Source organism: Urocitellus parryii, chromosome 11, assembly GCF_045843805.1.
Source record: "Urocitellus parryii isolate mUroPar1 chromosome 11, mUroPar1.hap1, whole genome shotgun sequence".
Lineage (NCBI taxonomy): Eukaryota > Metazoa > Chordata > Mammalia > Rodentia > Sciuridae > Urocitellus > Urocitellus parryii.
The window spans coordinates 15,752,987-15,894,397 of record NC_135541.1 but is presented as its reverse complement, the minus strand read 5'-3'; the positions used below and the strand labels follow the sequence as shown (position 1 = coordinate 15,894,397).

General features: G+C 49.4%; 3 protein-coding genes and 2 pseudogenes across 4 annotated transcripts in view; 4 read left to right on the top strand and 1 right to left on the bottom strand.

The window, feature by feature from the left end:
- Slc9a1 (solute carrier family 9 member A1) overlaps positions 1-41,939 on the top strand; it is a 56,277-nt gene extending 14,338 nt beyond the window's left edge. The window contains exons 2-12 of the mRNA XM_026391671.2: positions 28,630-29,090; positions 31,735-31,985; positions 33,238-33,455; positions 34,655-34,857; positions 37,037-37,126; positions 37,583-37,653; positions 37,777-37,950; positions 38,205-38,319; positions 38,502-38,603; positions 39,392-39,464; positions 40,209-41,939. Of these exons, the coding sequence (XP_026247456.1) occupies positions 28,630-29,090; positions 31,735-31,985; positions 33,238-33,455; positions 34,655-34,857; positions 37,037-37,126; positions 37,583-37,653; positions 37,777-37,950; positions 38,205-38,319; positions 38,502-38,603; positions 39,392-39,464; positions 40,209-40,546 (2,096 nt within the window). The 3' untranslated portion in view covers positions 40,547-41,939. The remainder of the gene's footprint in view (positions 1-28,629; positions 29,091-31,734; positions 31,986-33,237; positions 33,456-34,654; positions 34,858-37,036; positions 37,127-37,582; positions 37,654-37,776; positions 37,951-38,204; positions 38,320-38,501; positions 38,604-39,391; positions 39,465-40,208) is intronic.
- Positions 41,940-48,722: 6,783 nt separating this feature from the next.
- LOC113184764 (vasodilator-stimulated phosphoprotein pseudogene) lies at positions 48,723-49,879 on the top strand (annotated as a pseudogene).
- A 41,080-nt stretch (positions 49,880-90,959) lies between these two features.
- Positions 90,960-100,753, top strand: LOC113184765 (protein SET-like; annotated as a pseudogene).
- A 7,663-nt stretch (positions 100,754-108,416) lies between these two features.
- Positions 108,417-115,024, top strand: Tent5b (terminal nucleotidyltransferase 5B). Its single transcript, XM_026391759.2, has 2 exons — positions 108,417-108,766; positions 113,922-115,024. The coding sequence occupies exons 1-2, from the start codon at positions 108,497-108,499 to the stop codon at positions 114,939-114,941; spliced, it is 1,290 nt and encodes a 429-aa protein (XP_026247544.2). The 5' UTR covers positions 108,417-108,496; the 3' UTR covers positions 114,942-115,024.
- A 3,588-nt stretch (positions 115,025-118,612) lies between these two features.
- On the bottom strand, positions 118,613-124,648 carry Trnp1 (TMF1 regulated nuclear protein 1). Of its 2 annotated transcripts, none has more exons than XM_026391702.2 (2): positions 123,687-124,648; positions 118,613-119,380 (listed from the first exon to the last, which is right to left on the bottom strand). In XM_026391702.2, exon 1 carries the CDS (start codon positions 124,545-124,547, stop codon positions 123,855-123,857), a length of 693 nt encoding a protein of 230 aa, XP_026247487.1. In that variant the 5' UTR covers positions 124,548-124,648; the 3' UTR covers positions 118,613-119,380; positions 123,687-123,854. The 2 variants fall into 2 exon arrangements, with proteins under 2 accessions (XP_026247487.1, XP_026247488.1); XM_026391703.2 differs by lacking the exon at positions 118,613-119,380 and adding an exon at positions 121,663-121,822.
- Between the last annotated feature and the right edge of the window lie 16,763 nt (positions 124,649-141,411).

Below are 141,411 nucleotides of genomic sequence, written 5' to 3'. Positions count from 1 at the left end.
GCGTGGGGTGGAGCCCAAGACTGAGGTTACAGCTTGATGGGGGAGGGGGAGCAAGCACCCCTTCCACCCTCCCCTTACTGACTCCACCCTACCTGGCTGTATAGATGCAGATCTTTTTCTTACAGAGCTCAGGGACTGATCTGAGGAGTGCAGAAGAGACATAGAATAGTCAGGCAGTAGACAGTGAATGGGACTTGAGGTATAGGCGGGATTCTATGGTTTAGAGTAGGGGGAGAGATCTTGCCACTGCAAGGATTAGAAGAAGCTTTATGAAGTGACCATTGAGATGGGTCTTGAAGGATAGCTAGGGTGTCAGTGAGATGCTTGGAGAGCTCCCTGGGCCTGGTCAGAAGCTTCTACCTGGGACAGAAGGGTCCCAAAGCAGTTCCCTTTGGAAACATGCTCACAAGCATGGTGGTTAGGAACCCAGGCTTTGCAGCCCAACAGACCTGAGTTCAACTCAGTACCACTGCTTTTGGCACTGTGACTTTGAGCAAGTCACTTATCCTCATTGAGTCTCAATTCGATCATCCTTAACATGGGGTAACACAGCCGGAAGGGATGTTGGAAGATTCAGAGTACCCGTGTAAGATGGATAGTACAGAGTTTGGCACATCCAGAACACAAGATAAATGGTGGCTTTGGGGATTAGGAAGAAGAGAAATGCAGCTTGTTTTCCTGGTTGTTGACTTCTTGGTGTCCTGCTTTATATGCAGTGATGCTAAACACAGAGGTGAGGTGGCTATGGATAAAAAATATTGATCCTTTTGATGAATATACCCCTAAGGTAGGTAGAGCACTTTATTATATGTATTAGGAAACTTTTTTGGGCGGGGGATGCTGTTGATTAAGCCCACGGCCTTGCACATGCTAAGCACATGCACTACCACTGAGTTATGTACCAAGGCCCTTGGGAAACCTTTTGAGGAAGATGCAGTTATTGCTCCTCCCACACACCTTTTTTTTTTTTCTTTAGTACTGGGTATTAAACCCAGGGGTGATTTACCACTGAGCCACATCCCTGGCCCTTTTTATTTTTTTTATTTTGAGATAAGGTCTCTAGGTTGTTTAGGGCCTCAAAGTTGCTAAGGCTGGCCTTGAATATGTGATCCTCCTGTCTCAGCCTCCCGAGTCACTGGAATTACAGGCATGCACCACTGCATCCAGCTGTTATTCCCTTTTTTTTTCAGTTGTCAATGGACTTTATTTAATTATTTATACGTGGTGCTGAGAATCGAACCCAATACCTCACACACACTAGGTGAGTGCTCTGCCACTGAACACCACCCCAGCCCTTTTCCCTTTTTTTCTTTAATAAGCTGAGGCCCAGGGGTTAGGTGGGTTAGGGTTCGGTGACTATAGCACAGTTGACGAGAGAGCCAGGACTTCTCATTCCAAGTCCAGTGCTATCTCCCACATAGCGTTTATGTTACATTATGCCACCTCGCTGTAGTAGCAAGCCTGGAACATTTAATGAGTAAATCAGTAACTACTATATGACAACCTGATGTATAGCTGTAAAAACACCCAATTGTGCAAAACAGATAATGGCTTTAAAAATAGGCCCAGCCGTGGTAAGTGTCAGGTGAGCTGTGCCAGTTAAGGGCAGGAGGTTCTGCCACTAGCTGTGTCACCCTTTCCGAGCCTCATTTTCCCCAGTGAAATGTGGTAAGGTCCATCAAGTCCTGAGCACTGTGAGGATTTAGTAGTTGGAGCTGCCACACTAGCCTTCTAGCATTAAAGGAAGAGAGGAGGGTGGAGTTTAAGTATGTGAGCCAGAGGGCAGTAGAATATGAAAGTCACCAGTGGTGGTGGTGGGCCTACAAATAGGGTCTGAGCTGAATTGTTTGATTTTGGTCTTTAGTTGGGGGAGATGGAGACATACACTCAGCAAACATTGACTTGAGCTGATAAAAGTGCTGAAGATGGAAGGTGAACAAATGTAATCCCAGCCTCAAGGGAGAGGCCAACACGAAAACATCATTTGTGGTGTTCTGTGAAGTGCCGCAGCAGGGGCCCACAGAGTGCTGGTGTTCTGGAGGGAGCTTCAGGGAGTCTTCCCAGAGCTCTGAGCTGGGTCCTGAAGGTTAAGCAGGAGTTTGCTCAGCTCGCGTAGAGAGAGAACTGGAGATAGGCACAGAGACGTAAACAGCACAGAGCAGAGGTTGTGCGGAACCATTCCCCTTGGCCTTTTGAAACCCAGTGGGATATTTCCAGCCCTTCCACCAAACTCATCTCACCCACCTACTTGGCTAGCGGAGAAGGCAAAGGTGCTCAGCCACACTTGTGGTGGTGAGCAGTTGTGATGGGCGTCACTCTGTGGGGGCAGTGAGGAGGGAGCTGCCACTAACTGTGCCCCTGCCAGTGACTGGCCTTGTGCTGAGGGCTCCACATGGGACATCACACTACCTCAACTTCACGGCAACCCCGAGGATGCAGGCATGGCATCTTCCTTTAGCCAGCTTGCAGTTACATTGGAAAAGTTAAGTAGGGAATAATTAAGTGCTTGGTGTTTGCTGTGCTATTTTGCTCAAAGCACAGGAGGCCTCCAGGGATGGGCCCTATGTGGTTGGGAGAGGCAAAAGCTTTGGTGCAGGAATCTTGCCAGATCCCATAAGAGCAGGGGGGGTGGGCTGGGGATGAGGCTTAAGCGCTAGTGCGCTCGCCTGGCATGCGTGCGGCCCGGGTTCGATGCTCAGCACCACATACAAACAAAGATGTTGTGTCCGCCAATAACTAAAAAATAAATATTAAAATTCTCTCTTTCTCTCTCCCTCTTAAAAAAAAAATCTTAAAAAAAAAAAAAAAGCAGGGGGGGTTGCTGGGCGCAGTGGCGCACGCCTGTAATCCCAGTGGCTTGGGAGGCTGAGGCAGAAGGATCATGAATTGCAAAAGAAAGGTGCTAATCAACTCAGTGAGACCCTGTCTCTAAATAAAATACAAAATTTATAATAAATAAAAAATATACAATAAAATACAAAATATACAAACAGAGATATGAAAAATTGTTCTCTATATGTGTAATAAGAATTGTAATGCATTCTGTTGTCGTGTATTTAAAAAAAATCAATTAGATTTAAAAAAAAAATTGGGCTGGGGAATGTGGCTCAGTGGTCGAGTGCCCCTGAGTTCAATCCCAGTACCAAAAAAAAAAAAAAAAAAAAAAGGAGGGGGCCTAAGCAGGTGAGCAGCCAGCGTGGGTCGTGACCAGTTGGAAGGATACCTAGTCAGCTGGGGCCAGGGGGATGAGTTGGGGATCAGTGAGAATAAGATTGGTCAGGTGGCTTCATCTGGATTGCTATGCATCCAGACTTAGCCAGAGGGTGTGGCCTTGGCCAGGGCTCCTCGGGCTGGTGAGAGCACGGCCTCGCAAGTCAAAGGCTTGCCCCTGTACTGCATTTTTACACCTGCTGTCCCTGTCCATGCCATGATCATCTCATGGTGACTCCTGTGGCTGCTGGAGTGGTTTCCCAGCTCCACTCCTGCCTGGATTCATCAGCTCCACGGGCAGCCAGAGGGAGTTTGTAGAAGTGTAAACCAGAACATGCTGTTCCCTGCTGAAAACCTTTCTGACACTTCCTCATGGACGTGGGATGGAATCCAAGACCATGTGGCCTGCAGCTTTGTCATCATCATCCTCTCTCCCCTCTCCCCTGAACCACACCAACCTTCCCATGTTCCTCTGACACAGTGTCCCTTGCCAGGCCCCTTTTTCCATGCAGCTGTGGCACTTGTCCCCCACCCTGGAATATTGTCCATAGACTGTCTCAGGCTGATGTTCTCATTCAGGCGTCAGTCACATGTCTTCTCTTCAGAGGGGCCTCCCTGATCACCCAGGCTAATATGAGCACAACCAGCCAGCTTCCTCGCTCCCAGGGCCAGACTCTATTCTGGATGCTGAGAACACAGCCAGGGCAAGACAGAAGAGGCCGCTGATGGCAGGGGGCTCACGTGCCGGCATGGAGTAGTGGATGGACTTGACAGTACCAGGCAGTGATAAGTATCCCAAAGGAGATAACTATGAGAGGGAGGTGGGGGCTACTTTGGATGGTCGGCGAAGGCTCTCTAAGGAGATAACTGAAAGATGGAAGGATCCCACCTGAAAGACCAGGCCTCTGAGAAGGGTGCGTTTGAGGAAGCTGGAGTGGAGTAAGAGGGGAAGCGTGGTGTGAGAGTGGAGGGGAAGGCAGGGCCAGGCCATATGGGGCCTGTGGGCCTCAGGTTGGGTGTTAGAGTCGATGTCAGAGGCCGTGAGGTGCTCTTGAAGGATTCTGGGCAGGCTTGCATGGTCTGACCAGCTGCAAGTCAGATGAGGTATTGGCTGGGGCTCCAGTGAAAATATCAAAGTGCTCAAAGAACCTGTAAAGCGGAAGCTGGATCCTATTGCAGGTGCAACTGGCAGCAGGCTATGAGCAAAGCAGGTCCCTGCCCATCAGCACCTGAGCCTGGGCTTGTGGGACAGCAGAATAAGCTCCAAATATCTCTGGCCAGGCCTACAGTGGGGCAGGAGCACCAGCCTAGGAGAGTTGCTCCCCAGGAGGCAAGAGGGAGCTGGGACAGAGAGTGAGGCCATAAGGACACATGGCTAGGTGGGGTGCCAGGCTCTACAAAACTCCTGCTGGCCACCCCCTCTCCTGCCCAGTCTCAGGGCTGGTTAGCAGGCAAATGGTCGTCAGATACATCTTGTCAGAAATGGGGTCCTACAGAGCTCTAGGATCTGGTTCAGCTCTCCCCAGCTGAACCTAGTGGCCATGGCCTGAGGTTGTTGAGGTCAGAGATGGGCAGACTAGAATCAGAGATCAGATGTTAGAGTCAAGAGGCATCCTAGAGACAACAGGCAGGGTCCAGAAAGCCTAATGGAAGAGACAAGGGTTTGGGAACCAAAAGTCTTGGCTCTTGCATTTGTGGCCATGTGGACCCCAGGAGGTTACATGAGCACGTCGAGGAGAGTGCGTAGCAGTAAGGCTCATAAATGTTTGGTGAACAATGACAGAGCCTGGCCCACCCCCTCACCTTACAGAGGAGAAAGCAGAAGGTCAGAGCGGAAGTGACTTGCCCAAGAGCTGCAGCAGCTGGTGGCAGAGCTGGGGTTGAGCTCAGCATTCTCAAACCCCAGCCTGGGCCCTTCTGCCATGATGCAAGTGGCCCTCCTCTCCCACCCCATTCCCTCAGAAACAGTTCTTCCTTCTGGAGAGGAAGGTGTTTTTCCCTGGCGTCCCACCTTTCCAGCTTGCCTCTGTGCACCTACTATGCATCAGCGCAGCTGTGGGAGGTGGTTCCCAGCCTTGAGGCACTCACACTCGTGTGGGAGGCAGATGTAAACAGCTAAAGTACAAGGCAGTCGAAATGATACAGGGACGCAGCACAGTGCAGCGTGGGCCCTGGTGGCAGACGGGTCTTGGTAATCTGCTGCTTAGAATGTGTTGGTGACAAGTGTGAACCTAGGTTAGAACCAATCAAGGAGGTCTCAGATTCAGTGCAGAGGAGTGGGGACTCTGCAGATGGTGGGGACTGCAGATGTTTTAGGGGGAGGCTTGACTGTGGCTGGCCCTGATTAGGACTGAGGCTGTCCTGGCAGGTGGAGAACGGACTAGACAAAGTTTTTTCCCCGTGTTCTTGGCTCTCAGAGTTTTCCGCCTCCTCCCTCCATGGATAATTATCCTTCCTAAGAAACTGATCAGATGGGAAACTGCAGGAAATGGTTTGGGACAGGGATTGTGTAGGAGTTGGGGGGAGAGTGGAGAGGATGTCGCAGGAGAGGGGGATCTGTGCCAAGCAGCAGGAGGTGGCTCCCTTCAGGAGGGGAAAGGAAGGGGGGGAGAAGCCTGGGCAGGGGTGGGAATGCAAAGCAGGATGCAGGTGGCTCTGAGGGCTGAGTCCCTCTAATTCCTCTGGTCTTGATCTCTGGTCAGGGAGAGGGCTGAGGCTGACTGGCAGGATCTGGCTTTTCTGGGTCCTCATGGAAAGTGTGAGGCTCTGTTGCCCAGAGGCTAGACTGTTTGGCCAGGTGTTGGAGCCAAGCCCAGGCCAGCTGTACTGTTTACCTGTTACCTGGCTTGTGGGCCCTGGTCTTTCACATCTGTAATCTCATTCATGTGACCAGAGCCTTTTGTGAGTGATGGGCATGACTGGGCACCCTCTCCTGGAACAGAGCCACCCTCCTCCTGCCCCATCTCCCAGGATACCCAAAGCTTTTTAGTGCGGGACTGACTGTGGCCCCCATTTGGTCTCACTGACTAAAGGGTAGCTCTCAGTGTGCTGGAGCTTCTGGAGAGCCTGGCTCCACTTAGGACCTGAAGCACAGTGGCCAGTGACTGACTGACTGCAGGAGTAAGTGGCTGCACACATCTGAGCCCAGGAGTAAGGTGGCCTCCAGAGGGGTGTGCATGGTGCCACAGGGGGAGATTCAAGGCATCCTCTGGGCAGTCAGGGCTCAATGTAGCCTGATAACTTAAGATCATCAGAGTCCAATAGACCTGGTTTAGGTCCCAGCTCCACTACCTTCCAGCTTTGTGACCACAAGCTGATAACCTGACCTCCAAGTATCATTTTTCTACAGATAATTCTCTTCCCCGTTTTTTAAAATTCCCCTTCCATCCATCCATCTATCTATCTATCTATCCATTTATTTATTTATTTAAACTGGGGATCAAACTCAGAGGTGCTCTGCCACACTTTTTATTTTTTATTTTGAGTCAGGGTTTACTAGTTGCCAAGGCTGGCCTCTAACTTGTGATCCTCCTGCCTCAGCCTCCCAAGTTGCTGAGATCGCAGGCATGCACCACCATACCAGGCTTCCCTCCATTTATTTGATTAATTACATGCATACATATCGCCATGTGTGCTAATCTTGGTGTGCAGCTCAGAGAAATTTTATAATGTCTACATCCATGTCTGCCACCCAGATCAAAATAAAGGACATCTAGGTACCACCCTAGTTCCCTCATGCCCATACTCCCCTGGAGTACACCATACTCCCCTGGAGTAATCTCTCTTCTGATATCTGTCATCATTAATTATTTTTACCTGTTCTTGAACTTCATATAAATGGAATCATACAGTAGGTACTCTTTTGTGTCTGGCTTCTTTTGCTCGGCATATTTGTGAGATTTCTCTTTGTTGTTGCATATACCAGTGGCCTGTTCTTTCTGTTGCCGTTCCATATTGCTTCAGATGAATGCGGCACAGTTGGCACATTCTCCTGTGGATAGGCATTTGAGTTGCTTCCTTTTTTGACAATTATGAAGAAAGCTGCTCCGAGGATCCTTATACTCCATAGGGTTTTTGTGAGAATTAAATGAGATAATCGATTATAGTAAAGTATTTAATACTGAATCATGACTCAGAGCAGGTGCTCAGAAAAATTTCCCCCGGGTTTTTTTTTTCCCCGCAGAGAAAGGAGGAAAACAATCCAAATACTATGTAAGTATTAAAGAAAAAAAGCAAGTCATATCCCTTTCGTTTCCCTGCCCCTGAGGCTGAACGCTCTTACTGTTTGTGTCTAACTGGGCTTTTCTCTACAGTGATGTGAACTTCTTTTCTTTATAATAATAATAAAAAAGTAGTTGGCATAAAAACTAGCATGTTGTCCATACTCTTTTTTTAAAATATATTTTTAATTGACACATATGATTGTACATATTTAGGGGAACAGTGTGACATTTCAGTACATGTAGTCAACATATCTTGATCAGAGTAATTGGCATATCTGGCACCTCACTTATCATTTCTTTGTGTTGGGAACATTCAAAATCCTCTCTACTAGCTACTTTGAAATATTTAGTTAGTTGTTGTCAACCGTAGTTACCCTCCCGTGCTGTGGAGCGCTGGACTTCTCCCCTCTGGTCTGTACCTCTGTACCCAATTACCATCCTTTCTGCATCTCCCCCTTCTCCTGACCTTTCCAGGCTCTGGTACCCACTGTTCTACTCTTGACTTCCGTGAACTCAACTTTTTAATTTTTATGTCCGTATTCTTTTTGAAACTGATTTTTAAAATTAAATCTGATTTTTTAAAGAGTTCCCTTATTTGCATCAAGGGAACAGCTTCTGGAGGGAGAAGCTGGGATGAGCCTGGGAACCAGTCACTGGGGGCCTTCCACCCCAGGCTGGCTGCTCTCTCAGGCTTCCCTCCATGAGGAACCCAGGGTTGGGTTTCCAGAGACCCGGCAGCAAGTCCTGGCTGTATTGCTCTCTCTGTGTGTATTCTTGGGCCTTGATGCCTTGAGCTTTGTTCTCATCATTAATGTCATCGAACCCATACCCACCTTAGATATCACAAGGTTTAAATGAGCTAAGTGGATATGAAAGTACAAAGCAAGTTGGAAAGCAATGCATGTGCACTAGTTATCAGGTAAAATCATGGGCTGCCAGATTCGGAGGAGACCTCAGAAGTGAACCAGCCCCATCATCTTAGATGTGAGGAAACGGTAGCTCAGGGAAGGCCACAGAACTGACAAATAATAGAACCAGAACTAGACCAAGGGGTTCTGACTCTGGGAGTGTGTGCTGCCACCCCCTCCTAGATGAGAGCTCCCTGGAGGCTTCCAGTCTTTGGGCCCTAGTTTATCTCTTTTTTTTTTTTTTTTGAGAATTTTAATATTTATTTTTAGTTCTCAACGGACACAACATCTTTGTTTGTATGTGATGCTGAGGATTGAACCCGGGCCGCATGCATGCCAGGCGAGCACGTTACCGCTTGAGCCACATCCCCAGCCCCAGGCCCCAGTTTATCTCTGATCCATTCCTTTCTTATTCTGCTTGGGAGAAAGGGTGCTTTAGGAAATGCTCAAGTCTGAGGTTGGGGACTTGACTCAGTGGCAGAATCTTTGCCTAGTATCCACAAGGCCCTGGGTTCCAGCCCCATTCACATACACACACACACACACACACACACACACACACACACACACAAGAAAATGTCCAAGGCTCCAGTCTCCCTACCATACTCCTCCTCCCTTGTCCCTGCCTAAGGCCACTGGGTGCTTACAGCTTCACACAGTGAGATGTGCTCAGCACCCTCTGGTCTAAGAAGGCAGAGAAGCAGGAGGGCAGGATGGAGGAGTGGGATCCTGGGGAGGGGGATGCTGTCCCATAGTCCTCAGTACTTTCCCTGTCCTCGCTATTCCCTGTGCCTAGGCTTGCACCCCACCCTCCAGAAGTCAAGCTAAGGCCCTGCTTCCTTTCTTCTCAGGCACCACCACAGTCCTGGAATTGAGTAGTTTCTTGGATTTCTGATTCAGTATTTGGATATTCTGAGCCATTGCCCTCACAGCTTCTCCAAGAGAATAGAGAGGGTTCCCCAGATCTTTTGAGGCTGAGTCAAGAATCTGGAAACAAATTAGAACAAATTATATTCTATGTTTTCATAATTATGTCAAAATGAATCCTTTTGTTATGAATAACTAAAAAGAACCAAAAAAAAAAAAAATCTGGAAATAGACCTGACTGGGGTGGATGGGGCCTGGGCCTCACTCACCCTGCTCTGTCCCAGGAAGCATTTGGCACAGGGAAGTTTACATAGCACAGGCCCAGGTGGCCCTCCTCTCCCAGGTGTTTAATCACTGTACTCTGTACCAGGTACATGGCAGCAGAAATGGCTCCCAGTGCCCCAGGTCTCGCCCCCTCTTGGAGCTGCAGCCCATTATGGAAGTGCCAAGGCAGTGATAATCAGGGAGCCAGGCAAGGGCGCTTGGGAGTGCCCTGTTGGCCCAGGGCGGGGTCCCGGGAGAGCCCTGGTATCTGCTCTCAGGGTGAGGTCCTGGAGTGACACATGTTGTATTGGCAGTGAGTGTGATGAGAAAGTCCTGCACTGGGAGAGGGAGGCGCCACCCCCTCATGCTTTAGCGCTGGCCTTACCTGCTCCCCCTGGGCTCTCTGCCTTCATCACCTCTGAGGAAACATTACCAATTTTAAAGGAGGCCCCTGAGGTCCGGGGAGGTCAACTAATTTACTAGGAAAGCAGTGAAGCCGGATGACCTTGAATACTGGGAAGTCAGAGTAAAAGAGCCACTTGAGGTTATCTGGTCTCCTCCCTTCATTATATGCCTGAGCAGACCCAAGGCCCCAATGTCACTTACTGAAAGCCACTTACTGAAAGCGTTAGGGCAGCGTAGGGACTGGTATTCAGGAAGTGTTCTTTCCGTTCCACCACCAGCAGCTGCCATGCTGAGGCCTCATCTGCTCCTGTGGGCATTCTGAGACTGTCCTGCTTCTGTCCGCCTTTGGAACATTGAGAAGGTCATCACCCAGATCATTTTCCCAGAGGTACAGATGAGGAACTGTTGAGAAAATGCCCTGGAGGGTCAGCGCTGATTGGCTCTTGAAGCAACTTCTTGGGCCTGAATCCAGCTTGGCCCCACCACTTACTAGCTAGGTCGCCTCAAGCACCTCCCCTCTTTGAGCCTCAGTTTCCTCATCTGTGATATGGGTGTGACAGTGCCTAGCTCACTGGGTAGTTGTGAAGACTAAGAAGCCCTCCACAACATGGGCTATCTCACAAGTGAGCTGGGTGGCTGAGCTGATGAGATCAAGCTGCCCAAGTTCCAGATCCTCTGTGTTCCTGCCCAGTGGTGGCTGCTTCCCCATTTTTGGCTGCCCCAGGCATCTGCCCTGTCCTGCCGCAGGGAGGCACGCACAGCCTGCCTCTGCACCCTGTGCAGGATCACACAATGGGCCCTGTGCAGGCCCAGCAGCCAGCACCCAGCCAGGCGGAAGCAGGCGCCAACAAAGGCTTCCTTATCTCCTTCTTGGGCTCTGTGCACTTGCTTCTGCGGGGTGGACTGGCAGGCAGCCCCTTACCCTGCTTGGGACTCTTAGCCCTCTGTGATCCACTCATCACTCAGGGGCTCCTAGCCTCCAGCCCTGGTCTTCTAGAACCTGTTCCCTGAGGCTGAACCTGTTCCCTGGAAGTTACCAGGCCTGGCGTGAGGACAGTGTGGCCTCTGGAGTTAAGCATTCCTGAGATCCAATACCAGTTTGGTTGCTTACTGCCTGTGTATCATTTGAGCAAGTTCTTTAAGCTGAGCCTGTTTCTCCACTGGAAAATAGAAACAGTAATGTCTGCTGCATGGCACTGCTGAGGCTTAGAGAGAAAGTACAGGGCCTGGTAATGATTCCCTCCTCCCCCATGGTGGTATATGGCCAAAGACATGCACTGTGTCCCCAGGTGCTAAGCAGAGGCCTGCAGGCAAGATCCAGGCCTGAGAGGTGCTGCCAACAGGGCCCCATACCCCTTTGCTGGGGTCCTAGATAGCTCCTGCTTCTTTCCTTACAGGGCACACACAGAACCAGGGCCTGTTGATACTGCTCTGGGTCTTACAGGGGCCAGGGGTAAAGAGATCTGGCAGTGGACCCTGGCTTCCTGCTCCCCACACTTCCCAGTTGGTCCGGCAACAGAAAAGGTAGAGAGCTGCTGGCAGCATGGCTGAGGACTATGGCTCTGCAGTCAGAAAGACCAGGCTGTGAGGCCTGGGGTAAGTCCTTTTTCCACTCTCTGCCTGAGTTTTTCAGCAGGAGAATTAGGAAGCTGACAATCAGAGGGCTGTGAGGAAAATCATGACATTAAGATATATAGAAATTCTTCCTGAGAACCGGTTTTGATGTAGATCCTTGTGAGTGGTGGGAGTCCCAGCTTTGTTACCACTTTGCTGTGTGACCTTGGCCAAGTTCCTGACCCTCTCTGGGCTTCACTTTTGCAGCTATGAAATAGATTGGATGGTCTTGGAGGACGCTGCCTCTTCTAATTTCCCGTGCCTTCTTGCTGCCCCACTTCTGCCCTAGGAGAGGCTATGAGTCTTGCTCCCTCCTGGTTTGGGACCAAGGCCTGCTGCTGGTCATGTCCTCATCACTTCTCTGCAGTGTCCTCTAAAGGGCAGCCTTCTCTGAGCATGCTCAGCTTTCCCATCCACTCAGTACATCTCCTGCCTCCTAGAAGCGTGAGCGACAAACCGTCCCCAGTGTCGGGGAGAGGAGGCAAGGAGAGGCCCTCCCAGCATGCACTGTGTCCCTGAGCCCCAGGAAGGTGGCTCAGCCAGCTGGATTGTCTTTGGAAGAAGCATGTGGGAGACTTTCAGGATGTCACCTGAAGATGGGTGCCTCAGCCCTGCCAGCCTGCCTCAGGGACCCTAGGGCTTCAGGGAATGTGCATGGGCACGGGAGCATTCAGCTTTTACAGAGCCTGGTCACACCCACAGCTCTTGTGACCTGTACTCACAGTCTCTGTGAGGAAGTTTTACAGATTTTACAGATGATAAGGAACATGTTTTATGGGTCTCAAAGGGCTTCTGCTTCCCTCATTTCCTCTGGAGACTCAGTCTGAAACCAAGATCACAGGGACAGGGTGCCAAGCTCTGCTTCTGCAGGACCTTTGTGTGTGACTCGGGTCTCCTGGCCTTTGGCTACTTCTCTGGCAGCTGTGTCCTGACGCCAACAGGCTGTCTGCAGGACTGAGTTGGGAGGACGCAGAGACAGCACTCTGAGTGCTTGCTTTGGCTGCAGCTTGAGATGCATAATGACTCCCCCTGGTACTAGGGACAGAACCCAGGGGTGTTCTACCACTGATCTACATCCCCAACCTTTTTAATTTTAAGATAGAGTCTGGCTAAGTTTCTGAAGCTGGCCTTGAATTTGTGATCCTCCTACCTCAGCCTCCAGAGTAGCCGGGATTATAGGCATGTGCCACTATGTCTGGCTAAGGCATATAAGCTTATTAGTTGCTCAAAACAGCCCTTGGCTTTGTTGTTGTTGTTCTGTTTTGTTTTTGTAGACTTATCTTTTTGTTGTTGTTGTTTAATTATTGGTGCATAGTACTTACACATTACAGTGGGATTCCTGTGACATGCTTACACAAACTTAGTATAATCTGGTCAGTTTCATTCCCTGGTCTCTCCCCTTGCCCTCCTCTCATCTCTCCCCTGGAATCCCTTCCTCTCTTGCACTGTTCTCCTTTCTGTTTTCATGAGATCCTTCTTTCCTCTCTAGCTTCTATATATGAGAGAAAACATAAGACCCTTGACTTTCTGTGTCTAGCTTGTTTCCCTTAACCTGATGTTCTCTGATTCCATCTGTTTTCCTGCAGATGACATGGTTTCATTCTTTATTGCTCCATTGTGGATATATACCACATTTTCTTATCCATTCATTGTTTTTTTTATTTGTTTGTTTTTTTTTTTTTTTTGGTACCAGGGATTGAACTTAAGGACACTTGACCACTGAGCCACATCCCCAACCCTGTTTTGTAGTTTATTTAGAGACAGGGTCTCACTGAGTTGTTTAGTGCCTCATTTTTTTGCTGAGGATGACTTTGAACTCGTGATCCTCCTGCCTTAGCCTCCTGAACTGCTGGAATTACAGGCATGCACCTGGCTCCATTCATTGTTGATGGACCTCTACGCTGGGTCTCTAACTTGGCTGTTGTAAATTGTGCTGCTATAAACCTGGGTGTGCATGTATCACTATAGTATGTTGCCTTTTTAATTCTTTGGGTAAATAGTGAGGAGTGATGTGGCTGTATATGGTAGTTCCAGGCCTGGTTTTCTGAGAAACCTCCACACTGATTTCCACAGTGTCTGCTGGTTTACAGTCCCACCAACAGTGTATGAGTTCCCTCTCCCCTGTAGCCTCTCCAGCATTTATCATTATTTGTATTCTTGATGATTGCCATTCTAACTGGAATAGGATGAAATCTCACTGTAGTCTTGATTTGTATTTCCCTGATTGTTAGAGATGTTGAACATTTTTTTCATATATTTGTTGGCTATTTTGTACTCCTTTTGGAAAATGTCTATTTAGTTCATTTACCTATTTATTGACGGGGCACTTTTTTGTGTGGTAAGTTTTGTATAGTTTTGTTTTATTTTTGAACTGGGGATTGAACTAGGGGCACTTTACCACTGAGCTATATCTCCAGTACTTTGTATTTTTTAAAATTTGAGACCAGGTCTTACGAAGTTGAGCCCAAACTTGGGATCCTCCTACTTCAGTCTCCTGAATTGCTGGGTTTACAGGCCTGCGCCACATGCCTGGCTTGGTGTTACTTTTTTGAGTTCTTTATGTATTCTGAGTATTAATCCTCTGCTAGAGGGAGCTCTGATGAAGATTTTTCTCTCATTCTGTAGGATCTCTCTTCATGCTTTAAATACAGAATGGCCCCTTGAGATGGAAATGGTTGAGCCCTCCTCCCCACTTTCAGATGAAGACAATGAGAGTCAGAGGTTGAATACCTGCCAAGCAGCCATGGCTGATTGGTGGCAGGAGACCAGTCTGCCTGGTTCACAGCCTGTGCAGCCTCTTAACCATGGAGCCCTCCTGCTTCCCTGACGGGTAGCTGAATCTGGGTTGAAACTCTGGACAGATCCCTGAGCTGACTTTCTCCTGGTTCTTCTGGATGCCCCCTTCCCAGCCATCTTCCTCAGCATCTCCCAGCTTGAATGTGGGGTCCCTGTCCCTGTGCCTTAGGCCTCAGAGTGCTGGATACCCACCCCTAAATAGAAGCTGCCCCCAGCATAGCCTACTGTCCTGGCCCCTGGATCCTCACCTCAGCAGGGCCTGGCTGTAGGGTGGGCAGAGAGTGACCTCTGCTCCAACAGAAGGCCACCCCCTGCTTTTGCATCCCATCCATGCTGATGTCAAACCCATATCAGGGCAGGTGGCAGCTACACTAGGCTACCAAGCCCTAGAAGGTGGGCAGCCATGCCCCTGCAGAACAGAGAAGCTCCTTGACCTCCCACTTCCATCCAAGGTGCCGTTATCTACTCCTTTCTTGATTTTTTTGAGGGGAGAGCAGAGTTGGGGATCCGCCTCAGGGCCTTGCACATTCTAGGTAAGCACTCTGCCACCAGCTGTTAAACCCACGGCCCCCGTGTCTTCCTCGAAAGCACAGCTGTCAGCTGGGTGCGGTGATACACACCACCATCCTGGCTACTCAGATGGGCATCTTGGCAAAATCTGTTTCAAAATTAAAAACAAACAAACAAAAAACTGTCAATGATGGCCATACTTCTCTGGGTGGGTGGCTGGCTTTTGCTTTCTTTGTGTTGTCACCTCCATCCCTCTTCTGTGTCCCAGCAACCCTGTGCTGTGGGGCATTTCTTATCCCAGTGTAAGAGGAATAAACTGAGCTCAGGACAGTACAGTGATCTGCCTTAGGCCACAGAGAGGTTGACCTTCCAACCAGAGCCGAAGCCAGCTCCCTGTTGGCAGGCCAGGGTTCCTTACACTGCCCTGCCCTGCCGTCTTGCTGTGGCTCCATCGATGTCCTGGGCCCAGATGCCGCACTTGTTGGCAGAGTCAGAGGCAGTGAGTGTGATGGAGCCTGGCTTTGTCCGAAAGCAGAGCTCCTCCATCAGATGCCAGAGCTGGAGAGGTTCTCAAAAGTCCCTGGAGCAGGAGAAACTGAGGCCAGAGATCTCCTGATCCCCAGCCTGGGCTTAACTCAGGCTCCTCCCCACCCCCGGCTTTTTTTTTTTTTTTTTTTTTGGTGGGGATTGAACCCAGGGCACTTGCTAGGCAAGTGCGCTACTCCCTGAACTATCCCCCCAGCCTTTTAAAAAATTTTATTTTGAGACAGGGTCTCACTAAGTTGCCCAGGCTGGCCTTGAACTTACAATCCTCCTGCCTCAGCTCCTAGAGTAGCTGGGAATACAGGTGTGCACCACTGCTCCCAGCCCCTTCCCCCCTTTTAATGTAGCTCTCTGGTCTCTGGAAGCTTTGGGAGGTTGGAGGGGGAGGCTCCTCACACCACAGGTATCGTGCAGGAGGCAGTGCCAGCCATCCCTGGGGCCTGGACTTAATGGCTGAGTGGCTGGACAGCTCTGCCCCACCCCAGGATGAGGAGCCTGGGTGGCTAGTGCCATCTCCCTTGACTCTGTCCCCGAGGAGCCTGGTCATCTCCACCTGGTTCTTCAGGTTGATTAGAAATCCACCCCCAGCATCCCCACAGTGTATGTAAGACCTTTTACCATCTGGCCGTAGGCAAGCACTGGACTGGGAGTCAGCAGTACTGGAACTGTGACCTGCCTCCACTGCTACCCATGTGATCTTGGGTCTTTGGACCTCTCTGAACTTCTGTTTCCTTGTCTACTATCCACTGTCCAGGCTCGTTGTGAGGACCAGAGCAAAGACTGCTTTATGACCATCTAGGTAATGACTTCCTCTCCAGCTTTCGCTGCCTTTTGCTCCTGGTAGAACTCCTCTTCCTCCACTTGCCGTTCCTTGTCTTCCTGCCTTGCTGGATGCTTGTGCTTTACCTGCAAGGCCTTCACAGTGCCTCCCCGACTCTTACCTCCTTCAAGGTGAGGGCCAGTTCTTCTGGAGTTTAGCACCAACATGCCTGCCATCAAACGCTGGAGAGTAAGAGAGCAGGAATTCAACCCTCAAGTAGTAGCGCAGGCTCAACAAGCAAGTCTCAGGCCCCACCATGTGCTCAGAGCTCTGAGCTCTGTGCTCTGTGCTCTGTGCTGGAGAGTCGGAGGTGAACAGCACAGATCTCCCCTTGCTTGTAGGTAGGAACCTGCCTGTGGTCTGGAAGGGGAGACAAAGCAGCCCACTTTGCAGTGCAGCCAGACTCTCAATAGAGCCATGTATCAGTTCTGCAGGACTCTGGGAACAAGATGTTAGTGACTCAGCCCAACAGGGTCTCGTGCTCTGTGCTTTTCTACCTGTGGTCTCATGTGACCCCTCACTATAACCTCAGATGGTGATGAGGCAAGAGATAATCATCTATTCATCAGATATCAAGTGTGGGCTTATTGCACACCAGGCACAAGTCTAGGTGCCAGGGACACATCAATGATGGGGACTGAACCCACCCTCACTCAGCTTGGTTCTTGGTGGGAATCATCAGCAAGTACTGTCTAGAAGTGATGAGCGCCATAGGAAAGGTAAAGCAGGGTGAGGGAACAGAGAGGGTGAGGAAGACCTCCCTGAGGAGGTGACCTTTGAGTAAGGACTTGAAGAGAGGGAGGGAGCCTGGCAAAGAGTGTTTCAGACAGAGGGAACAGCAAATGCAAAGGTCCTGAGGTGGAGTCTCATATATGCTCAAGGAAAAGCAAGAAGGCCAGGAGAGCTGGCGGGGAATGGGTGGAGATTTAAGTGTGAGGTCGAAGTCTCTAAAAGGGTTCATCCCTCCCTTTCAAAAGTACATCCTACCTCTGAAAAGGTTCATTCTTGGCTGGTGTAGCAAGAGCCTGGGTTCTAGAGCGGATTCAGGAGTGTTATTGCATTGGGCTAGGCGAGTGGTCCCATGACTCAAGTCCGGCCTTAGCAGAGGAGGTGGTAAGGGGGCCGAGTGGGCACACATCTGGAAGGAGGGGCCAGCACGTTTTGTCCATGGTTAGAGTGGAGTGAGAAAGGCAGAAAGGAGTCAGGGTGATTCCAGGGTTGGGGCCTGAGCAACTGAAGGAGGAGCAGGTTTGGGAACAGGTAAATGAGAATCACCTGGGGTCTTCACCACCCTGTATGTAGATCCTCCCATGCCCCTCTTTACACCCCTCCAGGAAGTTCCTTATCCTCTTGGTCTATGCCAAACTTTGTCCTCTGAGAGTCACCAAGATGCCCACAATGAGGAGTGGTTGACACCCCTGCTACATCACTGTCCAGACCCTGAAAAACAGGTAATAGACCTCGAAAAACGGATTGAGCTGCAAGGGAAAGAAGGGTCCAGTTGCCTCCCTGAGGTTGCTGATCCTTTTCTCCCACCCAACCAATGCCATCTGAATCTTGTTCTTCGATGCAACCCCCAGCCCCTGCCAAATAGCACTTGAGAATCGGATGTTGTGCCAGGCACAGTGACACACGCCTGTAATCCCTGTACCTTGGGAGACCAAGGCAGGAGAATCACAGTTTGCGGCTGACCTTAGCAACTTAGTGAAACCCTGTCTCAAAATGAAAAACAAAAAGGGCTGGGGATGTGGCTCAGTGGTAGAGCATCCTGGGTTCAATCCCCAGGACCAACCAAAAAGAAAAAGAAGAAAGAAAGAAAGAAAAAGAGAAAAGAAAAAATGGGATGTCATCACTGGGGTTTTTTCTATGTAGTTGTCCTAGAAATTGGAGGAATTCTTTGTGCTGCTTTCTGCTACCTCTCTATATCCCACCGTTCTATCCAAATATGATATTTCAAGCAGTTCAAGTTATATGTAATAGATTTAATATGTGTAAGCTAACTGACTTCAAAGGATGCTGGAAACAAGTATTTTGTATACCTGATTTTGGTTTTCTCCCAAATTCACATTTTGCACACAATACTCTATCCCCCACCCAAAAGAAGAGGAAAAATTAGCTTTCCTGTGGCTGTAAAGTTTCTAGAAATGGACCCTCTCTTCTTTTTCTTCCCCCTGTCTCACAACTCAGGTGTGGGACAAACTGGCATTGGAACTCCCAATATGTCTTGAGAGCATCTCGAGAGGCATGGACAGGCAATGACAGGCGGGCACAGGAGGGCAAGCCCCAGCTAGGAAGCCACACACCAAGGCCACCCATGTTCTTTTCCAGCCCCAGCGTTCTGTTTTTACTTCCCCCACACTCCAAGGTTGAAATCTGGAAAGCCCAAAATGGCTCCCTTCGCTGAGAATGTCATTTAGATTTTTCTAATGCCAGTAGTGCCATTGGGTTAGGTGACAGTGGAGATAAACCAGAAGCCAAAATTTTACTGCCAGCGACACAGGCAAGGCCTGCATGGGGCTCCTAGTGGAGGATGTTGGGGTGTGAGAAACCTGCCTCTGCCCCGCTGCACTGAGGTCACTGAGTTTTTATGGCGCAGGCAAGGCAGCACCTACAGAGGTGGCTTCTACAGAGGTGGCAGGGGTGGAGAGTGGAAGGTCGGGGTCAGCATTGTGTCAGGTGGCTCTGAAACAGTGCTGTGTAGCCCTGGCCGTGCATCCTTGGGGCAAATAGTGGCCATGCTCTGACCTTCTCCTTGTGTGATTTAAAACAGGGAGAATAAAAGTACCTACTGAATTAGGGGTGTTGAAAGAAATTAAATGAGATGCTGAGGTCGAGTGCTTAGAGCAGTCTGTGCCCCACAGAAGCAGTTTGACCATTTACATGTAATTTTAAAAAATATTTTTAAGTTGTTGATGGATCTTTATTTTATTTATTTGTATGTAGTGCTGAGAATCTAACCCAGTGCCTCACACATGCTCCACCACTGAGCCACAACCCCAGCCCACATGTAATTTTTAATATTTTTTTAACTGATACAAATTTATCAAAATTATATATATTAGGGGCTGAGGATCTCACTCCATGGGAGAGCACTTGCCTAGCATGTGTGAGGCCCTAGATCTGATCCCCCAACACTGCAAAAAGAGAAAAATAAAATCATACATTATTAGTGAGGTTATGTGATATTTCAAAATGTGTACATTGTATAATGTTTAAATTAGATGAAACATATCTCCTCAAACATATATCATTTCTCTATGGTGAAAACTTCCATTTACACATGATTTTATTATTTAGTTTTTTTTAATATTTATTTTTTAGTTGTAGTTGGACACAATACCTTTATTTTATTTATTTATTGTTACATGGCGCTGAGGATCGAACCCAGGGCCTCGCACATGCTAGGCAAATGCTCTACTACTGAGCCACAACCCCAGCCCTATTTAGTGTTTTTGTTGTTGTTGTTGTTGTTTAATGTGGTGCTGGGGATCCAACCAGGGCCTCACGCATTCTAGGCAAGCGCTCTACCACTGAGCCCCAGCCCCAGCCCTATACATGACTTTAAGAGATGCAGAAAAGTTTGAAACTTAACAGTGTAGATTGGCGTGGAACCTGGGATAATGAGTTTAGGGAAGCGGGGAGAAGCACCAGGAGATGTTTCTCTTACTGAAAAGCACTTATATATGTTGGGGAAATTTTTTTTTTTTTCAAATGACCACAGGTTCTATTTAAAATCATCAAAGCAAGCCAGGCATGATGGCTCACACCTGTAATCCCAGCAACTTGGATGGCTGAAGCCGTTAGATAGAAAGTTCAAGGTCAGCCCCAGTACCACAAAATGAATTGAGAGATAGATAGGCAGATCACCAAAGCAACATATTTCCACTTTGAAAGTCAAACCAGGGCGTATCACATGGTCATTTATCAGGGGCCCAGCCCAGCCCAGCCCTGAGCATCAGGAGCTAGAGGTCCTACCCCACCTGTCCCAAGTAAAGCCCACTCCCTGAGCTTCCCCTATCCAGGTAACCTCCCTGCTGGCTGCTGGAGCCCTCTCCCTTGCCAGGCACTGTTGCTGCCTGTTGTTATGTCTCCTGTCAACACACGCTGTTTACTGCTGTCCTGGTCCCTGTCCCTCCCCTCCCCCTGTGTGAGTCATCCTCCGCCTCACTGCGGGGGCAGAGAATCTGCCCAGTGGAATTCATTCAATATGGATTCATGGAGAGCCCGGACTTCAAAACATGCTGCTCAGTGTGGAGTGAGATGGAGTGGGGGCTACGAAATGGGTCTTTGAGCCCCAGGGCAGGAGAGCCTCACTGCAGGCTGAGACAGTGGCATTCTTGGTCAGGCTTTGGCCCAGCCCAAAGGTTGTAGGACTTTTAAGTCCTGTAGTGTCTGCCTGCTTCAGGACCATGTGCCAGCAGCTCCCTCTGTCCAGCCTCATTTCCCCGCAGGCTGTAGGCCCCAGCAGCCTCTGGTGGCTTTTGAGGTTCACTCTCTGTTCATTTGCCCACAGTCTTGCCCCATCCTCGAGACCAAGCTTTAGCCCCACATCCTTTAGGAAGTGCCCATCATTCCCTTAAACCACACATCCTGGGTGTCACCCTTGCAGGGCCCAGAGCTGTGTGTCGGGTGCCTCACAGACCTGAGAGCTAATGACAGAGCATCCAGTTCCTCAGTTTGGAGGAGCACCAGACTCAGCCTGGAGGTGCAGGGAAGGCTTCCCAGAGGAGGCAACTGCTGACTCTTTTGAGAAGAGGACAGAAGTTTAAGATGATGTTTCCCACTGTATGCTCAGAGATGGGGTTGGGAAACTTCTGGTAACTGGAGTAGAAGGGTTGATGGAGACAGGAGGATAAAAAGAGAGGGACTATAAATTGGGAGGGAGCTTGTCCCCACTGCTAAAGTTCTTATCCCTGGGATCTTTGAGCACAATAATCTGTCCTCTGGAACAGCCTCTCTTGCTAAGCCACAGATGACTCCTGGTTGCCTCACTCTGCTTATTGTTCTGGGGCTGCCCAGCCCCCTCTGACCTGCCATGGTGCTTCTGTCCTTCCTTGTCTGTTATCAGCCATCTCTGCCACTTTACAGTGTACAAGGTGCTTCTATGCCCAATGCTTGATTCTCACTTGCTGGCACACAAGAAAAATGGCATGATGATTTGCCCAAAGTCCATAGCTACTGAAGGAAAGAGCCAGGCCTGGAACCTGGCTCTGGCCCCCAGCCCAGCCTTCTTTTCTCCAGGCCTTGGGTGCCCAGCGTTGTTGTTTGTGTGTTCAGGGAGCCTTTTAGCTCTTCCCCATCAAGGCCTGATGTTCCTGGAGGGTGGGACCCTGTCTCACTAGCCAAGTAGGACTCCCTGAAATGTGGATTGATATAAGCAAGAAACAGAGGCACTCTCTGGAAGAATGTTGGGAAAGGCACAGAGATTGACTGGGGATGGGGAGCCATTCCTGCCCAGGTACTCGGAACAGATTTATTTATGGCTGTTTCTGTGGGGGAGGCATATTGCAGACTTGAATCTCTTCCTGTTGATCCTGACAGGCTTAGTTTTCACTGCAGCGGCATGGCACGAGGAACTGGCAATTAGGAGCCCTGGGTTCTCATTATGACTGCCCTTCCCAGCTAGGGAGCCTTGGGCAAGTCACCTCACCTCTCTGACCCTCAGTTTTCTCACCTGTCACCTGGGGTCAGTGTCTAAGGTGAAACAAGAGGAGGTGTGACACGGCCCAGCCCAGATTCCTGCCTCAGCATCTCTCCCTCCCTCCCTCCCTCCCCCGTGCTGGAGAGTGTGTCTCACAGAGGGACACAACAAGTGCAGTGCTACTGAGTGGCCATTATGGGTTTACATTTTTAAAAAAATGTTATTCGTTGAGTTACTGCTGTGGGCTAGGAGTTCTAATTAAATGATCTCAGTGACACTTCCAGCCACTCTAGAGGTGGCATCATCGTCCCAATTACAGACAGCAAATGAGACCAGACACGTGTCCCAGGTATTGTGCTCAGTGCTTTAAAATAATCCTTTCATCTCATCTTCACAACAGCCCTCATGTTGGGATTTGGCGAAGGCTTGGGGAAGCCAACCTGCCTTCCTGTTTGATTTATTTCCTTGTTTTTCATTAATTCATCACACATATATCCATTTGCTATGTGATGGCTACTATGTGCTAGGCTTTTTAGAGGATACCAACCCAACCCTTCCCCTGGCCTCCACCCCACGTGTGTGTGTGTGTGTGTGTGTGTGTGTGTGTATGTGTATGTGTTATTAGGAACTGAACCCAGAGCCCAGTACATGATAAGCAAGTATTCTACCACTGAGTTACATCCCCAGCCCTTTTTAAAATTTTATTTTGAGACAGGGGCTGCTAAATTGCCCAAATTGACCTTGAACTTGAGATTATCCTCCTCCTTCAGTCCCAAGTAGCTGGGATTATAGGTGTGTGCCAGCATGCCCAACTAACCCTTCTCTTCAGGCAGACTTCTATTGATCCTTCAAAGCCCAATTCAAACAGCCCCTACTCTGGGAACACCACCTACTCTTTCTTTAACAACAACATGCACTCTTGAAAGCACACAGTCATCCCTTTATATCTAACAAATAAGTTTGATCTCAGTCTACAAAGAGTTGATGCCTGCCTACTCCATGCTAGAAGCTGGATACTCAGATAACACTAGAAAGTTCCCACCTTGGGGAGCTTATAGCCCATACAGCAATAGGTCATATTATATTCATGTTATTCTCAGATTTTGAAGAAGATGACCTAGTCACCACTTTTGCTAACATTGAATTGCAATGTTGGTTGGCCTTTTTTTTTTTTTTTTTTTACCGTTATTATCTCTTCTTGTGCTCCAGACACCCTCTGAAGTCAGTTTTTGCACAGGTGGGGAAATTGACTACCCAACTAGTTGGTGGCTACACCCTGACTTGGAGCTCAATTTACTGGAGGTGGGAACACAGGGCAGGATGGCTAATGCCACATGTCTGTCTCCTCTGCAAGTCTGGCTGGGAACCTGCTGAGGCAGTGGCTGAGTCACTTCCAATCTAGTTTATCTTTCTCCCTGTCTCACAGCCGGGCTTGGTGGGGGAAGAATCAACAGTCTGATAATTCCCACCTGCTTCCCTAAGAGTTGATAGAAAAGACTGACCCCTCCCCGCTCAGTTAACTCTAGAAGCTTCAGATAGGGTGAGCTTCACAGGTGGAAGAACTGTACCTGGCCCCAAGAGAGGAAGGGGAGAAGGGGGAGATGTCCCTGGAGAAGGGCTCTTGGAAAGAAATGGCTACCCTGGACTTCTGGGAACCGCTTTGTGTCTCTAGTGCTGGGTGGACACTCCCCTTGGAAACAAAATAAGACTAAATCTAGGGATAATGTAGCGAGTGGCTAAATTAATGAGACTCCAGAGCCAGTCTGACTGGGTTTTGGATGCCAGCAGGCACCTGTGTGATGCTGAGCAGGTTGTTGAACTTTTCTGAGCCTTCATTTCCTTACTTTAAAATTGAGACCTCCTGGAGCGTGAGGAGCTGACGAATTTTAAAAAATATCGGTGTGTCCTACTATAAACTGTAGAGTGCTGAGCTTTCATTGTGAGGTATTATCTTTCATTGCTGTAGTTGAGACTGGTTGCTGGGGCAGTTGAAGAGGGAGTTAAAGAAATGGAATCACTGTACAACTAGGAATCCCTTGGGACCTGGCCGAGTTGCAGCCCCAGAGCAGTCCCCAGGCCTGGAAGTAGGGCGGCAGAGCCCCCAGCCTGCACCTCGGTCCCTGATGACCTGGTACTCTGGTGGGCCTCAGAGACCCCTCTTCCCAGAACTCCCTTCTGACTTCCCAGGCCAGGGGAGTGTTGTGGGAAGTGGGATCTGGAGTATCTGGTCACCCTGGCAACTGACAGTGACCTGGGGCAGCCTTGCCTGCTCCACTGTGCCAGTCCAAGCCGATGAGGATGATCTGAGAGATGTAGATAAAACATTTTCCTGGTGAAGGGCAGAGCAGCTACAGAGGGGCCGGGAGCCCCTGCCAACCCAGGTTTGGCAATGTGTCTGCCAGTATGCCCGTGTGTGTGTGTGTGTGTGTGTGTGTGTGTGTGTGTGTGTGTGTGTTTTCAAACTACCACCTACACTGGATGGAATGAGAAACATTTCCTACCCAGCCTCTTTTCTTCAAGGGGAGGCCAGCCTTGAACTTGACTAAGGGTTTGTCCCAGGGCTGGGTGATGCTGAATTCCACACCTTCTCACCTCCTTGCTCTGGGAGGACAGAATGTCTGGAAGGAGGCCATGTGGCTTTGATGGATCACTGGACTTGGAACGTCACAGCTCTTGTGGTGGAACTGGTCGTGTGACAACAGACAGGTCACTCACTCTCTTTGAGTCTCCATTTCTCTATCCACGTAATGGAGAATTAAATGAGGTCCGTTCCAGCTCTCATGTCTCTGGATCTGATTCTAACTGCCTCTGCCCAGTCCCAATTCCATCCTGGTGATGTCACCATTGTCATAAGTTTGAGTGTTAGAGAAGTTTTGCCTCATTTCTTGGCCTCCTGGGATCTTGCCTCAATACTGGGCCTTTGTCAGGCTATAGGGACCCCAGCCATTCTCTGTTGCCCCTTCACCATACCTGGAGTCAGCAAGCTTCCTGTGCTTTGAGGAGACTTTTCAGGCGTGTAGAGTGGGAAGATTGGTGGAATCAGGGCCTTGGGAGAAAGCAAGCTAGAACAGGCCCCCATGCGCTCCTCACTTCTCAGAGCCTGAAGGAGCCTCTTCCTCCTGACGGGATCCACTCTCCCCCAGCCCTGGAAGGCTTTCCAGTAATGTGCCGCCCATCACGGGCCAGGAGCCAAGAGTGGATCCAGACTTCCCCCACTGCCTGGCCCTGGCCCTGCCCTAGGCCCAGAGCACTGATGAGGGCCCAGAGCTCTTGCTGGTCCCTGGGAGGCAGGACCAAACAGAAGACTGAGGAGGCTGCTCCAGGAACAGGGCTCTAGCCCCAGTTCCCTGGGAACCGGCTTACGCAGAAGAAAGCGCTGTCTCCTGGTCAGGAGGCCTGGGAGCCAGTCCTGGGTGGCCTAGCAGGGAATGTCCTGCCTCCTCTCAGAGCTCCAGCTCCTCATCTGTCCCATGGGAATGCCAGCTATCTGTTTACCTGGGTTGGCAGTCCTATGGCCTGGAAAAGCATGGCTATCCCCATGAGCTTCCCATGAGGTGCAGAGCCTGAGGAGCCGCTGCACTGTCCCAAGTGCCCAGCCCAGCCCAGTTCAGAAAGAATACTGGTGCTTCAGCAGAGGGCTAATTAGCGTTCAGCTCCAGGGCTGAGATACCGAAGCTGGGGTGGTGCTCCTCCTGCAGACATCAGGAAGCCACACTACCTCACGGAGCCCACTTTGTCCTCTGCAAAATGGGGACAGTACCTACTCCACAAAGCTGTTGTGAGAGCCAAGTGGAATGGCACTTGCCAAGCTCCCAGCACAGCGCTGGGTTGTAGGACGCCTCCAGGAACATGAGCATCCCTGTGTTTCTGCTCTTGGCTCCCTTTACATGCCTTCTCAGCCCCAGGCCGGAGCTGTGGGCTTCCAGCTCACTCTCTGGTATTTCCTAGGCCAGGAAAGCTCTGTGGATTGGACCTATGGATGGCCCAGGGGTGAGAGGCATTTTCTGAGCTTTTTTGCTAGGCGGAGTTAGAAGCTGTCATCTGCCTGTCCTGGGCTGTCTCTTTAGACTCTATCTCCTCCTGAGGCAGCTGTAGGTTCCCCTTCTAGGGCTAAGTCTGGGAGACTTGAGGAGGGTCAGCTGGCTGGAGCAGGACTTCTGGCCTGGGAAAGCTGGTCTCTGGCCTGTGCCTGCAGGAACTACTCCCCTAAGCCCCATATCAGTCAGCTTTCTGTCATTATAATGAAATACCTGAGATAATCAACTTATAAAGAGAAAATGTTTTGACTCACAGTTTTGGAGGTTTTAGTCCATGATTGATTGGCCCTTGCTTTAGGCTTGTGACATCAAGGCAGGAACACATGGCAGAGAAAAACCACTTCGATCACCAGCCAGGGAATAGAAAACAAGGAGAGGACTGGGGGTTCCACAGTCCCCTTTGGGGCAGAACCCCATGACCTAGGCTTCCTCTGGGCCCTACCTCTTAAAGATTTCTCCACCTCTCAATAGTGCCACCCTTTAAAACATGGGCCTTTGAGGGACATTTAAGATCCAACTGTAGCAACCCCCAGGCCTTCCTGTCTCCCCTCGAGGGCAGCACAGGTTGTGGGTAGGGTGCCATGGTCCTCCACTACTTCTGCTGGGGCTCTCTGGCCTCAGTGGGTGCTGGGGTGAGAGGAACTGGGTGAACTGCATTGAAAGTTATGAGAGAAGAAAGTGCCAGGGAAAGGCTCTTGCCCTGACCTGGGCAGCCAGGGTGGTCAGAGAACGCTTTCTGGCAGAGAAGTCACCAGCACATGGTGCCAGCCACACAGGAGGGGTGGAGGTGCAGGAATGGTGTCTAGAGAGAGGAAAAAAACTCGGCAGAGGTCTGCAGGCAAAAGAGAATGTGGCTATTCGGGCCAATGACAAGGACTTTGGCGAGGCTGAAACATAAGGTTGACTGTGGGGAGAAGGAAGGGGACCCAGGGCAAGACGGGTCGGCAGAGGCAGTGCTGAGCATTTGGGCTTTATCCTGTACAGCAAGACAGACTGGGACCAGCGTGACCTAGCCCTCCCCTGTGTATCAGCTGGCTGAACTCTGGGTGTTATCAGTGGACTTTAAAGACTGGGGGACTTTCAACACAAAAGATGACTTTTGATTAGGTCTGTTTTGAAATGAAGAAAATGCACAAGGTAGTTTTGAGGTCCCCTCCCAACCTAGGATGGAGACATATCTTTTCCCGGCACATTCTGAGTGTCTCCTGGGAACTTGGCACCGTGCTGGGCCTGGGTAGTGTTTTCAGTTGAGCCTTGACTTGTGGCTGTGTTAGCATTACCCGCTCAGTGACTGAGAGGAGCAGGGACTTCAATTCCCCCTCCTTCCCAAGGAACTCAGGGCAGTGAGAGCAGACGCCTGGCTAGACAGGTTCTCTGAAATCATGTGGGTATGTCTCAGCCCTCTGCATTTTCAAATCAGCAGATATTTGTTCAACATCTACTGTGTCCTCAGTCCTGGGCAAATAATAATGAGCAGATAGGAAATCTGCCTGCTCAGAGGTTCCTGGCTATGAAGGGGAGGGAGTGAGCTTTCTCCTTGAGCACAGGGTCATACCCTCAGTTGACCAAGTGGGCCCTGGGGGTTAGAGGACCCTACATGCAGATGGATGCCCAGGTCTTCTTCACCCACCACCCTACCCCAAAACAAAACAGTCAAATAAAACCAAATAACTCAGGGAATTTGGAGCTCTGGACAAACCTGGCATTGAGAGAAAGGCCCTTTCTGGTGGGGATTTTTACTACCTCTGAGACCTGGGTTTGGACCCCAAGATGGACCACAAAAGAGTAGCATGTGCTGCCAGGACCAGCTTGGGGGAATGGTTGGTGGGTCCTGGGCAAAGGGACATATGGAATCTTCATGGGACAGAAGGCTAGGAGAGCTTGAATTTCAGAAATATAGTTTGATGGGAGCCTGGGGGGTCACACCTAGATTCCCTCTTGGTTCTGCTACTTATTTGCCTGTGACTTTGAGCAAATCCCTTCTTCTTTCTGAGCCTCAGCTCTCCCATCTTTAGAATGGGTAGGATTGGGCTTTAGAATAGTGACTCATAGATTAATCTCACAAGCTGAAACTAACCAATCCCTGCTGACTTCTTGGAGCCTGTCTCCAGCTGTCACCTGGCCTTCCAAGGACATGCCTGCCTCCTGCAAGGCTGGGATCAGAGCTCACTGCATGTGCTCTGTGGGTTTGCAGACCCCAGGCTGCAATGTCCCTGAGTTCCTTCCTGCACCAAAGTTCTTTGATTCTTCTGTGCTTTTTTTCTGTCTCCTATGTGCCACTTCACCCTCTATTGTTTGCCTTTGGCTTAAATATCTCCATGACAGAACTTGCCACCTTCCCTCAGACAGAATTGTTAGATTGCTATTCTTTGTGTGAAGCTCATGTCTGTCTGCCTCTCCATCTGGAAAGATGCCCTGGGTTCAGGAGGAGTTTATGGCCTTAGATACAGGGCACCTTAGTAATCAATTTATTGTTACTGCCTTCTGGAGGCATGCAGAATTTCTGCTTTCTAATATTATATGTCAGTGACAGAGAAAGCTTGGGAATATCCTCTGAGAAAAGCACTTTAAAAACATGGTCACTGCTTTTATACTGCAACCCTGTGAAGCTGGTATTGTCCCTTCCATCCTACAGGCCAGGAAGCCGAGGCTCAGAGTTAACAGAGCGGCCTTCTGAGACCAAGCCTGAGCACCTCTCGCCAGCTGCCCTCCTGGTCCCCAGCCCTGTCCCCAACCTTCTGTTCTGGCTCCCCCGAAAGCCCACGGCCTCCCGTTCTCTCGCCCCCCGCAGGTTTCCATGTGATCCCCACCATCTCCAGCATCGTCCCAGAGAGCTGCCTGCTGATCGTGGTGGGGCTGCTGGTGGGGGGCCTGATCAAGGGCGTGGGCGAGACGCCCCCCTTCCTGCAGTCAGACGTCTTCTTCCTCTTCCTGCTGCCGCCCATCATCCTGGACGCGGGCTACTTCCTGCCACTGCGGCAGTTCACAGAGAACCTGGGCACCATCCTGATCTTCGCCGTGGTGGGCACGCTGTGGAACGCCTTCTTCCTGGGCGGCCTCATGTACGCCGTGTGCCTGGTGGGCGGCGAGCAGATCAACAACATCGGCCTCCTCGACACCCTGCTCTTCGGCAGCATCATCTCAGCCGTGGACCCAGTGGCCGTGCTGGCCGTCTTCGAGGAGATCCACATCAATGAGCTGCTGCACATCCTTGTCTTCGGGGAGTCCCTGCTCAATGACGCCGTCACTGTGGTGAGGGGGCCAGGGGCGCTGCACACAGGGCACAGGCCCCAATCCAGGTCCAGGAGCCTGTCCCTCTCCCGCCCACTAAAACCAATGCTAAAAACAGCCAAGTCACTTGGTGCTTGCTGTGCACCAGGCGCCATGCTGAGCACTTTGACAGGGATCCTCTCATTTCATCCTCAGGACAACCTGAGGAGAGCCGTACTATTCTCATTTTACAGAGGAAGAAACAGCCTCAAAGAAGTTAAATAGCTTGCTAGAATGTCATAGAACCAGTTTGTGCTTGAACCAGGTCTGTCGCACTCCAGATTTCTTGCTTTATGAGGTCAACGTGCTCCCTCCTTATAGTTTGATGTGATCTTGGCTAAAGTGCTTGTCCTCCTTGTGCCTCAGGTTCCTCTTTACGCCCCATTTCATCTCTGAGGGGCCTTTCAGCTCTTACATAGGCTACTTAAGTTAGAATTTGTTATGTGCAGAGTTTTGGGGAGAGATTGTGGAAAAGGGTCAAACCTGCAGAAGATGATAAGTGAAATGGATTAGCCACTTGCTTGCTATGTGTCCTTAAGCAATGACACTACCTCTCTGGACCTCACCTTAGATAGAAGAAAAGTGATTTTCTCCCAGGGTCTAGTGAGGACAGGCACCCAACTCAGGAACTTCATACACACTCCCAGCTAGTTTCCTCACACCCAGTTAGTTTCCTCAGGAAACAGGTATGTGTGTGCACACATTCATGATCCCCTCCTAAGCTGAACCCCTCAAAGTGGAACTGCTCATATAGGAAAACACACACACACTCCCTGTGCCCCCAGCCTCTCAGGAAGCAACACTGCAGATTGTGATAGCAGAGGTCCAAGTGCTGCCTGTCTAGATGTGTACTGCCTCTTCTGATCTGCACAGTAACTCCATGAGATTGGCACTATTATTATCCCAGTTTTTCTAGATGAAGAACCAGGCACTGAGAGGTCACATTCACTGATAAGTGATGCAGCCAGGGCTCATGTCTGCACAGTCTAGTGCACAGCCCAAGCATGGAACTCTGCCCCTCTGCCTTTCTGTGTGCCACTAACAGTAGTACCAGACCAGCAAGGAGGACCCTGCCCTCTATGCCTTGCCCCTTTGTTCCAGGTGGTAGACCATGAGGACCCTAGTCCCTGTAGCCCTGTAGTCCCTCCAGGCCAGGAGTGAGCTGAGGTAGCCCAGGGCTAGGGTGCACCTGCTGACAAGCCTATCTGCTGCTGGTGCCCACCCTGTCTCCCAGACAGCAGTGGTCCAAGCAGCAAGAGACCTGGCCAGTACCCAACATGTGCCCTTCTTTCTCTGGGCATGAGTGTGTGTGTCCTGTTTCCCAGACAATAAGGCTGCTTCTGAGCTGCCTGGCATCAGATCTGTGCCCTTGTGCAGGTCACTCCCCATGTCCCACATCTTCTGCCTCCAGACACTGTGCAGGTGCTGAGAGCTTTGGAGAGTTCCCTCTCATGGATTCCCAGGCCCTGTACCCCTTCCCACCAGGCCTGTAAACTCTCTAGCTGGTTCCTGGCAGCGCCATCTAGAACTGGTAGAATCGGGCTCATGTGGGCCTGGGAGCCTCTGTGCCAGCCCCTAGGAAAGTGAAACTTCAAAGCTGAACCTCCTGGGGAGGCATCAGCCTACAGTCATCAAGGAAGGAGTCCTGGGCCCAGTCCTGCAGCTCCTGGGCTGGGGCCCTCTGGCCTGTTGTTTCACCTCTGAGCCTCGAGTTTCATTCCTTGGCATGCCTCCTCAGAAGTTGTTGAGTGTCCTCTAGGATAAAGACTGTTCAAAGGACTTTATAGTGTATGAAGTGCCATTTACACATCCAACAGTAGTGTCAGAGGCCATCTATTTCCCTGATGCCTTAGAGAATCTCCAATTCCACAGCCTCTGAACCTGGGGAGCTTGTTAATAGAGATTTCTCAGTCTTACCCAGAATGTCCAAGTCAGGTGTGGCCTGGCCAGGTATCTATTCAGAGGTTGAGAAATCTATTCTGAGCCAGCACAGTGGCACATGCCTGACATTTCAGCGACTCAGAAGGCTGAAGCCAGGAGGATCATCAGTTTGAGGCCAACCTCAGAAACTTAGCAAGATCCTGTCTCAATATAAAAAGGATATATTGAGTGTAAAGTACCCTTGGGTTCAATCCCCACTGCCGAAAAGAAAAGAAATCCTGTCCCCTGCTTTGCCCTAAAAGGGACACTGAAATCCAGAGAGAAGTGTGATTTGTGCAAGGTCAAACAGTGAGGGAGAAGGTGTAACCAGACCAGTGGCCACTAACAATACCTGTGAACTGGCACTTCTCAGCACTTACCCTTACTAACCAACTAAATCCTCATGGCCGCCCATTTCAAGCTCATTTTATAGATGGGAAACTAAAGCTCAGGGAGATGGAGGGCTGGGCCTGTGCACACAGCGAGGGAGCAGCAGGGCCGTTTGATTGGCTCTGGCTCAGAACCAGCGTTGGCATGCTGTGGGCCCCTCTGGCCCCTAGTCATGGTTGGCACTAGGGTTTCTCTGCTACCACGTGGCTTCTTGAGGCCATGGTCCACTCAAGGGATGGAATCACCCCGGGTGGACCCCCAGGGAGCCATGGGCCCACCCTGCTCTCCTGCCCACCAGCCTGCACGTCCTCCCCAGGTCCTGTATCACCTCTTTGAGGAGTTTGCCAACTATGACCACGTGGGCATTGTGGACATCGTCCTCGGCTTCCTGAGCTTCTTCGTGGTGGCCCTGGGCGGGGTGTTTGTGGGCGTGGTCTACGGGGTCATCGCAGCCTTCACCTCCCGATTCACCTCCCACATCCGGGTCATCGAGCCGCTCTTCGTCTTCCTCTACAGCTATATGGCCTACCTGTCAGCCGAACTCTTCCACCTGTCCGGGATCATGGCGTGAGTCTGGGCACAGCAGGCTGTGAGCTTGATAGGCAAGGTCACCAGTGTGCAGGGTCATGAGGGAGCTCCCCAGGACTCGGCCTCCAGCCTCCAGGCATGAGACACAAGCTCCAGGCTCCAGGACTGCTTGCTTGGTAGCCGTTTAAATGACCAAGGTCATCAGAGGCTTCCTAGAAGAAGAGCACTTCTGTGGGCTCTGTGGGATTCAGGAAGCTGGAGAGGGCATTCCTGACTGGAAGTAGATGAGGCAGGAGCAGCCTGTGTTCCAGTTACCCCAGGGTTCAGGAGCGCAGACCCGGGCTGCCCTCGGGAGCACTAAGCCCAAACTCCTGGAATGTCTCGGCCCTCCGCTTCCTCCCTGTGTCTTCAAAGGGAGTCCCATAGTTGGAGCTGGACACAGGCTCTCATGCACCCCTCCCCTCAGTGGCCCCAGTAAGGGGCTTACCAGGCCTGAGTGGTGGAGGTCCGGATGCCTCCATGTTGAAGGAGGGAACGAGCTGTGGAGAGGCGGTGAGGAGCAGAGGGGTTCCCTGGGAGAAAAGCAGAAGTAGCTCGGTGGTGCCCATCTGGAGTCCCAACAACTCAGGAGCCTGAGGCAGGAGGAGCACAAGTTCCAGACCAACCTCAGCAACTTTGTGAGACACTAAGAATTTAGCGTGACCCTGTCTCCAAACAAAAAAAGGGTTGGGGATGCAGATCCGTGGTTAAGTGACCCTGGGTTCAAGCCCTGGTACAAAAAGAAAAAAGGAAATGCAGAGGCCTAGTTGAACAGGGAGATTCAGGGTGGTAGGGAGGAGGCCTGGGCAGCAGGAGCAGAGCCCACTGCGGTTACTGAGCTTGGAGGACTCAGGTTACTGCCTAGAACAAAGCTCCCTGTGGGGACCCCATGCATTGAGAGGAGGGGGACAGGTCACAGTTGGGAGCTAACCCAAGATACCATGGAGTGTGTTGGTGACTCTCCTTGGGCAGAAGGCGCAGGCTTTGGAGTTGGACAGACCCTAGTGTGCATCTCAGCCCTGCTGCTTGCCACAGCGTGACCGCGGGCAGGGGAGTCATATCCCTCACTTGAAAAATGCAAGAGTGTACCCAGCCCTGTGGGTTCATGCAGGGATTGAGTGCGAACAGTCGTGCAAGGCCTGGCCGTGACCGTTGCTGAGTAAACAGGCATCTGTTCGTCCTGGTGCCCTAGGCCACAGAGGGCGCTGAGAAGGTGCGGCTCACCCTGAACCCCGCTCTCCCCCCACCCTAGACTCATCGCCTCTGGAGTGGTGATGCGCCCCTATGTGGAGGCCAACATCTCCCACAAGTCCCACACCACCATTAAGTACTTCCTGAAGATGTGGAGCAGCGTCAGTGAGACCCTCATCTTCATCTTCCTCGGCGTCTCCACTGTGGCCGGCTCCCACCACTGGAACTGGACCTTCGTCATCAGCACCCTGCTCTTCTGCCTCATCGCCCGGGTGCTGGGTGAGGGATGGGCCCAGGCCATGGGAGGAATGAGTGTGTGTGTGTGGTGTATCGTGTGGAGGGGCCAGGCCCTGGGGTTCAGTGGGAGGAGAGTGTGTGTGTGTGTGTGTGTGTGTGTGTGTGTGTGTGTGTTCATAGGGACTGGGCTGTGGGGGGTGTTGTGTGAAGGAGCTGGGCTGTGGTTTATGGTGTGTGTGTGTTATTTTTATGTGTATGTGTATCAATAGGGACTGGGCTGTGGTGGTGGGGTGTAGAGTGTGGAGGGTATGTGTGTGTGTGTGTTGGAGGGGCTCCAGGTGGCTCCTGGCTTCTCCCATTCCTTTTCTTCAATGTCAATGCCACAATGGGCCCAGGCTCACAGTGAGTGAATGACTCCTGGAAATAGAGTCACTGTGTGTCAGAGTGAGGGGTCTTTGAGACTCTGACTCTGAGCCTTTTGGTTTTCTAAGGAGGATCTGAGGCCCTCAGACCCAGGTCTGTGACTCTGGGCCAAGTGTTGGGTTGTCACAGCATGGATGTCATAAGAACTTGCAGAGCTGTCTGCTGCTCCCCAGCCTTGTGCTGCCAGAACCAGGTCACCTGTGGGGACCAGGGCTTGAGTTCTTGGGTTCCATTCCCATGGGCCAAATGTGCCTTACCTCTGTGGCTAGGCCACTCCCCTCTCTGGACCTCACTTACCTCCCTTGAAATAAGGGCTGGGGCTGTGTGCCCGAGCCTGGCTGGGTGTTGCATTGACTTGGGTGGGGTTCTGTTTTAAATCCCTGTTGTTCCTGATCTTCATTCTCCAGGAATTCTAGTTCTGTGGACTGAGGTTAGACCCCATCTGCATTTTAAAATAATACTTTATTATGGTCAAATACATAGAAAAGTAGGGAGAATCGGATAATGATTCCCACTGTGCCCTTCATACTCAACAAGTATCAACTTGTGACTAGCCTTGTTTCATCTTTTCCCTCTCCCGCTCCTGACCTCCAGCCACTGGAGGCCTCTGTGTTGTCTCCAAACCACACCCAGCTGGAAACCCCCTGAAGGATCCAGCTCTTGGATTGAGGGATTTGGAGCGGCCTGGGCTGAGGGACCCAGGAAATGAGTGGGCTGGGTGGCTTAGTGGTAGAGGCTTCCTGGGTAAGCACTGAAGTCCCTGGTGCAGGGCCAGGGGGCGCTGGGGACACCCTGACCCCTCTCCCCTTCCCTGGCAGGCGTTCTGGGCCTGACCTGGTTCATCAACAAATTCCGCATCGTGAAGCTGACCCCCAAGGACCAGTTCATCATTGCCTACGGGGGCCTGCGAGGGGCCATTGCCTTCTCCCTGGGTTACCTCTTGGACAAGAAGCACTTCCCCATGTGTGACCTGTTCCTCACTGCCATCATCACCGTCATCTTCTTCACCGTCTTTGTGCAGGTGCTGAGCAGGCCCAGCCTTGGGGACCCTGACTTTCCTCTGGGAAGAGGAAAGTGTGTTACTCAACATGGGGCCGCGGGTTCCAGTCCAGGCTTCAACATTAACTTGCCCTGTGGCCTTGGGCAAGCCACTGCCCCTTTTGGGCCTTAGTTTCCTCAGTTGCAAGGTGAAAACTGTGACATGAGTCATTGAGAAGTGACTAATCAGAATGTAAGGTGTACAGAGAGCTGCCTCCTGCACTGAGGGACTTGACGGGGTGGGGGTCAAGTCAGCAGGCCCAGGTTGAATTCTACCCCCAGCCCATTGCCAGCCTTCAGCGAGTTAGTATCTTGGAATCTTAGTTTCTGCAGCTATAAAGTGGGAAAAGCAGCATAGCACAGGCAACTGGAGGAAGCCTGGAGTCAACTCTAGTTCTGCTGCTGTGGGACCCTGGGAAGACCCTCCCATCTCTGTCTCATTTCCCCAGTTGTGACTAGGCTAGATGTTCCCCAAGAATCCTTCCATTGTGCTGGTTTCCTTTCTTTCCTTCTTCTTTTTTTTTTTTTTTTTTTTGTACTGGGCCCTTTTAATTATTTATTCAGAGATAGGTTCTCACTAAGTTGCTTAGGGTCTCAAAATTGCTGAGTCTGGCTTTTGAACTTGCAATCCTCCTGTCTCAGCCTGCAGAGCTGCAGGGATTACAGGCGGCCCCCACTGTGCCCAACCTGTTAGGGGTTTCTGTATACTTCAGTGACAGTCCCCAGGAAGCCCAGCCTGGGATAGTGCACATTGCATCATAACTCTTGAGTGGCCTTGGGCAGGTGAGATGCTGTCTGGGCCTCCATTTCTTTCCCATCCCTCCTGTCTTTCCTGGGCACTGATCTTTGAAGTGCTAGATAGGACACATCTCTGTCTTAAGAGAAAAAATTACAGGGGAAACCAGGGGCTGGGTATATTTTCTGTCCTTTAAAAAGCAAGAGGGGCTGGGTGTGGTGTTACATGTCTATAACCCCAGTTACTTGGGAGGCTGAGGCAGGAGGATCCTAGGTGCCAGACCAGTCTGGGTAACTTAACAAGAACCTGCCTCAAAATAAAAAGGGTTGGGATGTAACTTAGAGGTAGAGCACTTGCCTGTCCCAGAGTTCAAACTCCAGCACCAAACAAACACACACACACACACGCGCGCACACACACACACACACACACGCAAGGGAATTGCCTCTTTTGTGCTCTTACCCTGCTTCTATCACTAAAGTATTGTTTCACCTTGACTTTGTAGTTGTATATGCTAATGGTGTTCCAAGCCTATTTTCACTGAAGGCCACATTGGGGTGAAGACCCTTCTTGGAGCCATCCTACTGGAGTTGTTCTTTTGTTTTTTAGATCTTTTCTTAGTTGTGATGGACACATTCAATCTCTCTCTCTCTCTCTCTCTCTCTCTCTCTCTCTCTCTCTTCTCTCTTCTCTCTTCTCTCTTCTCTCTTCTCTCTTCTCTCTCTCTCTCCTCTCTCCCTCCTCTCTCTCTCTCTCTCCTCTCTCTCTCCTCTCTCCCTGAACCCAGTGCTTCACACGTGCTAGGCAAGCGCTTTGCCATGAGCCACAGTCCCAGCCCCCTGCTGGAATTTTCTTGGCTATATTGCTTCAGTAGGACATCGGGAAGTTGCTTATTCTCTTTTGAGCCTCAGTTTCTTTATTTGTAAAATGGAGGCAGGGGAAAGGATTGTTGTCCCCTTAGGCTATTATAGGTATTGAAGAGCTAATGCTTAGGAGACATAGTCACCAGGCAAGTGTGCAATGCAGATAGCCACTGCTATTATCTCTAGGTCCTCCCAGTAGCCTGTGAGGGTGACAGAGCACAGCCAGTTCCCCCTATATGCCATCCCTCACTCCTTGGGTTGCAGAGCAAATCTGGTGGAGCCCACATTTGAACCCAGACCCCAGCTAGATGACCAGTCATTTGGCTGTGGGCTGCCAGACCTCTGGCTATGTCTCCTGGAAGCAGCAGGCCTCAAGGACCCGCCTTTATCTAAGTGCTGGGGGTGGAGGTGGGAAATCCTAACACCCTGGGTCCCGGGAGACTAAGGACCTACCTCAGAGCAGAGGCATCCTTATCTCAGGGAGGCTGGGGGAGGTGGGATGCTCCACAGCCCCCTGCCAGGATAGCAGAACTGGAGTGTGTGATACCCACCTGCCTCCCTAGGGCATGACCATTCGGCCCCTGGTAGACCTGTTGGCTGTGAAGAAAAAGCAAGAAACGAAGCGCTCCATTAATGAAGAGATTCACACACAGGTACCAGAAGCTGGGGCTGGACTCTGGGTTGCAGGGGGAAGCTCAAGGAGCTGGGGAGCAACTAAACCTCCACTGCCCTCACCTCTTCCTCCCTTATCCCAGTACTGGAGTGATCCAGCAGCCCTTGGGGCTACCTGTCAGAGTTCAGCCATAGGGAAAGTGTGGTGTGAGTGGCTGGAAGCCATCTCTGCCTCTAGTTGAAACCTGCTGTAGGTGTTGGGTTCAGGTGGGTCCAGGAAGGGGCTCGGCAGACTCCAGGAGTAAGGGTTTGCAGTAGATACCCAGGCCACTGGACTTCAGGATGTGGGTGGTGGCTGCCACCTCCTGGCTGCTCCTGGAACTACAGGCTGTGCTGAGCAGGGCTGCAAGCAGGGTGGAAAGTGGGGGCCTGGTCAGAGGTCTGGGTAGGGAAGGAGCCCAGTAGTAAGGCTTGACCTGGCCCTGGGCCCGTTTCAGTTCCTGGACCACCTTCTGACAGGCATCGAGGACATCTGTGGCCACTACGGCCACCACCACTGGAAGGACAAGTAGGTGACAGACTTTGGTGGGTGGGGGAGGGGCGGGAAGGGGCAGGCAAGGGTCTCCCAGGGCCTGGGCATCTCCCCATGCCCAAGAGCTGGCTTCATCCATCTCCCTCCTCCTCTCATCAGGCTCAACCGATTTAATAAGAAGTATGTAAAGAAGTGTCTGATCGCTGGTGAGCGCTCCAAGGAGCCCCAGCTCATTGCCTTCTACCACAAGATGGAGATGAAACAGGCCATCGAGCTGGTGGAAAGTGGGGGCATGGGCAAGATCCCCTCTGCTGTCTCCACCGTCTCCATGCAGTGAGTGCCAATGGCTCATCTGGGCATTGTCTATACCCATACACTGACCCATCTTGCCCAGCCTGGGGCAACCAACTGGTGGGAGTGGTGCTCTGCTGCCAGTCAGGGAGGGTGTGAGATCTTCAGGGCCTCACCAAGAGCCTGAGACTTTGGCCACCCACCCAGGCCATCCCCAGCATGTTCTGCTTCTGGCCCAGCCCAGTAGAATCTAGGGTCACAAGAATGGGGTCCTCATGTATGCTCTGTTGTCCCAGGAACATCCACCCCAAGTCCCTGCCTACTGAGCGCATCCTGCCAGCATTGTCCAAGGACAAGGAGGAGGAGATTCGCAAAATCCTGAGGAACAACCTGCAGAAGACCAGGCAGCGGGTGAAGGCCTACCCCAGCTGGGAAGCCCAGCCCTGTGGTCTCCTCTGCAGCCTTCCCCTGCATGTGCCTTGGCACCCTCTCCAGAGTTTCTGCCCAGCCTCCTGCACTGTCCTGCATGTAGCCAGAGCCTCCCTAACCCTGGACATCCAGGGGGCCTGCCCTAACCTCAGTTCCTCCTACAGCTGCGGTCCTACAACAGACACACATTGGTAGCTGACCCCTATGAGGAGGCCTGGAACCAGATGCTGCTCCGGAGACAGAAGGCCCGGCAGCTGGAGCAGAAGGTATGCACCCGATGAAACTGGCCCCACTGCCTCCCTCAGGGAATCAGGGTTCCTCCTGTACCCACAACTCTAGTGCTTCACCAGATCCCTCCAAAGAAATATTCCTATTCTAGAAACTAAGAGGAGTTTCAGGGGGTTTGTTGCTGGTGTCAGGGTTTGAGCTTTATCCCAGGGGAGTGATATGTGGAGGGCATAAGGGTGGCCTGAGTTAGGGCCATGGCAGGAGAGAGAGGAGTGGGTAGGTTTAAAGGACACTAAGGAAGCCAGTGCAGTGGTGCACACCTGTAATCCCAGCAACTCCGGAGGCTGAGGTAGGAGGATCGTAAGTTCAAGACCAGCCTCAGCAACTTAGCAAGACTGCCTCAAAATAAAAGGGCTGGGGGTGTAGCTCAGTGGTAAAATGCCCCTGGGTTCAATCTCCAGTCCCCTGTTTTTTGGGGGGAAAAAAAAAGGATACTGAGGAAATACAACTAATAAGACTTGGTCACCATTTGGAGGTGGAGCCAAAGTTCAGTTGTGACATGTCAAATTTAAGATGCCTGGGAGCCAGCCAGGGCCCAGGTGTTCCCTTTCAAGTTGACTTTTTGGTCTGGAACCTCAGGGGCAGGAGTATTTAAGGCTTCCCAGGGGGATCACCTAGGGGAATAAGCCCCCAAGAGCCCCCAGAGTGCCAATGTGGGTCCTAGTGCAAGCACAGGAAGGAGCCTCATGAGGAACCACCAGCCTAGGTGCCATCTGGCTCCCTCCTGCCCAGCTGCCCAGCTTACCCTGACTGCTCTCTCTGTCAGATCAACAACTATCTGACGGTGCCGGCCCACAAGCTGGACTCGCCCACCATGTCACGGGCCCGCATCGGCTCAGGTAAGGGCCTGGAGAGAGGCCTTCAGCTGGTCGCTTTGCACTATCACCTCCTGATGCTGAGGTTCCAGCAGGAACAGGCATCTGGGAGCCAGTTGGGAGGAGAGGCTTCCTCCTCGCTGACCTCGCCTCTTTCCAAGCCATCAGTTATGTCTACATCAGGCGGGGCTGGGGGCGGACGGAGCAGGCAGGATGGCCCTACTTTTATTCGCAAACACAGAGATGCTCCAGGGGCCACTCACAGTGAGGACTGTGACAAGAGCTGGAGCAGATCCAGGCCTTGAGCCCATGTGGCGGAAGAGGGCAGAACTCTTTATAGGCCTAGGCCTCTGGGACAGGCCATGACTTGGGAGGGAGGCTTAATTCTTGACCTGTGGAGAAACACCTATGGGAGACCCTGATCTAAAAGAACAGTTTGAGGGAAGAGAAGCTGGGGACGGAACTGTCAATCAGCCTGTATAGAGTTCTGAGGCAACAGGATGGCTGCACTCATGGGGGCTCTGGGGGTTACTAACTCAGGCTGGGGGAGCCCTTCTTGCAGTGCAGCACATGCTGGGCAGGGCACAGGGGCAGAACCAGAGTGCCAATGTGGGTCCCAGTGCAAGCACAGGAAAGCGCCTCATGAGGAACCACCAGCCTCGGGTGCCATCTGGCTCCCTCCTGCCCAGCTACCCAGCTTACCCTGACTGCTCTCTGTCAGATCAGCATCTCTCTGATGGTGCCTTGTATCTTGCTCTTGGTTCCCAGACCCACTGGCCTACGAGCCAAAGGCCGACTTGCCTGTCATCACCATCGACCCTGCCTCCCCACAGTCTCCTGAGTCTGTGGACCTGGTGAATGAAGAGCTGAAGGGCAAGATCTTGGGGCTGAACCGGGATCCAGCAAGGTTGACTGAGGAGGATGAGGATGAGGACGGGGTCATTATGATGCGGACCAAAGAGCCTTCATCCCCAGGCACTGATGATGTCTTCACCCCCGGGCCAAGTGACAGCCCCAACTCCCAGAGGATACAGCGCTGCCTTAGTGACCCAGGCCCCCACCCTGAGCCTGGGGAGGGGGAGCCCTTCATCCCCAAGGGGCAGTAGCACCAGGGCCAGGGGCAGCGCCCATCCCACAGACTCTCCCACCAGGGCAGGGCTGGGGGAGCTGAGGGCTCCCCTCACCCTTCCTGACCTGGATTGGCCTTGCCCCTCCCCCCGCCGCATGGCAGCTGGGCCCACAGCCCCCACAGCAGCACGGCTTCCCCCTGCCTCCTGGGAAGCGTCCTCCTCCCATTGGAACTGTCTTCCCAATCATTTGGCAGAACTGCTGGGTGGTGAGGCAGGCCCTGTCCCTTCTCCAGATCCAGGCTCCCCCATACCCAGACCAGGACCATAAGGCCACTAGTCTCCCAGGCCACAAGGCTCCTCTCTCCACTGCATCACCTCCTTCAGACAAATCTTCATTTCTAACCAAAGAGCCTCTGGCTCCACTGTGGTTCTACCCAGGAAAGGAAGGAGCTGAGGCCTCCCTTGCCCTTGGCCAGACCCTCCTTTATCAGGAGATGCCAGGGCACAGACGTGGCTGGGGGAGGGATCAACAGTCCCACCCTACTCCTGCCAGCCATGTCACCCTGGCCCGCCACCTGAACTGTCCTCACTCAGAACTGCAGGCTGGGGGAAGGTCTGAGCTTCTCTGACTGGAGCTAAGGCGCTTTGGAGTCATCTGATGGGGACCATTAGGCTTTCTGGGGCTGCCGCCTAGGGAGGAACCGTCTAGGATTTCAGAAAGTGCTGCCATTTTTTGTTGTTTGTTCACACTTCCACACACCATTCTGTTTGCACAGAGGTACTCCTTTTTTTAGAGCATCTGAAAACCCCTGGACAGTCAGGGCCCCTCTCACCCCTCCTCCTGCTCCAGAGAGTCCCCCCTCATATTCCCATGTCTCTCCCACACTCCCCAAATCTGTCTCATGCCTGCTGGGCTCTTGACTCTCACCCAAGGTTCTGATTTTAGATGTGGCCCCAACCATGACCCTATCATGATTCTCACAGGCGTGGGACCTCCTGGTGCCTGTCTTGCTCTTGGCCTGTCCCCAGAAACCCCTCCTTCATATGTCCACCCAGCTTGCTGTGAAGTCCAGCCTGGGGAGAAGGTCTCCCCTGAAGTTCTCCCACCTGGTTGGGGCTGCTGGGATAGACAGAGTCCTGGGCCCCCAGAGGCCTTTGCTCACAGGCACATACTCCCTAGCCCCCACTGCCACCATGACTGGGCCCAGGTCTATGGGTGTCTGCACTCCCACTGGGCACTCCCTCCCCCAGGATCGTGCAATAGTCAGAGCACCCTCTCCCAGGGGACAGGGCCATGGGTGCTCGGCCCATCTGTCCATCTCCTCTCCATGCAAGTGCTGTCTGGGGCAGGAGTCACCATGCAAAATGACGTCGACAACCATATACAAAGCCACCACAGCTGCTGCAGCTCTGCCGCCTGTATAGAAGAAACTGAACCTTTTTCATATTCTAATAAATCAATGTGAGTTTTTGATAAGAGTCCAGGGCTGCTTCCTGGGGGTGAGGGATTTCAGGAGAGAGGAGGACCTAAGGTACTTGGCTCAAAGGCTGGCACAGAAGTGCTTAGCCACCATCAGCTGCTGGTGTGGTCATTTCTATGTGCCAGGCACCAGAGATACAGCAGCATGAGCAGGATGTGCTTGCCCTTGGGCGGCCTCGGCCTAGCATGGAGGAGCAGCGCTCATCAACATTGACACAGCCGTGGAAAATCCCAGTGCATGTGGCATGAATAAAAGGCTGGGGAGGGGTGGATGAAGAGGACTCTCCCGATTATGTGACATCCTAGAAGATTGATGCAGGCACCAATGTAATCAGGTGGAGAAGGTCTTGGGGAGGTTCCAGTTGTTCTAATTGAGAGCTGCATATGCAATAGCTGAGGTCTGGGAAATGCTCATGCGGCTGGGTCAGAGTAACAGCAGAGGAAGGATAGGCCCTGTAGTCCATGGTTATGGCCTAGTCCTTAAACTAGGAAAGTCACTGAAGCCCTGTGTTCTTACCTGTGAAATGGGGACAGTGACCCCTGGATGACATGTGCTCAGGTGCAGGTAAATAGCTCAGCCAAGGTTGGATTCCTGAGGTGCATTTATAAGAACTGGCCACCAGAGGGCAGTGGGGCCTTGGCCCACACCCCAGATCCCCTTAAGATGGACCTGAGCTGTCCAGAAAAGATTGTGACCCAGCCTGGAGCAGGAGCTAGTGTAACTTACAAAGTCCAAAGTACGCAGTGCCAAAAGAACTGTAGAGAGGGACCACACTGCATTTTTGTACTGATGTCCTAGCAGGAAATGGGTGGCACACTCAAAGGGTGTGGGCAGGATTATGGGAATCTACCAGGGATGGGACCCAGTGGGGTTCCCTACAGGAAACTGTGACAACCCCTAGAGATGAAAGGGCAAGAGGAGGAACTGAAATTCTGGAAGGAGTGGGAGGTGTGCTCAGCTAGAACTGTGGCTGCAGGGAGCAGAACACAGCCCCTGCCAGAGGAGAACCAGGGAGCACCTGTTCTGACTTCTTTGCTCCTCATGGTGCCCCCATTGGCCAAATCCAATGGAAAACAGGAGAGGAGAGCAACCTGAGTGAGTGAATTTGGATGGGAAACAGGATATCCAAGCAGAGTCATCCCTGTGTCCCTCAACATCGACCCTTGTCCTTTGGGTAAAAAACTTCAGTTCCTGTTGCTTTATAGAATTTCTGTTTAACATTAAAAAAAAAAGTTTTAGAAATCAACTGATGTACAACATTGTGAATGTACTAAATGCAACTTAACTATTCACTTTAAAGCGGTTGATTTTATATAAATTTCACTTCAATTTTTCTTTAATGGAAGGAAGAAAAAAGACCCTCACCACCAAGAGGGGAAACAAAAATTTTCACCACCATCATATCTTGTCATCTTTCAGTCCTACTCACTTGGAGACTAAACATATTAGTTGTCAGCATGGCTCTTTAGAACAACAGAGGCACAAATAACAACAGAGAATTGTAATGGCTCCCATTTTGGTAGTTAGTCTTGGGGCCTAAGACAATAGTCCCAACATCCTGCTACCCGCTTCCTTGTCCCTCTTACCAGCACTGTGGCTGGCTGGAATTTTTATCTAGTGGGGTATCCAAAAGCTTTTTTGGTGGGGCAAGGGCCTCACATATGCTTGGCAAAATCCCCAGCCCTGTCCTAAAGCTTTGTTCCTACATAGCTGAGCTTCTTACAGCTCTGATGTCAATTGGGCTGCCAAGTTTCCCACTAACATCATTATTAGAGGCTTCTGGTGAATCTCCTGAATCCAGTCATAGTCTTCTTGTCCCCTCTGCTTGCCAGATTATGTAGCAGGAACTTGTTTTCCTTCTGGTAATCCAAACTAATCACCCTATTTGGTGCAGTTGACTTGCCTCTCGGCCTTTTGGTTAAGCAACTGGCCAAGCTCACTCCCAACTTGAACCATACTTGTGTTCCCTGGAAGCACCCCACATTCAGGCATTAAGGACTCCAGACCCTCTGAACCACAAAGTCGAGGGGATAAAAAGCAAAAATCCCTCCAGTAAATGAGTTGGAATAATAGAAGGGACACTCCTGTATCCACCCCTGGGTCCCTGGGCCTATCATTTGAGCTGTGGGAGGGGAAGCCATACCTTGGCTGCTGACTTAAAGGATGTGCTGCCTCCATCATCAACCCAGCCTCACAGCCTGCTGCCCCCTAGCTGGTGCCCTAACCCTGCTGTGCACCACTGCGCCCGGCAACAGGGCACATCGTTCAGGGTTCATCATAAGACCAGTGCAGCCCGTGGCTGAGACCGTTGCTGGACGTCCTTCACCATAAAATGAAGGTAGGCGGGCAGTGTGTGGGATGATGGCAGAGTGATGAATGAGATGTGCTATGGAATCCAGAAGGGAGGGTGCTGGCAGAAGCACCGAGGCGGGAAGGCAAGTCCAGATTGGGAACACACATTTATTACCATGAAGTAATGCATAACGACTCCTTCATGAAGGAGGGGAAGGCGTCCGTTATCCGCCTCCTCGGGTGGCTGGCTGTTCCCTCTAAGCCAATGTTTCTCAGTGGTTTTGATCTTAGGAACCCTTCACACTCAGAAATTATTGAGGCTCCTAAGGTGTTTTGTGGGGACTCTATGTATCAATTACGCTGAATTAGAACTTAAAGTCAAGTTTAAAATAGTAATTTATTTAAGTGAATAAACAGGTTAATATAATAAATATAACATTTTTCATGAAAAATAACTTTCAAAACAAGAATGATGAGATGAGGGACATTATTTGACAGAGTCTGGCTTAATGGCAAATAACAAAATTCTTAATTCTTCAGCATTTCATCTGTATATCTGGAAGATTCATATATTATACGTTTATATGTTTATATATGTAAAGATTCATATAATTGGCACTGGAATTTGAACTTAGGGACACTTTTTCCACTAAACTATATCCCCAGTCCTTTAGAAGTTGCTGAGAGTTTCTAAATTGCTGAGGTTGGCCTCCAACTTGTGATCCTCCTGCCTCAGCTTCCAGAGTCCCAGGGATTACACATGTGTGCCATTGCACACTTTTACTATACATTTTTTTTTTTTTTGTATCAGGGATTGAATTCAGGGGCACTCGCCTACTGAGCCACATCCCATCCCCCCCTTTTTTGGCATTTTATTTAGAGACAGGGTCTCACTGAGTTGCTTAGCACCTCGCTGTTGCTGAAGCTGGCTTTGAACTCACAATCCTCCTGCCTCAGCCTCTTGAGCTGCTAGGATTACAGGCATGCACTCCCGTGCCTGGCCTACTATATACTCTTGAGAGAATGGTAGTGAAAAAGGCAAATGATGTCTTACTATATATGAAATTAGAATTGACTTCACAGAACTGAAGAGACTTGGGAACCCCAGGGAAGAGAGTACCTTACAGGAAACTTAGTCTGGCCTTTTGCTGTTGATGACTGGGACACAGCATTGCCCGCTTGCCAGGTCAGATTTGATGAGGGAAATGTGTTGAGTCTCTGTGTATTATCCCTGCTATCAAATGAGCACAATCTTGGAAGTCAGATGTCTGAACTGGTCTTATTGGTCTAAAATCAAGGTGCCATCGAGTCTGCATTCCTTTCTGGAGGCTCTAGTGGAGATCTGTTTTCCTGCCCTTTCCTGCTTCCAGAGGGGCCCCGCCATCCTTAAAGTCAACTGTGGCTGGTCAAGTGTTCACCTCACATTTCTCTCACACTGGCTCATCTGCTTCCTTCTTCCTAATTTTAAAACCTTTCGATTACATTGGGTTCACTCAGATAATTCAGGCTTATCTCCCTTTTAAGTCAGCTGATTAGCAACCTTAATTCCATCCGCCACCTGAGTTCACACTTTGTCATATAGCATGTAATATTTGCAGGTTCCAAGGATTAGAGTATGGACATTTGGTAGGAAAGCTCTTATTCTACCTACCATGCCATGCATAGCTTCTGTCCCTGCCACCATGGCTTCTGTGAATGTGGGCTCATTGAGGAAGAACCAGGGTAGCCAGGGAAAGAAGTTGATCTCTTTGTGCAGGATAGTCTTGTCCATCTAATTACAGAGAGCCTCCCCCATATAAGATGCCCTCTCAGAGCATCCAGTAGGTTAAAAATAGCTCCACCACTTACACCTGTGTCAAGCAGTCCATCCATGACCTCCCCCAGCACCTCCTCCTCATCAATCTCAGCCTTGTGGCTTTCAAGCCCCCGACCAGCCAGCTAAGTTGTTAGCCACTGCTCATAAATCAGTGCAGATCTGTACGTTGGATCGTCTCTCCTTCTACAAGAAGTGGGTCATCCACATGGTCAGCGATCTGCCACCAGGAAGCTCTCCCCTCAATCCCGTCCTTCAGGGGCACCCCGAGTGTGCCTGTGAAGCAGCGGCTGTATGCTAGCTTGCCATGCAGACTCAATTGGAAATCTTGTCTATGCTTTTCCTTTGTGCTAACAGGTCATAGCAATTTCACCAAGTGTGGACTGAGGGAAGATCAGCGAAGCAATCAGAGGAAGCACCAGGGGGATTTGAATCACCTGCTCTTGCAATTTCCTTGTGCCTTCCGGACCTGCTCAGACCCGATCTCATCTACACTATGTAATAACAGAGTGCCACCATGTGTGTCCAACGTTATGATGAGGTGGGGCAGAGTATCTCCAGTTCTGGCCGCACGGGTCACTTGGTGTCCCACAGTCAGGCATTCTGTCTCTACCACATCCAGTGTGAGCTAGGAGCTGTTTTTAAAATGGAGAATAGTTGTTGGCAGGAGAGGGCACAATTTAATCCAAAACCCTAAGGTTTTGTGCCGTGGGTCTTGGATTGGAGCTTGTCCATATGGCATCGTTTTCTGCCATGGTCACTTCCCAGTGATAACACTCACATGACAGGGCAGCGTGCACTGAAGCCTGCACCTGCTTCAGAGCCTTCTCTTGCTCCAGGCCTCACTCAGAACTTACAGTCTTATGGGTTTTCCAGTAAATGGCTAAAACAACACAGCCGAATGTGCCATATGTTGCCTCAAAAATCCAAAGTCCCATCTTTTGCCTCTTTCTTTTATAGTGGGAAGTATAAGGTTCAACAACTTGTCTCTCATTTTTCAAAAGTATCTATTTATTTATATGTGGTGCTGAGAATCGAACCCAGTGCCTCACACATGCTAGGCAAGCTCTCCACCACCAAACCACAACCCCAGCCCTTGTCTCTCATTTTTGAAGACAGATCCTGACATGTCTGGATCCCCTAGAAACCATATCCCCTAGAAATTTCATTGATATGGAAACCCCCAAATTTTTTTTGTAGGATTTATCCCCCTTCGTTTGGCAAACATGTTTTTACAAAATTATTTATAATTTCTTGTTCACGTGGCCCAATTAACCATCACATCATCAGTGTAATTGGCTAGCATACTGTTTTTAACTGTGTCAACATAAGCAATGACCTTTGGGCTATACTGTGATAGACACTGGGAGAGTAGTCAAAGCCCTGAGGTCAGAGTAAAGGTCACTGCTGTCCCTGTATTTATAACTACCTTTACTTTGTGGAATGGAAAGGAGAGCATTTGGGGATGGAAGATGCACACAAACCCAGGGATGGGCTAACTTGTTCCAGTAAAAATTCCTCATCTGGGAGCATGGCTGCAACTGGCAGCATTCCTAACTCTCCAGTCATCTGCCACCATCCCAAGACCAGCTGGTTTTGACATCAGTCAAACAGGTGAGTTACACTGGATCAGGTTAGGAAGGACTGTCTCTACCTTTTGGATATTTAATGGCAGCTCTAATAGCTGAAATTATACTAGGGATGCATATTGCCTTTGGCTTGATATTTTGATGGTAAATTCAGTGACTTCCATTTGGCACTTTCCAATGAAGGTCAGTTTTTAACCCTCACTGTGAGTCAGGAAATCAGTGGGGATTTGGCCACTTAATATCCAGACACAGGTAGGTCTGTGGTCCCAGTTTATGCACTCAGGCTGAGACTTGACCTTCATAAGCCGCCTCTAACTGGTGGGCCATGTGGAGTGTTGAGTCTCCAGAGGTTATCATCAGTTCAGAGCCAGAATTTTCCTCTTTCACAAGGAGACTACAGGCCTTGCTGGAGGAGACAGGGGGAATTCACAGTGCCCACTTATGGCAGCCTTGCCGAGTCCTTCCTCAAAGGCCCCCTCAGCCAAGGAATTTGGAAAACTGGGTAATAGGTAGTGACCCCCCATCAGGAAAACTTCAACCAGGTTCCTGCCCACCAGATCTAGTAGTTTTTCCACTTATTTAAGTTAAAAACAAAAAAAATTAGATACTATGCCTCCCACCCCCTAGCATTCTAGGGACCCATGATCAATTAGCCTTCACACGGATCCAAATGGATCAAAAACACCGATCAGGTGGAATTGTGGAAAGAAATGTAGCCAAGAGAATTTCAAGGACTTTGTAAGAGTAACATTGCAGCCGCTGCCGGCTGCAGGAGACGGGCCGGGGAGGTGACGCCGCACCCACTTTCTGTTTCAGGGATCCCCTCCCCCCAATCAAACTACCATAGGGTAGGGGCACCTGAGGACCCACCCGAACGCGGTCCTCGTTCCCCCGGAAGCCAGGCTGTATGGGGCAGAACCCTGGGGGAAACGGAGCAGAACCTGGGGCTAACCCGAACCCCTGAAGTTCCATCCAGGGGCGCCCCCGGAACACCCTGCCCGTGGGCGCGCCGCCACCCGCCGAGCAGCCAGAGCGAGACCGTTATCTGTTCCAGCCGGCTACTGTGATGCTTTGTGACGATGGCAACGAGCGGTGGCTACCTGCCAGCACAGGTCCCCAGGCTTCAGCCGTGTCCAGATCTACCACAACCCCGCGGCCAATTCCTTCCAGGTTGTCGGAGGAAGGCAAGATGCAGCCCGGCCAGCAGGTGGTCAGCAACTGTGCCATCGTCCGGGGCGTCAAGTACAATCAGGCCACCCCCAACTTCCATCAGTGGCGAGACGCCCGCCAGGTCTGGGGCCTCAACTTCAGCATCAAAGAAGACGTGGTGCAGCGGGCCAGTGCTCTACAGGCCTTGGAAGGAGACTGGCCTCCGGCACCCCCAGCACCCCCAGCACCCCCAGCACCCTCAGCACCCTCAGCACCCTCAGCACCCCTTGCCTGGGCACGCTCCACCAGGGAAGAGGTGGAGCAGCAGAAAAGGCAGTGGCCCAGCCAGCCCCAGGAAGTGGAGAGGAAGGGATGGGTCACCAAGGCAGGAAGCCCACCTGTTCACCCAGTGGGGGGACCACCCCCACCTCCAGGACCTCCCTGTCCTCCGGGTCCCTCCGCACCCCCAGGATTGCCCTCCTCAGGGGTCCTGGCTTCAAGGCATGGAGTAGGGGAAGGCACATCTCCTGCGACCCCTCTCTCTGCAGCACAAGGACGGAATGGTGGAGACGGAGGAGACCCTGGCTTGGCTGCAGCCATTTGGGGAGCCAAACTTAGGAAAGTCAACAAGCAGAAGGAGACCTCAGGAAGACCGCTGGCCCCCAAAGCTGAGAACAGTCGAAGCACCGGTCCAGGGTTCATGGAGGAGATGGCTGCCTTGCTGGCCCAGAGAAGGAAAGCCACACAGATTGGAGGGAAACCCAAGGAAGAATCTGCCAGTCAGGAGGAGCCAGGGGCCAGAGGCCCAGCCCCGAGTGAACCTGTGCCAAGACCCTGGGAGAAGAACAGCACAGCCTTGCTAAGGATGAAGTCCTCATCTTCCAGGACTGCTTCCAAGGCCCAGCCCTCCAGCCATGGGGAAGAGTCAGACCTGGAGAGGGTGAAAAGGGAGCTTCTGGAAGAGGTGAGGAAGGAATTACAGAAGGTTAAAGAGGAGATAATTGAAGCCCTTGTCCAGGAGCTGAGGAATTGGGGTTCTCCCTGACCACAGGAACCCCCAAACCCCGTTCCTTTTTTCCATACTCCCCGTCTGTCACCCTGCCTCTTCTTGACATGGAATTGACTGAAGACTACACAGGAATTCTTCTTCTCCCCTCCTGGTCCCACCTAGAAAATTTCAAGGGGGTGTGGTTTCCCTGGTGCCCTGCCCTCATCCATGCTGGCTTATTGAGTAGCTGGGGAGGCCCCCACCCTCTGCTCCCTTTGGTCTCTCCCATCTGCTGTCCCTTTGAGGCTGGTTCCTCTTCCGGGGATGTACCAATGAATCCCATAGTAAGGGGGGAAGGAAAGAGGGAATTTCACATTCCCTTGTTCTGGATTCACTTTCACGCCTAATGTCTTCGAATTTTTCTGTTTTCATTTTTAAGAAAAAGTATATATATATATATATATATATATATATATATATATATATATATATATATATACACACACATATATTTAGTTGGGTTTGGGAGAAAGGGAAAATTTTTTTCCTCTTTGGTTTTCATAAAATGGGGTGTGGAAATGTTTAATTGCTATCTTCCCAGGCTAGCCCATTTGGGGCAGCTGTTTAAGGGTGGATGTCTCACCAGGCTGGGGTACTTCCCCCCACCCCAGGGAACCACCTGCCTGCCCTCTGGCTCCTTCCCTTTTCTATGAGGAATTAAGATGCTGTAACTTTCTGAAACCTCAATTTGTTTTTTGTTTTTTGTTTTTTTTTTATTAGGGCAAGTTTGGGGGTCTGGACCATTTTTACTCCTGGGGAGAAAGGGAGGGAGAAGGAGAGGAAGGGGAGGAATCACCTTTACCTCCACCCTTCACCTCCAGCTTCTTAGAATGGGCCCTTGCAGAATAAATCTGCAGTTTTTATTTTTTTAAAAAAATATCAATAACAATAACAAAATACTGATCACTATTCCTTCCCTGGGCTTTATTATCAAAAGTCCCTTGTCCCTGGCTCATTGTTGTCAGCTGTTTTCTACCACCACAGGATCTTTTTCTCTTTAGGGGCAGAAAACCAAGAAGCCAAATTCCATTTGGCATCTCCTACATTATCTCCAGTCTATAGAAGAAAACCAGCCCAGAGCCTTTCAGAAAAGGGGCCGTGAGCAGAGTAGGCACATTCCCACATTCCCATCTCCCTCAGCCTTCCTCTACAGCTGGTCAGGAAAGTCCGAGCCCCTCTGCCTCTTTGTTAGGCCATGATTGAATCCAGGTTCCAATTAGTCAGACTGGCCAAGCTGACACAATTCCGGATCCTGGTGAGAACACCCACAACAACCAATATTGGCCCCATCTAAGATTTTTGTCTTCCTTAGTCTAACGCTCCAAGATGCTACCCAGACTCTGCCAGTACAAATTGGCAAGATTCAGGCAGCTCTTTGAATGCATAAAGTACCTCCTCCTGGGGGTGGGCCTTGTCCTTTTCTGATTGGATTCTACTGGAATATAATTCTCATTGTAGGTCTGGAGGTGAGGAGAAGTGTTAGGAGTCACCTGGGGGAGTCCAATGTCCCAAGTGAAGTCACTGAATGACTTTTACACAAAGACTGGTTTCCTCCAACCCAAGGTGGTAGGGGGCTGCCTTTGAAAGGGAGACTCAGTGGTTCAAAGTTCTATCCAAACAGCTCCATCCCATGTCCCAGAGTCCCACTCCACCTTAACCAGTATTGGGGCTGGGACTGTGGCTCAGCAGTAGAGTGTTCACCTAGCACCTGCAAGTCCCTGGGTTCCAGCCTCAGCACCATATAAAAATAAAATAAAGGTATTGTGTCAAAACTACAACTAAAAAATAAATATTAAAAATAAAAAAATGGTGTTGTTCTCTGGGTGTGTTGTTCTCTGGGAGTAAGAAGCTTGGTGGGGCTGTGCATTTAATTGATTCTGTGATCCTTATAGTCAGACTGAAGCTAGTCCTCAGCCATATCCACCCTGTGGCAGGTAGAGATCAAAGATTCCTACCGCCAGGGGCAGTGATTCAGGAGCCTCAGGCAGGGAGATTGCAAATTCAAGGCCAGCTTCAGCAATTCAGCCAGACCTTGTCTCAAAATAAAAAGGGCTGGGGATGTAGCTCAGTGGTAGAAAGCACTCCAGGGTTCAATTCCCAGTACCAAAAAAAAAAAAAAAAAAAAAAAAAAAAAAACTTCTCAAGCTATCCTGGGCCTTTCTGAATCTCCAATCTCACACTAAACTGGGAATCTCACACTAAACTGGCTTTCAGTCTGTCCTGTTCTTTGTGTGAGTTTCTAGGGCAATCCAAAGCCCACACCACAGTCTTTGTCACTATTTCTTAGTTACTGTTGTCACCATAGTGACTAAATACCACAGTTACTTGATCTTCCAGCATCGTAACAATCAACTCATGCCATTGCTGGTTGTGAAGTGAGTAACCATGACACTGTGTGCCACAGATTACCATGGTCTATTAGTGCCTGCCCAGTTTATTCATGCGAGAGCAGCCCAATCCCAGCGTCCCACCGAGGCTCTGCTTCCCAGGGCCTTTCTGTACTCAGTATTATAGCAGCTAGGCCCTGCGTAGAGATGGACGGCACACTCAGGGGAGAGACTGAAAGGGTTTGATGAAGGGAAACTTACAGAGCAGGTAGAGAGAGAGAGACCAAAAAAAGGCTGGTGAAGCGGTCGGGGATAGAAGCCGCAGAAGTTCTTTCCATCTGGAACAAGGGAAGGCACTAGAACCTATGAGAGCTATAAGCTTGGGAAAGGTTGGCCTCTGGGGCCCAGGACAGAATGGAGAATGGAGAAGGGGGCACTACACTGACAGTGAAAGCGCAAGATGAAAGGCCCATTTTATATACAAGCAAACTAAGGCTTAGCTGCCAGAAGAACCTGAGGCTGCAGGGGCACATGCTTATACTCAGCCTCATTTCCTCACCCCTAACAGGCCATTTGAGTTTCTGCCCACATCACAGGCCTGGTGAAAGGGTCACATGAGGGCCAGAAAAGCAGTTTCTCATCAAGACATCTTCTCTAAGGGCCACCGTGTGCTGTCTGTCCTCTGATCAGAGAAATCGAAAGGCTGAAGGGGACACTGAGGCAGAGCCGAAGGTGCCTCTTGAGCCCCCAGAATGCCCAGAGAGGGACTTGAGGAAGGAGGGCCAAGAGACTTGAGCCCAGGAACTGCAGGCTAACTCCAAGGTGGAAAGCCTAGAGGTGAAGAGAGAGGAGTGGCTTTGGTCATATCCCTGGAACTGTCCCTCCTTCCACATCCCAAGGGAGCAACTGATGCCACCCTACATTGGTCAAGGAGAACACAGAGGTCAGAGGTGGCTCTGAAACCAGGCGGCAGGCATTCCCAGAAGAACATGCTCAGGGATGGGCTGAGGTGAGCTATATACTAGGCTGGGCATACACCCCAGAGGACACTATATTGGGGTCCCATCTACGAGACTCACTGACTCAGCAGGCCACCTGCTCTGGGTTCCATGGCTGACTTTCCAGGCCTCCCAGGCATCCCCTCACCCCCGTGTCCCCCGTGTCCCCAGAGCTGAGCCTGTCCTGCTGGTCTTACTTTGCTGTGAGTCTGAATTTTTGCAGATTCAGTGTGATGTCTGATGTCCATTAGCTTAATCTCTGCTCCAGAGCAGACAGGTGCTCCTATTAGTGCACTGCTGGAGGACATGGGCCATAGGTCCCTGGGTAGCCAGAAGGGCCATTCTTCAGGCCAGGTCACCCAAGAGCATCAACATTTCCCCCCCGCCCATCAACCACAGAGGCCGTTCCAGTCAGCACACTGGACATTAGAAACATGTCTCATTGGCAAAAACCGTGGTGTCAAAATCAGCAGCCTGGGCCAGATGTGGTGGTGCACATCTCTAACCCCAGCAGCTTGGGTGGCCGAGGCAGGAGGATCTAGAGTTCAAAGCCAGCCTCAGCAATTGAGCGAGGCCCTGAGCAACTCAGTGAGACCCTGACTTTAAATAAAATTCAAAAAAGGTCTGGGATGTGGCTCAGTGGTTAAGCGCCCCTGGTTTCAAGCCCTGGTACCAAAAAAAAAAAAAAAGATAAGTGGCCTGACTGGAACATCACAGAACCATGCCACTTGGTATGATAATCCAGCCGCCAACAGCTGGGGTCTGGGTTGACTGAAAGGTGACAGGAGGGAATCTCTAGGGTGATGGAGGTGTTCTAGATTTTTTTTTTTTTTTTTTTTTGGTCCTAGGAATTGAACCCAGGGGTGCTTAACCACTGAGCCACATCCTCAACCTTTTTTATGTATTTATTTAGAGATAGTGAAAAGAAAACAAAGAACGAGAGATGGATAAGCAAGAAATGAAAGATGGAGACCAGGCAGAGATACATACGAGAGTTTATTTGTCAGAGCTGATAAGTAAAGGCCGTCTCCCTATAGGAGAGAGAGGCAAAACAGGTTTGAGTTCTGGGACTTTTATGGGAGAGGCTCAGAAATCAGAGCCAGGCGGGTCCTAATGCAGGGGGTTAGGGGTGGGGTTGTATTAGGGTCTGTAAACAAGTCAAGATGGGGCCTGGCATTTTGCCAGGGGGAGTGGTTTGTGAAGTAACGCCAGTGAGCCATTAAGTGTGGAGATTCCTGATTGGTTGACTGCTGTATCTAGTTTATGTTAAATTAAGATAAGCTGTGTGGAATGTATATATACCCCTCCTGTCCTACAATAAATGGCTCCCACTCCTGCTGTATCAATGTACACAAGTTGTTCGTCACCCCCCCACACCCCCCCACCCCCTGGACTGCGGCAGGGTTGGTAGGAGGGAGTGGGTGGTGAGCCTTTCTCAGAAAGACCCTTGGACAGGAAAGTGAAACTTTTTCCTTAAAATGGCGGCTGTCATTTAAGATGGCCATCCAGATGCTAAGCAAGGGCCTTATAGACAGGGTCTTCACTAAGTTACTTAGGGATTCACTAAGTTGCTAAGGCTGTGATCCTCCTACCTCAGCCTTCTGAGCCACTGGGATTACAGGAATGTGTAACTGTTGGGTGGTTGGAGTGTTGTCAAAATTATATATTTAGAATCTGTACATTTTTTTATAAATCTTACCTCCATTTTTAAAAACTGATTTTAAAAAAATCTAACCACCAGCCTGGTGACATCCTGAATAACTGGTCCATGTAGCACAAAGTGTCCTGATGCTACTTGGGGGCTTTTCTAGGGAGGTTGGTTGGTTGGACGTTGGCCCCATCCTACAGCTGGAGTAGGGTTCCATTCTCCCAAGCTCTCTGCTTCTACAAGGGTCAATCCAACATGGTCTGTAGGGGAAGATGGACAGTAAACCAGGGCAATGGCATTCAATGAGCAGAGTGCACCAAGGAGACAAAATGGAGAAGAGAAGGAGGGGACCAATAGGCTGAGCAGTGAGGGAAAGACCCCTGAGAAGGTGCTGAAGAATCATAAGGAAACAGCCACGGAGTATTAGGGACAATGTCCTGGTCGGAGGGACGGGCAGGACTGTGGCATTTGGGGGAAGCTAAGAGAAGGCCTTTTGTGGCTAGGGTTTGGTAAGCAGACAGGAGAATGGTCCAGAACAGGAAGCACAACGGTCCAGGACAGGCCTTCTTGATGCACAAGGATAATGTATGCAGATGACATAAGAAGAAGAATTATCTGACTTATGCTTTTAAAGGATCACTTTGGGCTGTGGAGAATTGGTTGAGGGGGTCGGGAATGAAAGTAGGGAGTCAGGAGCCTGGAGCAGACGTCCAGGGAAGAGGGCATGGGGCCAGGCCACAGGTGGAGGCTGGAGACACACTGGGCAGATGCTGAGGAGGGATGACGGGATCTGCTGGGTCGAATCTGGGGCATGAGGGAATCCTGGGGATCCTGCCTCCAATGGCTAAGTGCATGTGGGGCCATTCAGCCGAGGGAGAGGGAGAATGACCAGGGAGCAGGAGCCCCAGCACCCCCTCAGGGACAGGGCAAGGTGGAGATGCTGGAGACAGCGAGGGTCCTGAATGAGGCCAGGGCTGTAGATAAAATGTCCTGAGTCTTTCAAGGTCTAAGTGGCATTTCAAGCCACAGAACCAGAGAAGACGACCCAGAGAGAATGGATAAAGAGGGAAGAGGGACCCAACCCAGAGCTTCCAGAAACATCAGGTTTCAAGGGCAGAAGGAAATGAGGAGGATGTGGCACCCTCTAGACCTGGAGAGGAGAGGATGTCAGGAGAAAGGGACCAGTGTTAATGCTGCCTAGAAGGGTGGCAGTGGAAAAGGGCCCAGTGGACAGAGGAACATGTTAAAGGACATCAGAGGGATTCCACGAGCCAAAACCAGAATGCAGGGAACTCCACACAAACCATCACTCCCTTCCTTAAAAAAACTAAGGGATGAGACAAAAGGGGAAAAAAAGTGAAAGGATTAAATGAAATTTCAGGAACAAATAAGCCAAATGCAATGAATGGCTCTTATCTGGATCTTGATTCAAATAACCCATTATAAAAGACATGTATAAAGTAATCAAGGAAATGTGAAAACTGGTATCAGGCAATATTAAGGAATCATTGCTAAATTTTAAAGTTACAGTATCCTGGGGTCCCTTTTTCTGACAGTCCTGGGATTGAACCCAAGGCCTTGTGTGTGCTGAGTAAGTGCCCTACACAGAAGTTAGTCCAACTGAATTATGGTCAGATTTTAAAGAGTCATTATTATCTTTTAGGAATTCATACCAAAGTGGTAACTTATTTACTAATGCTATAAATAACTGGATTCATTTTGGGGGAGAGGGGAGGTACTGGGGATTGAACCCAGAGGCCCTTTTTATTTTTTTTATTTTGAGGCAGGGTCTTACTAAGATTCTGAGACTGGCCTCAAATTTATGATCCTCTCACCTCAGCCTTCCAAGTCACTGGGATTACAGGCCTGTGCCACCTCACCTGGCTTGGATTTTCTTTAAAATGACCCAGAAGAATAGAGGGAAAAGAAATTGTGGGAGATATATATATATATATATATATATATATATATATATATATATATATAAATTTAGCTACTTGTTGACTTTGTTGAATCTGAGTGTTGGAGTTCATATATGAGCATTACATTATTAATTCTATTTTACTTCTTTTAAAATTTTCCATAAAAAATATTTTCTTAAGATGAAAAAAAAATTGAAAGGAAAGTGCCTTTTGGATTTGGCAAGAAGGGTCACCTGGCAAGAGCCATCTCCGTGGATGGGAGCCAGAAAGGTGGGTAGAGGAGTGAATGGGAAGTGGAGGCAGCAAGTCTAGACTGCTCTGATGAGGTTCCTGGGTCAGGGAGAGGGGACTCCAGACAGGAACTAGAGCAGGAAAGAGTCAAGGGATGCTGAGGTAGGCAAAGTTCAAAGATGGCCCCCAAGACTTCTGCCTCTCAATGTAGGTGACTCATATAACCCCATCCCCATGGGTAGAGCTAGAACCTGTAAGTAGGATGGGATGTCACTGTGATTAGGTTACATTATATGGCAAAGGTGAATTTTGCAGATATAATTAAGGTCCCTAATTAGAGTTGACTTAGAATAAATCAAAAGGGAGACTTCCTGGGGCTGGGGTTGTGGCTTAGTGGTAAAGTACTTGCCTAGCATGTGTGAGGCACTGGGTTCAATCCTCAGCACCACATATAAATAAATAAAAAATAAAGGTCCATCAACAACTAAAAAATATTTTTTTTTTTAAAAAAAGGGAGACTGCCTGATGGGCCTGACCTAATCAGATGAACCCTTTAAAGAAAGTGATTCTACTGCTGGCCTTAAGAAGCAAACTTACCTTCTGTGAGTTCAGAAGAGGGCCACATGACTGAGAATAAATGGTGGCCTCTAGGAGTTAAGAATGACTCCCTCTTGGCAGTGAGCAAGAGAGTAAAAACCTCAGGTCAACCATGCCAGGATACTGAACTCTGCCAACAACCAATGGAAGACGGTCCTGAGCCCTAGCTGAGGTCACTTTGTTGGCTGGTGCCTTGACTTCAGATTGGTGAGACACTGAGCAGAGGACCCAGTGAAGACCTGCTGGACTTCTGACCCACAGAAACTGCAATGCAAGACACTCATGTTGTTTGAGGCCACAGAGTCTGTGATCCCAGGCTATACAACCAATACAGATGTTCTTTTGTTTTGTTTTTGTTTTTGTTTTTTTCTTTTTGGTTCTGGAGATTGAACTGAGGGCCCTTGACCCTGAAGTCACATCCCCAGCTCTTTTTGTATTTTATTTAGAGACAAGAGCTCACTGAGTTGCTTAGGGCCTCACTAAGTAACTGAGGCTGGCTTGGAACGGCAATCCTCCTGCCTCAGCCTCTGAGCCGCTGGTTTTATAGGCGTTTGCCACCTTCCCCGGCTCTGTCTTGTTTTGATGGGGGGGGCTATCTTAGAGATTTTTTGAGCTGTTGGGAAATGGCCAGGTAGAGAAGGAAACACTTTGGGAACAGGAAATGCATAAAGCCTCAGAATGAAGACAGCCTTGAGAGTGGAGGCAGCTTCGCAGAGGGTGCTGAAGCAGACTGGTTTGCAGATTGGGTGGAGGAGCTGGGCACAGTGTGGTCACTGTAATCACAATGTCTCTGGGGGCTGAGACAGGAGGATGGCTAGTTCAAGGCCAGACTGGGCACCTGTCTCAAAATAAAAATAAAAAGGCCTGGGGATATAGCTAAGTGAGAGCCCCTGGGTTCAACGCCCAGTACTAAAAGAAGAAGAAAAAAAACAAGGTCACCAAATGACAATGAGTCTAGAAAGGGAGGAAGAATCTAGAAATTTGAGGAAGGAGGAAAAGGAATGGAATAGTCATCTGAAGAGAGAGGAAAGGAAGGAAATTGGACTTATTAGGTAAGCAGTAGAATTTCCCATGTTGAATCTATTTGATGTTTGAAAACAGTGAAACCAAAATATAGTTTGGCCTCACTGTGGTTTTTTTTTGTTGTTGTTGTTTTTTTAGTAAACCTCAGATACTTGAGTACGAGCACCATGTAAGATGGGGGTTTGTGGAGAAAATAAGAGGAAGTGAAAGAGATGCTAAGCAGTTAGGAGTATTTATTTGTAAGGATGTGGTTAGAATGATGAACCATAGAGTCTAGAACAGGCCCAAAGAGAAGAGATGATTGCAGGAAGTTGCTATAAATTAGGGCCAATGAACTGGACGTCTCTGCAAGACGGAAACCTTAAATTGTGTATTAGTTAGGAAAATGGCTAAGATGCTCTATCAAGATACCAAAAAATACAGTTAATTTCACAGAAGTTAATTTTTTTCTGATGTAACTAAGTGGCCCAGGGGGGCACTATGCTTCCTACTGTCATTTAGTGACCATATTCCTTCCATCTTATTGCTTTGACATCCACAAAGGTATGAGCTTCATCTTTACGGCCAAAGCACTGTCCATGTTTAGCCTAATAGAAGGAAACAGGCATGAAGAATACACCTTGTGTGAAAAACACACTCACCTTCCAAATCCAAAGAATGGACTGGGAGACATAAGGTACAGTGGAAGCAAGATTTTTTTGACACCTTTTGCAAGATCAGATGTCTGGGTGAGCAGGCACACCCAGAGATGTTACAACCAGCATTTTAATCGCCTCAGGAACAAGGTCTCTAACCCAGTTCCTCACTGGCTGAGTACTATAGGGTGTACAATCTTCCCTAACATTGCCTAGGTTTTACTGTCTCCTATTGAGTTTTTCAAAGAAATGCACCTTTAGTTGTCTCCACCTCCCTTTGTTCTCTTGTGGTGGAAGGGCCCTTTGGGGGTGAGTACATGTTGGCATATACTCAGTGTATTTCTGTGGGTCAGGCTGGTTCCTTCACCCACTTCCTGTTTGTATGGACTTTTCAATCTGCCACATTCAGGTAATAAATGCTGGTAACTACTAGGTTCTATTTCCCCTTTGGCTCTTTTTCTTACATCCCCAGTAATTTTACATTGAAAGCTGAATCCTACATTCTGAAAATGGACCACTGGGCTTTCTATTTCTCACACCTTGGAAATGACACCCATCTCTTTCATTCACCTCCAATGAAAACAACTTCTCACATAGCCTCACCCAGCTGCAAGGGAGGCTGGGAATTATAGTCTCTAGGTGGGCAGCTAAATAACCCTACTGTTAATACAAAACAAGGAAAGATGTCAGGCGTGGTGGTGTGTAATCCCAGCAACTCAGGAGACTGAGGCAGGAGGACTGCAATTTTGAGGCCATTCTTGGTGACTCTCAGCAATTTAGTGGACCTTATCTCAAAATAAAAAATTAAAAAGGCTGGGGATGTGGCACAGTGGTAAAACACTCCTGGGTTCAATCCCAAATCCTAAAGCCAAACAAAATAAAAGGAAGGAGAGAATAGATTAGACTTCCAGCAATTTTTGCCAGAGGGGATATTTCAGCAAATGAGCATAGTAATTGTCATATGTGATCCCATAATTTACTTACTAAGTCTGTCTTTGTCTTTGAACACATAAGTTGTTTTTACCTATTATAATGAGTTTGCCAATTAACATCCTACTCCATAAGTCTTTGGGAATGCAGTTTCTGGAAAACATCTTCCTACCAACATCTTCCTGGAAAGAGCCGACAAGCTAATGACCCAGCAAATTATTAACCGCCCAGCTGAAATGGGAGTGAAAAACCAAGGTCTACAGCTGCTGTTCCTTGGTGTGGATTTGTTAAGCAGGTACACAGGGACTTCAGGTCAGTGGTCTCACAAAGTCCAGAACTTAAGATGGGGAGTCTCCTAAGAGACCCCAAAAGGTCACATTCCCAATGTAAGGGTGAACCAGAAAAAAACCAACCCCTGCCCGAGAGGACTGCAAGGAAATGTGTCATCCTGCCAGAAAGAGCAGGAAGAAAAATCATGTCCCTGAGAAGTCGCATCTATATGTAGAATTGCGTTCCGTGTTCACATCACCTGTCATGGTCTACAAATCTTAGTTTAAAATGATTTTAGTTTAAAATCATCCTGGCCTTGCGATGCCCCCTCGCACCTGATAAAAACAAATGCAAATGCTCTCCAAGGAGTGCAATGTCCTTCTAACCCCCAAGAATTTCAACAAATTGTGTTTTTAAAAATGTGAACTGTTAACCATGCAAATGAGGGAACAAGGTACCATGGGTAGGTAATCAGCATGGACTGCTATCCCAGGAGGCTGAGACAGGAGCATAGCAGGTTCAAGGCCAGCCTGGGCATCCTGGTGAGACTCCATGCGAAAAAGAAAAGAAAAGGTAGATAGCTATAAGTATATTAAAATTCAGAGACTCCACAAAGAAAATAAAAAGACAGGCCATACAATGACATAAACACATGAAATTAATAAAGGAGTCCTATCCCAAATAAAGATCTCCTACAAATCAACAAGCAAAAAACAAACCCACCAACAGAAAAATGGACAAATAAACAGGATCCGCACTTCACACAAAAAATAAAATCCAAATCACCAGTAAGTATATGAAAAAGTGCTTCATTCCAGGAAAATGCAAGAACTACAGTGAAATACCACTATCCACATAGCAAGTAAAATTCAAAAGTCTCACACCACCAAGTTGTGACAGGATGCGGTGCATCCACTTCTATACAGTGCTGGTGTGCAACCTGGGGAAGTGAATAAGAACCCATGCCTTGCAGTTGCAGGGCACACAACTGTCATCCCAGCCACTCAGGAAGCTGAGACAGGAGGATCACAAGTTCCAGGTCAGCCTCAGCAATTTAGCAATAACCAGGTCTCAACAATAAAAAGGTCTGAGGATGTAGCTCAGTGGTAGAGCACCCCTGGGTTTAATCCCCAGTACCAAAAACAACAACAACAACAACAACCAAAAACCTGAAATAAAAAAGTTCATGCCCTAGGACCCAACAACACCACTACCAGAAAAATTCCCAAGAAATGTGTGCAGTATGGACCATAATATTCACAATATGTACAAAAAATATTCAGAGTAGAAATACTTAGGTAGCCCCACACTGGCAACAATTCAAATGCCTGTTGATAGTAAAATGGATAAATAAATTTTTATAATCATACTATGGAATATTAAACAGCAATGAAAATAAATAAGCTAGAACTTTACAACACAGATTGATGTTGTAAATCTAATACTAAGTGAAAAAAAAAACCTTGAGATATACTGAGAATGATTCTATTTACATAAAGTTCAAAAACAGAAAAATCTAAATTATATTGTATTGCATGGATGAACTATAAAGAACCATAAAACTATAACAGTAGGCAGAGATTATCATAAAAACACAAGCATGATTACCCTTGAGAGGAAAGGAGCTCACAGTGATTCCTGTGGTGCTAGCAATCTGCCTTTTCTTGAGTTGGGTGGTGAATATACAGATGTTTATTTTATAATTACACATCATACTATGCACTCATATTCTATGCACCCTTCTATGTTTGAGTTATATTTTGCAACCAAGCTTTTAAACAGAAGATATGAAAAGCTTTGTGCCAAACATATTTGAAATTTTAGGCAAAATGAACACATTTCTAAAAAGCTTTTACTTTCTAAAACCGAACCAAAATAATTAAAATGTTTAAATAGTCCTATAACTAGCTATACTAACGACCTATCACTATGGAACAAATTAGCACAAACCTAACAACTTAAAAGCACACACATATTACCTCATAGTGTCTATAGGTTAGGAATCTGGGGTCAGCATAGCTGGATGCTTGGCATCAAGGTCTCTCACAAGACTGTGATTGTTGGGCTGGGGCTGTAGCTCAGTGGTAGAGTGCTTGCCTTGCACATGTGAGGCACTGGGTTCAAGCCTCAGCACCACATTAAAAAAATACATTTAAAAAGATATTGTGTCCATTTACAACCACGATATTAAAAAAAAAAAAAAAAAAAAGTCTGCAATTGTCATCAGGGCCGGGGTCTCATTTGAAGGCTCAACTGAGAAAGGATCCACTTCCAAGTTCATGTGGAACTCACTGGCAGAATCCAGTTCCTTAAAGGTTGTTGGACTGAGGGTCTCAGTTCCTAGCTGAGTGTTGATCAGAGGCAACCCTCTCATTCTGTCAAGTGTACCTCTCCAACACAGCCACTTGCTTCGCCAGAGTGCAAGCCACAAAGGCAATAGGAACAGTTTGCAGCAAAAAAAGAAGTTATAATGCTCTAAAACCTAATCATGGAAGAGATATCTCACTACCTTTGCTATATTCTATTGGTTAGAAGCAAACCATCCGTCCTGCCTGTACTCAAGGGGAGGGATTCTATAAAAGATTAATAGCAGAAAGCAGATATCACTGGCTATGTATAAGACTTAAGAAATTGGATGAGTCACATATCTTCCCATAAGAAAGCTCCAGCCATCCCTGCTCAATATTAAACTAACAATTTGGATCTTGCATAGATCTTTGCCCTCATTTCTTTTTCTTTTTCTTTCTTTTTTTTTTTTTTTTTTTTTTTTTTGGTACTGAGAATTTCACCCAGGGGCAATTTACCACTGAGCCACATTCCCAGCCCTTTTTATTATATATATATATATATATATATATATATATATATATAGAGAGAGAGAGAGAGAGAGAGAGAGAGAGAGAGAGAGAGGCTCTCACTAAGTTGCTTAGAGTCTTGCTAAGTTGCTAAGGCTGGCCTTAACTTGAAATCCTCTTGTCTCAGCTGGCTATCCTATAACTTAATCCAATTCTGATGCCAGCTACCATCAAGGAGTGTCAGATCCCACAGTTTAAGGGCTCAGCCCCGCAAGGCTGCTCCCATGTCAGAGGCACTTTTATTTCTGACCAGCCAGTTATAAACTGGGGTCCCCATTCCCTGCTCCTTGGGTTAGATTAATTTACTAGGATGACTCAGAGGACTCAGGGAAACACTTACTTGATGGCCACCAGTTTATCATATTGATAAAGGACGTTACAGAGGGTAGAGGTGATCTGGAGACTTCATCTGGAGCAGCTTGGAGGGTCCTGAGAGCCTGGCCCTGTGGAGCTGGGCTGATCCTCTCTCCCAGCACCCGGATGTGTTTGCCATCTTCGGAGCCCTCCAGACCGCACAGTTCAGGGACCTTTAGGGAGGCTTCCTCTTGACAGCATGATTGATAATTAACTCTCTCTTCAGTCCCTCTCCCCTCCCCAGAGCACGGGGGTGGGGCTGCAAGCTGCAGGTTTGTAATAATCATGGTTTGATCTTTCTGATGCCCAGCCCCCATCCGGGAGCCCACCCAGACTCATCTCTTTAGAAGAAAAGATGCTCCTATCATCCAGAGAAGTTCAGGGGTTTAGGAGCTCTATATTAAGAACTGGGGGCAGAGATCAATATGTATATTGCTCATTATTGCAGAGTCAGGGAGTGATCTAGAGAGAGCCGAGCAGGGGTGGCGTGTGGGGTCGGGAGCATCCTTGTTCCTCCACGTCCTGTGGTGAAAGTCAATGAAGCCATTTTACCCTATATGGGCAAACAAGCATAAAGCACCCAAGGGTTCAGATTCTTCAGGAATAAAGGTTTGAGTCATGAATTCTTTAGCTCTGGTGCTGGTTACAGGCAAAAGGAATGTAAAATAGGTTGTGCTGGAGAGAAATATGGCCCTAGGAGGACCAACAGAACCAGAAGCCCCTTCGTGGGTTGTGTGTGTGGGGGGTTAAAATGGGACACTCAGAGGAGCCAGCCAGACCAGTCCAGTCCCTCTGGGGACTTCTGGGTGGCACATGAGGAATCCCTGAACCTGGGGTGTCAGAAGCCTTGTGCTGGGTGGTGTGAGGGCTTTTCCTCCTCCCGCTGTCTAATACCCTTCTTTAACACTCAGGGCCAACACCAAAGGGCACTTTATTGTCTGTTTTCTCAATGGTGACAACAGTCTCAGTGTCATTTAGAGGAATCATTGCGGTACCTCTTGATAGGGACAATCCTCCCCTGGACACTAAGTAGGTGCCATTCCTACCTTGTGCCACTGGCTTCCAGACCCATGGGAGAAGTGGCGGCACCAGTTGTCCCTGGAGCAGAGCACACACTGAATTCTGCAGTCAGTAGCCTCATGAGATGGTGCATCTCCATGTACACTGTGACCAGGCCTGCAGCAGCGTGTCCCACCATGCAGTTGATACCACCTGTTACTGGTGACAAGTCCCGCTCCCTCACATGTTGAAGTATAACATTAGAGAAGCACACCGAGGCAAGCATATGAAGCAGGGTTTATTTAAAAGGGGGTAACATAGACTTCTCCTGGGAGGGAGAAGGGGGTCATAGCTGGTATCCTGGCATCCCAAGAAGCGAGAAGTTCCGCCTTTTTTATATGTCCTAGGCTTCCTTTGCTCTCCTGCTCTCTTCCCCTTGTCTCTCTCCTTCCTGTCTATGTGACTAGGCCCAGGAGATGCTCCGTGGGATGGCCAAAAGGTGAGAAGCAGATGGGCTGGAGGGGCCAAGCAGGAAGGGGGCATAATTAACAACTTCCTGTAGGGGCCATCCCTGGGACAGGTTACCTTAGCAACAGGTTGGAGCAGAGGCAGGTTATCTTGATGAAGGTGGAGGAAGGGCTCTGAAGGCATTAGCATTTCAGTCTCTCTCCAATTTTCTGGACTCCCTCAAATTGGCCTCCTTGATCCAACCTGACCTGACTTACCTATCTCTACTGACTGCTAGTCTAATTCTGGCTTCACAGTAAGGTCACCTAGTTTTGGGTAACACATACAAAGGAAGAGCGTGAATGTCAGGACACCAGGGGCATGTCTGCATAGTCCTCAGTGGGAGGCACGGCCACGCAGTGCACCCTGCCAAGTTCATGAGCAGAGGTGCAGAGGGAGAGAGGGAGAGCAATGCACCGCTACAACAAAGACCTACTGCAGATGGACAAACTGCTTCCTTGCATGAGGGGAGGCCTTTGTGTAGTCATGCAGGCTCCAGGGGCCTGGCTGAGCCTCACAGGCTCAGGTTTGGCCACCAGAGGTGATGGTGGCCAGGGTGGCCTTGGTGGGGCAAGTCCATGCTGTAGAGGTCAAGCAGAGCCTCAGTGCCCACCTCTGTGGTCCCTTTGGTCCTGAGCCCATTAACTGAGGTTCGGACTAGCTGCTGCTTGTGAGAGCCACTCAGCACCCAGGATATCACCACGTAACAATTTGTCCTTCTCTTGGGAAGCAGATGGAATTAACAAACTGTGACTATTAAGCAAGTTATACCAGGAGATAAATTATACATATTGCAACAAGGGGAAAGAGAACATGTGACGTTTGCAAAATCCTTAAGGGAATTTGTCCTTGTCCTGGAAAAAAAAAAAATGCTACCTTGCTGTTTAACATTTCTATTAGAAGATTAAGGCTCTTTGTGTCTCAAATAAGGTAAGAAAGTCATGCTGGACACCCTGACGCTGCCACAAATCAGGTAAGAGTTAGGACCTTGTTACAACCAGTTCTTCACCCAGGAATAAGTCAAGTGTTGCTTAGCATTCTGAAACCAAGACGAGGGGACAGGACCATTCCCATCAATAACTTGGATGCCTTGTTCTAAAGTTTAAGTCTCTGGGCTGGGGATGTGGCTCAAGCGGTAGCGCGCTCGCCTGGCATGCGTGCGGCCCGGGTTCCATCCTCAGCACCACATACCAACAAAGATGTTGTGTCCGCCGAGAAGTAAAAAATAAATATTAAAAATTCTCTCTCTCTCTCTCTCTCTCTCTCTCTCTCTCCCTCTCCTCTCTCACTCTCTCTTTAAAAAAATTAAAAAAAAAAAAATAAAGTTTAAGTCTCATTGCAGTTAGGAGGATGTAAGGTGAGGCCTGACTGTGTTGGAAAGACCTTCTCGAATCTTGCCCAGATCCTAAAAAAATAGAGGATGGGAAGATGGTGGCACCCACAGGATCACCTGATCATTAAGAGCCTCCTCTAGGGTCCTGGGTTTGCGTCTCAGTGGTAGAGCACTTGCCTGGCACGTGTGAGGCACTGGGTTTGATCCTCAGCACTGCATAAAAATAAATGAGTAAAATAAAGGTATTGTCCATCTACAACTAAAAAAAAAAAAAGGAGCCTCCTCTAGAGGGATGCCCTTTGGTGAACAGCCACATGGGACGGGCTTTCTCTCACAACCTGAGCCCACACTGTGAGTACAGTCACATAGCGCCTCCCCAGCACCTGTCACCAACCCTCCACTCTCCCTCCTCCAAGGGCTTGCCTCCGGGCAAGACCACCAGCCATTGCCCAGGGCTACCCAGGGCTGCCCAGGACCTGACCTCAGACCACTTCTCTTTTCACAAAAAAATGGCCCACACAGTGCAGCCTGGGTGGCCTCCTCCTCGCTCTCGTGGTGCGGACAGGCTGCCAGCACAGCGAGCACCTCAGGCTGGGGCTGCCACTTGCGGGACCATCTGTTCACCGGCTGTGGAGAAGCTCCTCGTTGTCTGAGAAATGACCTCGAAGGCTCATCCTGGGTTGCCTGGCAACTAGCAAGTGAGGACCAGTGGCTCCCTGTCTCTGCAGGGGGCAGCGCCTGAGCTCCACTCCCCTGGGATGGGGGTGTGAGGGTGAGGTGAGATGGAGAGACCCAAGGCCACCTACAGAGCTGACACTTCCGCTCACACTGCTCAGCAGCTGAGCACAAAATATTCAGGTGCGTAGAGCACTCTGTGTTCCAGCCAGCACTGAGTGTTCCCTCTAGCATCCCCTCGCTGTCAGCACAGCACAGGCCCGAGCTCTCAATCCTTGTTCAGCTGGGCCTAGGGACCAGTGTGGAACGTTGGGTAGAGACAGGGGCAGCTGGGAAGCCTGAGAAGGGACTCTGGGGACTAAGCCACCTGCTCAGCAGCTCCCTTGGGCTTCAGGATGCGCCTGAGCTCTGTCCTCACCCATGTGAGTCCTCTTCCCTTGACGACAGATGCTGCAGGGCACACCTGACTTTGTGGCAAGGTCAGACAGCGCTCAGCTCTCATTGCAGGGTCCCCAGGTGCCTTGTCGGGCTTTTGGTCTCCTCCCCCACCAGCCGACCAGCTTACCAGAAAGAAGATGGTGGCTCGCAGCGGGGCTCAGCAATGCACTGAAGCCGGATCCTGAACCCAGCTCTGCCTCCTGGGGCTTGCCCCAGGCTCCCTAAGGGCATTTCAATATGCCCTAGATACTCAGGCCTCAGATGGTTCCAGCAGGCTTTGGAGCAGAGCTGTGTGTGGGGAAGGGTATGGGGCTGGTCACCCCCACCACCCAGGACCCCCAGGAAAAGAGCTGGTCTCTCAGGAGGGGCTGCTCCACGCCTAGCTCAGGGCATGGGTACAGATCACCTGAGGACCTGGGCTCTTGGGACCACAGCCCTCCCAGCCCCCAATACCCGAGTTCCTCCTGCGTTTGTTTGGCCCAAATGATTAGAAGGGGCTCTTGACTTCCTTGAGACTTGTAAGAGGAAATAAAAATGCAGAGAGTGCCCTTCAACTTGAGTGTGCAACAGAACCCTCTGAGTGGGAACTTATTTAAAAGAGAACTGTTGGGTTCGGACTGGGGCTTGCATGTGGGAGGCACTGATCCCTCCTACATGCAAGGCAATTAAAAAAATAAAGGTCCATCAGCAACTAAAAAATATTAAAAGAAAAAAAGAGAGAGAGAACTATCTGGATTCCACATCTGGAGAATCTAATTCAGCAGAGCTAAACGTTACCCTGGAATATCATTTTATTTTATTTTTAATCAATTAACTTGTGATACTGAGGATTGAACCCCAGGGCACTCTACCACTGAGCAGTATCCCCAGTCCTTTTTATTTCCTATTTTGAGACAAGTTCTCACTAAATTGCCCAGACTGGTCTCAAACTTGTCATCTTTCTGCCCTGGCCTCCTGAATAACTGTGATGACAGTTACTCAGGAGGCCAGGGCAGCTGGAATATGCTTTTTTTTTTTTTTTTTTGTACTGGAGATTAAACCCAGGGGTGCTTAACCACTGAGCCACATCCCCAGCAACCCCCTTTTTTAATGTTTTATTTTGAGACAGGGTCACTAAGTTGCTTAGGGGCCTTGAACTTGTGATCCTCCTGTCTCATCCTCCCTAGTTGCTGAGATTACAGGCATGTGTCAGTGCATAAAATATGCATTTTAAACAAGCTTCCTACCACATAGTTCTGATTCAGGTAATTTGTCATCTACAGTCTGAGAAATCTGGGAGTAATACTTCAGGGTTAGGCAAGTCTGGACCCAGATCCAAGGACTACTCCTGTATCAATCTGAATTTGTTTCAGCCCTGAATGATGGATACCTGAAATAGCAGGGGCATAAGCAATACAGAAATTTATTTCTCTCATTTAAATGTCTAGGAATACAGTTCAGGGTAATAATACCCCACTCATTAGGGAACCAGACTTTTTCTGTCTTGTTGTGCTCAAATCACATTCCACATTTACCTCATGGTCCAAAACAGCTGCTCCAGGTCCAAACATCATGCCTTCATTTCATCCCAGAGGAAAGAGAAAAGGACAGGAGAGAAATTCCTGGAAGTTGTATTTACCACACTTCTTTATATTCCATTTGCCAGAACTTAATGATTTCAGCTAGATCTATTGCAAGGGAGGTGTGAAAATGTAGTTTATCTGTTTGTAAATGGTGATTTAAGGCACAGAGAGTGTTCAAAGTAGCTGAGAGAAGTGATGCAACTAAAGATAAAAATCAGCTAATATCAATCATACACTTAACTAAATGCCAGTTACTGTTCCAAGCCCTTTCTGTGTAACTATGAATTTAATTCTTCTAACACTCCTGTAAGGTAGGTTTTACTATTCCAGAATAGGGATGTGCACACCTCTAAACCACACCGATGGAAAGATTAGCTTTGCCTAGTTACTCCCTGAATAACTCAAGAGTGAGTTCTTTGCTGACAAAAGGGAACAGGAAGACAGGTGTGGTGACACGTGCCTGTAAATTCAGTGGCTAGGGAGGCTGAGGCAGGAGGAGCATGAGTTCAAAGCCAGCCTCAGCAACTTAACGAGGCCCTAATCAATTTAGGAAAACCCTGTCTCTAAATAAAATACAAAATAGGGCTAGGGATGTGGCTCAGTGGTCGAGAGCCCCTGAGTTCAATCCCCGGTACAAAAAAAAAAAAAAAAAGAATAGTAAAACCACACTTAGTTCAAACCAGACATTGTTCACCCCAGACCTGGGGGTTTTGCCCTCAACACCTTGACAGAGTCAGACCCTGCCAGCCTGTAGGAAGGGGTTCATGTTGCCCTGATGTCTGTAAACCAGGTGTCAGCAAGGGTACCCTGTGGCCATTCGAGGCCCTGTACATTCTGTGCTTGTTCTCAGGGCACTTCTAGTTCTGGCTTCTTGCTTCTGCTAAATTCTTATGTCAGCGGGTGTTTGGGACCTGGAGGTACAGTTGCTGAGCTCTGAAGTTTCCAGTAGGTCTGTGGTTGACATGGTGCCAGGCACAAAGTGGACGCTCAGTAGATGCTTGTTGAATGGTGATGATAACCATCATTGAGCAAGTGCTATCATTTGCCCAAGAGCTAAGAGCTCTACAGAGATAATGCCATTTGGCCCTGACAACTACCACATCTTCATTTTACCATTAATAAAACAGACTCACAAAACTCCGGGATTTGCTAAAGGGGTGAGGGGCAGAACGGGGCTTCGAACCACAATGCTCAGGCGTCTCCAGCCCTCAATGGCTGTCCCCGCCCTCCCCACACGCATGCGCAGCGCAGAAGCCTGTCCGGGTTCCAAGGACTGACACCACCAACAGAACAAGACTTGTCTGGGTTTCTGAGGATTCAAGCCACTGCCAGAAATGCATGTTCAGAACCTTCGAGCTCCTGCTCCCGGCTTCCTAACACTCCTTGCCCCCTGCAGCTGTGTAGTGCAGAACCGAGGCCGCCTCCATGTGGCAGAAGGAGGCACTCACGCCTTGGGACCAACTGGGGATTAGGCACAATTTCCAAAAAAGCAGCATAGTGCCCGACAGAGAGACTGGACTGCAGCCTGCCACTGCAGCGGTGTGGCCTTGGCCGTCTAGCAGGGATTCAAGTTCACAGAGCTCTTGGAAAGTGGCCAGAGCCCCACCAGCACTCCAGCGCCAGCTCTTGATATGAACTTGGAGCTACCATAGCACCGCAGGAGCCGACCACCCAGGAGGCAGCAGCGTGGGCCCCTCCTCCTTCTTAGAAATAATAAAATTGGCTTTTATACAGCAAGTGACACGTGGTCAGCTATAGAAAATATAAAAATTTAGATTAAAAAAAATCACCTAAGACTGGGAGTGTAGTTCAGTAGTGAGCACTTGTCTAATGTGCAAGTCCCTGAGTTTCATTCTCAACACCAATAAGAAGAAAAAGAAAAAAAAAAAAAGCCCAAAGAAATCACCTAGCCCGGTGTTCAAACCTATAGTCCCAGCTACTCAGGAGGTTGAGGCAGGAGGATCACTTGAACCCAAGAGTCCAAGGCCAGCCTGAGCAGCACAGCAACCCTAATTTCAAAATTAATAATAGAAAGAAAATATTCAGTTTTTTAAATAAATCACCTACAATTCCAGTTTCCAAATGTGACCTTTCTAGTCTCTGTTTAAAGGTATCACAGTGATTTGGCACTATTTGTTTCTTTCCTAGAGAGTGACTGGCATTTGTTGTTCCCTCACCCCATCAGCATCTGCCATGGAATCACTCTGGTCCCTGTCACTAGGGCTCTGGGTTTGCTAAGACATAGATGATTCAGAAACCAGGAAAAGAGGCTGAAGAAGAGGCTTCACAAGTGCACTGGGCTTATCCCTATGAACAAAAGCATTTCCTAAACATTTAAAAGGAGATTCAGAGCCACCTGTGTCCAAAACCTTTCAACAGCTTCCTGTTATGATTAGCAAAAGTGTTTAGCCTCTAAACACTCTCTCTAAGACTTTGGTCATGGTAAATTATGGAGATTGGCCTCAAACTTGCAATCCTCCTGCATCAGACTCCTGAGTAGCTGGGATGACAAGTTTGTGCCACTGAATCCAATAAGTTGTATGACTCTGGACATGTTATTCAAACCTATCTGTGCCTGTTTCCTCATCTGTCTAATGTGCAAGGCCCTGAGTTTCATTCTCAGACCTACCTTCCAGAACTGTTACAAGGGTAAAATACACTGTGAGGTGCTTATAACTGGGCCTGACCTGGGAAAAGGCCTTGAAAAATAATAGCCGCTCTTACTATTAGTATTTTGTCCCATTCATCTCCTTGTTCTCTACCCTAGGACACACATCCCAGCAGCCTGATTATAGAGCCCCCACTTCTAAGCCCTCTGCCATGTGACCTGTGACAGCATCCAAAGGCAGAGGACAGGGCAAAGCTTCTCCTCAAAAGTCTTTCTTGTTATGAGGGGTGGGAATCTTTCTAGAACCTCCTTCTGCCTCATGGACCAGAACAGGTTCAAAACCCACTAGTCTGTCTCACATGAATAATTGGCAGAGATAATGGGAACACCTTAGTTACACAACACCTGAACAAAATCAGGCTTCAGCATAGAAGAGCGGTGCATAGACTGCAGGTGCATCAGAATTGCCTGAGGGTTTGTTAAGACACAGACTGTGGGCTCCACCCTGAAGCTCAATTGAACAGGTCTGAGGGGGGTCTTGCATTCCTCATAAGTGTCTAGATGCTGCTGATGCTGCTGGTCCAGGGACCACACTTTAAGAATCCAGGCATGGGAAGGGGCCAAATCTGTAACCCAGGCTACAGCTGTAGGCTCCACCCCTGGAGAGTGGAATAAGGGGTGCCAACCCCAGCACATGGCCACTGAGGTCTCCACCAGCTCTCAGGGCTTGTGTTCTCAGGATTGTGTTCCTGCATCTGCTGCACTCTGGAAGCTGCTGCCTTTATTTCTGCCCTGGAGTTGACCCAAATGGAGATGAGAACTGGAGAATATTTCTCCCTGATCCCCGAGAAACCACAGGTGCAGGACTACAGGGTGAGGTGTAGCGTGAGCTGTGGCGTGAGCAGGATTTTACTCAACACAGCACACAAGAGAAAAGAGCAGAAGACACATCCCTGCTCTTAACAGCCCTGAGGCCACCCCACAGCAGGCTCCTGTGCCCTCCTGTCCTTTCTTTTCCAGGGCTCCCTCCTCCTCTCTGCCCTGAGCAACCTGAGCAGCTTCAGCTCCCTCCGCCCCTCCTCTGCCTGTGGCCAAACGTTCTGGCAGAGGGAGCAGGGCAGGAGAGTTGTGGGATTGCTCCTGTTGAGAACACTGGGCAAGAGGAGCTCCTGATGTGAGCAAAGCCCAGCACAAGAGGTTTGGGAGTGCCTAGGGCCAGCACCCGAGGGTGAGAGCATTGGTGGGGGCTGACTGGCCTCAGGCTGGAGTGATCCTGGTCCTGAGCACAGAAAGCATTAACAGCATCTGCAAAAGAAGACAGAGTTTCCTCCCAGTCTCTTAGCTCCTCAGAACCTCATCCCAGGCTGGTAGAAGGAATCACTGAGTCCTCTGAGCCTCTGGGGTAGAGAGCCTGCTGGCCAGGCGAGGTAACCCCTCAAAGAGTCCAAAGGCACCAGTTTTGAGGACAGGAATTCTAAACTCAAGGAGGACAATGCATTTCTAGTGCCATGAGATTTATCTTCTCTGGTTCTGCAAAAGTGACTGTGTCCTTCTCTGTGACCCTCCTAGGGACTATGAGGGCTAGACTGGCCCCATGGAGGGAACGCCCCTTTAACTGCCTCTTATTCTGAAATTTGAATTTCCAGTGCTCCTAGAGGATTCCAGACAGTTGTTATTCACAACCACAGCTTCCTCCTAAGGAGAGTAGATCCTGCTTCATTAAATAAAAGGCCCTTTTGTTCTAAGGCCCTGTAGGTTTTAGCCTGGCAAAGGCAGCCTGGCAGCCTGAGTTTAGAATGGGCGGGAGGGCTGGCGAGAGCTCGACTGCTGGCATCACACGTGAGAGCTGGAAGACCCCAGGGCATGGAGATGGCCTGCAGAGGCTGAAGGGAGGAGGGAAAGGAGAAGAGCAGCCGGCAGATGGGAGCCCGAGGCTCTGCAGGGGCGGGTGCAGGCTGAATGAGGAACCAGGTGTAAGGACACGGATGTCCCAGTACATCCTTCACCTGTGTGCTGGGTACCTTCCTAAGTCCTACAAATCTCCAGTGAAATTCTGAGAGAAGAAATGGCTACATCCTACGTGCGCAATAATGGGAACAGCTGCTAGAATTCAAGCAAAGCAGAAAACCAGAGTCACACAATTGGAAGCCCAAGAAATTGCAGAAGTCTCATGGAGAGTGAGGAATGGGATCCGAGCCAACCTTATTTTAATCCCAGTGGGCTGGCGACTCTGGCTAACCCCGGCTTCTATCTTGGGGGAATACATTTGCTTTCTTGATTTAAAAAAAAAAAAAAAAAAAAAAAAGCCCATTTTGATCAGGTGAGAGGGCAACTGCACCTACCTGGCTTGGGGTGGGGTTTGAATGACTGGTCAAAGATTTGCTCCTCCCCCTCTGCCAGTGATTGGGTGAGAGGTAGGCATGTGACTTGTTCTGGCCAATGAGACAGAAGCGGGCATCTGCTGGGGCTTCTGGGAAGGATTTTTCCTTTCTAATAAAAGGAGAGGAGCTTTAAGACGAGCCCTGGCCTGGCCTTCCCTTTCCAGGGTGCTACCCATGACGATACAGCAGAGCAGTGCAAAGAGAGGACTCCATAACAAACCCGGCTAAAAAGCCGCCCTGCTCTGCTGGGCTGTGTTGTCTTATGCAGGTTACCTGACCTTTCTGTACCTCGTTTTCCTTATCTGCAAAATGAAAATAATTGTATCCTGGGGCTGGGGATGTGGCTCAAGCGGTAGCGCGCTCGCCTGGCATGCGTGCGGCCCGGGTTCGATCCTCAGCACCACATACAAACAAAGATGTTGTGTCCGCTGAGAACTAAAAAATAAATATTAAAATTCTCTCTCTCTCTCTTTCTCTCTTTCCCTCTCTCACTCTCTTTAAAAAAAAAAAAAAATTGTATCCTATTCATGGGGTTGCCGTGCAGATCGAAAGAGTGACTATTCCTGAAATGGTTAGATGGTTCTGGCACATGGTATGCACTTGACAAAGAACAGCTGTTACTAGAATTTCGTTATCCCTGGGCACGATGCTAGGAGTCCCTGAAGCCATCTGTGAGCCAGGAAGGAGGACTTCACACGGAATGGGAGGGCAGAAAGAAGAAAGGGAACTATTGATTCAAAGACGGTCTATCTCAAGACCTCTGAAGATAAAGCTCTCAACTGTGTGGGGAGGTGGGTTGTAATAGGGATTGAACCCAAGGGCGCTTTATCACTCAGCCCTATCCCCAGCCCTTTCTATTTTTCATTTTGAGACAGGTTCTAAGTTGTGAGGCTGTCCCCTGAACTTGTGATCCTGCCACAGCCTCCAGAGTCACTGGCATTACAGGTGTGCACCACCACACCCAGATGGTACTATACTTCTATAAAATTGGGAACGTAGTAGGTGTGTTTACACCAACATCACTACAAACACCTACATAATGCCACATGCTGCAACATTGTAATGGGTATGAAGTCACTAGGCTATAGGAACTTTTGAACTCCAATTTAATCTTATGGGGCCACCATCATAAATGCAGTCCATTGGGCTGGGGATAGAGCTCAGCTGGTAGAGTGCTTGCCTCCCATGCACAAGACCCTAGGTTTAATCCCCAGCACCACTAATAATAATAATAATAATAATAATAATAATAATAATAATAATGCAGTCTATTATTGACTAAACTGTCATGACAATATATAGACTCTCCTTTAATAAAAGAACTGCTGTTCAGGCTCAGGAGCATATGCTATAATCCCAGCTACTCAGGAGTCTGAGGCAGGAGGATCACAAATTAGGGGCCAGCCTTGGCAATTCAGCAAGACCCTGTCTTAAAATTTAAAGGGCTGGGGAGGTAGCTCAGTGGTAGAGCACCCCTGGCCCCAATTCCCAGCAATACGCACGGACATACATGCAAACTGCTATGTATTAGCTGGATATGTGACTACATTTCCCAGTCATTTTGAAACTAGGTGAAGTCATGTGCCCACATTTTAGCAAAGAATGTGAATAGAAGTGATGTGTGCCACCCTGGGGCTCTGCCCTTAAAAGGTTCTGCATGTCCTGACCTCACTCTCCTTTCTTCATGCTGGCAGAAAGATAACGAGCTGAAGCACTCACCTTGGATCCAGAGGAGAGCCATTTTGAGTGTGGGCTCTTCTCCTGACCCACCCACCATGACCTCCTACGTATAAGAAATAAACAATTTTGTCTAAGCCGCTATATTTTTTGATTGCTTCATTACACAATTTATTAGTGGCTTATTTGAGGTTTGCTATGCTTTGGGTGTTCCCCAAAGGTCCTTGTGTTAAAGGCTTGGTCCCCATGGTGGCACTATTGGGACAGGTAGAATGTTTAGGAGGCGGGGCTTAGTGGGAGGTCCTTAGGTCAGTGAGGGCTCACCCCCCAGCAGGATTGCTGTACTCCAGTCCTGTCCTCTCTCTCTTCTGCCTCCAGGCTCAAGATGTAAGCAGTTTGTTTTGTATTTTTTGTTTGTTTGATTTTTGGTACTGGGAATTGAACCCAGGTGTGCTCTATCTCTAACCTACATCCCAGACCTTTTTCAATTTTTTTTTGAGACAGAGTCTCCCTAAATTGCTGAGGCTGCCCTCAGCCTCCTGAGTTGTTGGCATTACAGGCGTGTGCCATTGTGCCTGGCTGATGTAAGCAGTTTTGGTTCTACCATGTGCTCTTGAGGTGATGCGTCACCCCGCCTGGGGCCCAAAGCAATGGCGTCACCTGATCATGAACTGGAACCTCCAGAACTGTAAGCCAAAATAAACCTTTTCTCTTTATTAGTGAATTGCCTCAGGTAGTTCAGATGGAAATGGAAGCTAATACAAAGCTGCAGAATATCAGGCAGGAATAATGACACAGAAATGCTGCTCTGTGATTATCACTGTGACCCTATATCAGCTGGATGCATAATAAACCACACCAAATTTAGGGTGGAAAACAGCAATGTTTTATTATTTCTCATGATTCTCTAGGTCAACTGCATTCTTCTACTGACTTTTCCACGGCTTCTTTGTGTGGCTGCATTCAGCTGAGGAGTGAAGGGCAGTGGGCTGTGTTCGCTGGGTTGGTGGGAGCTGGTGGGGCTCCCTCTCCAAGTTCACTTTCATCCCCAAGGAAGTAGTCCAGGCTAGATTTCCACACAGTGGTTCCAAGAAAGCAAGCCCCAAGCAGGAGCATCTGCCAGCCGCTGTCCTGTGGTAACTGATATCTCACTGGTCAAAGTCACATGGCCAAACCCACAGTCAACGTGGGAGGGGCCTACAGAAGGGCTGGATACCAGGGGGCTTGATTCATGGGGCCATTTGAGTAACAATCAACCTCACCCTATTACACACCATGAATTTTGGAAGCTCATTAAGGATAATTAGAAATCCCAGTGCAATGCTCATTAGGCCCATCTGCACCGGGACTAATAACCCCTTGGATTAGGAGCAGATGAAATTCATTCCCTTATTTGGTATTCATCACCTAGCTACAAAAAAGAAGTTTGGAGTTGTTTATGTAAATACAAGAGTTTTCAATGATAAAATTAAAAATAAGTGTTGAAGAGAATCAAAACAGAAAGAAAATGAAGGTAGGGAAAAAAGAAAAGATGGTTTCAGGAGGAGAGTTAGACCAAAACATGTGTGTCCGGGGACAGGTCCTGCTGGGAGAGGGCCATGGGGTCAATGGAGAGTGCTGGGATAAGGCTAGGGAGATGGTCAGGGGATGGTGAAGGGGATGGGGAGCCAGGACGTGGCCTCCCAGAGAGATATGGTGCCTTGTGGAACGGAGACGAGACCACCTCTCAAGCACTTTCAGGTTGTGGTCCTCAGCCTCTGCTGTCCATTAGATTCACCCAGGGAACAGGCTTCAATACAGATTCCCAGGCCTGGTCCCTAGAACTGACCCCTAGATGCTATGTTAACATACCTCCTGGGTGGTTCCAAAGCAGGTGGTCTTTGAACTACATTTTATTTATTTATTTGTTGGTATAGCAAGTTAAGTGCCCTTGGAGAGCATAGCAAGACTATGCTCTCCAAGGGCACTTAACCACTAAACCATATCTCAGCCCTTTTTAAAAATATCTTATTTAGAGGGGCTGGGGATGTGGTTCAAGTGGTAGTGCACTCGCCTGGCATGCACGCGGCCCGGGCGGCCCGGGTTCGATCCTCAGCACCACATACAAACAAAGATGTTATGTCCACCAAAAAAAAAAAAAAAACCTAAAAAATAAAAAATATTAAAAATTCTCTAAAAATATATATATATATCTTATTTAGAGACAGGGTCTCACTGAGTTGCTTAGGGCTTTGCTAAGTTGCTGAAGCTGGCTTTGAACTCTGATCCTCCTGCTTCAGCCTCTTGAGCGGCTGGGATTACAGGTGTGTGCCACCTCACCAGGCTTGAACTACATTTTAAATGACTTTGAAATCCCTAAATGAGTGCCACAATCTGGGAAAGATGTCCACAAAGAAAAAATAAGTGAGGAAAGACTCTTGAATTGAGTGACACTCAGAGTCCCAGGAAGATTCTAGAAAGAGATAGGGGCAAATGTTTGGGGGTTGTTTTTTGTTTGTTTGTTTGGTTTTGGGTTTTGTTGTTGTTGTTGTTTGTTTTTGTACTATGGATTGAGGCTTTGGGGCCCTTTATCACTGAGCTACATCCCCCCAACCCTTTTTATCTTTTGAGACAGGGTTTTGTTAAATTGCCAAGGCTGTCCTTGAACTTGCAATCCCTCTGCATCCGTCGCTGGGATTACAGGCGTGCTTCATTGTGTTAAGCAAGACTATGCTCTCCAAGTGCCCTGATCTCTGATACCCTGTGGTACACAGAACAACCCTCTTCCTCCCTGAATCTCAGCCATATTTCCTGCCCTAGGACCGGCCCCAGCCCCAGACACCACCATTGCTGTAGTTCCCCCCCCCTTCCTTGGCCAGTGCTGATTGGACCAGTGTTGGGCACTGGACTCAGCAGGGCCAATCACATTCTGCCAGGAAATTGGAGCGCAGACAGGGGTCTTTAGTGACACATCCAACTGTGCTGCATAGGGAGAGCCCAGGAACCCCAGCTGTTCAGATCCACACTCTGCTCTGGTCCCTGCCCTTCCTGCCTGTTGACTCTTCAGCTTCCCTGCGACACCCTCTGGCATCCTTCCACTAAATCCGTTTTTTAGCTGAGTTGGCTTCTGTCACTGCTTCCAAAAGAACCTTCACTGCAGCAAGCTTGCAGAGATGGGAACAGAGTTAGTGGGTCCCTGGTGTCTCACACTGGGCTTTACTTCCTTCATCTCCTCTCAGGTTCTGAAGATTCCCGCAGGTGAGAGGCAGGCTCCCCGCTCCTCCTCTGGAGATGTCCTGACTGTGCAGAAGGCCACCGCTCCACCTCTCTTCTGCAGTCATTGCTGAGGCCAGAGACTGGCTGGATGCCACCCTCAGGCCTCACCACTTCCCTGGCCCTTCTCTGCACTCACACTCAAGAGTCCTGCCACCTCCCTGGCCCTTCCCAGGGGTCTGACAAGTGGCACCGCATCTCTACTGGCAGGGGGCTCTAGAGTGACCACACCTCCCTCCTCAGCTGGCCCAGGGGACGGAAGTGGCAGGTGGGGTCCTGACAGCCATCATGATGTGAAGTCTGTGCTGGGACATCAGAAGAGTAGAGGGCAGGGAGTGGCGGGTAGGGCGGTTCCCAGAGGACACATCCGTTCCACTGGGACTGGGAAGGATTTCCCTGGCTCCTTCATCCTTCCAGATGTGTTGGACTGTGGGACATGGGGAAGAAAACCTTCCTCCTGTCATGGGAGGTGGGAGTGGTAGGATGAGGGTCTCTGACCCCCACCCCACCCCCAACAGCGTTCACCACAGTGCTACTGTCAAGACGCTCAGGAGAGAAAAGAGCGCATCCTGGGGGTGGGGAAAGGCCCCTGGTCTCTGAGCACCTTGGACCTGCAGGCAAGGAGGTTCAGTGAGCTAAAAAGCACTCAGAAAACTGGGAGGCAGGCAGGTGAAGAAGGATCATGAAACCGGAGAGCCTACTTTTCCATGAGGGAATGGCGGTCCGTCCAGGAGCCTCCTTTCTTCCCAGGGAAGCACACAGCCGGCCCAGCACTCCCGAAGGACGCCTTGAGCTGGTTGTGGTGGCACCATCTGGTAATCCCAGCTACTCTGGGGGCAGGAGGATCACAAGTTTGAGGACAGCCTGGGAAACTTAGTGAGACCCTGTCTCAAACAAACAAACAAAACCCCCCAACTTTAAAAGGTCTGAGGATGTAGCTCATCAGTTGAAAGATAGCTTGCATCATGGCCTGGCTTCCTTTTTTCTACCAAATAGGACATCCCTGCGTCATTTCTTCCCTGGGTGTTTTGCAAAGACAATATCCCATTTCCTGAAATATGTGCTCTGAGAAACTGCTGGAATTTCTGGTTTTGAGGAAGGCTGGACCCTGCAGTGGTCTAGAGGAGATTTTCTAGTTTTGCCCTTTTCCAGGAAAAAACTAACCAAGACGCCTTCTTTGAATTGTTAGACATGTTGGAGTCCTTGGGCCTACCCAGGAGAAGAAAAGGTGAACTTCTCACCATCAGTAGGATAGGCACTCAGGAGTCCTAGTATTTCGAATACCAGAAGGATTCTGAACTTATTTTAGCTCTCAAAAAGATGGAACAGGATGCACTGGGAGAGAACATGGAAGTCAGCAGCTTTTTTTCCCAGTGGTTTGGGCACCTTCCCTCAGGTTCCAAAATGGTTTCCCCTCCTCTTCTCCCCAGTATAGGAGAAGCCTCCTCCTCTTCTCCCCAATGTAGGAGAAGCTGGGAGGCCAGGCATGGCGGCAGTTGGGGCCTGAAGTCCACTGAGGCAAGTCTGGGCCACACAGCCTTATCTCACCACACTCTCTGTGACCACTTTCTGGACATGGCACCAGTCTAGCATGTCATCCTCAAGTGTCTTAGTTATCTGTTTCTAGGGCACCAACTACCCCAAACTGTGCAGTCTAAAACAATACGCATATATTCTCCCACCCAGCTTCTGTGGAGCAGGAATCCAGGAGCAGCTTAGCTGGGTGGTTCAGGGTCTCTCGTGAAGTCGTTGTCATTTGGGATTACCATCATCTAAGGCTTCACTGGGGCTGCCTCTAAGGCAGATCACTGCCATGGTGTGTTGGTCCTGGCCTATGGCAGGCAGCCACGGTTCCTCACCTTGCATATGTCTCCATAGAGCTTGTATGTGCTCACAGCATAGTGGCTGGTTCCCCCTAAAGGTGATCTAAGATAGGTTGAAACAGCTATATCTTTTCTGACCTAGCCTTGCGATTCATGTACGGGGGCTGGGATTGTGGCTCAGCGGTAAAGTGCTCACCTAGCACTGGTAGGACCCGGGTTCGATCCTCAGTACCACATAAAAATAAAGGCATTGTGTTGTGTCCATCTACACCTAAAAAACAAATATTAAAAAAAAAAAGAAAAGAAATTTGTGTATCTTCATTCCTGCTGCTCCTTATTGGTCACCCAGGTCTGTCCTATTAATACTAGCATTAATATTATTTTTTGTGGGTGCTGGGAATCAGACCCAGGGCCTTGCACATGCCAGGCAAAATCCCTACCACTGAGCACAACCCAGTCCAGGTCAACACTATCTAATATTCAGGAGACCACACAGGGGCGTGACTATCAGGAGGAAGGGATGGCTGGAGCCATCTTGAAACCTGGCTACCACAACAGCTTTCAGGTAAATCTCCAGAAATACGAACTTCATACCCTGCGGTTTCCCCACCTCCTAGAACTATTCAAGTGATCTTAATAAGCATCACTTCCATGCCATAAATGGACTTTCTAAAGAGGAATGAGGATGACACCCAGTGCAGAACCCATCAATCTCCCAGTGGCTTACTTCCCCCTTTGCCCCTTGCTGATCTGTACTTCCTGTGTCTCAGCAGAGAATTTCAACTGCAGCACAAAGCTGTCTTCCTACAGCCTTTGTTGACTTGTCATGGTTTTCTCAGGACACTGCATGCCTATAATCCAAGCAACTTGGGAGGCTGAGGTGGGAGGATAACAAGTTCAAGATCAGCCTGGGCAACATAGCAAGACCCTGTCTCAAAATTAAAAAAATAAGAAGAACTGGAGATGTAGTTCAATGGTAGAGCACCCCTGGGTTCAATCCCCAGAAATACACACACAGTAAAGCCCTTTATTCAACCTCAGATAAGGTGAGTTTCAGCCAGGTTTCTCCCAGTGGCTTGGGAGGCTGAGGCAGGAAGATCACCAGTTCAAAGTCAGCCTGAGCAACTTAGAAAGACCCTGACTCTAAATAAAATATAAAAAAGGGCTGGGGATATAGCTCAGTCCTTAAGTGTCCCTGGGTTCAATCCCCAGTACCAAAATAATAATAATAATAAAAATAAAGATGAGGTAAGTTTCCAAGGGATGTGGACACATAGGAGTAGGCTGGGTGGGCCAGGGAGAGACCAGAGAGGGCAGAGCTCTGAGTGGGAGGCAGGGCAGCAAGGCCAGGCAAGCCAGGGGAAGGAGCTTCTTGGACACATGGGAATCCCCATCTGGAGAGCTTGGAGTGGGATTTGAGGCCTGGACACAAAACTATCAAAGTGACTGAGTCAGTGACTAACTGCACACACGGCAGGATATGAGCTCACACCGGACAAGGCCCTGTGAAATCCTGCCATCATAAAACCTGACTCTCAGTCGTCAGCAAGGGTCAAAAATTGGGCCCTGCCTCACGGCTCCCAGCCCTGGATTCCCTCTGGTGTGGCTGAGCATTTGCCACAGAGCCACCTGCTGGTGGGCACCAATTCCAGTCAGCTCCAGCCACAATTGGTAGTCTGTCACCTAGATAAGGAATGGGAGAAGGGGGACGGGTCTTCAGATGACCTGCCCACTCAGGTGCATCCTGATCCTTCTGAGGGTCAGTCAAGAAAACATACAAGGGGGGGCTGGGATTGTGGCTCAGTGGTAGAGCGCTCACCTAGCGAACCTGGGACCCAGGTTCAATCCTCAGCACCACATAAAAATAAAATACATTGTGTTGTGTCCATCTACACACACACACACAAAAAAAAAAAAAAATAAAATAAACATACAAGGGGCTTGGGATGTAGCTCAGTGGTAGAGCACTTGCTGCTAGCACATGTGAGGCACTGGGTTTGATCCTCAGCACCACATAAAAATAAAGGCATTGTGTACATATACAAGTAAGAAAAAAAAAAAAAAGAATATATACGGAAGCCTTGGAAAGAGGCAGCAATTCCTGATTATCTGTCCTTCCAGAGGGGGGCTGGGAATCTGCTAGGTGACCTTCGATAATAAGCTGATTCTTTAGGGGTGCGTGTTCTATATCATCTTTCACTGACTTTATAATTTTATGTGGATAGAGGCAGCAAGTAGAAAGCAGATCATAATACAAATGATTCCTTTACATAACCACTCAAAGGAATTTTGTTCAGTAGAATAGGCAAATAAATTGTTTACTATCTTGCTGGTTCCTTGTTAATCAGTGACTTCAAGAAAATCTTTGACATATTTTTTGTTAGTTTGTTTTTGTCTGAGGGTCATGATTTTATACCTTTTTGAAAATTATAATTGAGCAGGTCATCCGTGGTCCCTAAGAAATCTACAGAGTCTCTCACAATTTCCTGCCCCCAAACCTGTTCAGGTGGGATCAGTAAATACATCCTCGGGGTCCCCAGTGTCCAGACCCAGCCCTGTCCTGTGGGCTGCCCACTCTGAGCTGCAGAGCTCCATCGATGCAGTTAAATGAGTTTATGAATAAACTGCATTTAGCCCACACCTCACTCAAAACAATAGAGCCATGTGGACAGGAAGGGCAGTTCAGGCACATGGTGTGACGCTTCTGAGCCTGGTCTCTCCATCTGTGAAAACCAGGGTAACATTTCCAATGCCCCATGGGAAGCAGGACTCACGTAACTCCTGCATGTTCTCCATTTCTCTCTTTTAGTTTCTATTCCCACCTCTCACCCCATCCTCAGGAATCTAAGAACAGGAACAGGGTCATTTCCTCTGTCTCCCCTGTAAGGCCTGTAGGAAATATTCAGTTAAGAACCCCTGCCTGGCTCCTGATCCAGAAGGGGAGGAGAAAGTGGCCCAGGGGCCTGGAGTTCAAGGAACCGGGTCTGCTCAGCTTGGGTTCCAATGCTGGGGGGTAGCGTGAGGTGCTGGATGCGTGAACGTGGACAGGGAAGCCCTAGAGACAAACTGAAGGGAGGAAGAGAGCCTGGAAGCACCTGGATTTCCAACAGACCACGGCCCAGCCCGGCCCAGCCCGGCCCAACACGTCCCTAGCCAGAGGAACCTGCCTGCTTCTCTGGCCCCTGCTCCTCAGGGCTCTTCCTCTAAGAAGCTCTAGCTGAGTCCCACATTCCTGGGATTCAAGCGTCATCTTGTGGCCATTTCTGGAACTTCTTGCACAAGGCTGAGACCAGAAGTTCAAGGGCAAAGGGAGCCTGGCCAGCACTTCTCCAGTTGTCCAGTCTTGTCTCCTCCTCCTCCCCACCTTCTCCTTTCCTTTCATATTTATATTTTTTTTCAGTGCTGGAGATTGAACTCAGGGCCTCACACATGCTAGGTAAGCTCTCTACCACTATGCTGCACCCTCGATCTCTTTCCATTTATTGAGCACTGACGATATGCCAGGCTCTGTGCTCAGGCCTTTAGTACATTTATTTCTTGGAACAGGCCTGGTAATACTCACCAAGGGTGGTGGTGCATGCCTGAAATCCCAGCAACTCAGGAGGCAGAAGCAGGAGGATCACAAATTTGAGGACAGCCTCAGCAAGTTGGTGAGGCCCTAAGCAATTTAGTGAGGTTCTGTTTCAAAATAAAAAATAAATAGAGCTGGAGATATAGCTCAGCACCCCTGGGTTTAATCCCCAGTGCCAAAAATAAACAAATAACTTGTAATACTTAATGCCATTCACAGATGTAGAAAATGAGACACAAGGAGATGAAAGAGATTTCTCAAGTCCTCACAATTGGGAAGTGGACTACAACAGCTTTTCTCTGCAGAAGAGAGGGACAGTGAGCCAAACTGAGCTTGGGGCCATTCAATTCAAATTCAAATGCTTCTGGTCCTGACCCTGTGATTCCCTGACCTGGGCACTGGACCTCCTGTAACACTGTCTCAGTCCCCTTCACAGCACTTATTACTGTTTACATGGCCTCATTTGCTTGTTCAGTGTCTATCTCCCACACAAGACTTTCCTGAAGGCAGGGACCTTGCTTGTGTTCTTCACTGCTGTGACCCAAAAGTTCAAAATGGGTTTCAAGAGACATAATAGGTGTTCAACAAACATTTGTGAATGAACTAATATCAATGAGTGAATACAAGATATGAGGCATGCGAGGCATGGTGGCACGTGCCTGTAATTCTAGCTACTGGGGAGGCTGAGGCAGGAGGATCAAAGTTACTGAGGTCAGCCTCAGTAACTTAGCAAGACCCTGTCTCAAAAATAAAAATCAAGCTGAGTGCTGTGGCGCACTCCTGTAATCCCAGAGGCTCAGGAGGCTGACGCAGGAAGACTGCATATTCAAAGCCAGCCTCAGCAATTTAGTGAGGCCCTAAGCAACTTAAGAGAGACCCTGTCTCTAAACAAAATATAAAAGGGCTGGGGATGTGGCCAAGTGCAAGGCCCTGGATTCAATCCCCGCACCACAAAATTAATAATTAATTAACTTTTTAGAATGAGAAAAGGGGGGTTGGAGATATAGCTCAGTTGGTAGAGTCCTTGCCTTGCATGCACAGGCCCTGGGTTCGCCCAGTATCAGAGAGAGAGAGAGAGAAGGGTTAAGGGTATAACTCAGTGGTAAAACCCTTACCTCGCATGTGCGGAGCCCTAGGTTCAACCCTCAGCATTGGGAAGCAGAAACAAAAGAAAAAAAAGGCAAGAAGCTCAGTCCACTGAAGGGGACAGGTTGGTGAAGGGCAGACATGGTTCCCACCGGCCCTGGCGCCCCACACACCTCCACTGCCCTGCAGTGTTGAAGGAGGGGAGTCAGGAGCTTTGGGAGCCCAGAGAGGGCACCTGGCCAGGGCCTTCCGGGCAGGCTTGCTGGAGAAGACATCGCAGCAAAGCTGAGACCCCCATGAAGAGAGGCAGGGGAGGCCTCCAGGGGGAGGCCAGGGCAGGAGCAGGTGCCTGGAGGGGAGCCCTGCGGGGTGAGCCATGGAACCCCCGAGCCTCGAGGAGGAACAGAAAAGGAAAGAGATGCCCACAGGGAGTTGATCAGGTGAACCATAAAGATCAGACCCCTCCCTCGACTCTGCCTGGAGCTCCTCGTGCACAGAAGGCACCGAGATGAGGGCGCACGGAGTGGGAAACACTGCCCCTGACCCGGGCCTGGCCCATATCCCCGCGCCCCATGCACTTCAGGGTGGTGGCCACCAGGAGCCAGTAGCGGGTCCCAGGGAAAGATGGGGACTTCTGCCGCAGGAGTCCAGTTGGTTGAAATCACGGCCTCTGAGTCAGCAGCCCCAGACTTGGGGCTAATCCCCAGCCCCCCGTGAGCTGGCAGAGCTGCCCCGGCTGCCTCAGGGCTGTTCAGCCAAGACCCACAAGCGCCCGCACTGTGCCCCACTTGGAGGGCAGCTTGACATTGCCAGAAGTCATCTCTTCCTCCCCACAGGTGTTTATGAAGCACCCGCTCCAGCAGTCAGAGCTCAGGGAAGCAGCAGGTAAACCAAAATAGTGGGGGGGGGGGGGGCGAGTTGCTGAAAAAAGATAGGAAGGAGGGGAAATTGGGGGAATGGTTTGCAATTTTAAATAGGACACTAGGAAGGCCTCCTTGAGCAGAGACCCTTGACTAGAAGTCAGACAATGTGGTAGAGCAAGCCAAGAGGACCTCTGAGGAAAGAGTGTCTCAGGCAGAGGGGAGAATGTGTGCAAAGGCCCTGGGGCAAGAGTGCGCCTGCCCGAGATTCAGGGAGAAGCAAAGAAGCCCAGGAGAGGGCTGAGTCAGGGGAGGTGGGTCAGGGAGTTGTTTAGTAAAGCAAGGAGGGGGTCAGAGGGAGGATAGCAGTATAGGCCACTGGATGCCCAAAGGAGGATGCGACATGTGGCGACAAAGATGCACAATGGGAGAGAAGCTCAGAACCGCTCATCAGACAATTCTAAATTTGTGCCTCATTACCCAGCCACACCTCCTACAGTGCACTATGAATTAATATTTTCTATAAATCCTGTAATTATCTTGTGAATAGCACAATTATATTGCATTGCGTTTTGTGTGTTAAAAGCATTCATTTGTTAAATGTAAACATTTAAAATGTACCATGTTTTCTGCAATCTTTATAACTTTTTTATTTAATATACTGAAAACCTTAAATCAGAAACAGCAGGGGTTTGTTTCACTTCTAGGAGACCTCTAAAGGAGGATCTCCTCTCACACTCACACACATACACACACTCCCACACACACACACACACACACACAGCCTTCCACAATCACACTCATGCTCACCCTTACTCACCCACCATGCCCAAACAGAGCCCAGGGCTGGGAGGCAGAGACTTCCCTTACCAACTGGGGGTGACCTCGGACAGGATACTGCAGTGACGTCCACTCCTTGGCCTTGCTTTACCCAGCTCTGGACAGTTCACACTCAGTACTTTCGTCCTCAGAGCCCTTCCCTCCAAAGGAGCAAGTTCCTGCAGTGTGGATGCAATGTGTTCATTTTACAGGCAGACAAATTGAGGCTCTGAGAAGTGCCTGCTCAAAGCTGCTGAGCAGGAATCTGGAGGGAGACAGATTGAATATGGGGAAGATTTAAATGGGGGGGCATATCTCCCTGGTAGAGTGTTTTCTTAGCGTGTGCGAGGCCCTGGGTTTGACCCCCAGGACTGCAGAAATAAATAAAGAAGAAGAGAAGGTTAGGAGAGTCACAGCTAACTCTGGTGGACTGGGACCTCAGACATCTGAGTTTGAATCTCTGCCCCGCTGATTAGTTATCTTGAGTAAATGAATGAGGTTCCCCGAGCCTCCGCTTACAAATCTTAGGATGGGAATAATGGTAGTTCCCATCTCATGATTTTGTTGTGCAGATTAAATGAGGTAGTAGGGGTGACACTGATGTCTTGATTATCGTGATGATTGTTATTTTTAAGTCTCATGATCCTGCAGTGAGGGGTGGGGTAGGTGGGGCTGGAGGAGGCTGCTCAGATTATACCCTGCCAGGCCACATGGGGCTGAGGCTCTTACTGTGTGGCTTCCTCTGCCTGCCTGGTGAGGAGTTATTTGACAATTCTCACTGTCCCACCACCAGGCCTTGCAGTTGACAAAGGGCTTTCATTCCTTCCCTCCTCCCCCATTCATTCCTGCAGAGTTCCCACTGCCTCCTGGGTAAAGCCAGGGGACAGGCACCATCCCTGCCCCCAGAGAGCTGGTGACACAGAGTAGCTGACCACACACACACACACACACTAGGGGTAGTCAGGAGCTGGGTTAAGGGATAGGGGAGGAAAACACAAGGGGCCCATGACAAAGGGTCACAAGGGACCCCCATCCAGCCTCAACAAACCTGTCTGGCCTAGTCCGGCTTATCCTTTATCCATTACCTCGGAGGGAGACCCCGAATCAGAGAGGCCAGTGTGACTATTCCCTCCCCCTGGGCACAGCCTGGGCACATTCCTCTTTGGGCATAGCTGTTCCAAGCTTGGACTCCCCCTGGGCTCCAGGGAGCCAGGCTGTGAGTGGTGGCGGCTTTCTCCCCAGGGAGGCAGTGCCAAGCTGGCCTGGCCATGTGCCCATCTTCCACCAGAGTGGGCTGGAGGCTGGCCTGGCTCCAACTTGAGTCTGGTAAGGCATTCTTTGGCAACCTTTGGTGGCCATGGACTCTGTTTTGCTACTAGCCAAGCTCTTGTCCTGCTCCAGTCTCTGAATCTCCAAAAACCTGGCAAGAGAGAAAAGGCATTGGCATGAAGCTAGAAGACAGGGTTGGAATTCCCACAGGGCCCACATCTTTCATTCAGTCATTCAACAAACATTCATGAAGCATCTGTGGTATTCCAAGTAAAAGGCTAAACTCAGTGAAGCTAAACCAGACCAGAAAAGGTCCCTGCCCTCCCAGACAGGAAGAGATCAAGGAATCACAAAGAAATGGCGCTTCCATTCAAGGCCTTAAACACATAGCATCTCTCTTCTGCACACGCCAGTCAGTCCACAGGCACCACCTCCCTTCCACATGGAGCCCTGCGGCTTCTGCACCACCCCACACCATCAGCCACCTCCCACACCATCAGCCACCTCCCACACCATCAGCCACCTCCCACACCATCAGCCACCTCTTTCAGGATGACCGCGTTGTCCTGAGAATGAGGCCCCAGACACCTGCTCTGCACAGCCCAGAGGAGCTTCCTCCCCACCCTCCCTCAGGCTCCCCATGGGCCTCCCACTCAGAATCAAATGCAAACTCTGGGACTGGGTGACAGGTGACCTTCCCACCTGACCCCCCTGCCACTTGCTCCTTCCACCCTAGACACACAGTCTCCTTGTATCTCAAGTTCACAGGCACATTCCTGCCCCACAGCCCTTTCTGCCTGCTGTTCCTCTGCCTAGAATATTCCACCCAGAGATGTCCCCCGGTTTCCTCTCAGCTCAGACAGGCCCTGCTCTCCCTCGCCCACCTGGCCGAGAACCACCTCATGTCCTGTTGTGTATTATCAGTTATTGTTGGTGTCCTTGTCCGGAGCAGGGATGCTTGTCTCTCGTTCTCTGCTACATTGGTGCCTATAACATGCTGGACATAGGAGGTGCTCAATAAACATAAACAGATAAACAAAGCCAGTTACAAAGGGACAAGGGCTGCTAATGAAAGTCCAGGAAGCCTGGGATCCCCGGGCAGGGGCCTCACTCACTGGGTGGGGAGGGTCAGAAATGAGAAGCTAGGACAGCCCTTCAGAACTGGCGCATCCTAAGGCAAGGTGCCAGGCCTCTCAGCCTCCGCACACTGATCAGTCACGGGCTGTCCCCGGGGAGAGGACACGACATTGTCCCTCAGAAAGAGACACTGGAGCTGAAACTGAAGGATGTGAAAGAGCTGATGAATCACGGGAAAAAGCCCCGTGGGCAGAGGGACCATCCTGTGGGAAAGGGTTGGCAGGGAAACCAGAGGGAGAGAGACAGACCACTCAGAAGACTGTGGTGACACGGGTGGTCTCAGTGGTGGCCTTGAAAATGCAGAGGAAGGCTGGGGATATGGCTCAAGCGGTAGCGCGCTCACCTGGCATGCGTGTGGCCCGGGTTCGATCCTCAGCACCACATACCAACAAAGATGTTGTGTCCGCCGAGAACTAAAAAATAAATATTAAAAAAAATTCTCTCTCTCTCTCTCTCTCTCTCTCTCTCATCTAAAGAAAAAAATTTAAAAAAAAAGAAAACGCAGAGGAGGGGGAGGAGGCAGCAAGTCAGACCCTCTGTGAACCTCCCGTGGCACCAAGCTGAATGTGCCACACGCCACGGTGGTTGTCTCGGGTGCTGGGCCCTGGGTGTCAGTGCAGAGGCGACTGCAGATTCTCCCACAGGGGCCCCTCAGGGTGCTAGGCCACCCCACAGGACGAGTGCCATGCAGGAGGAATTACAGCAGAGGCTGCAGCCATCCTGTGGGAGCCGTGAGGCTGAGGCAGCCCATGAGTGGGGAGGCTGAGGCAGGAGGGTTGCAAGTTGCAAGTTCCAGCCCTGTGGGAATTCCAACCCTGTCTTCCAGGTAATTTAGTGAGATCCTGTCTCAAAATGAAATTTTAAAAGTCTGGGGATGTCGCCCGCCCAGTGGTAGAGCACTCGCCTAGCCTGTGTGAGGCCCTGGGTCCAATCCCCAATACCAAAAAAAAAAAAAAAAAAAAGAAGGAAAATCTAGACTTAATGAAAAATTCCCTCCCATCCCTTGTATGTGTGGGGACTTCAGAGTGTTTACATGTCCAGGGGCCACCTGATCAGCCTCAGCTCCCAGTTTTCTTTGTGGTTTGGGCCCTTGGCTGAGATAGAGGCTAAGTTGGGAAGAGAAGATGGGGGGGTGGGACATGGGGGGGTCTACCAGGCCTAGTGCCAGGTCCCCAGGGAGTCCCACCAGGAAGGAGGAAGAGAGATAAGAGAAGACTGGAGAGGAGAAGGGGAGCTGGGAAAAAGAGCTTCAGACCCTGACAGCTGGTAGGAACACAGGGAGGGAGCGGGATGAGGACCAAGGAGAGTGCAGAGGGCCTCCTAGTCCTGGGCAGTGGGAGAGGCTCCCTAGAGCCCTCCATCAAGCTGAGGTGAGTAAACAAAGGGCCATGAGAGTGACTAATAGGGCTTCCTGTTCAGGAGCTGTGCCCCCACTCCGGTGCCCGGAAGCCCCCACTTCCTTCTCTAGGAGCCCAGACTCAAGCCACTACCACCACATCTCCTGGGGCCCCTCTCACAAGATGTCCCAGCTGACAAGGTTCCTCCCTGGGAACTGCTGCCTCAGCCCATATTCAAGTCAGACAACAGGAAGGACTTCCTGACTGCGAGGGATGGGAGATCTGCACAAGGTGAATGGGGGCATTTCTGTCCCGAGACAAGGGACTAGATGCAATGGCTTCTAGAGGCTCTTTCCACATGCTGGACAATAAGAGTGGCGGCTTCTCCAACCTGGCCTGTGCAAAGAAGGAAGATTTTTAGAACACGGGGGAGGTACTTGCTGCCAAATAGCATGAGGTTAAGAGCTCAGACTCTAGAGCTACATTCCCTGTGTTAAAATCCTGGCCCCTCACTAGTTAGCTAAGAGATCTTGTATAAGTTAGTTGACCTTGTGCTTCAGTTTTCACATCTATAAAATGGGAGTAATGGCATTACCCGTCTCATAGAGCTCTTATGAGGTCTAAATGAATAAACTGAAATTTGTAGAGTGCTCACAACAGTGCCTGGTATGATATGAGCCCTATATCATTGACAAAAAAAAAAAAAAGGACAAGACATTAGTGGCTTCCATTTGAGAGCTTCCTGGGTACTGGGTACTGTTGGCAAGTTCTTTTGTTGTTGTTGTTCGTTTTAATTATACATGACAATCGAATGTGTTTTGACATATCCCACATACACAGAGTACAACTTCCCATTCTTGTGTTTGTACAGGATGTGGAGTTTCACTGGTCCTGTGTTCACATATGCACAAAGGAAAGTTGTGTCCGACTCAATCTATTCTTTCCCATTCCCATACCCCTCCCTCCCCCCTCCCCTATCCAATCCAGTGACCTCCACTCCTCCCTGCCCCTGCCCCACTGTTGTGAGTCAGTATCTGCATATCAAAGAAAACATTCAGTCTTTGTTTTTTTCTGGACTGGCTTATTTCACTTAGCTTGATAGTCTCCAGTTCCATCCATTTACCCACAAAAGACATAATTTCATTTTTCTTTATGGCTGAGTAACATTTTCTTTATTCATTTATCTATTGAAGGGCACCTGGGTTGGTTCCATAGTTTGGCTATTGTAAATTGAGCTGCTATAAACATTAATGTGGCCGCATCATTGTTGTATGCTGATTTTAAGTCCTTTGGGTATATGTCGAGGAGTGGGATAACTTGGTCAAATGGTGGTTCCATTCCAAGTTTTCTGAGGAATCTCCATACTGCTTTCCAAAGTGGTCGCACCAATCTGCAGCCCCACCAGCAATGTATGAATGTACCTTTTCCCTCCACATCCTTGCCAACATTTATTGTTACTTGTATTCTTTTTTTTTTTTTAATTGGGGATTGAACTCAGGGGCACTCAACCACTGAGCCACATTGCCAGCCCTATTTGGTATTTTATTTAGAGACAGGGTCTCACTGAGTTGCTTAGCACCTTGCTTTTGCTGAGGCTGGCTTTGAACTCGTGATCCTCCTATCTCAGCCTCCTGAGCTGCTAGGATTACAGGTGTGTGCCACCGCGCCTGGGCTTGTTATTTGTATTCTTGATAATTGCCATTCTGACTGTGTAGTTTTAATTTGTATTTCTCTAAATGCTAGAGATGTTGAACAGTTTTCATATATTTGTTGACCTGTGGCAGGTTCTTCATTTACACCCCTCAAATCCCCCATACTCTACAAGGTAACTCATCTGTCCCTTCTTACAGATGAAGAAACTGTGGCCCAGAGAGGTGAGGTCACCTGCTGATCCAGACTCACCCCACCAGCACTCTGAACAATCATGATATTGCTTTTTCCACCATAAAGGCAAAGCATTCGAGAGGCAGGGGGATGGACAAAATGGCTTCCCAGAGGCTCTCTGGGACCGTGCAGCCAGAGCCCTCCTCAGCTTTGGCACAGCCTAGGAAGAATCCCTAGTAGTGCAGGGTATCTAGCAAGCTCAGGGCTAGGGCCATCACATTAAGCAATTACCCTGGGACACCAAAGCAAGGAGTGACCTCACTACCCTCTGGACACTTCCTGCCAAGGAATCTAAGCGGGGTAATCATGACAGTGGTGGCAGTGACTCTGATGGTGACGCTGTGGAATGATGGAAAAGGTGACTACTCAAGTCAGATCTTGACGTTGGTAACGGGGCTGGTAATGACTTGACAGTGGTTCCAGGGATGGTTCCTGATGGTGGCATTGATGCAGAGGTGACAGTGGTAGTGAGGTCATAGGGCAGGGACTGTGGCTTGGTGTGCTCAGCCTGCTGGGGAGGTCCGCCAGGGAACAACGACATCGCCTCTGCAGCCTGTGCGCCTCTGGAATCCAATTAGGTTCCAGGGAGCAGGACTCGGTGCTGAGCTGTGTGCCCTCCTCTCAGCTCCTGGGCTCTCCCGCTTACAAACAGGGAGAATAGAGCAAGCGCTGTAAAGTGCTGGTTGTGGCTGTGATTTTGCTATTTCATCTTGTATTATTTCTTGCTCCCTTTTGGTCATTTTTGCCAGCCAGCAAGGTCGCAGTGACATGAGAATTTTCTGCAGCAGCCACCTGGTGTCAAGTCACCAGTTTTTAGATCTCCAGCTTCCTGGCTACCCAGCAGCCACTGCAGTGGGGAGAGCAGTGCCAGCAGCTTCTTAAACCCAGCTTCCTGGTCCCCAGAATGAAAATGCTTTGCCCCTTGCCCCTCTACCCCAGTGAAGAACAGAAAGCAGGCTTGACATATTTTTTTTGCGGGGGCACTTCCTGGAGATTGAACCCAGAGGGTCTTAACCACTGAGCCACATCCCCAGCCCCCCCTTTTTTTTTTTTTTTAAGACAAGGACTCACTAAGTTGCTGAGGCTGGCCTTGAGCTTGAGATCCTCCTGCCTCAGCCTCCAGAGCCACTGAGATACAATGGCATGCGCCACTGCACGCACAGCAAGCCTGACATTCAAACAAGATGTTATCAATGGTCCAGGCATGACAAAGAGTAAATAAGCATAGCCATTTTTTCATTTATTCTACAGCCACTTGTTGGTCCCCACCCTCTGGAGTTTGCAATCTGGTGGGGAAGACAGGGATACAAGTGATACAGGTAGGTGGCCAGCAGAGTAGCGGGCATCTGCAGACCCAGCACTTGGGAGGCTGAGGTGAGAGGATCACTTGAGCTCAGGAGTTTGAGATCCTGCATCCTAAAAAGGTAACACAGGGCTGGGGATGTGGCTCAAGCGGTAGCGCGCTCGCCTGGCATGCGTGCGGCCCGGGTTCGATCCTCAGCACCACATACCAACAAAGATGTTGTGTCCACCGAAAACTGAAAAATAAATATTAAAAATATTATCTCTCTCTCTTAAAAAAAATAAAATAAAAAGGTAACACATCTAAACAAGGTGACTGTGGATGGGACTGGCAGGGTGGGCAGAAATGGGGTGATGAGGTGAAGAGTGACTGCGGGAGCCCCTTCTAAAGGGGGGTCAGGGGAGGTCTAGTTGAGCTGAGGCTGGGGGAAGAGACAGGTGGAGAGCTGGGAAGGGTGTGGGCTTGACATCCCAGAGGAAGGACAAGCTCGCTGTGTTTGCAGCACAGAAGGTGGCCTGCTGTAGCAAGAGCATAGGAGCCAGGGGCAGGAGGAGGAGATGAGGGGAAGGTCAGCTGGGAAAAGAACTAAAGGATTGGCATTTTATTCCCACTGCCAGGAAGCCACCGAGGGTTGTCCCTTAATAAGAAGAAGGACTTGTCCTCAGGAATGACTTGGGTTTGAAAGATGGGCACAGTGCAGGGAAGCACGTGGACTCAGACAGCAAGGTGAGGGCACCCGAGAGTCGGCTCCTGAATGTGCACAAGGCCAGGTCCCCGCTGCATGGAGCAGCAGGGCAGAGTGGCAGCAGGTGAGGCTCTTAGGGTATGTCAGGTTTTCCAAGGTCCCCATGCTACTAGGGAACCTGGTAGGTTTTTTTTTTTTTTTTTTTTTTTTTGACAGGGTCTCACTAATGGCCTTTCTAAATTGATGACGCTGGCCTTGAACTTGTGATCCTCCTGCCTCAGCCTCTCTAGTCAATGGGATTGCAGGCATGCGTCACCCTGCTTGGCTATTAGGGTCAGTGTTTGGATACAGTAAACCCCTCTCTCCCCAAGGCTTTACAAGAGGCACCAGGGCTTTACAGATCCAAGGGGTTTAGGGCAAGAGTTGAGTCAAATCAAAGAGAGAGCCCAGCAGGAAAGGGAAGGAGATTTAGTGCCCTATAAAATATACTTTGCCTTTAGGTTTCATTTCCTAAAACAAAAGTTGTGCCACTAAAGCAAGAAAGAGACGATGGGGACTTAATTTGGTTTTACTTTTCAATGTCCTGCTTCCTAGACAGAAGGCTCAAGCTCTGGCTACAGAGTAGAGACAGAACCAGCCATGCTGGGGGCCTGCTAGAATGGCTCTGTCACTATTCTAAGATTGAGTTTGGCACAGTCCCACATGGAGATAGGAGTGTATTTGGCTCCATCATGGCCTAGCCCACAAGAGATGAAGCTCTGTCTGGGCTTGGGTGGAGATCTTTGTCATCAGGCTCAGGTTCAAGTTTATGTCCGAGGTCAGGGCTCATCCTAGGATCAGGGAACAGGGAGAAGCAGACCTTGGTCCCTGCCAGGACAGACCCAGCCCAGGATTCCTACTCCAGGAGGGTGAGTCAGGCAGCGGTGCGGAGCCACAGCCTTAGGCTCCAGGGCTGGAGCAGAGGCCTTGGTTGCAGTGATATCCCAGGGCCTGTGTAACTCAGTGGCAAAGGATGCCTGGGTTCAATCCCCCACCCCATCACTAAAATAAAAGAAATAGGCTCTGGTCAAACACTGGCCCCAGGTCCCAGGCAGCAGAGGGAGCTGTGAAAACCCCAGAGACTTCATCTAAGAACCGAAGGAGCAGGATCAGAACCTTATCAGGCTTGTGAGCTGCAAGACCCTTCCCCTCTCTGGGCCTCAGTTTCCCCAGATTAGAATGAGAGATTTAGCCTTCCAGCTCTGATATCCAGAGTTAAGTTTGGAGCTCCACGTGCTGCTGTACTTCCTGGGTGATGCAGGCCCAGGAGACCTGCAAGCTTTTCTTTCTTTCTTTCTTTCTTTTTTTTTAAAGAGAGAGAGAGAGAGAGAGAGAGAGAGAGAATTTTAATATTTATTTTTTAGTTCTCGGCAGACACAACATCTTTGTTTGTATGTGGTGCTGAGGATCGAACCCGGGCCGCACGCATGCCAGGCGAGCGCGCTACCGCTTGAGCCACATCCCCAGCCCCTGCAAGCTTTTCTTGACACATGCCAGGCATAACAGGATCCAGTCCCGGGACATCCTCCAAGCTCTGATACCTTGTACTAGTGACTAGACTAGGATGAGGATCAGTCTGGCCTGGCTCTCAAGTGTGGAAGACTCCCCAGAACCCCTGCCCTCGCCAGAACCAGCAGGGATGATGGCAGGGAACAGCTGGGTCCTCTTGGGCTGACCACTGCAGGTGCCTAGCCCAGACTGTGGCAGAGGGAATGTGGGAGGAAAGGAGGAAGGAAAGGCACCTGGGCTTTACAGATCCCAGCGGGGACAGGGAAGAGGGTGGGGCTGACAGGCCCCGCCCCTCGGACGTCAATTCGCTGGACAGGCAGTTCAGGGCTTCCCTCCCTGCCCCGAGGCCGGTTCCCCGGGAGGGCTCCTCCCGTGGGAACTGCTGTCTCTGCATCAGGGCGCTCGCCGCCCTGATGCCAGGAATGAGGCTGGGCTGCAGGGCGGGCCCGGAACCGGTTGCCCTTCACTAGGGCCCTGGACGGGTAGGCTCTGGGCGGATGATCCCGCCGGGAACTGGGCGCCCCGGGCTCAACAGGCCGCCCACCTCGGCAGACGAGGCCCTCTCCCTCCAGCCAGTGGAGCAGCAGCTGGGTAACACCAGGGAGCTGGTTGGAAAAGTCGACTCTGAGCTCCTTCCCCAGCCTCGCTGGCTCAGAATCTGCATTTTAATGAGGTGCCCAGGTGACTCATCAGCATGAATCCAACAAGCGCTGATCTAAGAAAGTCAGCCTGAGTATTTATAGAATAAAAAGAGAGAGACAGTATAGGTTACTTTTATTTCTTCACATTTTGGTTATGGCATTGATTTCCGCATTTTGGAAATTTAAGAATTGTACTACAGGAAAGAGGCATCTCAATGTTATTGTTACAAAAGGGGTGTGGAATGGGCTAAGGGCTGGAGACCCACTCAAGAGCACCCACTCAGGTGTATGCCCTGAGGAGGTAGGAATGGGAGCAAGACAGCCCTTGAACATCCGGAGGAGCAGAGAAGAGGAGCCAAAGGCAAATTGTGCCTTCCTGAGCCTCAGTTTCCTCACCTTGAAATGGCCTTACTCACCTGTCATCTCTATGCGCCTCCCTATCGCTTAGGGTGGGCTGAACAGAGCCCAGGGTGGAGAGGCTTTATGAGCTACACCAGCCTGAGGAAAGGGAGATCTGAATCCAAGACAGGTGGAAAACCTGCCCTGCTCAGATCCCTGGGGGCAGCCTGGCCTCTCCCTGTCCTTCAGATCTCAGGGCCTTGTCTCCTACTCTTTCTCCATTTCTCTTCCCTCTTCCTTCTCTACCTCCTTACCACCACCAGCATCAGACCACATCTCACATCTTTGACAACAAAAATCTGCACTCCTTGTCTGAAATTTGCTCCAAATTTCCTGTGAAGGAAAAGCCTTCCGTGTTGGCTATATGCTAGACACTGCTCACACACCAGGTATTTTGCACCAGCCAGGGAGGGAGGTCATAATGCCCTGATGAGCAGATGAGGAAACCAAGCCTCAGGGAAGGGGGAATAATTTGTACCCAGGTCACAGTGCCCCAAGAGGCCAAGATGGGATAAGAACAGGGGCCCTGGGATTCTACTACACCAGGCTTCCTTGGCTGGGAAAATAGGAAGGAACTTCCAATGGCCCTCCTAAGGCCACACTCCACCATTCCCTGCAAAATCTGGGCTTGTTTTTGTTGTTGTTGTTGTTGTTGTTGATTTTTTTTTCCCCATACCAGGGATTGAACCCAGAGGCGTTCAACCACTGAGCCACATCCCCAGCTCTCTTTTTATATATATGTATTTTTTAAATATTTATTTTTTTAGTTGTAGTTGGACACAATTCCTTTATTTTATTTATTTATTTTTATGTGGTGCTGAGGATCAAACCCAGGGCCCCACACATGTGAGGCAATCTCTCTACCGCTGAGCCACAAACGCACTGCCAGCCCTTCTTTTTTTTTAAATATATTTTTTAAAAATATTTATTCTTAAGTTTTAGGTGAACACAATATCTTATTTTACATTCATGTGGTGCTGAACAGATAAGGATTGAACCCAGTGCCTCACGAATGCTAGGCGAGCACTCTACCACTGAGCTACAACCCCAGCACCCCTAGCCCTTCTTTTTTATATTTTATTTAGAAACAGGGTCTCACTAAATTGCTGAGTGCCTTGCTAAATTGCTGAAGTTGGCCTTGAACTTCTGATCCTCCTGCCTCTGCCTCCCAAGCTGCTGGGATTACAGGTAGGTGCCACCATGTCCCTCTAAGATCTGGCTCTTACCTCTCTTCTTCAAGTTCTTTCCATGGGTATTTATTGAGCATCAACATCTTCTTAGGCACTGGATTACCCTGAAAACAAAATAGATAAAATCCCTGCCCTTCTGGAGAAGCAGTGGTCTGAGCCATGGAGATGGCAGAAAACAGGGAATGAGGGGGTGGGTGTGGGGGGTGGGAGTGGGTGAGATGTGGTCTGATGTTGTCTGTTCTGAAGGTAGAGTCACCAGGACTTGCTGACCAACTAGAATGGAGGGTGCAAGAGAAAAAGGAGTAGGCCTGAGAGTGTGGCTCAGGGGCAGAGCTCACCCTGGGTTCCATCCCCAGCACAGCAAAAAAGTGAGGGAGAAAAGAGTGAAAAACAGCTTCTAGTTTTCAGTCCCCAAGCTGGGAGTTGCCTTTTATTTGATAGGGGAGGAGCCGCAATTCAGTTCAAGAATTCAGCTTTGACTATGCAAAGTTTGAGAAGATGATAAACATATAAGGAGAGATGTGGAATAAAATTAAGTAAATGAGCTTTACAGTCCAGGAGAGAGCTCTGGACTGAAATATGTGAATTTGGGGTTGGCTGGTGCACAGAGGGCATTGAGAGCCCACTAAAACTGCACAAGGTTGCCAAGGGAGTGGTGTAGACAGAAAAGGCAAGAGAACCCGGGAGTGCGTGCTAGGGTATTTCACTGTGGAGAGGTTGAACAGATAAGGAGGAACCAATGGGACAAAGGAGGCCACCAGGACAATGAGATGTCTTAGAAACCAAGTATTCCAAGAAGGAATGATCCCTCACGTCACAGACAGTATAGAGATTGAGTAAGGAACTAGGAGTGTAGCTCGACGGTACAGGTTCAGGATTTGCCCAATAAGCATAGGGTCCTGGGTTCAACCCCTAGCACCGCAAAAAAAAAAAAAAAAAAAAAAAAGGAAGGAAGTAGAAAGGAAAAGGGAAAGAAAGAAAAGGAAGGGGGGAAAAGAAAGGGAGAACAAAAGTAAGATACCATTTCACACCACTAACATGGCTACAAAATAAAAGGACTGACAAACTGGGCACGGTAGTGCAGTGGTAATCACTTGGGAGGTTGAGGCAGGAGGTTCTTGAGTTCCAGACTGGCCTGGGCGGAGCAGTGAGCAGGAGCGCCAATAAGGGAGCCCAGGCATCCGCCTCCCTCCGCAGGCAAGGGCCCCAGCCAGGCGGGTACACTGCATGCCTCCTGCTGCGAAGGCAGCTGGAGCTAGCAAGCAAGGGGGAGGGCTGCAAGGAAGCGCAGGTGCAGGTGGTGAGGGGAAGCCCCCCATCCACCCCTTCCGGCTTGGCTCCTCACCACCCCCCACACACCTCCGAGAGCAATGCCAAAAGGACAGTCTGTAGAAAGGAGCTCAACTCCAACCAGGACGGCAGAGGAGACCCCAGAAGAAAAACAAGCAGCGATTGATCATATCGATGAGATACAGAATGAAACAGACAGACTTACTGAGCAAGCCAGTGAGGAGACGTTGAAACTAGAACAGAAATATAACTCCGCCAACCATTTTTTCAGAAGAGGTCAGAATTGATAGCCAAAATCCCCAATTTGGGGGTAACAACATTTGTCAACCATCCACAAGTGTCCACACCGCTTAGGGAGGAAGATGAAGCAGCGCTGCATGATTTGATCAGAGTTGAAGTGATGGAATTTGAAGATATCAAATCAGGTTACAGAACAGATTTTTATTTTGATGAAAATCCTTACTTTGAATATAAAGTTCTCTCCAAAGAATTTCATCTGATGGCGATCCATCTTCAAAGTCCACTGAAATCAAATGGAAATCTGGGAAGGACTTGACAGTTCAAGTTCAACGCAGAATAAAGTCAGCAGGAAGAACCCAGAGCTTCTCTACCTGGTTTACTGACCATCCTGACGCAGGTGCAGATGAGGTAGAAGAGGTCATCAAAGATGATATTTGGCCTAATCCATCACAATACTACTCGGTTCCTGACATGGATGAAGAAGAAGGACTGGAAGATATTGATGAAGAAGGCAATAAGGATGAAGGTGAAGAAGATGAAGATGATGATAAATGGAAAGATAACTAATTGAACACCAATGGATTCCAACCTTTTTTGTTTTTTGTTTTCATGTATTTTTTTTTTTTTTGGAGGGGTGGGGGGCAGGTACTGGACCACTGAGCCACATCCCGAGCCCTATTTGGTATTTTATTTAGAGACAGGGTCTCTTCAGGCTTGGTGGCTGTGCAAGCCTGTAATCCCAGCAGCTTGGGAGGCTGAGACAGGAGTTCAAAGCCAGCCTCAAGCAACTTAGTGAGACCCTGTCTCTAAATAAACTACAAAAAAAAAAAAAAAAAAAAAATAGGGCTGGGGATGTGGCTCAGTGGTCGAGTGTTCCTGAGTTCAATCCCTGGTACCAAAATAAATAAATAAACAAAAATAGAGATGGTCTCACTGAGTTGCTTAGTGCTCTTCCCCCCACCCTCCCTGCCCCACTTATGCTCAGTCGCCCTGTTCTTTTTTTAAAAAATATTTTTTTGTTGGACACAATATCTTTATTTATTTTTATGTGGTGCTGAGGATGGAATCCAGGGCCTTGCATGTGCTAGGCAAGTGCTCTACTGCTGAGCCACAACCCCAGCCCCTAGTCGCCCTGTTCTTGAGGTCTCTTTTCTCAATCCATGGTTCTCAACTTATTGGGAGGGAGGGAATACCTTGAGCAGAGTACAATGGGAAAAGAAATCACTACACCCTTCTGTTCTAAATTCATTTTTATCCCTTTCTGCTCAAAAAACAAACAAACAAAAAACCTGTATGAAATGAGCACTATAGTGCTCTGTGGGAAAAAGAAAAACCTTCTTCTCTCTTCACTCTGCCAGAGGCTGGAGGGTTCTAGGCCCCTGTGTAATAGTGCATAGAATTCTAGCTGTTTTCCTCCTTTCTCTGTATATTATTACACTGTGTTTCCTTGTGAATATGGACAGTTAGCATTTACCAGCATGTATCCGATTTAAATCTTGTTTAAAAAAAAAAAAAAAACTTTAAAAAACGGGGTTATAGGTTGGGGCTGTAGCTCAGTGGCAGAGCGCTTGCCTAGCATGTGTGAGGCACTGGGTTCGATCCTTAGCACCACATAAAAAAATAAAATAAAGGCTCACTATCTATTTACAACTATATATATTTTTTAAATGGGGTTATAGAAAGTTAGCAAAGGGTGGGTTTGAGATGTTTGGGTGGGTTAAGTGGGCATTTTGACAACATGGCTTCTCCTTTGGCATGTTTAATTGTGATGCTTAAAGGACATCCTTGCAGTTTAAGATGACACTTTTAAAATAAAATTCTCTCCTAATGATGACTTGAGCTCTGCCACTAGATGGGAGAATCAGCAGAATCTGTAGGATCTTATTTGGAATTGACATTCTCTATTGTAATTTTGTTTATTTTTAATGTTCTTTTTTGTTTTCACTGGAAAGGAAAGCGATGTTCAGTTTTAAATGTTTTTTTTTTTTTTTAAGAGAGAGGGAGAGAGAATTTTAAATTTATTTTTTAATTTTCGGCGGACACAACATCTTTGTCGGTATGTGGTGCTGAGGATCGAACACAGGCCGCGCGAATGGCAGGCGAGTGCACTACAGCTTGAGCCACATCCCCAGCCCCCAGTTTTAAATGTTGAAAGTGTACAAGTTGCTTTGTTACAATAAAACTAAACGAGTACACACACACACACAAAAAAAAAAAAAAAAAAAAAAGACTGGCCTAGGCAATATAGCAAGACTCTATCTCAAAAAATAAACAAGAACAACAAAAACTTGGGGGGAGGCTGGATGTATAGCTCATTAATAAAGTGCTTGTTTTGTACATCCAAGACCTTGGGTTCAATACTCAACACCATTAAAAAAAAAAAGACAAGCCAGATAACCACAAGTGCTGGTGAGGATGCAGAGGAATTCGAGTCCTCATGCACTCTTTTTTTTTTTTTTTTAAAGAGAGAGAGAGAGAATTTCAATATTTATTTTTCAGTTTTCGGTGGACCCAACATCTTTGTTTGTATGTGGTGCTGAGGATCGAACCCGGGCCGCACGCATGCCAGGCGAGTGCGCTACCGCTTGAGCCACATCCCCAGCCCTCCTCATGCACTCTTTTTTTTTTTTTTTTTTTTTAAAGAGAGAGTGAGAGAGGAGAGAGAGAGAGAATTTTTAATATTTATTTTTTAGTTCTCGGCGGACACAACATCTTTGTTGGTATGTGGTGCTGAGGATCGAACCCGGGTCGCACGCATGCCAGGCGAGTGCGCTACTGCTGAGCCACATCTCCAGCCCCCTCATGCACTCTTGATGAGAATAAACAGTAGAGCTGTTGTGGAAAACACACTCTGTCAATTCCTCAAATGGCAAAACAAAAAATTACCTTATGACCAGCAATTCTAGCCCTGAACATATACCCAAGATAAATAAAAACCATATACAAATACAAAAACTTACACTTGAATGTCAGCGGCACATTCTTCAAAAATAGCCCAAAAGTGAAAACAATCCAAATATCCATCAACCAATGAATGGATAAATAAAATGTGGTATCTCATATAGTCATAGAATATAATTGACAATAAAGGGAAAAAAAATGGGTCTTTGGGTCTAGCTCTCAGCCCTGGGTTCAATTCCTACCACCAGGGATAATTAAAAAAAAAAAAAGAAAAAAGAAAGAAAGAAATGCTGACATATCCCACAACATAAAAGAACCTTGAAAACGTTAAAGCCAAATAAAAGAAATTAGTCATAAAAGGCTACATATTGTATGACTCCACCCATATGAAATGTCCTGTATATGAAATCCACAGGTAATTAGCAGTGGCCTGGGGCTGGGAGCTGAGGACATTGGGGAAATGGGGAGTGACTGCTAAAGGGTACAACATTTCTTCTTGGTGTGATGGAAATGTTCTAAAACTGATTGTGGTGCTGGTCCTACACAACTTTGCGAGTACACTAAAAACCCCTGAGTTATACACTTTATATGGTGGGTTATATGTCATGTGAATTATAGCTCAAAAAAGTTGTAACCAACAGAAATTTGATGATTCGACTTAGCAACGTGACCTTGGCAAAAGCAGTGTTGGTGGAGTGTTGAAGTGTGTTCAAGAGGGAACAGGGGAACCTCGGAAGCAGCAGTGTGTGTAGACATTTTTGGAGTGTTGCTGTCAGAGGGGAGGAGGGGCTGACAAGAAACACTTTGCTTTCTTCTTGTGTGTTTTGGTTTTTGATTTGAGATGCCAGAAGTTCTGTTTCAATGCTGATTGAAATGATCCAGTCAGCAAGTGAGGAAAAGTGGCTAGAATTGAAGCCCTTGAGCAGGTGAGAAAGATGGGGCCTTCGGTGGGTTCAGGGAGAAGGGAGCAGGCTCACCCCATGTGGAGGAGGGAGGCTGAACAGGAAGCATGGAGGAGCCAGGCAGATGGGTAAAACGGTGTGGAAAGACCTGGAAATGCTCTTCAGGTTGCTTCTGCTTTCTCAGTGGAGTAGGAAGCAAGGTCATTAGCTGAGAGGAGGATGCAAGCAGAACTTCCAGGGACTGAGGAGAGAGAAGGTATGACCCTGTAGTCTAGGACAGTGGGAGAGTGAAAAGACTGGGTCATCAGGTAGGCTTTCCAGACAGCGCCAGGAGCGTCCTGGAGTGGTGGGCCTGATGGTAAAGTGAGGTCAGTCAGAGGGCCTTGGCCTCCAGCTTCGTCAGCTGTGTGGGCTTAACCAGGGTGTGGTTTTGCCAGGTGGATGCAATTTAATGAGAGGGGAGCAAGGGGTTCCGGGCGTATGCAGGGAGGTAATTATAGCAATGGTCCATGGACTCCAAGTTAGTTCAGGAGGAAAGTCAGGTCATGAGAGAGATGAGGAATAGAGACCAAAGTGGGAGGATCAGTAGATTAAAGGTCCTGGTGGGTCAAGGAGTTATTGGAGTTGGGTGTTACAAGAAGTGAGCAGAAAAGACAGGAGGTGATGTTGATATTGAAATTATGCAGGGTGGGGGCTGGGGATGTGGCTCAAGCGGTAGCGTGCTCGCCTGGCATGCGTGCAGCCCGGGTTCGATCCTCAGCACCACATACAAACAAAGTGTCCGCCGATAACTAAAAAAATAAATATTAAAATTCTCTCTCTCTCTCAAAAAAAAAAAAAAAAATTATGCAGGGTGGGGTACAATTATCAGTAATGACAAGGTCCATTACTTTGGCCATGTGGACATGAGGTAAGGTGATCTCCATGGGGGAGAACCATCTGTGTGTACATTTACTCCGCCATTCTCATAGGCAAGGTTCTGGGTAGGGCCTGGGCCTGGGATTCAGACAAACCTGGTCTGAAGTCTCTTTCCACTATGGGGCCCTTCACAGATTACTGTTTCTCTGAGCTTCAGAATTTCCTCTCCTGAAAAGTAAGAGATTACTTCTATGTCATAGAATATTGTTCTGAAAAACATTTTTTTCTTGTGAACTCAGGGTACTATACCAATGAGCTATACCCCCAGTTACCCTCAAGCCCCTTTTTTCCTTTTCCTTTTTATTTTGAGACCAAATTGCCCAGACTGGCCTCAAACCTGTGATCCTTCTGCCTCAGCCTCCTAAGTAGCTGGAATTACAGGCAAGGGCTACACACCACCTGGCAAATGTTCTGAAAATCCAATAAGACTGTGGAAAGCTCTGGTTTAGTTCCAAGTACAGTTCCCAGAATGCTCTTGTGTCTGGGGTCTTAAAGCCAAGGAGGAGCCATTGTAGGGACCAAGACTCTTTCCAGGACCCATTCTCCCTTCCCACTACCTCAAATCATAGAAGGAGTGAATGGAAGAACCTGATTCCCATTTCACTCCCATTTTACAGAACAGGAAACTGATGTCCAGACAGGGAAATCACTTACCTATATCATTAAGAATCAATTATCACAGAAAATAAGTTCCTTTTCAATATCAATTAGGGTCTTAATTAAGATGGGAGTTTGGGGGGGGATGTGGGAGAAAGGCTCCTCTATAACATTGGGAGGCCAATTGAATTCATGAAGATATTTCTCAGCCAATGTTCCCCTCCATTCAAGGGAACAATTAAAAGCTGGTCTCGGTGAAAATGGAAGATCTTACTGGATATACACCCATGCTCTCTCTCAGTCTTCTACATCCCCAAGTGACTCCACCCCACTGGACAAGCATGGAAACCATCAGCTTTGGGGATGGACAAGTCAACAGAAGGGTGATTCACCACGCACGCTAATTGCTCTTCCTAGCCCAGACAGAAGGGAGGAGAGAGAAAAAGAGACCTCAGAGTTTCCTTAGAAAACTTGATTCAAGTGCATAGGGTGGACACAGCTTTAACTGGCCACCAGGAGGTCCTGTCCCCAGCACTAGCTAGGGTTTCCAGCCCTGGCTAGTCCTCCTGCAGTAAATTCCTCCTGCTTTCTGTACCCCAGTCCCCCATCCAGAAATTGAGAAGAGAGTGAACAAACTTGTTGTGAAAGGCCCGCCCAGCTGGGGCCTCCAGAGTCTAGGAATGGGAAGCCTTGTGCCTTTTCTGGGGCCCTGGCTGTCTAGGGACAGGCACAGGGGGATGGGGCAGAAGTGGATCTGACAGACCCAATGGAAACACCACCTTGTTACAGAGGTCTTCCATGATCACAGCATCTAACAATGTACATTGATTTCCCTAGTTCTTTCTGTCCCTCCCTCACATACAGCATTATTCTCTCTCCCATGACCCTGTTTTATTTTCTTCTTATCACTATCTGAAATGCCTTAATTTTTTTTTCTTCACTAGTGTCTCTCTACATTATAAAGTTCTAGAAAGGATCTAGGGATAGAGTTCAGTGGCAGAACATTTGCCTACCTAGTATGTTCAAGGCTCTTGGTTCCATCCCAGTGATTGTTTGACCTTGGGCTTATCACTTGATTTCTCTAAGCCTCAGTTCCTTCATCTGTAAATTGGGAATAATGATACCACATCCTGAGGTATACTTTTAAGAATTAGAAGTCATTATGTAAAATGATCTGGACATAGTAGTTATTCAGTAAATATTAGGTTCCCTTTTTCCCTTCCAGTGCTGTGGCTGAATCTCAAGCTCTCTCATCAGTAGCCTCAGGAAGGCTTAGGGTTAGAGTTTGGAGACTGGACTCAACCTAAGGTGTTTTCTTATCTGTTGTTTATCTTTCAACAGAAGGTAAAACAGGCTGGGCCTGGTGGCATGTAAACCCAGCTACTAGGGAAGCTGAGGCAGAAGTATCAAAAACTTGAGGCTAGTCTGGGGAATTTAGTGAGAACCTGTCTTAAAATTTAAAAAAGGAGGGGGTGTGTGTTGGAGATGAATCTCAGTGGTAGAGTGCCCCTGGTTTCAATTCCTCAGTGATAAAAAAAAGAAAAAGAAAAGAAAGTAAAACAGAATAGCAAGCAAGGACTTGGACTTGCCCAAGGTCACATGGCCAACAGTGGTACAAGCTATAAGTCACCTCTCTGAGGGCCAGGATGCCCTCAGGCCTCCAAGTTGAAGATAGACAGGGGTAGCATCTTGCTTGAACTAAACTCCAGAATGGCTGCTCTGATCTGAGAGTTAGGCTCCTGAATTCTAGTCCCTGGTGCATCAAGTCAGGCTGGTAACCTCTGGGTGTAGTTTACTCTTCTAGGTCTTGGTTTCTCCTTCTGTAAATTGGTCATATTACTCTTTCACAACCTGCTTTACAGGAGAATGGAAGAATGTTAGGAAAAAGATATTTAACTTGATATATTACTAGGACAATTATATTTAAGAAAAAAATATTGTAGTGATGAATCAGGTGGCCTCAATTTCTGAATTTTTGCCACAGTACATATATTTAAAATCAGGAAAAATGATTAATTCAAAAGTAACCATTACAATAAGTCTCACCTTCTAGGCTTTATAAAGCGGAGAGGAAAACATGTAAACATGGTATCCATCCTCTAGCCCTAAAAATGTCCTAGGTCAGCACAGGCGCAGTGGAAAGAGAATGCTCTACAGATTCTATACCCGTGGACCACGGTGACACTCAACTTGCTGTGGGAGGTTGGAGGAACCACTCCCACTTCAATTTCACCGAACCTAAACTGGTACTTGAACGCTGTTCATGCTGTGATTTGCAAGGACCAATCAGGAGAGGGAGCATCTACCCGTTATCCACAAGAGTGCTTTACCTTGCTTCTCCTCTGGAACACAGTTGGCGAGTAGAAGGAACACTGAGCAAGCGGCACGATTTCTTCGGGCTTCTGAAAAATAGCGGATGAGCAGGACCAGGCCAGGCGATTCCTCAATTTCTTCCAGCGCAAGAAGAAAAACAAACAAACATACCTCAGTGGTCTTGACTCTGCTACAAACTAGTAATCACTCCCTTGCCTTCGGCCCTCGAAGGGCACGGTCCCTTTAAAAGCAGGCCCGCGGGGTCCAATCATGTTTAACCGAAGTTCTTTGAGGACCAAAGGAGGGAATTCAGCCTGAGCGGGAGGGCGGGGCAGCGGCGTGCCTTCCAACCAATCAAAATCTCCTCAAGGAATAGTGACTCACCTGCAAAGTTCTGTTGACCAATGGCAGGGAGGCCTAGAGGCGGGGCGTTCCCACTGTGTGACAGATGCCCGGACCAATGAGCACGTCGCCCGCGGCCTATAAGAGTCCGCTGAGCCCGGCACCGCAGGCTCTAGGGTCGGTTAGCCGTCGCCGACAGAGGTGTGCCCTGGGTTTGCCTCGCTGTCGTCCGGTCCCTGCATCCCCGCCCCAGCCTTGGCCCCAGCCCAGCGCTCTCCTTGCCCTCCTCCCCTTAACCACCCCCCGGTTTCTGCGGTCGGGGCTCGGGGCCGGGCGAATGATGCCGTCGGAGAGCAGAGCTGAGCGCCTGGAGGGGGCGGCTGCGCAGGTGGGGACGGCCGCGGCCTCGACAGTGGCCACGGCTGCCCCGGCTACCCCGGCAGGCGGCGGCCCCGACCCGGAGGCCTCATCAAACTCCCCCAGGCACCTGAGCAGGCTGGCTTGGCCACAGGTGAAGCGGCTGGACGCGCTCCTGAGCGAGCCGATTCCCATTCACGGGCGCGGCAACTTCCCCACGCTGAGCGTGCAGCCCCGGCAGATCGTGCAGGTGAGAGGGCGCTGGGCGGGGTCAAGGGGGGGTCTATCCCTAGGCTGGAAAGCACCAGGGTCGGTTGGATTTACTGGGACAGTCGAGAAACTGAGGAACGGGGACAGGTGCTGTAACAATTGGATACGTCTTCTCTGTACCTAATAAACCTTCCCCACTTGGATTTCCCGTTCCCCCTCCTTTGGCGGAGAGGAGCCCTAATTCTCCCGGGACTACTCACCAGGCCTAGCCTAGGAGAGGGGATGGAGGGACTCTCCGGCCCTCAGGCACTCTTCCCCCGGTAATATGCATGCTTGGGTCCAAAATAGCTTTTCCTCCTCCACCCAGCATCTCTGGGCCTCCTCCCCCTTCACTCTCTCAAGGTTTTAGGGGCTCTGTCTTTGCACTCCCACAGCCCTTGGCTTAAGAATCCCTGGCTAAGTGGAAAAGCCCAGAAATCCTCGTCAATGACTTCCTCGATGTCACTGGGGTTGCGGGCGAGAGAAGATTAATTAAGTAGGAGGCCAGATCTGAGACTCCACCCCCGATGGCAATATGAAGCGTCCAGTTTTAGATATTCCTTTTCTCCCCAAGATTGGAAAAGATGGCCATCCCAAGTCTACCCCCATCTCTCCCCTGAAGGACAGATGAGAGAATTGTGGCATCCTCTCTCTCTCCTTCGAACCTCTTCCCTTTTTCTGATTTTCAACTCCAGAACTGCTCTTTCATCTGTATAGCCCAGGCATGGTTATGTTCTGAGCCATAAGAGGATGGTAATTGTTGTACTCATGTTATAGCTGAGGAAACTGAGACCCTAAGAGGAGCACTGAGCTATCTAAGGTTACCTAATGAGTGAAAATCAAACCCAGGTAATCCTGGACCTTCCCAGGAGAAGGTTGCTGCAGGTTCAAGGTTTTCCCACTTCTCTGGCTCTCAAGCTGAAGGTCTAGGTCTATCAGGAGGCCCCTGATGGGGGTGGGGGGATCCAATGCTGAGTGTCCTGGTAGCTTTTCAAACAGGCTAGAAAAAGCAGGCCATTCTCCTGCCTCCTCCACCTTACCTCCTGCAGAAGGGGAAGGGCCTGCTGGGGGATTACCTTACCCTCCCTCCCAAGGAACCAGGAACGGAGCAGTAGGGGGCCGGGCAGATTTTCCTAGGCTGACTCACTGGCAGCCCCAGCGGAGCAGAGGCATTCCTCAAGGCTCCCTGTCATCTGGGTGATTGGGAAACCAGCCAAGGCTTTTCTCCCTGGGATTCAGGGTCAACCCTGCCCTCCCCCAACCCCTGAGCATCACTGTGACAGCTCCCCTGTACAGGGACAAATATGATTCAAACTGTGTCTGCTCTGTTCCCATGCCCTGTGCAGGACACTAGGAGCACAAATGTGACTAGTTCTCAGCCGCTCTGCCTTCAGGTGCTCCTGGCCAGGTCAGGGAGATTGCAGTCAGCAGGACCTAACTTCACCATGTGGTAGTGGTACAGTGTCCTTCTCCACCCCCCTGCCCCCCCCACACACACACCAGCAGCAGAGATATTACAGACCAGGAAGCTGTTGGATGTGGGGTGGAGACTTCAGAGCTGGACTGTGACTGAGGTTGGACATCTGGGTTCAGGGCCTGAACTTTTGTCAGTTGCCTTTGCTGGGCTCAGTGCCCCTGTCCCTCAAATGGGGATGGATTAGACTGCTTGCCAACACCTTTTCTGGTTCCAAACTCCAAAGGGAACAGGTGTCTTCACCTGGCCTGTTCAGCCACCTTCACAGGGAAGAAAGTCTGTCTCCTGGCAAGAATCTGCAGTTGGCTGCTTCAGAAGCTGTCAGGGATGTAAGCAAGGGGTGGGGACATGGGGAAGGGAGGGAGGTGCTGGTCAAAACTTCTCATCAGTGCTGAGTTCTCTTGTGGCTCAAGAACTGGAACTGTTCTCCTTCTGCACCCCACAGGCTTTGCTCTTGAAACAATCTGAGCAGTAGAGATGTGATCCTTACTTGTATCTGAGCTGAAGGGAACTCCCTCTTATAAGAGCCCCCGCCCCCACCTATAGCTCTGGGAGAATTGGTTCTAGTTAAGCTCAGCCACTTACTAGCTATGTGACCTTGGACAAGTCCTTTGCCTTCTCTAGGCACAGAGAATTAAACCAGACAGTCTGAGCTCCCCAGCTGCAGCCATAGGGCAATTTTGCAATTTTGTAAGCCTGCTGGCTGACAGTGCCTATCAGTCTTCCTGCAGGTCTCAGCAGCAGCCCTGAAGCAGAACAGTTCTGGGGAGGGCTTGGCATAGGAGAAAGGAAGGTATAGTCACTGCCCCCTCTGTGGCTGGAAAGTCTGATTCAGGAGGCTGCAAGCTGCCCTGCAGTCCTTGGGTGTGGCAGTATCTAGAAACTGCCTGCCAAACTGGCTGTAGTCACACCTGGGAAAGAGACAACAGCTGCTGGCTGGCTGACACAGCTGGCCCCATGGCCCTGACGCAGGGGATTTAATGAGGGTACTACTACCTACTCACCAGGACAGATGCCATGCCCTTGGGTGGGCACCAGCCTGGGAACAGGAGCTGGCACTGAGTAAGGCCCAGTCAGCTCTAATGGGACTCAGGGAGGGGGCTGGTCTGATCTGCAGGTCTGGCAGGGTCCTTTGACTGAGGTCTTTGGCCCCCTTCTCTTATTGGCTTACCTGGGCACAGCTTCCAGGTAGGTTTGAGTTAGAAATCCCACAGGCTGGTTGCAAGGACTAGCCCTCTCTGGCTAAGAGTCCCCCAACCCCACCTTCCTGTTCCTCAACTACTCTGGCTCTGGGCTTCAGTGATTTCAGGGTTACTCTCACTTTGAAACTTGGGAAGGGAAGGAAGATTAATTAGTCTGTGCTCCTTCTGAATCCTGGGACTGGAGGAAGAGGATAGGCTGAGCTGAGGATGTAGCTCAGTAGCAGAACAAATGCTTAGCATGAAGAAGCCCTGGGTTCCATTCTAGCACCAAAAGTTTTTTTTTTTTTTTTTTTTTTTAAGATGATGAGGGTGCTCAGTGGTGCACACTTGTAATCAGAGTCTGAGGTAGGAGGATCATGAGTTCAAAGCCAGCTTCAGCAAAAAGCAAGGTGCTAAGCAACTCAGTGAGACCCTGTCTCTAAATAAAATACAAAATAGGGCTGGGGATGTGGCTCATTGGTTGAGTACTCCTGAGTTCAATCCCAGGTATCCCCCGCCCCCCGAAATAAAGGACAGTCTTTGGAGCTAGTCATACCTGGGCTTGAAGGCACCTCCATGTGATGGAGAGCAGGTGACTTTGCTCCTGTCTATAACACAAAGACGATAAAGATCTGTCCCCCATGGTTATTTGGTTTGGTTTCATCTCCCCTATGTTGGGGATTGAACCCAGAGCCTTGCAAAAACTAAGAATGAGCCACTACTGAGCCACATCCTAGCTCCCCATAGATTTTACTCAAGTGCAATGCCTGGCCCTCCCTGAGTACCTAACCACTGTACTCATCTCCTCCACCCTACCCCTGGTCCTGCATGCTTCTGATGGCCAGTTACTTACACTCCATTGCCATGACAACTCCCGGAAGCCTTCTTGGAGGGAGCCGCCCGCCTCAGATTGCCCCACCACGGCTTGCCTCCTCAGCACTTAGGCGCATTCTTTGCAGTAATTCCCTGGGAGGCAGGCGAACAACCACCCAGAGCTGGGCGCTGACTTGGCAGCAAGGCGGGGTTGCAGAGTCACTCAGGGCAGGAATGCTGCCTGGTCACTTTCAGGACAGTGTGTGAAGTACTTTGGGTGCTGAGAACACCTACGGTCTGACCCCAGCTTTTTTTTTTTAATATTTATTTTTTTAGGTGTAGATGGACACAACACAATACCTTTATTTTTATGTGGTGCTGAGGATCGAACCCAGATCCTGCCCGTGCTAGGCAAGCGCTCTACCGCTGAGCCACAATCCCAGCCCTGACCCCAGCTTCTTTTCCCCACCTGTTGCCTTGAACTGGGGAGATGCCCTGAGCTAAAGGACCAGGTTCAAGCAGACTTAGAGGTTTGCTTGTGCTGTTCCTGTACAGTCAACCCTGGGACTCTCAGATGGATCCTCCATCTCTTCCCAGTTGGCGTGGGAGGCTTCTGGAGGCTTTACCCCTCTCCTTTCTCAACAGTGAAAAGGTCTGGCCTTCCAGCCCTGCTATTTCTGAATGGCTTCTCCTTTGAGCCTTAGGTGTTTCACCATCATAGGCCTCAGTTTCCTCATCTGCAAAATGAATATAGTGTTTGCCTCATTGGCTCCTTATAAGGATGAAATGAGTCAAAAGAACATGCATGACTTGGCAATCCAACCAGTCTGGGTTCTAGTCTCAGCCTGTCTCCTCTGTGACCTTGGACATGTTTCTTACCCTCTCTGTCCACAAGTCCCATCTGTGGATTGAAATAGTAATGCTAAACATAAGATTATCATGAGGCCTAATGTGGTAATGCATGTGAACTGCTAACTATATTCCCAGAACATCTGAGCAGTTAACACAGTGCCTAGAACAATGCTAAGGATTTTATTTGCAGTTTTCGATAGGTAGGTAGTTAAGATGGGGACTTTCCTATGTTTTTAGTACTGGGGATTGAACCCAGGGGAGCTCTACCACTGAGTTACATCCCCGGTCCTTTACATTTTGATTCAGGGTCTTGCTAAATTTCTGAGACTGACCTTAAACTTACAGTCCTCCTGCCTCGGGCTCCCTAGCAGCTGCGATCACAGGCATGCACCACCACACAAGGCTCTGTCTAAATTTAATTCCTAGCTTTTCTTTCACCAATTATGTGACTTTAGGTAAAACCTGGTCTCTCTGTGCTTCTATTTCCCCATCTGCAAAGTGGAAATAATAGTACCTACCTCATTGGGTTATTGTGAGAATTAAGCAAATTTATATCTTAATATAGAAAGTGCTTCGATCAGGTCCTGGTGCTTGGTAAATTCTGTGCTTGTGTTTGCTCTTACTTGCTCTTCTGAGTCATACCTTCAAATGGATCATTCTCCAGATTTGGCAAATCGAGGCTTTCAGAAAGGTCTATGACTTTCCAAAGGCACAGCAGCTGGTACATGGTCTACAGTATACGATGATACTGTAACAATTACCTCGAAGTCCTGGGTGCGGACGTTGGGAGGCCAGGCTCCTGACACTGCTCTTATTGCCCTTCCCTCCCTCTGCAGGTGGTCCGAAGCAGCCTGGAGGAGCAAGGACTCCGCGTGCACAGTGTGCGACTGCACGGCTCAGCCGCTAGCCACGTGCTGCACCCTGAAAGTGGCCTGGGCTACAAGGACCTGGACCTGGTGTTCAGGGTGGACCTGCATAGTGAGGCATCCTTCCAGCTGACCAAGGCAGTGGTGCTGGCCTGCCTGTTGGACTTCCTGCCAGCCGGCGTGAGCCGGGCCAAGATTACACCACTCACACTCAAGGAAGCGTACGTGCAGAAGCTGGTGAAGGTGTGCACAGACACAGACCGCTGGAGCCTCATCTCGCTGTCCAATAAGAGTGGCAAGAATGTGGAGCTCAAGTTCGTGGACTCTGTGAGGCGACAGTTCGAGTTCAGCGTCGACTCCTTCCAGATAATCCTAGACTCCCTCCTGCTCTTTGGCCAGTGCTCATCCACCCCCATGTCTGAGGCCTTCCATCCAACTGTGACAGGTGAAAGTCTGTATGGGGACTTTGCAGAGGCCCTGGAGCACCTACGGCACCGTGTCATCGCCACACGCAGCCCTGAGGAGATCCGTGGCGGTGGCCTCCTCAAGTACTGTCACCTCCTGGTGCGGGGTTTCCGGCCACAGCCCAGCACTGATGTGCGTGCCCTACAACGGTACATGTGCTCCCGCTTCTTCATCGACTTTCCCGACCTGGTGGAGCAGCAGCGCACGCTGGAGCGCTACCTGGAAGCTCACTTCGGCGGGGCCGATGCAGCCCGCCGCTATGCCTGCTTGGTGACACTGCACCAGGTGGTCAACGAAAGCACCGTGTGCCTCATGAACCATGAACGCCGCCAGACACTGGACCTCATTGCCACGCTGGCACTCCAGGCACTGGCTGAGCAGGGCCCAGCTGCCACTGCTGCTCTGGCCTGGCGCCCTCCAGGCCATGATGGGATTATGCCAGCCACCGTCAACTACTACGTGACCCCTGTGCAGCCCCTACTGGCTCGGGCCCACTCCTATCCCACCTGGCTGCCTTGTAACTGACTATGACCCTGGCCAGAAGGGACTGGGCCTCATGGGCTGGGGTGAGGTCACCAGGACTATGTGGAGGAAATGGCGAGAGACGAGCAGGCTGTGCCAGCCAGCCCAGCACTCCTGCAGGGTTGGGCCTTAGATGGAACACAGCAGACTTCACTGAAGGAGGCCTCTGTGGGCTTCAGGCCAAGCCAGATTCCTGGCAGGAGGACCCTTTGGTTACTGCACCACATTTTTGGATCAGCATTATTGCGGGGCTACTTGTTTTGAGGGTCCATTGCCTTTAGGAGACAAAGCAAGTTTAGGAGGTAGCCTCAATGTTCAGCACCCTGGGTTTATTTCCATGGCCTAGAAAGAATCTTTTTGACTAGGGTCAGCCAGCCCAGAGACTGGTATGTGATGAGGGTGACTCACTTTGGGTCAGGCTGAACCACTGAGTCTGGTGGCCTAACCTGGCTAATCACTTGGGGGAGGGAAACTGAGGCATAAGGCAAATACCTGGGTTTGGGGAGGGAGGGTTTGACCCAATCCCCTGAAACCCATACCCCAAGCTGTGAAGCCTTCCTCTTGAGGGGCGGGGAGTATGCAGTGGGCCCGAGGTGTGCAGCTAGGAGATGTAGTCCAACCCTCCCAGTGTGTCCTTCTTTCCCTTGTATGGTGAGAAGCCCTGCTTGCCTGGGAGCTTGTTCTTTGGAAGGTGCTGGGCCAAAAGTTTCACAGGCAATTTGAGTTGTCCCACCCCACTGGCTTGGCTAGAGGACTCTGACACACGGGGGAGCCCTACCCTCACCTCCTTTTCCACTCCTCTGGGTTCGTTGCTATTTTGCACTGTTACCACCTACCAATAAAAATTGTCTACACTGAGCCTTGGGAGAAGGATCCTCCCAGTCTGAGTCTGGCTTCTATCTTGGGAGGGGAGGTGGGGTCTGAGGTCTGGACATGGCTGCAGGGTGGCCCCGCCTTCCCTCTGCACCAGCCCCAGCCTAACAGCTTGTGTCTTTCAGTGTCCTGCACCTGCAGCTTGTTGAGTCTAGGATTCTCTCATTAAAGATGAAATGTTTCAATTGCCCCAGGTTTCCTGCCTAGGGTCCTAGGAGCCCCAGACCTTGCCTCATACTGCAATGCCCAGGGCTGCTTAATTCCGCTCTGCCCAGAGCAGGTGGGGAACTCACTGGATGAATCTGGAGTGAAGGACCCTCCAGTCATGGCAGCTGAGACTGGGGGACTTCTTGGGTCCCCTAGAGTCCAGGTAGGGTCCCCCATCTAGGAGAGTCTCCCTCAATCCTCCTCCTTCCTTTCCACCTACAAGTGCTCTGAATAGCAGGTCCCCTGGGAGGGACAGGGTCTTTCCTTTCTGAACCCAGCTGGGGCCAAGCCAGGTTGTCTGGGGGAGCTGTTCCCTCAGGGCATCAGCCACTCACCCCTGGACGCTGCCCACTGTTTACCTGGTCTCTTTGATCCAGGGATTGCAAAGCCCTTAATATATTTAGCCTCATTAGGGGCCTCTGAAGTGGTGACTTTGATGGTTCCAGCCAGGGTGGGGAAAACAAGGCCCCAAAGGAGACCTCAGGTCATCAAGGTGAGTCCAGCCACCTCACCTATTCTGTGGGTTCCTGCTGGGCTCTAAGGGGCTGGCAGGGCACTCACAAGGCTGATGACAGCAAAAGTATCCCAGCCAAGCCCACCCAGCTTGGGTCCTGGAAGGAACAAACTTCGTCCCACCTCACAATTTGACCATTTGAGCCTGGGCATGAGAGGGACTCGGTGTAAGCAGCAGGTTCAGGTTGTGGGAGTGGAGCTCACCTGGAGGTACTTGTTTTAGGAGGTGAGAAAATCAGAAACCCACGCAGCACACACATGTACACACTGCATCTAGCCTGTGGGTGCAGGTTACTGTTCCGGTATTGGGACAACATCAGACAAGACAGACACCCCTGCCTTTGTGAAAATACATTCTAATGAGGTAGACAAAATAAATCCTGTGGTCTTAGAAGGTCAGGGATGCATAAAGATATATATAGCTAAGCAAGGGATTGGAAGAGCTAGGGTTTGCAAATTTTAAGACATCAAGGTGCACCTCATTTTAAAAAACGACATGGGTTGAAGCAAAGACATAGGTGGTGGGAAGCAAGCCACAGGACTGCCTGAGGAAGTGTTTCAGGCCGAGGGGACTTGTGGATGCACATGTTTGCACGTCTGAAAGAGGGTGCATGTGCTTAAGGGTGTCTGGCTGCCCCTGGGCAGTGGGTGTGCTCGCTGGTGCCCAGGTGCCTGCTTGCACCAGCATGAGGAAGCCGGGGCGTGTGAGACAGGAGTCCTCAGGAACAGCTGCTATCTGGCCTGCGCTTTACTTCAGGCCAGGCACCAGGCCAGGCACTCGACTCCCATCTTTCCAATCATTCTCATTCATCCTGCAACACCACAAGAGAAGAGCAAGTGTTTCCACTTTACACATGAGAAAACTGAGGTCAAGGAGATCTGTCTGACTCCTCTCCCTACACTGTGATTTCATGTGGTTGATCATGATGGTGTCTCCTGTACATATATGTGGCAGGGCATGCTTGACATTATTGTGACATTTGTCATTTTCCTATGATTGACTGGCATAGTAGTATGCCAAGATGTACATTTTCTTGCCATGGCTTGTGGTGACTGTCCTGGACCCACGGTGGCAACAGCATGCCTGTGGGTGTGTTCGGGAGTGGTGCAGTTTCCGGGTTTGAGAAAAACACTGACTCAGTGGCTGACATTATTTCTCTGTGGACAATTCCTGCAGCGACCTGATATGTCAGGACAGGTGGGAATCAAGAACTAGGATCAGAGCCAGTGAGGAGCTGAGGGAGAAAGCTCCTGTCCTTTCTTCCATCTTCTCTGGAGCAATAACAACCCACCTAGGCTTTCCAGAGGGAAGAAACAATGCTATGGCTGGCCCCTCCAGATCCACTCTCCATCATCCTCAGGCCTGTCCCTGGGGAGGCTGCCATCTACCCAGGGCATCAATGGCTCCCTTGTTCCCTGGCTTCCTGACGCTTGACAAGAGAGGCCCTGAGGAGACAGGAAGGAGGAAAGGTTTATTCCCCCTGGTCCAGGTTGTCATGGTTGGCCACAGTTGCCTCCCTTGCCCCTTCAGGCCCAGGAGACTAAAGTCTTTCCACCTTGGAGCCCCCAGACATGCACCATCCCTGGCTAATTTCTTTTCCTTCCCTGTTGGTTTGTTTCCTGTGCTGAGGATGGAACCCAGGGTCATATCATGCTAGTTACATGGAGCTACAGTTAGTCAACTTGTTAGTTTCTTAATTAATAAGGCCAGTACCCACTGTTGGAAAAAGTACTTGCTAAAACTTCCCAGTTTGAGTGTGCCTATCTCCTCTGGGGACCCTGCTAGACAAGCAGTCACTAACAACCCCATAGGCTGTCATGATGCCATGTTATCAATAATGGGGACAACCTCCCCCCTCGTCATACAATCTCACACACACATTCCTGTCCCTCAGTTTCCACATCAGATCTTTTAACTGAGGTGACTTCTTTGGGAGGGTGAACTGTGAACCAGGTCAAGAAAGGTATCAGTCTCTGCAAACCAGTTGACAGGCACAGACAGCCAAACTAAACAGAATCTGCTCATGGAACTGTCAACTGAAAGAGCGGTGACAGACACAAAGGGAAGGCAGCAAAAACACTTGCAAAGGGGACCTCAAAACCACACACCTTGGCCTCATATTATTGAAATTTATTCTTCCTGAATGCATATGTCAGGGGACTGATTCAATATCCATTTACTTGCAGAATTTTACAAGTTCTGAGCTGTATGTGAATAAATGTGCACTTTCCCTCTTTAGCAGGATACTTTATGAATAAATATATAGTCTTCTTGTATTTAAAATGTTGCTTAGGAGTTTTATGTTGCCACTACCTCTTCCAGAGAAAGGGGTGTGTCCCCTGGGAGGCAGCAGCTGATTGTCTTGAGGGGCCCCAGGCACACCCTCATATGGGGAGAAGAGGACAGTGGGCAGGGAAACAGGCATTTCTCCGACCAGGGTTTTCCCTCAAACATCAGATTCAGAAGCAACTGATATCTACCAGATGGGGACTCCAGCTGTTCTGTGACTTAAGAATGATGACTCTACCTTTAAAGAGAGGTCCTTTTTGTTGTCACTTTGAAAATGTTTGCTACACTCTCAAATAATCTGATTGCATCTCAGGGCCCTGTGTTACCATCTTCAATCATACAGAGCAAAGCCAAATGTGGTGCATGTAGAGAAATTCATAGTGTGTGGGCAAGTTCCCCAGAACCCAGCCCTTTGCCATGGTGAAGTGGTGGCTCCAGACAGGAGGGCACTGAGGTCAGGTAGGGACAATTCTCAAAGTCTTCCTGAAGGTGTCCAGGGAAGGAGCAGAATCTAGGAGTTCAGATCCATAGAGTAGAGGCTCTGAGGAGCTAGGAGGAGCTGGAAAGAATAATTCCAAGAGTTTTAATGATCTCTTTCCCACAGCCACCCAACCCCAGCCCAACACTTCAGCGACTACCTCTGGCACCAGCTTTCCACAAAGGCCCCTCTTAAGGAGGGGCTCAAGGAGAAAGCAGAGGTTCCCTTGGGCCTTTGTCCTTGGCTGGGATCCCCACTGGTCTGAGCAGCTAGAATGGAATGTTCTTGGGATGAAAAGCCTGCCTCTCCTCCACCTCTCCCCTTAAGGAGTTCTCCAGGGCCCAGTGGAGGGGAGGGACGTTCCAGGGATTCCTGATGTGGAGCTGCTCTGCTGTAGAGAAGCCAAGGCCCACCCTGCCCCACAGACTAGAGGCTGTTCTGGCAGCCTCTTCGGGCCTAGGCAGAGTGGTTCCATCATGCACAGACCTCCAGTATGTGCTAGGCACTTAGTGGGACTTCTCATTTAACGCCCAGAAGTTAGCTCCATCCTAGGCACCTCCGGCCCAGTACAAAAACAAATAGAAGAAACTGACTTGGAAAAGATAAGTCATTGCCCCAAATTCCTCAGCTGAAAAGTTTCAGGCCAGTACTGAATCTCAGGTCATTTTGTTCCACCTGGGCCCTTTTTGTATACCAGGGAGTGTGTTACTCTTGTCACCTGCCAGGTGAGAGCCCAGTGATACCCCTGGCAATGGAGCCATCATTAGCATGCCTAATGTTTAAGGGTTCACTTACAGGTTCTATGTCTTTGACTAAGTCATCTGCCCTCCCTGGTTATCCTCATCTGTGGGAATGGGGATAACCTTTATTTTGCAGAGTGGTTGGGAGAAAAAAAAACAAATAATGGGTGTGAAGTGCTTAGCACAGTGCCTGTCATGGAGGAGGTGGTTAATTTACTATTCCAGACCCAAGGCTTCCCCTCCCTCATCACTCCTGGCCAGGGTGTGGTCAGGGAATAATGGGAGAAGAAATAGGTTGGGAATTTCCCAGCTTTCCTAAATACTTCCTCTCTGGCAAGCCATAAAACTGGGAGCCTCTCCTTCAGTTCTCCAGCTCAGGGACACCTGAATTGTTCTCAAGGGATTTGGCTGTAGGGTGGGGCTCCTCCAGGTCACTGCTCACTGCAGGACTGGAGCAGTTTAGACACAACCTCTCAGTTCAGCCTAATCTCTAGGCCACCTCTGTTGCTAGGTGGTGCCAGGACAGGATGTTCTGATCAATTATCATTGTAACAAAATCTATGAATAGCGCCATGGGGACACACCCCTGTAATCCAGAGACTGCAGATTGAGGCAGGAGGATTGCAAATTCGAGGACAGACTGGGAAATTAAGCTATATCCTGTCTCCAAAAAAAAAAAAAAGCACGCGACCTGGGGCTGGGGCTCAGTGATAGAGGCCTTGCCTAGGATGTATGAGGCACTGGGTTCCATCCTCAGCATCACACAAATATGTAAATAGCGAAAGAATTCCGGGCTTCTACTCAGAGGGGTAACCTCTTTCCAGGAAGTCTTCCCTAAAGGACCTTCTTCCTGAAGAGCTGGGCCACCTCTGCGCCTCTCCCCGCCCCTACTTAGGAGGCACACAAGTTGAGTTTCCAGCTTGACCACCCAGGAAGCCATCACTGGAATTACACCCCCACCCCCGGGGCCGATCCGACCGCCACCACGCGCTGGTTCCGCACACCCTTACAGCTCAGTCAAGGAAACCTAGGGACTACAGGAAAGGGGATGGTTGGTGGCGGCACCACTGGGGATCCAACCCGTTCCAGACCACGCCCCCATGTCTCGAGAAGTAGCCCCACACTGCCCTCTGGTGGCAGCACCCACATACTGCTGGGCTCTGCCAAGAGAGGGAAGAGGCTAATCCTGAGGATGGGGCAGCAAGGTTCCATGCTAGACCCCTGAACTGTCTCCAAGGCCCACGCTCCAGCCTGAAGAAAGGCTCCAGTTTTCCCTCAGTCCTCAATCACGAAAGCCTCAGTGTCCTCAAAGTATAGGCTCCAAAAGATTCCTGTACTCAGTCCAGAGGCCACTGAGAAAGTGTTCAGAAAGTCACAGGAGGAAGGGAAGGGTCTGTCTCCTGCCAAAGGGCTAGTTATTAGTGGAGGTCTAAAAAATTGCCTTCCAACAACACAAACTTCTAGACCCCAAGGGTCCTCTGGGATGGTGAAGCCAAGGAAGTTTGCCTGGAAGAGGGCTGGAAAACAAGCTCTCAGAAGCAGAGATCCTCTGATCTGATTCTGAAAACCCTGGACTGACATCAATATTTGTTGATTGAGGAAAATATGGAGTCAGGCAGCTCTATGGCCGGGGGTGGGGTGGTGGCAGTCAGGCATGAGTGGGAAGGTGACTTTTATTAGTTGGCTGAGGAACAGTGGAAAAAACACTAACCAGGAGCTGGGGTTTAAGTCACTGAGCTCTTTATGCCTGGGCCTAGGTCCTTGGTGGCAAGCAGTGGGGCACCTGGAAGTGAAGGGAAGGGACAGAGATGTCTTGTGACATTAGGACCAATCTCCACATACCCACCCCTTTCTCCAGTGAGTATCATCTCTAATTCTCTACGAATCCACCTATCTCCCCCTCAAATCAGGATAAAGCTGATTACCAACAAATCCCAGAGAAATGCAAAACTGATGACACAGAACACTTCATGCCATTAGCTAAAAGCTCCTCTGGACCAACTGCTCCTGCGACCCAGAAACCAAACAGTCCTGGCTGCAGCCCAGCACTGCTGCCTGAGCTCCCTCACTGTGTCACCTCCAGAAAGTCCTGGTCTTTGGACCCAAAATGACCAGTGTGGCTTTGGAAGGTCCTCTTTCTCTGGAGAGACTAAAAGATGCCAAGGTTCCTCACTGTTTCCCTGGTCCCCAAACTTTCTCAAAAGCTCTGAGATAGAGCTTTCCTCTAGCTAAACAGGGGTTCAGGAAGGCCTAGTTGTTAGCTGGGAAACCAGTCAAAAAGTTTGTTACCTAGGAAAAGGAAGAGCCGATTGGGGGGTGGGAGTGGCAGATGAGGATCCCTGTCTATCACTGCAATGGACCTAACCTTTCACCATTCACAATCAGATTCCTGAGACTGACAGATTCATCAATTTCCTTCCCTCCAGTCTCAAGCCCTGATACAAAGAAGGACAGCTACAGTCCGAGAGGAGGACACTGATTCAAAGATGGGGCAGAGTTGTTTTTGGTCACACTGTAGATGGGCCCAGAGGTCAGCTCTCTCTAGCCCCAGTATAGAATATTATGAGGATACACAGAGGACTGGGTTCCTTGTTCTGTCCCTTCCTGGCAAGTGACCTTGAGAAAATCCCTCTCCATTCTGTAAAATGAGGACTTTAAATTAGCTCCTGGCTCCATGCAGAAGCAGTGTGTGGCTGTAGGTGTGATTTAAAAGAGTAAAATATCTTTTCATGACTTACAGTAGAAGAAGACAGTCCTTTGCCCTTAATTTCCGCATAGCCCTTCTGGGAGGTAGTGATACCCACCTGACAGACTAACAAGTGAAGGTGCAATTATCTATGAGCAGGGAAGCAAGGGCCAAGCCATCACAGATGAGTGGGGGCAGAGGAATGAAGGATCTGAAGGGCATCTGCATAGGAAGAAGCAGATCATATTTCTAGTCTGGCCCTTTAAAGCCCCACCTTTCTGGAAGATGATGCCATACCTGCCCCCTTGGGGCTGTTAAAGGGTGTCACACCTGGCTCCATCACTGGCAGAGCCATCTTAGAGATGAGTTGGGAGAAGGGCCGCTAGGTGAGTAAGTGCCAAATATCCCATCCTAATTATCTCAGACTTAACAAAACTGCATGAAACATGAGAAAAGCTCTGTTTCTAAGAAGCAGAGGGTCTAAGTTTAAGTATGATGGGGACAAATCCTCAAACTCTCTGGGATTCTATCTCCCCCAATGGTAAAGGGGCTCAGAAGAGATCTCAGTCATACAGTCCTGTGCCAGCCCCCACCCCATCCTAGGACCTCATTATTCTGTCCTGATATTGTTGAGGCTTGAGGCTGCTGTTTTCTCCAAGAAAACAGCAGCCTCAAGGGCAAGACTTCTTACAGCCCCAAGGGATCCAGAAAAGGCAAGGAAAGTAGAGGTGAGGGTGGGGTGTTGCGCCAGTGCAGTGGCAGCAGCTGGCAAAAGTTTGCCACCAAATAAATCCCTCCTGGGAGTTGAGCACCCTCCACCCCCTGGTGGTCTGCAAGAGGCGGCCACGGACAGGGGACAGCCTTATTAAGGGCTCAGCAGACGCCAGAAGCCCCAGGGACAGGAGATCCTGGGCCCTGCAGCCCCACCGCCCCTTGAAACCACCAGCCACTAACACCGCACCTCAGCCTCCTTTACTGGGCTCCTGGCCCCCAGTCTGTCTCTTCCTGTCGTGGGTCAGTCTGTTCATCAGCATAGGTGACAACATCCATCCTGCCGGCATCCTCAATCCGTTGGTTGGCACCTCGGTGATGGCCTGTCCTGGGTGGCCAGGGGTCCGGGAGCCTGAGCTCAGCGTTGGGGGGAAGCGGGGCCGCGGGGCGGGCTGCGGCGGAAGGGCGAGTCGGGCTCGGGGCCGTGGCCGCGCCGCAGACGCCCGGCGCCCCAGGGCACGCAGCTCCCCAGGCCGAGAGCAGAGGCCAGCAGCGCCGGAGGGCGGCCGCGGCGGCCACGACGCGAGCCCTTCTTGAGGCGCGACCCGTGCGCCGCCAGATAGAGCTCGGCCTGCGCCACGCCGCCGCTCAGGCGGCTCAGGCTCTCTGCGCGGTGCGCCAGGCGCAGCTCGGCGGCCAGGAAGACTCGGTGTAGCTGCAGCACGCGGCTCTCCAGCTCCGACACCAGCCGCCGGCGGCCCTCCACCTCCAACAGCCGCCGCCGCGCTTCGGCCAGCTCCAGCGCGCGGCCCCCAGCCCCCGCCGCAGCTCCCGAGCCACCGCCGGCGCCCCCTGTCGCCCCGGTGACCCCAGCGCCCCCACTAGCTCCCTGGCGCCAGCGCTGCAGTTCCTGACCCTCGGCCTGCGCAGCTGACGCCTGGGCCGCCTCCGGCAGCGGCCGGGACTGAGCTGGGGTCGGGGTCAAGGTCGGAGTTGGGGGCGGGGGCTGAAGGGACGACAGGGGCTCCCGGGGCGGCGGCGGGGGGGACCCCGGTTCTGCCGTCCCTTCCTGAGCCCCTGGGCCGCAGGCGCTGATGCGGCAGCCCGGCATCCCCCGCCCCCCGGCGGCCTGCGGGTGTGGGTCCGCGGAAAGGATGGACGCTGGGCACGCGAGGAGAGAGAGGCGGCCGCAGTGCCCACGCCCGCGCCGCACCCGCCGCCCGAGCGTCTTATAGAACAGGGGCGGAGCGATGGGCAGCCCAGCCAATCAGAGACGGGTATAGCCTGAACCCGTCCCCACCAGCTCTGAGCTTTCAGGACCTTCCCCAAACACTTTAGCTTTCCAGTTCTTACTCCAGCCCTCCGCTGTTAGGGCATCAGGTCCCCATTCACTTCTCCACACATTTGGGGTGAAAAGCGGGCCGTATCTTCCTCCACCTCGTCCCTCAGTCAAAAACTGTGGAGGTTGGTGCTTAGAAGTCAAAGAATCCAGTGTCCACTTCGGGGAGGGGCCCCCCCGCGTGACAGAGCACGGACGAGTACTCAGGAAGCTTGACTTTCACCTTCCCATACGTCCCGCTGCCCCTTGGCCAAATCAGCTCTGCCTGATTTGGGCCGCAGTCTCGTTAGGACTCCCTCCCATCTCATTGGGGTAATGGAGGGGCGACTTGGCGTCCCTTCAGCCCAGGGAATGGACATCTGGCTGGGTTGGTCCCATGCCAGGCCGGCCATTTGCTTGCAAAACAAACACTAAATCCTGCCGCTGAGCACGCAAATCTTGGTGCCTGCCTCCTCCCATGACTCCTGGACTCCAAGGTGTGCAAAATTATTTCCCTGCCCCTCTCCTTGCCCCTCTGTATGCTCCTCTTAGCAGGTGTCCCCACACCTTTACACGAAGGGAAGACTTAGACGGTGCCTTGGGGCCTTGCCCCGGGTCACATTGCCGGCTAGTGGCTGAATCTGGACAGAAATGCAAGAGCTTTAGCTGTTTATGCCCTCTGAGGACTCAGACACCTTGGTCCCCTGCCTGTTGCAGAGGGACCCTCCATGTTTGGAATTCAGTCACTCTGGAAAAATGAAAGCAGTGAGTCCTGCCCACTCTCCTGGCAGCAGAAATGGCCCTGCTGTTCCACTTACAAATACTGGCCAATTCACCATGGCCCTGCCTCAGGTTCCGTCAGATGGCAGGTGTCTGTGGTGGGAGGAGGCAAGGCCTGGAGGGCCAGAAGCCCGCTCTGAAACCAGATGGGGAGGACCTAAGAAGAGTGTGGCGAGCAAGAGGAGGCTGCTGGCGGAGCGTCACTGACTTGAGGAGGAGGAGGAGGAGGCTCATCTGTCCCTGTGTTCTCCAAGCGCTTACAGGTCCCCTCCGATGAGTGATGGGACTCGTGGGCGAGACAACTCAGCTCCAGAGAAGCAACTCGGCAGAGCCTCCGAGGGGAGGGAGGAGCCTCAGGGGGAGCTGCGCCCACTGAAGAGGGGAAGAGGGCTCCGAGGGATCAAATGAGAGGGAGGTGCTCAGTGACTGAGAGTAGGAGAGGCTCCTGCTGGGGGGTGGGGGGTGGGGATGACCCAGTCACCCGAGAATGCTCACCGAGGGCAAGAAGAACCTTTGAGGGCAGGTGAGGGACCTGCAGAGGAAGCTGAAATTTAGTGGGTGCAAAGGTGCGAAGGAGACTCGCAGTGGGGGAAGGGAAGCTTAGCGCATGAAGATCCTGGGAGCCAGAGGGGTTCAGTAAGGATGAGGGAGGCTTAGGGGTTCCCAGGTTGCTCCCAGCAAGGATGAATGCCCTCGAAATGGTGACATCCCTTTGAAGAGTTTCCTTTGTGTCATCAACCTGAGTCTTTCTCAGCGCAGAAACACCCCCCCACACACACACACACACACATCTCCATCAGGGTGGAGATTGACAGGTCTTTTGTCAGAATCAGGCAGGTCACTGCTCCTAACTCCTAAGGATGAATGAAGGGGAGTAAGACCACTTACCTCCACTTCTACTGTTGATTAGATCCAGAGAACCAGTTAGATCTGGTTCAAACCCCTCACATACTGTCCTTCCAGGTAAACTTGGACACTAATTTCTCTGAGTGGGAGGAGATTGTCAATAAACATTTACTGGGGGCTGAGGTAAAGCTCAGTGGTCAAGTGTGTGTTCAGCATGCACAAGGTCCTGGGTTCAATCCCCAGCACCACATAAATAAATAAATGAATGGATGAACTGGATGAATGTTCTCTAGATCAGCATCCTTTTCTTCCTAATGAAAACCCAGAACCCCCCAAAGTTGCCTCTCATCTCCCTGTTATTGCCCCCAAATAATTCCTATCCTTTTGGCATTTCTCACAATGTATGTATTTGTTTAGTTTTATGGGGTTTTCCTCTCTTTTTTTGGTACCAGGGCTTGAACCTGGGGCACTTAACCACTGAGCCACATCCCCAGCCCTTATTATTTTTGAGGAAGGACCTCACTAAGTTGCTGAGGCTGGCTTTGCACTTGAGATTCTCCTACCTAAGCCTCCCAAGCTGCTGGGATTACAGGTATGTGCCACCACACCTGGCTTATTGTTTAGTTTTTAATAGTCTTCCCCTAGACTGGTTTTGTTTATCATTAGAATACTCTGGCTCTCAATAGAGGGCATTCAATATATATATATTTTTTTTTTCTTTTTTTTTTTTTTTTCAATATATTTTTTAAAAATATTTATTTTTTTAGTTATAGGTGGATACACAATATCTTTATTTCCTTTTTTTTTTTATGTGGTTCTGAGGATCAAACCCAGTGCCTCACCAAGCTAGGCGTGCAATCTACCACTGAACCATAACCCCAGCCCTCAATAATTTTCCCCCCAGTACTAGGGATGAAATCCTGGGTCTTATGCAGGATCAGAAAGAGCACTAATACTGAGATACACTCCCAACCCAATAAAAAAAATATGATTGAATTAGGAAATAATGCAAGGATGGAACTTGCTGAGAACGGAGAGGTCTCTTTCTCCATCCATTCATTTATTCATTCTTTCACTCATTCAACAACTTGTTCATTACCTCCCTCCTCTGCTGGGCTACCTGCTGAGTGGCGCAGCACTGATCAGAAGAGCCCTATCTTCTGTGAGTCCAGCGGGCACCCAGACAGGTGATTGTAGCTGGGTGAGATTTCTACTGGATGGGGGAGGCTGAGGGAACAGCACTAAGGCCAGCTGGGTGGGGAGAGAACACAGAGGGTTTCCTCTAAGAAGTGGCATTTCGACTGAGACCTAAAGGATGAGTCAAAGAGAGTGATGCAGAGATGGTGGGGGGAACAGGGAGGGAGATTCAGGATGCAAACAACACGTGCAAAGGACCAGGGGTGAGAGAGGATTGGCATCTGACAGTTTTCTTGTCACCTGCCTTAACTGACCTGAGCTCTGCAGCCCCAGGTATGAACAGTGGACACCTCCACATCCTTCCTCCTCTTGTCTTTTTCCATCTTCTCTTCAGAGTCCACAGTCAACCACCTACCTGTCAGTGCAGTCATCCTATAAAACACAACACTTAGAATGAGGGAATGCATCTCTAAACTATGATGAATAGTATGTTTTTTCTGATCTTTATAAAAAGTATACATCCTTTACATGGAAAATATTATAAACAAATAAACAATCAAGAGAGGAAAGGGACCTGAAAGAAGGCACTTGTGTTTGAATCACAACAAGGACTTTTGTCCTTTCCCAGCTGTGCAACCCCAAGAAAAGAACTTTTTTCCTGAACTTCACAGTCCTCATCTAAGAAATGGAACTGCTATTGCCTCTGGCATAGACAAAGACAGATTAAAGACTTTGCCCAAGATCTCCCAAATCAGTCGTGTCTACTGACTCAAAACCTGTGCTCTGAGTCTGAGGCTCTGGAATAGAAGAGGCAGCCCAGGCCAGACTCCCGAGGCCTGTCCAATAGGTACCTAGCCCTCCCTGAGGACAGACAGGAGCAAGAGAGGTTTGCAGAGGGAATGACCAGTGTCAGATGGCCCCAGTCAGATCCCCTCCATTGCAGAGAGTTGGTTGGGGTGGGGGTCAAGGCCTGAGGAATCTACTTTCAGGCCAGCCTAGAAGATTCGAGGCTTCAGCTGAGATTCAACCCCTCCCTTTCAGTATCTTCCTGGCAACCTGGCCTGGCATCCTCTCTGATGTGATCTCAGTTTAATAATTTAGTAGATGCTGACAAAGATAGCATGGGTCTGAAAATAACCCAGCCAGGCCCCAGCCTGCATCTCCCCTTCCCCCAGCAAATGACCCTGCCCTCTCCCTAAAGTCTCTAGTTACCCTGCACGCCTGTCAGTTCCCTTCCCTGCCAGTGGACACCTCCACATCCTTCCTCCTCTTGTCTTTTTCCATCTTCTCTTCATTTCCTCTTTTTCCCCATTCTTCCACTTTTAAATCAATTAGGGCTTAAAGAAGCCAGTAGACTTGGTTTAATTCCCTCTTTGGACCTAAGCAAGTCTCTTTCCCTCTCCCAGCCTCTGTTCCTGCCTAAGAGGCCTCTAGATTCCTAAATGTTGTGTGGGGGTTGCTGAGGGGCGGGGGTGGGGGTGGGGGGTTCCGTGGACAGGAGACTGGATGTCTCCCCAGGAAGGCACAACTACAGTGGCAATGTCATCTCAGCCAAGAGCACTCCAAGCCAGTCTGCTGCTCCATGCAGAAAGCTCGGGCTTTCTTTGTTTTTAATCTCTCCTGTGATGAAAATTTTGCCCTAGTTTTTATTCTGGGAATAAAAGGCTGTGACTTGTGTTCACAATGGAGGTAGCAGGTGCCATGTGCTTTTGAGGCCTCATCTCATTTATGACAAGTAGAAATTATTCTCTCTACCCCTTGAAGTCTTGCTCAAATTACCCTACTTTTAGGGTCTCCAGTTTCTTGTGTTTGTTTGCTTTAAGAAAAACAACTTTATTAGGAAGACAAAAATTATTGTATTCTAATTTGAACAGGTAGGTTATATAAGAAAGGATCTGATAGCCTGCAAGACTTGGACCCCATTTTTTTTTCTTTTGGTACTGGGAATTAAACTGGGGGCGTACTAGCACTGAGCTACACACCCAGCCTTTTCTATTTTTTATTTTGAAACGGAGTCTTGCTAAGTTGCCCAGGCTGGCCTCGAATTTCTGATCCTCCTGCCTCCAGGGTCGTTGGGATTACAGACATGAACCCACACTCCTGACTTAGATCCCATTTATATGCACCTTGGTTTTTTCCTCAGACCTCTGACTTCAGCCTGGAGTTGAGCGAAGACATGGCTTACTTTCCTTCAAATCATTCCTGGGCTGCAGACAGGATGATGGATCTTTGAATCAATAAGTAGGTTACTGGCAATAGTGCCCCTTAATGCTCGAGAATTTTCAGTGGTATATAGGAATAAGCTGCTTCTGAATCAGAAAGTCACTAATTAGCAAAGTTTCCAAAACAGTAAAATCTATTCTAGCTACTATTGTTACTGGAAAGAATAAGAAAAGCTAAGCAAATGCTGGCCATAGGCATTTACAGAACCTGGTATGGAACTAGCTCCCAGTTATCCAAGTAGGATCAATGATACTGGCTCAGAGGCTAGCCCTGGGGGTAAGACGGGAAAGATGTTTGCTCCTCATTGTTACTTATATGTTTATGTTGTTGTTGTTGTTTGGTTTGTTTCCAGTGCTGGGGAAATACCTACCACTGAGTCTCACCAAGATTTCAGTTTTCACATCTTGAAAATAGCCAGGTGGGGGCTGGGGATATAGCTCAGTTGGTAGACTGCTTGCCTTGCATGCGTAAGGCCCTGGGTTCAATCCCCAGCAAAAGAAACAGAAGAAAAGGAAACAGCTAGATGTTTAAAGGGCTAGTAGGACTAGTCATAGGGCTGAGATGGTGTGTTTTCATGCATTCATTCAACAATCCAGTTAAGCACCTGCTATAATACCAGCCACTATGAAAGATGCTAGGGGCATAGTAATAAATATGAAAAGTATAATATCTGTTCCCACATCTCAGAAATCAAAATAATTAAATCCCAAGAGATGAGCCATGAAAGAATAACAAAGTCTCTGGTAACATTTACTTAGTGCCAGGTACCAATACTGTGAGGTACTATTTATAGCCTATTTTACAGAAGAACAAACTGAAGGATAGAGTGGTGAGTGATCAAGGTCACATGGTCAAGAAGTGGTGGGACTATGCCTAGAATTCAATGTCCAGGGAATCTGTCTCCTAAGTGCTTCCCTAGAAATCACCAACAAGGAAGAAACTAGTGACAGGATAGAAAAGGGGTTCAGGAAGGGCTTCTCCTTAAAGGTGACATTTAAGCTAAGACCTGAAAAATAAACAGGAATCAGAAATGTGAAACTGGGGGGCTGGGGATGTGGCTCAAGCGGTAGCGCGCTCGCCTGGCATGCGTGCGGCCTGAGTTCGATCCTCAGCACCACATACAAACAAAGATGTTGTGTCCGCCGAGAGAACTAAAAAATAAATATTAAAAAAAAATTCTCTCTCTCTCTCTTTAAAAAAAAGAAAAAAGAAATGTGAAACTGGGGAGAGAGAGTTCCCGAAGGAAAAAATAGCAGTGCAAAGGCCCTGAGACAGAAATGTCAGTGTGTTTGGTGACTGGTGAGGCTGCAGAAAAATGGAGAGGGCTGAACTCAGAGATATAACTAGGTCTGAAGGCTGGGGAGAGGATTTCAGATTTTACTCTCTATGCAGGGAGAGTCTTTGAAGGGTTTATGTTGGGGATCAACATGATCTGATTTGTTTCTAAAAGATCATGCTGTTTTATGTGTAGAGAATGCAAAGAAGGGAGTGAAAGGGAGTAGGAGGGAAATGATGGGGCCCACTTAGGAGATTATTGCAATAATCCATCTGATAGAGGACAATCCCAGGAGTATTGGCTAGGAGTGGGCGGGGATGGATTTGAGTTTTATTTGGATGAACGAGAAGACTTGTGGATGGATTAGTGTCAGGGTGAGGGAATGTCCTCTGGGTTTGTGGATGAAGCAGCAGGATGGATTTTGATGCCCTTGACTGAGAAAAGGAGGAACAGATTTGATGGAGAAATCAAGGTCAAGACTTTTTCCCCTATGTGATAATTACTTTATTCCAAAAATAAGAACAAAAGGGTTTGCAGCAATAGCCTATTATATGTTTTTTTTTTCCCTTTGGCAGGGTGGGTGCTGAGGATGGAACCCAGGGCCTCCTTCGTGCTAAGCACACAGTATACCATTGAACTACATCCACAGTCCCATCTTCCTTTAAAAAAAAAAAAAAACTAAGAAATACCTAGTAGTGGGTAAAGATTCAGCTTTAAAGTTAGAAATAATGCCAGGAGCAGTGGCACATGCCTGTAATCTCAGAGACTTGGGAGACTGAGGCAGGAGGATAGCAAATTTGAGGCCATTCTCAGAAATTTACTGAGGCTCTAAGCCTATCTCAAAATAAAAAATAAAAAGGGTCGGAAATGTGGTTCAGTGCTTAGGCACCTCTGGGTGCCTAAAACAACAACAACAAAAAATTGAGTATAGACTTATAAAATTGTGCTCACTATGGATCAGTCTAATATGGAAAGGCAAAACTCAACAACAACAAAAACGATATGAAGAGGAAAATGTGTGTGTGTGTGTGTGTGTGTGTGTGTGTATTTCTGGTAAAGATATACACAGAGGGGATAGATAAACATTTGGGAAAAAACTTTGTTTTGTACATCCAAGTTGGATAGCCATGATAAACAGGAAGGTGTTTAGAGTTTCTGGAAGTCAGCAGTAGAGAGTCTGGGCTGGAGATTTAATTCAGGGAGTCATCAAAGTCCAGATGGCTTTTTTTTTTTTTTTTTTTGCTGCTCAGGATTGAACCCAGGGGTACTTTACCACTAAGCTACATCCCCAGTCCTTTATTTTTTAAAATCTTTTATTCTAATTTATTATATATGAGAGCAGAATGCATTATAATTCATATTACACATATAGAACACAATTTTTCATATCTCCGGTGGTATACAAAGTATATTCACACCATTCGTGTCTTTATACATGTATTCAGGGTAATGGTATCTATCTCATTCCACCATCTTTTTTACCCTCATGCCCTCTCCCTTCCCCTCCCACCCCATTGCCCTATCTAGAGTTCGTCTAATCCTCCCATGCTCCCCCTCCAAACTCCACTACGAATCAGCCTCCTTATATGAGAGAAAACATTCAGCATTTGGTTTTTTGGGATTGGCTAACTTCATTTAGCATTATCTTCTCCAACTCCATCCATTTACCTGCAAATGCCATGATTTTATTCTCTTTTATTGCTGAGTGATATTCCATTGTGTATATATACCACATTTTCTTGATCCATTTGTCTACTGAAGGGCACCTAGGTGGGTTCCACAGTTTAGCTATTGTGAATTGTGCTACTATAAACATGTATGTGGCTGTGTCCCTGTAGTATGCTGTTTTTAAGTTCTTTGGGTGTAGACTGAGGACAGGGGTAGCTGGGTCAAATGGTGGATCCATTCCCAGCTTTCCAAGGAATCTCTGTATTGCTTTCCATATTAGCTGCACCAATTTGCAGTCCCACCGGCAGTGTATGAGTGTGCCTATATTTTTTATTTTGAGACAGGGTCTTGCTAAATTGCTGAGGCTTGTCTCAAATTTATGATTCTCCTGCTTGAGCCTCCAAAGTCACCGGGATTATAAGTAAGCATGCACCACAACACCCAGCTCTAGATGGTACTTAAACCATAACAGGATGAATGACCTTGGGAGAAAATGTAGTGATGGCCAGGAACAAGCAAAAAATCCTGAGCAGGAGGAGGTAATAAAGGAGGAACACAGAAAAGTGACTAAGAGCCCCTTTTTGTGACCACAGGATTGACCCAGCAGAGAGGGGACTACAGATGCCTGGTATAAAATAACTTCAGGTAGAAGATTATTTTGCTTTGTTTTTGTTGTTGTTGTTTTGGGTTTTTTTTGTTTTGTTTTGTTTTGTATTTGAGACAGGCTTTTGCTAAATTGCCCAAGCTGGGCTAGAACTCAAGATCCTCCTGCCTCAGGCTCCAGAGTAGCTGGGAGTAACTGGGACTACAGGCATATGTCGCCATGCCTGGCATGGGGATTCTTAGAGTGCCTGGCTCTCTAACAAATTCATTCCTGCCATGGCCTTTATTAAGCACTTACTGTGTGGCAAATACTGTTCCAAGTTCTGGGAGTATGGGAGTGATCAAGAAAGACTAAGCTCCTCTCAATCCAGAAGAAGAGAGAGAGGCCATAGCGAATCCAAACAAGAATCTTGCATGCTATGAAGGAAGAAAACAGTGTACTACGCACTGTGATACACACCGATAATCCCAGACACTTGCGAGGCTGAGACAGAGGATCTCAAGTTCAAGGACAGCCTCAGCAATTTAGCAAGGCCCTAAGCTACTTAGTGAGATGCTTTCTCAAAATAAAAAATAAAAAGGGCTGGAGATGTGGCTCAGTGGTTAAGTGCTCCTGGGTTCAATTCCTGGTACTAAAAAGGAAAGAGAGAACAGTGAAGTGTGGGGACCAACCAAGGACACCTACACTAGACAGGGAGGTCATCAATGGTGGAGTAGATATCTGGGGTTCTTGTGTTCCCATCATCCATTTGTCTCATTTTGTGGGGGTGAGTACCAAGGATTGAACTCAGAGGCACTCGACCACTGAACCACATCCCCAGCCCTGTTTCGTATTTTATTTAGAGACAGGGTCTCACTTTGAACTTGAAATTCTCCTGTCTCAGCTTCCCAAGCTGCTGGGATTACAGAGGTGCGCCACCACACACAGTTCCCAATTTATCTCACTTTTGATAAGAGTATCTTTATATTTTGGGGGGAACCACTGCTCCTCTATATGCATATTTTGTGGGGCTGACCCCACCCCATCTCCAGGACCAGGCTTGGCACCCTGGCCCTGCCAATGACACTACACTAATATATTTACTGGAACTAATGAGAAAGGGAACTCTTCTTCACTTAGGTATTGTTGGTTGAACAGATTTTAAACTCAGGCTGCAGGTCCTATCTTCTAGCCTCAATGGAATTGAGTACCTGAGGATGAGCCTACCTGACAGGAAAGCCCAGAAACAAAGAGAAACCTGATGAGTGGTCAGATCACTAGAGCACCTAATGCCAGCTACCCTTGGATTTTTCAGTTAGGTTAACCAATAAAATGTCACTTATAATTGAACAGATCCCAATTGATGGAGAAGATCAGAAGCATGTCAAGGAACCAGGCTGGAAGCACTGGGAGGAGCCATCTGGGTGGAAGGAAGAGGAAGTGCAAAGTCTGCAGAAGAGGGTTTGAAGCACTTAGGGAACACGAAGTTGGCAAATGAGGCAGGAACACATGGACCCGTGTTGGTGGAATGAGATGGGACAGAGCCACAGGATGAGAGTCCCATTTCCACAAATCAGCAGAAGAGGGAGGGGAAATCCCATATATAGCACTTTAAAAAATAATGGCTCTATTAGAAAATTATCTTTTAAAATTTTTTTTAAATCTTTATTTTATTATTATTTGTTTATCTTTATGTGGTGCTGAGGATCCAACCCAGTACCTCGTGCATGCTAGGCAAGCACCCTGCCATTGAGCTATGCCCCAGCCCCAGAAAATTACCTTTTGCAAGGTATTGATGAACCAACTAAAAAGTGAAAGGAATAGGAACTCCAAGTATAGCTGTGGGTAGCTTACCTAGCACCTGCAAGGCCTTGGGTAACATCCCCAGCACCACAGAAAACAAGCAAAATGCTCTGGATATTTAATGGAATATCCCATTAAACAAGAATGCTGGGCATCCCAGAGACTCAGGAGGCTGAGGCAAGAGAGGTTTGAGGTCAGCCTCAGGAACTTAGTGAGACCCTGTCTCAAAATAAAATAAAGCCAGAGCCGGGCACTGCTGCAGGCTGCTCGGCCGGGCTGCGTGGGCTGTGCCGAGCTCCGCTCCTGCCGCTGCTCTCACCGAGCACCGCCTGCTGCCTTCCTGCTGGGCGCCTTCCTGCTGGGCTGTCAGTGCACGCCGGCTTGCAATCTTGCAAACCAGTTGGGCACAAAAACACAAGCCAGTCAAACTGAAACAAAGTTTTATTTTGTGAGAGGCTGTGTGCGTTCCCTAACAAGCCGGTCCACACACGTGTGTCTCTACCGGCGCCGGGGGCTCCACTTCCCCCGGAACACCCTCCTACCATCCTTCCCCAACCAATGGGAACTCTCCGGGAGTCCAGTAACTTGAGTTCCCAATCGGGCCTAGGTGAACAGCAGGAGTCCAATTAACATATGAATGTAATACTTTTGCAGTGGCTCCTAGCAGGGCACAGTGGCGCACACTTGTAATCCCAGTGGCGCAGGAGGCTGAGACAGGAGGATCCCGAGTTCAAAGCCGGCCTCAGCAAAAGTGAGGCACTAAGAACTCAGTGAGACCCTGTCTCTAAATGAAATACAAAATAGGGCTGGGGATGTGGCTCAGTGGTCGAGTGCCCCTGAGTTCAATACCGGGTACCCACACTCAAAAAAAAAAAAAAAAAAAAAAAAGCCAAGTGTGGTGGCACAAGCCTGAAATCCCCACAGCTCAGGGAGAATCACTAGTTCAAAGCCAGCCTCAGCAACTTAGCAAGGCCTTAAGTAACTCAGTGAGACCCTGTCTCTAATTAAAATACAAAAAAGGGCTGGGGATGGGGCTCAGTGATTAAGCACCCCTGGATCCACTCCGCAGTATCAAAAAAATAAAAGGGGTTGGGGATGTAGCTCAGGGGCAAAGTGCCCCTGGGTTTAATCCCCAATACCAAACAAACAAGTGATGGATACCTGGATATTCATTTTTAAAATATTTCTGCAATTTAAATGATGCATATACACTTATATACATATGTTTATATATTATTTCATGTATATGTATAAATAAATGTACACATGTACACATACAGTCTTCTATACATATATTTCAAAATAAAAATTCTAAAATGGGGCCAGGGCACTTGCCTAGCATATGCAAGGCCTTGAATTCAATCCCCAACACTGCAAAAAAAAAAAAAAAAAAATCTAAGATAAAGTGTTGTAAGGACAGTAGGGCTGTGTAGACCAGGACCCACTGCAGATACACAGTGATGCACAAATAATTAAACCCTGAGTCATTTACTGATATCTGGTTCCGGATCAAGTCACCGGCCCCTGCTCTCTTGGCTGAGGCTCCAGCTCTGGTTGGCTGCTGTCCCCTCACCTCCACTGGGACAGCTGGTAGAGATTCTGGGATCCTCCCTAGGGTCTCTGACTGAAGTCTCCAGGCCTAGTGGGACTGCTGGTTTGCTCCCAGTTGCTTGGTTATAGGATGCTAAGGGACATGAGCTCTACCAAGGGACGGAGCCTCAGACCCAGGAGCCAGAGGGACACAAATGGTATGGCCCTGGGAGAGAAACTGCCTGGAGCTCCTAGGGACCACAAGGGAAGGGTCCTTTTCCAACCTCTTAGATGGGGTTGACAGTTCAGGCTCCCCAGTTCCGAGGAATGGATGGACACAGCCCCTGTGTTCAAGGGGCCAGGTGATGGTCAGAAGTCTGAATCCTACATGGGTGACTCCCAGGTCACCAAAAGTTTCATGATCCAAGCACGGCTGACAGTGAGTGGCATAGTCTTTAACCTGATGGAGTCAGATAACTGGAGTGTCCTGGTGACCAGACGGAGGGCTGTGTTCATGTCTGGTTCTGTAACATCTCTGAGCTGTGGCCCAACTATGTGGGTTATGGACTGAGAGAGCCCAACGATAATGGAGACTGGATTTCCCACCAGTCAGATGGCCAGAAGGCTCTGGGTGGCTCATAAAATATAAATAGCCCATTTCTTGCCTATTTAAATGTGCGTACCAGTAACCACCTACCCCTGCTTCTTTTTCCTCTGTTTTGTCTCTTTCTGAATCTCTAGTCTCTGTCTCCACCTCCCTCTGCATGTCTTCCAAGGATCCAGCCTGTCCCTCCCCCAGGGAACCTCCTGTGTCTCAACATGTGACTAACCCAGTCAGGGTCACTCCAGAACTGGGCTGGCACGAAATAACTACACACAGACAAATACTTTTTTCTTTGGGTTTTGTGACAGCTCCTCTGATCCAGCTCCCACAAGGAGGCAAGGCAGGCAAGAAAGAGAGGGAGCATGCCCCCAAACTGGGTTTTATTGGGGGAGGCTGTCCCATGGAACATTCTATCCCCCAAAAGGCAAAGGGGTAGGATTACAAAGAAACAAGGAGGCAGCCCACTCCAGTGGTAATGCCCACTCCCACTCCTGGAGAGGCACCTTTTTATCAGAGCTGAGGTAAAGTCCACTTGCACTGCAGGGTGCCATGCCAGCCCAGTACCTCTTTACTCAGGACTTAAAGGAGTGTGCATAGCTCCTGTCCAGGGCTCCCCGAACTCCTCCCCAGGCCCTCTCTGCTTCAGTCCTCTGTGGAGTGCTCTGATTCCAAAGACAATAAGATGCCGCTTCCTCTCCTTCTCTTCTTCCATCCCCCCCTCCCATATCTGAGGTCAGAATACAGCAGAGGCCCCTCACCCACCCACCCCCACCCCCGACCAGTGGAGGGGAGGGAACCGCAGGGCTGGGGTGGGTTGGATGTGGGGCTGCCTTTCCTTCCGCAGGAGGCCAGAGTATTATTGAGCTGTGCTGGCGGCTCCACTTGGCAGCACTTGGGGACCCTGGGGACCAGCCTAGGAGAGTGGAACAAGCTCAAGGTTACTCAGACAGAGGCTGAGCTGTACCAGGCTCTAAGCTTCCAACTTCCCTACTGACCTGAGCCCCCATAGCTATATCTGGGAACTAATCCCCCTTTGGAAGGGAAGCTTACCCAGACCTGGCCAGAGATACTCCATGTTCTCTCTGGTCCTGTCCTATGACCTCTGACCTTCACTGGCTTCCCCTCTCTGTTGTGATTTGGAGAGGCCACATGTCAAGGGCTTGGTTCCCAGTTGGCACTATTGGGAAGTGGTGGAAACTTCAAGAGGCGAGGCCTGGTGGGAAGTCTTCAGGTCATTGAGGGCACACCCTTAAAGGGGTTAAGGAGACCCCAGTTCCCCCACCCCTTGTTTCCTGGCCCCGAGGCAAGTGGTTTTGCTCCATGATCTCGCACAGGATGTGCCACCTGACACAGGCCCCAAATAACAAGCCCACTGAGGTGGACTAGACCTCTAAGTGAGCCTAAGGTCATCTGAGGTATTTGTTAGAGCGGTGGAAACCTAACTCCCTCCCTCCTTCGTTCCTCTAGACTGGGGGTCCCTGCGATCAGACCTGTTCCCCACTGTTAGGCAGACTGTCCCTGAGGGCTGGGTTACACAGGGACAGGAGGGCAAAACTGGGTTTCCATCCCTAGACCGGGAAGCTCCTTGAGGACAAGCTTGGTTCTGCCTACCTCAGTCCGGGTCTCCCTTTAGGTTTCTTCACAGAGCTCTGCCCACGGTGAGAAGAAATGGGGCTTCCTTAGGGAAGGTGACACAAGTCAGGACAGAGAGGGAGGCAGCCTGGCAGCAGCTCTGCACACTCCCAGCCCACTCAGGAGTGAGCCCTCTGCTTCCCCACCTTCTCTAGGATTTCAGCAAGAATCTCCCAGGGAGCAGGGAGCAGTGGTGCATGCCTATGGTCCAGTGACTCAAGAGGTTGAGGCAGGAGGATCGCAGGTTCAAAGTCAGTCTCAGCAAGTTAGCGAGCTAGTGACACCCTGTCTCAGAATAATTTCTTTAATAAATAATTTTTAATTTTTTTTTAGTTGTAAGTTGACCAAATACCTTTATTTTATCTATTTTTATGTGGTGCTGAGGATTGATCCCAGTGCCTCACACATGCTACACAAGCACTTTACCACTGAGCCACAATCCCAGCCCTAAATAAAAAAAAAAAAAAAAAAAAAAAATTAAAAAGGGTTAAGGATGGGCTGGGGTTGTGGCTCAGCAGTAGAGCACTTACCTAGCATGTGTGAGGCACTGAGTTCGATTCTCAGGACCACACATAAATAAATAAAAATCCAACAACTAAAAAAATATGCTAAAACAAGTGTGTTGGGGGGGGACTAGGGATATGGCTCATAGTTAAGCACCCTTGGGTTCAATCCCTGGTATCAAAAAATAATCTGATAGGACGGAAGAAAGTCCAGGAGGTAAGGAGTCCTATCTGGTTTGTTACCTCTTCCCTAAGAGCCTCAGTCTGCTCCCCCATAAAATGGGAAGAATGCTCCCTGTGGGTGGCCTTCACAGAGACCCCTTCACAGCCAGGGTTAGGGGCACTGGCCTCTTCCTGCTCCAGCTCCACTATCTTGACTCCCCCATTGGGAGGTGCTCTTGGAATCCTTCCCTCGGCACCCCAAAGAGCCTGGGCAACCTTCTACTGCAGCACTAAGCTGTTGCCTCTCACTGTGTTGGCATTTCTGGGTATGGCCTGGCTTCCCAATGACACAGTGGAGTCTTATTCCTCTCCATTAACTACCCAGGCAAGTCACAGAGCAGGGTGCAGTGGGACTTCTCAGGTTCTCTGTCACCACTCCCGCCTCACCGTGCATAACAGGGCCTGTATTTCTGCTGCTACTGGCTTTTCCAAGCCCACTATCTTCCCGGGGGTCCAAATCGGGAGGTCCCAGGAAGAATGTGCCCCTCCAGCAAACTCTGCCCATGTCTTTCTTTTCCCCTAATATATGTATTTTTAGCTATCAATGGACCTTTATTGGATTTATTTATATGCGATGCTGAGTACGAACCCAGGACCTCACACATGCTAGGCAAGTGCTCTACCACTGAGCTACAACCCCAGGCCTCTGCCTGTATCTTTTGCTCTTGCATTTCATCCATCTCCGAGATCACAGCCCCCATGGATGTGTTGAACCTTACACTGGTGGCCTCCAGTGAGACAGGCCTCTAGGTTTCTGTGCCTTTGTGTGGTCCCCTGCCATGGTGGCTCCCGTCCTGGCTGTTGCTTTGGCCAATAGGATATTCAGAAATCGTGAAGCAAGCAGAGGCTCAATAACCACTTGCATGCGGGGGTTTGTCTTCTTGGGAGACACCTGAGGAGCTACAAAGAAGGTCACCCAGACTTCTGAATGGTGAGGGGCTGAGGAGGAGGAGCAGCCCTCTTGAACCAGCCAGGCCCAGCCAAGCTCCCAGTTGAAACAGTCACATGAGGGATCCCAGATGAAACCAGCAGCACTACCCACCAACCCCAGGGGAAGCACAGAATTGTTCGAAATGATATATTGTGGTTGGGGCTGGGGTTGTGCCTCGGTGTCAGAGCGCTTGCCTGGCAAGTGTAAAGCGCTGGGTTCAATCCTCAGCACCACATATAAACAAGCAAATAAAATAAAGGTATTGTGTCCATCTACAACTAAAAAATGTAATAATAATAATAATAAATCATGGTTGTTTTAAGTCACTAAGTTTTGGGGTAGTTTAGTTCTCAGCAACAGGAACTGAGACAAGAGACCTCTGAGTTCTCACTTCAGACCCTGGCCTTCCACGTCCAGTCCTGTGGGATCTGCTTCCAGAATATGTGGTGGATATGACCACTTCCCACCCTGCCCTGGGCACCGTCATCTCTTACTTGGATGACAGCAATAGTTTCCTCATTGGACTCCCTGATCCCAGCCTCACCCCCTTTCAGTCACCACACAGTGTTCAGAGTGCAGCTTTTGAGGTTTTGATTAGATTAAGCCACTGCCCTACTCAAAACCCTTATTGCTAAGGTTACAAGCCCAATTCCAGGACCTCTGGAGCCCTGTGGGATGCGCTGCCTACCTGTCTCTCCATCCCCTTCTCCAGTCTCGCTCAAGTCTCCTGGCCTTGCTCACCATACTCCAGCAGCACTGGTTCCCTTTCTGTTTCCTAAACATGCCAAGCTTATCCCTACCTCAGGGCCTTTGCACTAGCTGTTTCACTCTGCCTGGAAGACTCTTCCTCTCAGTTTTTCCATATGAGTCTTTTAGTTCTCAGCTTAAGTGTCCCCTCCTAAAAAGATTATTAGCAGAA

What these genes read in the sequence shown, in the direction of transcription:
- Trnp1 (XM_026391702.2), bottom strand. Translation starts at nt 124,547, where the DNA reads ATGCCGGGCTGCCGCATCAGCGCCTGCGGCCCAGGGGCTCAGGAAGGG.
- Tent5b (XM_026391759.2), top strand. Translation starts at nt 108,497, where the DNA reads ATGATGCCGTCGGAGAGCAGAGCTGAGCGCCTGGAGGGGGCGGCTGCG. An exon ending in AGCCCCGGCAGATCGTGCAG is followed by an intron (nt 108,767 to 113,921) that starts GTGAGAGGGCGC and finishes CTCCCTCTGCAG; the next exon opens with GTGGTCCGAAGCAGCCTGGA.